This window comes from Dreissena polymorpha, chromosome 5 (genome assembly GCF_020536995.1).
Source record: "Dreissena polymorpha isolate Duluth1 chromosome 5, UMN_Dpol_1.0, whole genome shotgun sequence".
Taxonomy (NCBI): domain Eukaryota; kingdom Metazoa; phylum Mollusca; class Bivalvia; order Myida; family Dreissenidae; genus Dreissena; species Dreissena polymorpha.
In genome coordinates, this window is record NC_068359.1 from 7,946,368 (window position 1) to 8,090,546 (window position 144,179).

At 35.5% G+C, this 144,179-nt stretch overlaps 5 protein-coding genes and 1 long non-coding RNA gene across 10 annotated transcripts; 4 read left to right on the top strand and 2 right to left on the bottom strand.

Annotated features, from left to right (window-relative positions):
- Positions 1-4,437: 4,437 nt before the first annotated feature.
- On the top strand, positions 4,438-9,499 carry LOC127831011 (uncharacterized). The gene is made up of 3 exons (XM_052355985.1): positions 4,438-4,690; positions 5,733-5,920; positions 8,486-9,499. Exons 1-3 carry the CDS (start codon positions 4,686-4,688, stop codon positions 8,836-8,838), a joined length of 546 nt encoding a protein of 181 aa, XP_052211945.1. The 5' UTR covers positions 4,438-4,685; the 3' UTR covers positions 8,839-9,499.
- Positions 9,500-15,694: 6,195 nt separating this feature from the next.
- LOC127881465 (uncharacterized) lies at positions 15,695-31,018 on the bottom strand. 5 transcript variants are annotated; one of them, XM_052429367.1, is made up of 4 exons: positions 27,711-28,358; positions 24,766-27,034; positions 19,924-20,089; positions 15,695-18,892 (listed from the first exon to the last, which is right to left on the bottom strand). In XM_052429367.1, the coding sequence occupies exons 3-4, from the start codon at positions 20,068-20,070 to the stop codon at positions 16,085-16,087; spliced, it is 2,955 nt and encodes a 984-aa protein (XP_052285327.1). In that variant the 5' UTR covers positions 20,071-20,089; positions 24,766-27,034; positions 27,711-28,358; the 3' UTR covers positions 15,695-16,084. The 5 variants fall into 5 exon arrangements, with proteins under 5 accessions (XP_052285327.1, XP_052285329.1, XP_052285325.1 ...); XM_052429369.1 differs by lacking the exons at positions 24,766-27,034; positions 27,711-28,358 and adding an exon at positions 30,855-31,018; XM_052429365.1 differs by having other exon boundaries at positions 24,766-28,358.
- On the top strand, positions 28,723-30,393 carry LOC127881466 (uncharacterized). The gene is made up of 2 exons (XR_008050051.1): positions 28,723-28,818; positions 29,638-30,393. It is a non-coding gene; the product is annotated as an uncharacterized LOC127881466 (long non-coding RNA).
- Positions 31,019-35,834: 4,816 nt separating the features above from the next.
- On the bottom strand, positions 35,835-111,022 carry LOC127880864 (guanine nucleotide-binding protein G(i) subunit alpha). The gene is made up of 9 exons (XM_052428321.1): positions 110,655-111,022; positions 97,004-97,046; positions 90,951-91,092; positions 66,382-66,539; positions 58,877-59,005; positions 57,650-57,779; positions 56,565-56,718; positions 52,287-52,485; positions 35,835-39,539 (listed from the first exon to the last, which is right to left on the bottom strand). Exons 1-8 carry the CDS (start codon positions 110,770-110,772, stop codon positions 52,295-52,297), a joined length of 1,065 nt encoding a protein of 354 aa, XP_052284281.1. The 5' UTR covers positions 110,773-111,022; the 3' UTR covers positions 35,835-39,539; positions 52,287-52,294.
- An 8,527-nt stretch (positions 111,023-119,549) lies between these two features.
- Positions 119,550-126,684, top strand: LOC127881356 (polypeptide N-acetylgalactosaminyltransferase 6-like). The gene is made up of 4 exons (XM_052429126.1): positions 119,550-119,556; positions 122,342-123,195; positions 123,544-123,725; positions 126,540-126,684. The coding sequence occupies exons 1-4, from the start codon at positions 119,550-119,552 to the stop codon at positions 126,682-126,684; spliced, it is 1,188 nt and encodes a 395-aa protein (XP_052285086.1).
- Positions 126,685-132,667: 5,983 nt separating this feature from the next.
- On the top strand, positions 132,668-135,335 carry LOC127881357 (potassium voltage-gated channel protein Shaw-like). Its single transcript, XM_052429128.1, has 2 exons — positions 132,668-132,948; positions 134,402-135,335. The coding sequence occupies exons 1-2, from the start codon at positions 132,668-132,670 to the stop codon at positions 135,333-135,335; spliced, it is 1,215 nt and encodes a 404-aa protein (XP_052285088.1).
- The last annotated feature ends 8,844 nt before the right edge of the window (positions 135,336-144,179 follow it).

Here is a 144,179-nt window from a genome sequence, read left to right on the forward strand (position 1 = left end):
AACATGAATAGATGGCAATATGGACATTATGCATGTCATTTCATTTTGTTCCTACGTCAAAAATTGTGGTTGCTATGGCAACCAAAAAAATTGAATCTGAAAATGGTGGAATTTCTGACAATAGTGGAGCCGGTAGGGGACCATATTGCTTCACAATAGCCTTGTTTAAATCTCAAATTTAAACGTTGGAAACCTGGTTGTGTGGTATTTCCATGTTTCTTGTTAATATAGACCATTTGCATTGCAACATTATTAAAACCAGAGCTTTGCTATTCAGTTTTTATTATCAGGTGGTGGTTCTCTACAAAGTTTATTAACACTGGCAATGCCCCATGGGATTTGTCATACAGGTTTTTACTTTAGAAGCAAAATAGCTTAAAACATCTTTTCTAAAACCACAAGGCACATAGTTTTGATATTTGACATTAGGTAGTGGTTCTCAACAAAGCAACATCAATTCATGCCTCTGAAAATCTTGTCACGCCCTAGGGGTCCCATTATATCTCACCTGAGCACAGAGTGCTCATGGTGAGCTTTTGTGATCTCCTTTTGTAGGTCTTGTGTTGTGCGGCTTCAACGTTTGCCTTGTTAACACTCTAGAGGTCACATTTATTTCCGATCTTCATGAAATTCGGTCAGAAAATTTGTGCCAATGAAAGCTTGAACTAATACGAAATTGGTTCCAGTTGCTTGAAAAACATGGCCGCCATGGGGCAGGGCATTTTTTTTCCTTATTTGGCTATAGTAAAACCATGTTAACACTCAAGAGGCCACATTTATTGTCCGATCTTCATGAAATTCGGTCACACGATTTGTACTTATGATATCTTGGACGAGTTTGAAAATGGTTCAGGTTGATTGAAAAACATGGCCACCAGGGGGTGTGGTATTTTTCCTTAAATGGCTATAGTAAAACCTTGTTAACACTCCAGAGGCCACATTTATTGTCGATCATCATGAAACTTGGTCAGAAGATTTTTCTCAATGATATCTTGGACCAGTTTGCAAATGGTTCTGGTTGCTTGAAAAACCTGGCCGCAAGGGGGCAGGGCATTTTTCCTCATAAATATGGCTATAGAAAAACCTTGTTAACACTCTAGAGACCACATTTATTTCCGGTCTTCATGAAACTTGGTCAGAGGATTCGTCCAAATCATATCTTGGATGAGTTCAAAAATGGTTCCGGTTGGTTGAAAAACATGGCCGCCAGGGGCCGGGGCATTTTCCTTATATGGCTGTAGAAAAACCCTGTTAACACTTTAAAAGTCACAATCCTTGTCCAATCTTCATGAAACTTATTCAGAACACGTGTTTCAATGATATATTGTATGAGATCGAAAATGGTTCCTGTTGCTTGAAAAACCTGGCCATAATGGGGCGGGGCATTTTTCCTTATAGGGCAATATTATACTATAGTAAATCCTTGTTAACACTTTAGAGGCCACATTGATTGTCTGATCTTAATGAAACTTGGTCAGAAGATTTGTCCCAATATTATCTTAGACGAGTCTGGAAATGGTTTTTGTTGGTTGAAAAACATGGGCGCCAAAGGGTGGGGCATTTACCTCACGGTATATGCCTTTAGTAAAAACAATCTTCTAAAAAGTCATATTTATTGTCTTGGTTTGAACATTTGTTTAAATGATATCTTCGACTTGGATCAGTTAAAAAATAGTTCCGGTATGTTGAAAAAAATGGCCGCCAAGGGTGGGGGAATTTATCTTAATATGGCTATAGTTAAACCTTGTCAGTGCTCTTAAAGCGACATTTATAGTTCACTCTTCATGAAACTTGGTTAGAACAGTTGTTCTAATGATATCTTGGCTCTGCGCTGAGCAGGTCAGTTCCTTTGTATCTCAGGTGAGCAACTTTGGGTCTTTCAGGCCCTCTTGTTCAATTTAGATACACAATAACTTTGAAAGTGTAATATTTGGCATTTAACATCATAAAGCAGTCCTCGTAAAGGTATGTTCAAATTGTGTACATTGGAAAAGTTCAGGTAAAATGCTTAATATAAATTTTATTAGCAAAATACTTAACTTGTTTTGTTTCACATGTAAAACATTACTTCGGTTAAAGATCTAGAGCCATCTTGGCCCTCTTGTTCATTGCAAGTTTGCAAGATTTACTGCCTTTTTACTGTCTTTACATTTGGATTTGGTTTATTTGACAATTTGGCTTACTTAAAATCAGGTGAATACAATGAAAGGTGAATGAAAAAAAAAAATGTGTCATGATTGTGATATTTTATCAAAACTATAAACGTGAATTATCATTGTTGGGTCTAAGAAGTAAAAAGGCAATACATTAAAATGTTCTTATTTGGTTTACTCGTATGAACTATATTTCGTTTTGCTGGTAATTCATGAAGAAAATTTTGAAGATCCCAGTTTCTATTACTGTAATATTTTTTAAATAAAGAATATTTGTCGAATTGACTCAGAGAGATGGCCACTTTTTTACATTTGGCAATGAGGCTTTACAATTCTATAAAATGTTTGTATAATCTAAAAAATTACACCGTGAAAATGAAAGGTTAACGTTTTCTTCTCCAGTCAAGATCTCTTTCAGTTTTCGCGTGTGTTGAGTAGCTTCCATCCAGGCCATCAAGAAAAGCCTCCTAATGCTGCCAAGCCTGACAAGGACGCCCGCTCCTGTAGCAGTGAGCTCTGAGTCAAGCTTGACAAGGACGCCAGCTCCAGTAGCAGTGAGCTCTGAGTCAAGCTTGACAAGGACGCCAGCTCCAGTAGCAGTGAGCTCTGAGTCAAGCTTGAAGGTCCCAAGCCCTTGAAAAAGCAGAGGGGGAGAGCAGAGCTACAATACTGTCTGGCATAAGGTAAATTCTTATTGCAATTGTGCCAAACTGACCATCAGTATTTAATATAAGGCAATTATGTGATGTAAGTACATGTATATAATAGGAAAACCTTTAAGAATGAAATATTAGCCATTGCCAACTAAACTTTGCTGGTAATGGTTAGGTAGGTATACTTTTTGTAAGGGATGTGAACGAATACTGATATATTATTCGAATATTCCTTTCTACTTATTTAAATATATTCAAATATTCTATACAAGAATCCCCAGGATGAAATGTTTTTACTTTGAACATATGAAAAATAGTAATGTTTTTTTTAATAAAAAAATCTATGCATCTTTTACGAAGTTGAATGAGTGAGTCATAATCATGTATACCGGTATTATTTTAGTATCTAACTATGTACAAAACAACCTCATCGCTGGATTGGAATTGTCTACCAAGTGACAGAGAGACAGACAGACGCACTGCCAGCCAGAAACAGACATTCGCCAGAAAGGCGTACATTCAGAAAGACGGAGGGACGGATGGGCGGCGGTGGCGATCAGACAGACATACGGACAGACACAAACAGATATACAAGCAGACATGCAGGCAGAAATTCAGACAGATGTCCACACTGACAGACGTACCGCCGGACATACGGAAAGAAACATCAGAACCCAAACATCAAACACAGCGTCAATTTGTTGTCGGGGATAAAACATCTGTTTATAATGTTTATTTAAGGTGAAGTTGGAAATCAGAGCAAAGATTCCTTCTGTCAATACATAAATATTATGTAAAAACAATCAATGAACGTCAAAAACAGTTTAGACTCAGCCAAACGTGACCAATAATTGTCGATGTTGACATGTTTATGGCTTTACTTTCATTGAGCACAGAAGTTATTATTGTTATGCCTATTATGAGTATTGATCTGTGCAGATCTTACGTCTGAGAAAAAACTGCGCATCGTGGAACAGAACAATTGCCTGAACAGTTTGCTTAAAGGAGATCGTACTGTTCTGCCGCTTGTTCCTCTGTAAGCATTTAAATCGGTGATTGTGTCAAAAAATTAAGAGCATTATTCTTTGTAGAATAATAATTTTCACCAAATGCAATCCTGTTTATCACACCCTAATGAATTTTTTTTTATCACGTTAAGAAGTGTGGCGAATATGATGAGATTAAACGGGGCACGCATAAGGATCGCAAAATAATCTCATGACATCAAAACATGTATAGGCTGACAAATTGTACCAAATGAAAGTGAATCATAAGACCTCGACATCGAATGTTAAACGATTGTAATATCTTTTTCGTACATGCGCAGAGCAAGCGGCCCTGTTTTTCACGGATGAGATCGATATGACTTACCTTTAAGCAAACAGCGCAGAGCCTGATGAGACGCCGCATCATGCGGCGTCTCATCTGGGTCTACGCTGTTTGCCTAGCATTATCATGTATGATTGTTATTATTACTTTTATCATTGCAACTAAAACTATTATTATTGCTATTCTTATTATTACTAGTATTATTACTTTTTATATTCATTGATAATAACCATCGTTATTGCTATATTTGGCTTATCTTAAAGAATATTGTTGCTATTACCGAATCATCATCAAATCTTAAAGGACGACCGAGAAAATAACACATACATGCTTTGCACTCGCGGGCCTGAACGAACAACGGCGTCTGGTAATGGAGAAAAAACACGCATAAAAAACTCGAAATTCTCTGATTCTCAGACAGACGTATTGCTCCGGGGTGTATGCACGCATGGTTTCATTTCGCGAACACCGAATTTGATGGAATTGCGTGGCGTTGTTGATCGAAAAATCGCATACGGCCAGATATCTTATGGATTTCTTCACTTAGCTAATGCAGTATGTATGAACTGTTTTTTTTTAAAGGTATTTGTTCACGTGTTTGTATTCGCTTAAAATAAGTCCTTTATATTACTCTGAATCAACTATAAAGTCATAATTTTCGATACAAATAAATGAGATGCAAGGAGACACAAATCAATTAATACCAAGATATGATACATTTACCCATGAAAAGCAACAACAATCGCTAAAAAGTATTTTACCAATATTAAGCGCAATTGCTTATGACGTCATTATTAATAGCTTATTCATTCCCGCTAAAAATGCACATTTTTAGCGATGTAATTTCTGTTTTTTTTTAATGGGGACGTAGAAGTACGATAAACAGAAAAACAGCTTACTACACTCGGCGTTTTTTTTATTCCAAGCATCACCTAATATATTACACAGCGATAGTAACCCGTTATTATGAATTCATCGAAGCACAAAAAACCGGATTGGAAGTCATAAAAGCTCATTTGGAAAATGATGAATCGTACAAACACGGAATTTTTCTGCCCCCGGTACGGTGGCATATAGCAGTCGCACTGTCCGTCCGTCTGTCTGTCTGTCCGTCACACTTTTGCGTTTAGGTTTCGAAAATGCTCATAACTTCTACGTCGCTTCAGATGTAACCTTTATATTGGGTATGCATGTGTATATGGACAATACAAGGCCTTTACAATTTTTGACCCCTGTGACCTTGAACTTAGGGTCGGCGTTTAGGTTTCGAAATCTGCGTTTAGGTTTCGAAAAATGCTCATAATTTATATCAAAGCGTTTTTCCGGGGCATATGTAATCCTATGGAGACAGCTCTTGTTTCATATATGTGTTGTGTTTGTTGTTTTTTCCATCCGAAGAGATTTATAACGTCTAACAAACTAAATAAGAATAAAAACAATTCATTATCATCCCGATTTAAACCAACACTAAAAAACTTTGGTACAAACATGGAACCAGGACAGAATGTTGTTATATACGAACACAACTGCGGATTGTTTTGCATTGTTTTAGCCCTTGTCACATATCACTCACTGTCTTGCTTCTACGCGTTTTCAGTCATCAAACCACTTCCGGAAGACGGCACGGTAGTCTTCTGCACATGACAGCAGTAGGCACCGACAGATTGCGCTCCCGTACACTTTACCGCGAGTCAAACCTGCTTCCCGAAAGTTCATCATTAAGTTGTGCACCGTCCGTCGATACATGCATGAATCTCTACGTACGTGTGGACTCGGAGGTCTTTTGTATGTATCTTTATAAATATAAACGATGAGCATATGTTCAAGAAGTTAAAATGCCCATTATTTCTTTTACCTTCAATGCATGTGTGTATAATTGGTCACAACAATGATACAGCGATGTATGAATTTATTTAATAGACCTAGCGCAAGGTCCTTACAATGACAACATTGGTAAAAAGGAAATATTTTGGGTTAAAGGAAGGGGAATATTTAACAAATACTAACCGCTTAAAAACACAACAAGCTGCAAACAATATTTAAAAGCGTGTTATTCGCACAGATTCGTTAAACACAAAGAGCAACAACCAACACGTCAAGTTGGCGTCTCCTAAATAGGCGACTTCGGCTCACTCGGGATGTTTCTGGGTGTTTTTGCGACGATATGGGATGTTTCTGGGTGTTTTTGCGACGATATGGGATGTTTCTGGGTGTTTTTTGCGACGATATGGGATGTTTCTGGGTGTTTTTGCGACGATATGGGATGTTTCTGGGTGTTTTCGGGAAAATGTTGGACCATTTCGTGGGTGATCGCAACCCTTCTGCAACCGTCTCGTACCTCCGGGACCTGATCGGAATCTTTGATTTCCGCATTCAACGTTTATGCTAAACGATGTAAAATATGGAAACCGAATGTTTAATTACAAAGGGTAACCGAATGTTTAATTACAAAGGGTAACCGAATGTTTAATTACAAAGGGTAACCGAATGTTTAATTACAAAGGGTATCGGATGTTTAATTACAAAGGGTAACCGAATGTTTAATTACAAAGGGTAACCGAATGTTTAATTACAAAGGGTATCGGATGTTTAATTACAAAGGGTATCGGATGTTTAATTACAAAGGGTATCGGATGTTTAATTACAAAGGGTAACCGAATGTTTAATTACAAAGGGTAACCGAATGTTTAATTACAAAGGGTAACCGAATGTTTAATTACAAAGGGTATCGGAATGTTTAATTACAAAGGGTAACCGAATGTTTAATTACAAAGGGTAACCGAATGTTTAATTACAAAGGGTAACCGAATGTTTAATTACAAAGGGTAACCGAATGTTTAATTACAAAGGGTATCGGAATGTTTAATTACAAAGGGTAACCGAATGTTTAATTACAAAGGGTAACCGAATGTTTAATTACAAAGGGTAACCGAATGTTTAATTACAAAGGGTAACCGAATGTTTAATTACAAAGGGTAACCGAATGTTTAATTACAAAGGGTATCGGAATGTTTAATTACAAAGGGTAACCGAATGTTTAATTACAAAGGGTAACCGAATGTTTAATTACAAAGGGTAACCGAATGTTTAATTACAAAGGGTAACCGAATGTTTAATTACAAAGGGTAACCGAATGTTTAATTACAAAGGGTAACGGAATGTTCGATTAATCCTCGGTTATCCGTCGGAAGCAACCTCCGCGCAGATATGTTACTGGTTAATACCCTGCCACCTCCGCGCAGATATGTTACTGGTTAATACCCTGCCGTTATAACCAACCACGTGATGATAGCCGAGCCACGTGGTACAATAATTGTCCCGTTGTTATTTGTATTTTTTATTGTGAACCTAAACTATTACATGTACACTATTTTCAAAATATATAAGAAAATGGTGCTTCTTTTTATAATACAATTCTTATAGGGGCCGTTTAAAAGATTTTGCATGTATTGAAGCATTTCATTAAATGATTTATATTGATAAATTTAAACATTTGACATAAAAATCTCCAGTAAAAAACAAGAATACAATTTTAAAACAATAAAAAAAAAGTAACCCTCAACAGAGCTCGAGTCCTGGAGTAAAAAGTCTCCAGCCTAGACCACTCGAGCATCCATGCCCATGCAGAGCTCCAGATAAGGATTTAGTCAAAAGGGTATATTACCCCCTGATATTATTGTTAAAGCGTATTTTACTCCTTTGTTTCATCCGTAAAGGATACTTGGGAATATTGAGGGGTATTTTCTATTTACACAGATAACTGATATATTACATGGCGTGTTTAATCTTGAAATATTATTATTGGTTATTTATATAAATAGATGCAAAGGAAAGAAGTTAAAATGATGATATGAACAGACTTTCTTTAAAATACTAAATCCATAAAAAATACGTACCAAGACTTTTATTGCGTAATGTTACGTACCTGGCTGATTTTTAATGCGTTTTTTAAATTTGTCAATGCGTAAATACGCAGGTACGCATCTTATCTGGAGCTCTGTGCCCATGCATAGCGCGGATGTATTTTTTACCTATATAAGCAATCCTCGTAGTTTCCCACAATAAAACTACAACAACAGAACTTTCCAAATTATTCAATCGTTTCGCGTCGCACGACGCTTTATAATTTTCAGGTTTTCAAATCGTCAAAAGATGCATATAATGGATATTTAAGAGCATGGTAAATGGTCAGTATTACTATTTCATCAAAAATATCATTACAAAAACGAAACTTTATGAATCTGAAACAGCTTTTTTAAATTTTACCAAAACGTTAAACGGCCCCTTTAACATAAAATGTCTTCAGATCTGGCAGGATTTTCTTATGATGGCTAATATTGTATGTTATAGCATGGAACACAAAACCTTCGTGGAAATTGCTTCGGAAGTTATTGAACCCCTCGCGATTAATTCGGAAAGCATACGGCAAGGAATCTGAATGTTTTATCAACTTCTGGCGGATCAGGCATCCGGAAATGTCACAGGAAGATCCATCTCCGGGCGCATCAGACATGATCCGGAAATGTCACAGGAAGATCCATCTCCGGGCGCATCAGGCATGTTCCGGAAATGTCACAGGAAGATCCATCTCCGGGCGCATCAGGCATGATTCGGAAATGTCACAGGGAGATCCACCTCCGGGTGCATCAGGCATGATCCGGAAATGTTACAGGGAGATCCACCTCCGGGTGCATCAGGCATGATCCGGAAATGTCACAGGGAGATCCACCTCCGGGTGCATCAGGCATGATCCGGAAATGTCACAGGAAAATCCACCTCCAGGAAGTTATGCCGATCGTTTGACGAACATGTGGAATAGTAGCTGCGGTCAACTTTTGTCAACAAAAGGAACGCTGAACTTACGATGAAATCACCGACCTCATAAAGACGCCGTCTGTTTACGGATAGGTTACTTAGTGACACAATCGCAATAAATTGAAAGAGGCAGTGGTATTTATCTCATAACAATATGAAACGTATTTTATACAAAATCTGGACATCCGTGATTGGATGAGGTGAAAACTGCTCACCAAAATAAGCCTTTTTATCGGCGTTCCGTGCGCAAAACATTTGGGGTGTAGCAGACGGAAAAAATAGCATAAATGGCGTTCTACTGACAAATATGCTTACTAACAACTGCAGTAAATTTGCTTCGAAAACGCAAAATGTTTCTTGCACATGTGCAGTTTCACATGAATAAACATATTTTGATATTGTTGGATATTTTTGGTACATTTGTTTTGTAAACGTGCGTGTCAAGAAATTGCATTAATCAACGACCGGACTGTCAATATAAAGTAAGAAAGATTTTCTGGGTCTCGATTGTGTTTGGTTCGACGAAGCAAACGTGTTCATGTATTTAAACTTTATTTGGAACTCTTACTTTTTCTCCGTTATGAATGTTTTAACATAAACGGTGTATGTATTATTACTAGGGGTGGAAGCGAATAACAAAAACGGTTTTCGAATATTCGGTCATTAAAGTATTCGAATATTCGATTGCCCGATATTCAAATTTCAATTTATGTGAACAAAACCTGAAATTTTATAATATTTTAATATTACAAAAGCTGGTTCAAACATATGAAAACATGGCCTCCTTAAATATGTATCGTCTTTTCATGAAACATACGCAGGCTAGGTGTCAAAATGGATCGTTGATGGCCCTACTGCTGTCTTAACGTGTTGACTACTTAGGGCACGGACTCTAGATTACAATCATAACATAACATAACATAACATTTATTAGGCATAAAACAGCATATTGCAAATTTATAGCCTATACAGGTATGTGTTTGTGAGAAAGCAAAGACATGGTACATGTATTTGAGAAGTACAACACAAAACGATGAATACGAATAGTTAGGTAAAACAAAAGAGAAAAAAAAGACATGTCAAAATAATTCAAAGAATAGAATCAATAATAATACAATGATAATTGCTTTATCCAAATATATATACATTAGGCAAATGGAAACAATAATCATAGTTAATACGGTTAACTTATTATTACATCTGTTCTAATAAACATACTAAATTGAAGGCATATATTTTATATTACGTTATATTTGACCTTAGTTTTTGGGCAAAATAAACATATTTTGATAGGTTATTTAATACCTTTGTTGATTTTGATGACATTAGAATTTCGAATTTGTTCAATGTTGGCCAATGACGAAAGTACGGTTTTAGGTATTGTTGTCTAATTCCGTTATATAGGGGGCATACTAATAAAAAGTGGAATTCGCTTTCTATAGCATTCATATTACAGTAAATACACTTCCTATTTTCTTTTGGTATGTTTTCATGACGACCTTTTTCTATCGCTAGATTATGTGCAGAGATTCTGAATTGTGTAAGTGATATTCTAAATTTATTGTTATTAATACATTTTAAATATTTTTCCGTTTCAAAGTCATATTTGAAATATCGGTATGCAGCCAGTCTATTTGAGTTATTTATATTTGTGAACCAAGTCTGTTTATATATATCCAAAATTCGGTTTGTTATTATTTTTAGGTCGTACTCGTTTGGGATATGCGTATTTTGTTGTATCCATATAGAAGCTAATCCTATGTGTTCGAGAAGTTCTTTAATCTGATAAGCCCAGTTCCTACCGGCATATGTATTATTACTTTCAGCATCGCTCTTAAGCAAATTATAAATAGATTTTGTCAGTAGGTTGTTGTTCGGATCAATGATTTTTAACCAGTATTTAACTAATGTCAATTGTCGTTTTACATACATTGGGTGTCTACCTAATTCCCCGTAAAGTCCGTCTAGATTTGTGGATTTTCTGACTTTTAGTATCTTACGTAGGAATTTACAATGTATGCGTTCGATATCTTTTCCTTCATGAAAGCCCCATGTTTCGGCCGCGTAATTTAATTTGGACCCAACTAGACTGTCAAACAGTCTACATTTTTCGTCTATGTTTAATTCAAGTTGATTAAATACTGTAAACAAATTGTGTAATGCGAATTGTGAATGTTGAGCGATATGTTTTTGCGTACGGTTCCAGTCTCCGTTTTTGTAAAGATTTACCCCCAGATATTTAAATGAATCGACAATATCTAATATTGTGTTATTTAATGAAAAATTATATCGTGTATGTCTACCTTTTTCAAAAATCATTATTTTGGTCTTTTTTGTATTAACTGTTAATTTCCACTCGCTGCAGTAATTTTCTAAATCTTTAAGTAGCGATTGTAGTGCGTTAGGCGAGTGAGCGAATATGACCGCGTCATCAGCGAAAAGAAGTATGAATAATTTAGTATTCTCAAGAGTGAAAAGGTCATCCATATTATCATTAAAACTTGAAACTATATCATTTATGAAAAATAAAAATAATAACGTTGAGCTTTGGTCGCCTTGTTTTGCCCCAATATTCGACTCAAATAGAGATGTATATGTTCTTTCATGCCGGACACATGCTTTGACAGAGTTATACATGCTCCGTATGGCGTTTACGAATTTTGTGCTTATGTTTTCATTAATAAGTTTTTGGAATATAAAGGTTCGGTCTAATTTATCGAAACATTTTTCGAAATCTACGAAGGCACAATATAGCTTTTTCCGTTGGCTAAGTGTTTTTTGTATAACAGTTTGCAATACGAATATGCAGTCTACTGTAGACTTTCCTTTCTGAAAGCCGAATTGGTTTTGTATCAAGTTTTTATGTTTAGTTGACCAGTTTGTCAATCGATTTAGAAGTACTGTTGAATAAATTTTTGCCAGAATATTAATAAGGGTGATACCTCTATAGTTTTTTGCATCCTCTGTATCCCCTCCCTTGAATATAGGTATAATAATTCCTTCACCCCAGGATTTTGGATATTCACCATTTTTATACATTCTGTTAAAAAGTGCTAATATAAATGATGATAATTCCGGTATAGTATTTTTATATATTTCTGCGCATATCTTGTCGATACCGCTGCTTTTGTTATTTTTTTGTTCGTGGATAGCAATTGTAACCTCTTCTAGCGAAATGTCCTTATCTAAGTCTGGATCTGATCTTGAGGGATTATTTTCGCGCGTGCTATTTTCGGTATTACTCCTATTGTCAGAGTATAATTGTTTAAAGTGTTCATAGAGTGCCGTTGTGTTTAAATTGGTTGGGCTGTTGTCTTTCTTTAAATACTGTTTTTTAATTGTTTTCCAGAATTCTCGTGGCTTATGTTTACTAAGATTTGTGAGATTATTTTTTTCTGTATGCATGAATTTTTGCTTAAATCGGCGTTTAGTGCGTATATATTTATTTTTCGATTTAATAAATAATTTTCGGTTATGTTCATTGGATCGGTCCTTTAGAAATGTATTCCTATGTTTATTAAATTCCGCTCTGGAAATATAACATTCCTTGTTAAACCATGGTTTTTTATTGTAGTGAATTTTATTATGTTTTTTATTATTTATTTCGTTTTTTCCAAACACCTCTATTGCACTCTGTTTTAAAATATTTATAAAGTCGTTTGCTACCTCGTCAATGTCGCGCTCGTTTAAAATGGACAGTTCGAGTGAACACAATTGCGCTTTGTATTGCGATAAGACATTCTTAAACGGGTCTATTTTTAAGTCGTCCCATTTTATTTTGTAATCATATGAGGCTTCGGATTTGCTGCCTTTCTCGTCGGCAGCGTGTCTTGACGCGAGACTAAAGAGTATGCCCGAGTGGTCAGATAGCTCATTTGGTTGAAGTATTTTAAAGTTGCTTATAAGAAAAATATCTTTTGGTTCTAAAAGTAGATAATCCACCAGGCTGCTACCCCTATGTGAATAATCAATATACACTCCGTGCTCAGGGCTTTTCATCAGGAAATTTGTAAGAGGCCCTAGCCTTTTAAATTGGGAATTTCATGCGCGATAACTGCTTATTTTGGGAAGACCGTGTTTTTAAAAGTTTTTGAAACAGGGTCCGTATTTACCAAACAATTCTTTGACTTAAGTCTAAGAATAAAGAAAATTCTTTAAATTAAAATATTCAATAATTTCTTTAATTGTGAGTCAAACTCTGCAGTAAACATCTCTATCTATATTATTCTTCATATAGAATATTTTGTTAATGACATAATCACCAGTGGCGGCCTGTATATATTCAAACACTGAACACATATTTCTTGGTTCAAAGTCTATTCTTTATTGTAAGCCGATTCTAAGAATCGGTTGGTGAATACGGGCCAGGGGTGAATACGGGCCAGGGGTGAATACGGGCCAGGGGTGAATACGGGCCAGGGTGAATACGGGCCAGGGGTGAATACGGGCCCAGGGTCTTTGTCATTGTGCAGAAGTATTAAAAGACACATATTGGTGCATTCTTAATCATATCAGAGCTAATTGATTTCTTTGGGAGATGCCCAATATGTCTAAGTAAAAAAAAACTGATGCTCAACAGAGTGCGTTTTCCTTATTTTCCTGGCGGACCATCGTGCTATAATGTAATACTTTGGGACATTAACCTTATTTTATTGGCGTAACATTAGCTTCTTTTAATATAATACTTTCGGACATATACCATATTTCACTGGCGTACAATTATGCCATACTTTGGGACATTAAACACATTCTTATTTGATTTCTTTTCGCTATTGCTTGTTATATTAAATATTATGCAAACGTTTACAAATGTGAAAAATAATAATTCATTTATTAAATTCCAGGCGTGTTTTAACAGCTTATAACAGAAATCATTTTTTATGCCCCCGGATCGATAGATCGGGGGTATATTGTTTTTGGCCTGTCTGTCTGTTATTCTGTCCCAAAACTTTGAGGTTACAGTAAAGTTTTGCAATAACTTTTGAAATATTGAACATAGCAACATGATATTTGGCATGCACGTGTATCTCATGGAGATGCACATTTTGAGTGGTGAAAGGTCAAGGTCATCCTTCAAGGTCAAAGGTCAAACATTTAATATATAAAAATTTTGCAATAACTTTTGAAATATTGAACATAGCAACTTGATATTTGGCATGCATGTGTATCTCATGGAGCTGCACATTTTGAGTGGTGAAAGGTCAAGGTCATCCTTCAAGGTCAAAGGTCGAACATTTAAAACTTTAATATAGTAAAGTTTTGCAATAACGTTTGGAATGTTGAACATAGCAACTTGATATTTGGCATGCATGTGTATATCATGGAGCTGCACATTTTGAGTGGTCAAAGGTCAAGTTCATCCTTTAAGGTCAAAGGTAAAAAAATCGTTGCATTAGGGAGCATTGTGTTTCTGACAAACACTTCTCTTGTTTTTTCATTTTATTGAATGAAAAATTGCATTGAAATTTTGATATATTTACGAACATGAATACATTTCAATACGGTAATAGCTATATTGTACAGTTATTTTTTATTACGGTCTACTTTTATTTGTTTGAAAATGACATTCAAGTATACAGGTAAACTGCAAAGTTCTGTCACAACAAATTTGTTTATGCCTTGAACATTTCTAGTTTTGGTGGAAAAGTTATCATATTGCAAAGAACATGTAACAAATGGATAAAAACATTTTAATAACATACGCATAGACAAAGGTTACACTATTTTTATATATGTTGACAACTTGACTCTCCTCAATATATACGCGTTCATCAAATACATTGATTAACTTGGCCCTATTAATTTCATGCAACATTATACAAGCATCGTGTTTGCATAAGTGAATACATGTATTCATCATGTAATAGCTCATTTAAATTAGCTTATGACTTGTAGTGCTTATAAAAGGCATCACAAAAATGTAGGTATTTAAACTAGGCCCATATAATATAAACGATGCGTTCGCTAAATATTTTATAAATCTTTTGATACGTACAGGACTGGTACACTTATCATCTCACGAGATGTAAACTAATTCAAATGAGCACAAATTATTTATTCCATGAACGAACTCACTCATGGAGTTATAATGTATTTATTTAAACGTCGCGGCGGATGAAAATATCTTTTGAAAAGTGAAAACTTTTCAGCGCAATCATTCCTAAATAGACGCATTCAACAACCTAATGCTCAATGAAATCAGTGTTGAAATGTTAATTTTGGTTCAACTTTGAAAACAAGTATTCAAGTTCATGATTATAAAATAGTACGATAAAAATGGAGTCATATATTTCAGTATAATAAACAACAGTTAAAACAATAATAAAGTTAATGATCAAAGTATAAGCACCCCACTTGTTAACCGAACCAGATAGACTGTAGTATAGGCATGACAGCATTTGTGCTAAAACATATTTGCTCAATGAATTCACACAGACACACAATTTCACTAAAGCTAGCCTTATTTAAAAAGGTACACTTTGGGTTATATAAATGTGTGTAATTAAGTACAAGTCTGGAACACTGGTGGTCAGCGTGTGGCTATGATATTAATAAGTGAAAACATCATTTTGAATGATAAATAATCATATTATCACGAAAAATCAACTTTTCTTTAAAAAAAATCACTATCATATATATATATATATATAAAAAAAAAAATATATATATATATATATATATATATATATATATATATATATATATATATATATATATATATATATATATATATATATAACAAGATATATGCATTCCCAGAAAGGAAATTCATTTCTGCGTTGAATAAGACCGGGTTTATGGAAATCGCTGCTCAATTGATAAAGTAATGGCTGTTCAAAGCGATGCACTCTCTGTTCGAGTGATTTCGAGTTGAATACCTTTTTTATACAACATGTATATATTTATTTGATAATAGTGAAAAAAAAAGTTTCAGAAAGGTTGATTTTTCGTTATAATACGATTATTTATCATTCAAAATGATGTTTTCACTAATTAATATCATAGCCACACGTTACCCACCTGTGGTCTGGAATGGTAGAAAATCCCGTAGGACTATATGTATTTAGTTTCTTGTCACGCAACATTTTCTTATTTTTAATCAGTCTTGCCATAATAGTATATCAAATTGCTGGGTTACCGCGTCTGACATGACGTCGTAGGGTACATTTCCACGCGAATATTCCCGTCGTCGTCGACCGACTCGATCTGTATGGAAGGGACATTTTTTAACGGCGTCCGACTGGAAGCCAACGTGGCGTACAAATCATCCCCATCGACCGTTCGCACGGAAATTTCGTACGCATTTTGGCGTTTCCTGCGGTAGTAAACAAATCCAATTATCAACACGCATACGACTGTCACCGTCACTATGAACGCTACGGCCAGGTAGTAGTACCGTGTCGCTTCTTCCGGTGATACCGCCGCTTCGTCTGGGTTAAGTGCAGGTCGCGGGTTCAGTCCCACGTTGTACGTCGCGTCCAGTACGGTGACGTTTTTGCCGTCATACGTAGTCGATGACGCGTTCAATTCGCCGGAAGTCCCATTGCTAGTCATTCTTTCGTCATTTTCGTGTAAAATTTTCACTAGTGTCGGCGTCGGCAGGATCTCGAAAGAAGGCAGCAGCCCATTAGAGGATGACGTCACCGGAAACAGGGGCTCATCGATGACTACGTTTGCCACCTTTGAGCGATCGACAGAATCACCCGATAAAATAGTGTTTAAACTATCTGTATAAGTTTCTCTTTTTAAGTTCTCACTCGCAACTGTACTATATTGTTGTGAAGATACAAGGATTCCGATTGAATGTGTTATTTCCGTGGAAGATAAATAAATACCTGATTTGCTCTTATTGATCTCTTCGTTGGCAGATGGGGTAACAAATATTCCCCCAGTTGATACAATTGAGTAAGAAAAATCCGTTGAAATGAAATTATTTTCCACACTTCGCGATTTTATTCCTACGCTATCCACGGGTGCATCTGATAAACGTGTATTTGTACTACATAGCACAGCATCGCTCTCCGAGCAGGTGCTGAAATACCTAGGAATATCAGCTATGTGCGTTCCAATCGAAGCAGTCGGAATGGCAGTTGGTAATCTCGGCCCTTCAAATCCAATCGTGTTTAATGCATTTTCTCGCACTGTTGAATCATGCGGAAAAATGTTGGGCGAGTAATCAGTTGGTATACTTGCCCCGCTGCTAGAGGCATCTCTGTCGCTTTCGGTTAATCGAAATGCTTGGCCAGTCGGAGTTGATTCGCCGATTTCTGCATTACCCCTTGTGACAACACCGCTTATAGTATTACGTGCGTCCGTTGGCGTAAACAATGTCTCGTTAGACGTTATTGTTACGGATGGAGACCGCGCGGTCGATGAATACGCATATAGATTGTCGGGGTTTTCACTAGAACAATCATTTCCCATTAAGAAAAAACGTGTAATTGTCACTTTTTCGTTTGTTTGACGATAGCGACAATGTCCAATCAAGCTTACATTTATAACTAAGTTCTTAGAATTCCAAATGTCGCAGTCACACCAGATTGGGTTATAATCAACATTCATTTCACGCAGCGAATATGGCGCGTCTTCAGTAAACACATTGTCGATGTTTGTCAGCCGATTATCAGCTAAATTTAAACTGACTAATCTGTGTGTGTTTTTCATTAATCCATCCGGAATTTCATTAAACACGTTTGACGAAAGATCGACCGTCTCTACTTGCGTCAAATCACTAAATAACTGTGAATCGATACTGAATATCTTGTTATTTTGTAACCGCAGTTCTCTTAAATTGTTGAGTTTCGAGAACGCAGCGCGATCAATTGAGTAAATATTGTTATTATTCAAGACCAGCTTTCTTAACATCGGAAGCTCAGAGAAAAGTCCGACTGGTATTACCTTTAGACTGTTAAAACTCACGTCAATTTCTTCCACTGACACGCGCAGTGTGTCGAATAATCCGCTGTCAAGTTCGCGAATGGAATTATGCGAGACGTCTAATCTCTTCAATTTCGCCATTGACACAATGTCGTCTTGATTTAAACTCGTTAATCCGGTGTCCTTTAGAATTAACTCTTCCAAATTGTGCAAAAACGAAAAAGCATTTTTTGGTACAACACCCACGCGGGTGCCAGCAAGGTCTAACGTATTTAGATTGCGCAACCCTTGAAATAAGTCGTGCGGCAAACCGGCAATGTGGTGTATTTCAAGATTTCGCAGCGCGTGAAGATTGTCAAAGAGTCCACTCGGCAGTTTGTTCACTCCTCTGATGACTATCGATTGAAGTGAGGACTGTAGATACGAATGAGAGAACACGTTTTCAGAAATGTCGGTAATTTGAGAAAGAACGAGTTCCAGACGCGCCAAAGTCTCCAAATTTTTAAACAATACGTTAGGCACATGTGTCAATGATGGACTTTCAATCTTGAACGCCTTCAGATTTCTAGCGAGTGGCACGAACACTTCCTCGGGTATCTCCATCGCAAAACGTATTGTCATGCTGAGATTCCTTATTTCCAATCGCTCAAACATGTTTGGTGACATTTGATCTTGTAATATTATTACTTCTAACACTTTCAGTGCCCGTAGATCATTCAATGCCCCGTCCGTAAAATATCGTGCCTCTAGCCCAAATATTTTTTCAGTATTTTCGAGTCCGACCAGCGATTCGCGTGACAAACGTTCAAAGACATTCCCGCTAAAATTCATGCTCTTCCATATAAAGCATCTGGATAATGTCCTTGGCTGAATGGCTGTCATGTGGTTCCTTGACAGATTTACTGTGTGGAGGTGTCTGTACTCGAGTTTACACAGCCTGTCCAACGTGTCAGCGCCGATCAAATTGTCGGACAAGTCTAAAGTTGCGGTTTGCTTCGGTATCGACTCGGGTACGGCTCCGAGTTTTGGAGTCACCTTTGAGCAGTCAATGCGCAGCTTGTTGTCCTTAACGATAGAATGTAACATTTACTGTGAACGTGTATGTATTATATTATGACAGTTATTATATAAATATTACATGTCTGACAGGGTGACAGTCAACTTGAGGAAATACTGTCAACCGAGGCGAAGTATTTTTCCGAAAGTGGACAAATTTACTGTCACACTGTCAGACATGTAATATTTATTTTAATATATCGAAAAAATATTCAAACATAAACAATTTATATGAACCATGAACAATTTTAATATTCAATAATTCTATTTAATTACAGCAATGATTGACATATTTGGTCGTCTGTTAACAACGGAAATTCAAAACTGCGTACTGCGCGAATGGGACAGTATAATTTTTTACCATTACGCACGTGATTGCTACCGGTAATTTAGCGGGTGACAGTATTTTTTGAGCGGGCGACAGTATTTTTGGACAGTAATTTTTTCCCGCTGGGTCTGACAGTATATCTATGTTACGATGGCCTATGGGAGTTTAGCATTGTGAGTAAAAGTGAGGTATAGTAATGGAAAATATTGCTTGAGAGATATGTAACATGCATTATCAGTAGTTAAACACGATGACGTTACTTTATAATACCTGTCAAACGAAGAAATTAAATAGGTGATCGCATTCTATTACATGACAATTTAGTTTGCATATAGTTGTTATAGGGTTAATGAACAACTGTCATCACTAAGCATACTTTCAATGGTCGGCAAGTGCATTGTCTAGAGTTCTAGTTTCGTCTATTTGTCTTAATTCCACGAACGATCTAGTAAAATGGACGTGCAATGGTTCACAAAACTGCGACAATATTTTCCTCTCCTTAGCGTTTTGCGGATAATCTAATGTATCTCTGAGCATATCCATATTTTTTACGTTAACGTCAGGCGGATGAGCATATCCATATTTTTTACGTTAACGTCAGGCGGATGAGCATATCCATATTTTTTACGTTAACGTCAGGCGGATGAGCATATCCATATTTTTTACGTTAACGTCAGGCGGAAAACATAAAAAGCTCATTAAGCTCATTAACCTCATACGGCGAGCATACGCATGGAGACTTGTTCACGTCACACGGGTCCGAAGCGGCAAAGGGGATCATCACCATCATCATCACTAATACCACCAGCACCAGATAGTTGGCGCCTCGCAATGGTATCCACGCAGTCATCTTACTCATTGTACAGTGGGTTCAGGATCTGGAATACAGATGGTCAAGAATTTAATGGATACTATGAGTATCGCTCGGGGAAATCCTGTTTACATGTATCTCTGAACTGCCGACAGTTGTGTGGCTTGTGAAGTTGTTTTTTATTACTGAGTAACCGTCATCACCAATGAAGTGTCCGTTTTGCTACTCAAACTGCAAAGTTGGACATCTGCAACATTGGTACAACAAAGTCCAAAAGTTATGGCGATTGGATAAAGCAAAATGCTTCAGCAATTTACAACACAAAGAAAGAGGCCGTTATGAATATGGTGTCCCCTATCCAACGGGATGTTATGGGTTCGATCCCCACTGTGGGCAGATTATTGATCTCTCCCCCAAAGACAACCAGTATTAGTTCTACCTAGTTAAAACCTTTTTATTTTAGCTCAATTGCCTCTAAAGCCTAAGGCTTATTTGAAACGCTCTCAAGTCCTGGGACTAGAACCAGTACTTAGTGGCTTAGGGTAAAATCTAAAGAGCGCTCCCACAGTGGAGATCGAATCCGTGGCTTCCCGAGGCGGACACCATATCCACAACACCACGGCGACCGTTCTAACTATAAAAAGAACTCTAATGGTTATTTTGGCTTAGGATGCTATGGAGCTTAAATAAATCAGAATACACTTGTTACTTAAATAAAGTATGGCACACACAAGGAAACAGCATATGAACAAGGTGTACAAGAAGAAAGCACATATCAAGAAACATATAGTTCATCAGAGGTATTCTATTTAACATACTTTCTTGAAGATATTTTACTATACCCAATACATATAGTCTTGGCAAGTGTAAAGACAGATTTAAATAAATTCACATATCTGAACCTCAATCTGTGAAAACGGGGTTTAATGCATTTTCGTCCAGTGTTGTCCCTGATTAGCCTGCGTAGACAGACACTTTACGCACATGCATTGAGGGCAGTTTTGTTCCAAGCTCATCTACTATTTGTTTTATTCTCAACTGTCTATCATTATCACAACAAGAAGAAGATTCTTCAACATTGATGCTACAACCACAGGTGGTCAGTGTGTGGGCATGATACTAATTAGTGAAAACATCAGTTTGAATGATACATAATCCTATTATATATATTTGATATTGAACATTTTTTATTAGAAAAGTAGATTTTTCGTTATTATATGATTATTTATCATTCAAGCTGATGTTTTCACTAATTAATATCAAAGCCACACGCTAACCACGTGTGACTACAACAAGGAAATAATGTTTTTTTTCACGGTCAATATCATATTGACAATACCGATTAATTAAAAATAATTTGAAGTCAAGATAAATTCTGAAAATGATATTCTTGTTCTCAAACTAGCATGATTCTAAGAGTTATAAACATATATTTATATTAATCTGCTTACAAAAACTCACATGAATTTACCGATATTCATTTAATATTTTATTCAAATCAGTACCGACGAACATACATTTCTATAAGCAAGTAAAGCATTTATGGTATTAAACATTACTTACTCATGCATTATAACCATATGCCTGATTTTACAGTCAGAGTCACTGATTCTCGTCGTTTCAAACATTTCACGAGATGATTAAACATATACCATGAATAAACACTGAAAATCTCTTTTTAAAGGTGACCAATCTGCAAAAGCTGGAAAGCTAAGGTTTAAAAAAATCGAGATGTTCAACAAAGTTTATGTGTATGTATGGGGAAATGGGAGGGGGGGGAGGGTGGGGGGGGAAGGATGGGGGGGGAAGAGGGAAGGGGGTTAACGGCAGCATATATGACGTTGCCCTATATAGACTATGGAAATAATTTGATACATGGCGTCAAGAAGACCCTCTCGTGTTACTATGCTATAGCACTAGTTGTTTGCAGACAACCAATCCAGACATGATCGACTTCCTTTGAGCGTCTTTAACTGTTGCCTTAATTTAAATCATAGTACTTCACTTAAACAGTTCAATGTTGTGTCTGTGTCTCGACATTTTGTTCTTCTACATGTATTACTTTTCAGCCGTCGGACACGACATAATTTATTGGGCTCAAGGAATTATCTAATAAATTTTCTCGATAATAAAATGAATCTACTAACGAACAAATTCATATGAAACTAGCAAATACAATATATAGAGTTGCAGCTTTAAAAGCATATAGACGAGAATTATTTCTCTTTTAATACTGTCAACACATGGTTCAATTTGACATTTTCTGAAAACATACCAAAGTTCATGTACACAATGGAATACAGAATAGCAACAACTAAGGGGGTTGGTCTTTAAAAAATCGACAAAGTCGAACACTTAAGTTTGAAAAACATCGCAAAGCATGTGTGTGCAAACTGTGATTGCATGGGAAATAGCATCAAATATTTTAAAACTATTGAAATAAACACTTAGAGCAATGTATTGGAACTTCGTGAACTTACATAATTATACGTTGCAACAATCAAGATTTCAAGCGGCTATTTCCGAGAAGTTACAGTGCCTGTGAAAAGCAAGTTTGAACAAGAGATGTGTTTGTCAGAAACACAATACCCTCTATTGCGCCGCTTTGAAGCCATAAATTTTACCTTTGACCTTGAACGATAACCTTGACCTTTAGCCATTCAAAATGTGCAGCTCCGTGAGATACACATGCATGCCAAATATCAAGTTGCTATCCTCAATATTCAAAAAGTTATGACCAAACTTTAACGAAGGTTAAAGTTTTAGGAACGAAAAATACAATGATATTTGACCTTTGACCTTAAAGGATGACCTTGACTTTTCACCACTCAAAATGTGCAGCTCCATGAGATACACATGCGTGCTAAATATGAAGTTGCTATCTTCAATATTGCAAAAGTTATAAAAGTTTAACCAAGGTTAAAGTTTTGTGACACACACATACAATGACTGACTGACACAATGAATGCATTATGCATTGACCAGACAGACAGACAGACAGGCCAAAAACAATATACCCCCGATCTTTCGATCTGGGGGCATAAAAACAACATTTAACAGTATCTTAATTTATTACTATATTATAATATATCTTAATAAAGTGCATTATCTCTATTTTATTGTAGTTCAGTGTATTTGAGCACACTGTAAATGAGTCAGTGGCCGCCAATGCACCCCCCCCCTCAAAAAAAGAGAAAGTTCGCATTGACGTAATGGATAAGGTGTCCGCCTAGCGGTCGGGAGGTCACGGGTTCGATCCCCACTCGGGGAGCGTTCTCTAAATCTTCCCCCAATGACACCAAGTACTTCTCATAGACTCAGGAAACGGACTCGAGAGCGTTTCTATAAGCTTGAGGCTTTCGATGCAATCGAGCTTAAATAAATAGTTTTAAACTAAACTAAACAAAAAACAACAACAAACAACAACATCAAAACACGTATACTGGGTTTATCGTAATAATCAGTCAGTTTGTTCATCTAATGAACATTAAACTAATATATAGTTTGTTGATGAACATTTCGCACTGAAGTAAAACAATAACTAAACAAGAAGGCCAAAGACGTTTACCTGAGGCACACATAAACTTGAATTTTAAAGCTATATAAAGGAAAACTGCCGCCTCAAGTTTCATGAAGATTAGACAAAAAAATGTGACTTCTATATCGTTCAACACACGTTAAAATTTAAGTTGGCCTAGTTTTTTACCCCACATGACCCAGTTTCCAAGTCGGTTCACCGTTGATATATCATTGGGAAAATGTTCTTACAAAGTGAATCGTCAATGAATTTTCAAGTAAGAAACCTTAATATAAAATGTGGTCATTTGCTTACGACAATGAATCAATTGCAAAATAAGGAGGCTAAAAAGTAGTAAACAAGACGCACAGGTATACAACAAAACAACGAACACAGCTGGGGTTTTGTAAAGCATGGGGGAGGGTTCAACCGGTTTTAAGAATCTCCGATTCTCGCACTTGGTCCGTTAATTGTGTGATTTAGCAAAGCACGAGGATTACATCCGATGATCAACTTGAAAAAAAAAAAACCACTCAAGAAGAGCTGAACAGTTATCTTCTCTTTTTAAAATTTTTAATGTATGTGTTAATGACTATCATTCTCATGATTTCTGTTAACATGTTTTACAAATGTGTTTAAAAGTCGCTTAATTGTGAAAAAATGTTTTGATTACATGATTACAATGATTCTTATTCCCATTAAGAAAGTATTTATAGAACAAGAAACCAATAAAAAGGGACGATACGGTGAGAAAGCGACATGATGCCGATGACAACGTATGTTCTTATTATTTCTTACTACTGAATTCAGCATGTACTGAGTATGGTAGTTTGATATTTTTTATTTAAACCAAAAGTAGCTCAATATATCTCTAGATGCCACATATATAATATATGTGGCATCTAGAGAGACATTGAGCTACTTTTGGTTTAAATAATAAATATCAAACTAATATATGGGGCATCTAGAGAGATATTGAGCTACTTTTGGTTTTAATAAAAAATATCAAACTACCATACATGCTGAATTCAGTAATAAGAAATAATAAGACCATACAGTATCACGTGTTCAGTTTTGCATTTTGTTTATCGCAGAATTATTTCATGATTTGACATGTGTCGTTGGGATTACTTTCAGCCTGTCAAACAAAGCTTGTGAAATAATGACAACATATAAGGAACGAATGGTTTCATACGTAAGCAAAGACATTGTACAAGTGTACCCACCGCGAAGTATTAAGACCTAAAATATTTAAAATCAAATTTTAGAAAAGTAACTGTTTAAATTCTCCCGGCAAGAAAACATGCAGCATGTCACAAAACGCTTGCTAAGCAGGAAAGTTTCTACCGCTCGTGTAAAATGCGGATTCTTTTGTGTGAATAAGTTAATTACTCAAAAATGTTGACATATTAAGAGTATGTAGATCTATGAAAAAGTATTACTGGTAGCATATATAAACCTTTCTATGTATAACCTTCTTTGGTGCGAGTAATAGAAAACGTACACGCTCACGTTTCAGCGATAAATTTGTAGTCAGAATCAAGGGAGGAAACGACGACAAGAAGTTATAGTTAATATTCAAGTCATCTCCCTGTTTTACAACGTAATGTTGGGGTGTCGGCTATTTTATTATTTCGCTCTGCTGTTATTATGGTTTAAAACTCGTAATGGAACATATTTTCCTACAAAATGAATTGTATGATTCATTGATGTAATTGTGCTTAATTGTACTATATAATATATTGCTTTGAATATGTGCTGTTAAAATATCGTTTTGATATTGCATACTGTGCAGATACTTTCTGAAAACTGTTAAGGCAAAGATGTACTCCTAAAACATCAATTATATACGGATGATCTCAAACTTAATAAGGTGGCCTCATTTTTTAACAAACAGTAGAGGATCATCATACTATTGTGCACTATTTCCAAAGATACACCCCTGACCTTTTCGTTTCAAACAATACAAATTGTTTTATGCTATTTACATAAGAAGTCTATATAAATCCTGTGACCCTTTAGTTTTGACTCCTGGCTCATGATTTGAAGAGGAAAACTATCAAATGTTACATGCCAAATATCAAAACCCTGGCCCTTGCGGTTCCAACGATTTTTTTAAGTTTATCGATATTACAAGTCTTTGAAGATAATTTTGAAGGTCGCCGTGCGTAGTAGATAGGGTGTCCACCTAGCGACCAGGAGGTCGTGGGTTTTGATCCCCACTGTTGAGGTGTCTTTTTGATCTCCCCGAGAGACACGTACGTTCCTTCGTTGAGAACTAAAATCTCAATATCGGCCTGAACGGTCCAACTAAAATCAGGCTGAATATTGTAAAATATAATAAGCAAAGCCTGCATAAACATAGTTCCTTCGTAGAGAACTAAGATATCAATATCGGCCTGAACAGTCCAACTAAATTCAGGCTGAATATTGGAAAATAATAATAAGCAAGGCATGCATAAACATAGTTCTGCGTAGAGAACTAAAATATCAATATCGGCCTGAACGGTCCAACTAAACTCAGGCTGAATATTGGAAAATAATAATAAGCAAGGCCTGCATAAAAATAGTTCTGCGTAGAGAACTATAACATCCATATCAGCCTGAACGGTATAACTAAAATCAGGCTGAATAATGGAAAATATAAAAGCAAGGCCTGCATAAACATAGTTCTGCGTAGAGAACTATAATATTGTTCTGCGTAGAGAACTATAATAACAATATCAGCCTGAACGGTATAAGCAAAATCAGGCCAAATATTGAAAAATAAATAAGCAAGGCCTGCATAAACATAGTTCTGCGTAGAGAACTATAATAACAATATCAGCCTGAACGGTATAAGCAAAATCAGGCCAAATATTGAAAAATGAATAAGCAAGGCCTTCATAAACATAGTTCCTGCGTAGAGAACTATAACAACAATATCAGCCTGAACGGTATAAGCAAAATCAGGCCGAATATTGAAAAATATAATCAAGGCCTGCATAAAAATAGTTCCTTCGTAGAGAACTATAACATCAATATCAGTCTAAACTGAAAAAATTTTAATCAGGCATATACATACTTACTTCGGAGAGAACTAAACCATTAGTATCAGCCTGAGCTGATAACTATAATCGGACATAACATTAAAAATGTATAAGTATGACATATAAAACTAAAAAACTGAAGATCACTAGATAAAACACAATGTTCTGAAGAGTGAAGTCTTCCTGTTTCTAGCCGTAATTGTTCGTTCTGGTCCTTCGTGGTTTAATGTAGTGTTCGATAGGAAGGGCTGAAAACGTGCCTTATCGTCCCATTGTAGTACTTGTACAGGAAGTGCCAGCCAGCGGACAGGTCCTCTGTATTGGGGTGTTGAGAGGTAGGCAGGTTAATGTAGTGTTCAAAGGAAGGGCTGGGAACGTGCCTTATCGCCCCTTTGTAGTACTTGTACAGGAAGTGCCAGCCAGCGGACAGGTCCTTTGTATTGCGGTGTTGAGAGGTAGGCATGGCCTGAAATGATAACTAACAGCGTGCATATATTATAAAACCAGCAGCATACAGAACAGATGATTAAAATGATTTAAACTTGGTATAATCTTGAAAATATAATGACAGATATTAAAAATTACATTAATATTGCTAAAGAGATTATAAATAATTGTCTCCAAAATCCTATTGTAAAATATACTGTGAGTCGAAAACATAATCAAATGTTAAGAAGAGCCGCTTTTTTATAATTCATACAGTATATAACCCACGAGTTCAAGATTGTGAATATGATTCACATTGTTCATGACTTAAGTACATAAAGACACATACCGGTAAATGATGGTATATTAAATAGCGAGCATGGCTTTTAGTGACAATAACACTAGAGTGTGTTTTAGATAGATACAAATACATATGTCTTGCTTATAATGAGCACAAATGTTATACGTACACAAATACTTGAAACCTGAAACTTGCTTATTTGATGAAACACCTATGTATATAATTATATAAATCAAAATGTGTTTACAAAACATATACCTGTACATAAAATTGATATAAAAAAATAAAATTGATAGATATTACACTTATGAAGCATTAATGAAAGTATAATAATGGAAAATAGTTTGATAAATAAAAATGTAGAAAGAAACTTCAGCAAGTTTTTGGCATCATAAAGACACGCTTTTTCATTAACTGAAGGATACGTGAAAGGATATTTCTGTTCTCTGGCTCGGGCTGGGGGATTCTGCAGCTACCGGTCACCTTTACGGACACTCCTTGGGTATAACCTTATGTGAACTATTGTGACTACAAGTCACAAATAGACTGACCAGATGTGACTACAAGACAAAACTTGAAGGTTAAAATTACATTGTGACTATAAGACACACCACACCACATACAAATAAGATATATATATTATATATATATATATATGAATATGAAGCTTTTAAGAATATTAAAATTACTTATAGTTTTTAGTAGTTACAGACTTAACAAGGATATGTTAATGAAAATATTACAACCAAATAATTGCCATAAAGAAAACATGAACAACAATAGCACAACAAAACACATCACAAGAATTTTAAAATACACACGTTGACCATATAAATGAGGTATGGTAATATAGACTAAAATGAAAGGGTGTTTCATTGTTTATTTCATAAAAACGTGAAGACATCTGTTAATGTGACAGTGGGAAACCCAGCTAAACTGACAATACAAATGTGTCGTAAATATTCATAAAGTATAAGCCCAGGCTGAACTTTAAATTAAATAAGACAATAATAAATATACAAGATATATATAGCTGACCCGAATTGATCATCATTCTTAAAAAGGCAGAAAAAATAATAATTTAAACAGCCAGAACTTAAAGTCAGGCACAAATGTTAACACGATATTTGAATACTTATCTGAACTGAATCAGTATGACTGAGACAGGGCAGCGACAACTGTGTAGCTGATCAGCATAAAAAAGTGACTGGCGATATGCGCTAATTACAGTCGATCGGGTAGTTCCGGATCTAGGGTAATTCCGAATCAACTCTATGATTTAATTAAAATATTAGTCTAAAAGATATTGACATATCAATTTAACTGTGATTTTGGAAAATGTGATCAATTTCAAGCAATAACAAAGTTTTGCTTCTTATTTTAACGGTGTTTTCATTGAAAATCACGCGTTGGTAACTATCACGGTCGTGTCATTTTACCGTCGCACCGTCTATCTATAACACGCGTCAACAATTAAAAGACGATTTAGAAGCACATTTCCTTGGTAAATGCTTGTACGTTTGGTATGAATTTGTTTATTTATTTTTTTTTTATAAATTTCTTTGAGTGATTTTAGTTTATGTTAATGATTTATGGCAATAAAAGCATGGAGATTGCACCTCGTGTACATGTCAATTGCGGATCAGCTGATTGGGGAAAATCTCAAAACAGTTGTTTATTGTTTAAATACTGTGTTTGTAATATTTTAAAGCTCTAGCTACCTCAAACGTTTTTGTATATATATATATATATATATATATATATATATATATATATATATATATATATATATATATATATATATATGAAATGAAAAGTGCCTAGTTTCTCATAAATTTGATATATTGTTTCATTGGAATTATTTAATAATAATACTATTTTGTGACTTCAATGTCGAGAAATACAGAGAATAACATTCAATTGTGTTTATTCTGTCTGTCTGTCTGTCTGTCTGCTCCAAAACTTGAACCTTGCTCATAAAATGAAACTTTATTGACCTGGTTCTCCAAACTTTACATATTCATGCATCTGATTGAGATCTATTATGCAAACCAGTTATGAGGCATTAGGTCTTAGTCACAAGGTCAAACTAACACATACAGTAAGCATTTGTTTCATGCATCTTGGTTTGTTTTTATGTTTATGTGTGTAGTAATAAGTTATAATATTTAAAGGTATAATAGCGGAGTAATAAAAAACCAGCGTGGTGCTAAAAACTGTACTATAGAAAAATATATGGATTAATAAATAATGGTAAGATGTAGTGCTGGAAGGAGATTGGAAATATTTTAAATATTTATCCTATTTTTCATGTGTATTCATGCTGTGATTTTGCATTTCAGATAGTTGTCAAGTTGGACTGATGGGTCCTCAAAAGCACGAGTGCTCTGCACAGTCATTGGCAAAGAGGCTGAAGCGGATACTTTTATATATTTTTACATTATTGTGATCCTTTTATTGTTAAATGTTGTCATAATATGTTATTTACCAAAAAAATTAACTTGATATCTAATATTGTTTTCCATTTCTTTACCATTTTTATCCCAGAGGTACTGGTTTATGTTTGTGGTTTTTTTGGATACTTTTATTACATTATTTTTACATGATTGTGATCCTATTATTGTTACATGTTATCATACTATGTTATTTACCAAGAAAGTAACTTGATATCTAGTATTGTTTATCATTTCTTCAGCAAATTTATTCCAGAGGTACTGGTTTATGTTATAATTTTTATGGATGCTTTTATATATTTTTACATTATTGTGATCCTATTATTAGCAAATGCATTCGAGAGGTACTAGTACTTGTTTATGTTCAGTTGTCATTTTTATGCCCGCGGATCGAATGATCGGGGCATATTGTTTTTGGCCTGTCTGCCTATCTGTCATTCTGTCCCAAAACTTACACCTTAGTTAAAGTTTTGTGATAACTTTTGCAATATTTAAGATAGAAACTTGGAGCTGCACATTTTGAGTGATCGAAAGGTCAAGGTCATCGTTCAAGGTCAAAGGTTAAAAATAACAAATCCACAGGAAGTAATAAGCTTTAAAGGGAGAAAGGTATCTTGAGTTTATCAATAAATTGCTTGTTTTGAGTATTTGTGTTTGTTTTATATAACCAATAATACAGAGGAATCCATTTCAAATCAAACATAAATACTTTCCAACAGCTTTATTCGTCTTGTGTACAGACACACACCCTATAATGTTTTTAAATTGTCAGATAGTTATTAAACTGAAACAAACGAACCTATCAGGTGTTTATTTAATACATGCATCATTTGTTGTGACAGTCAAAATAAATGTTGACAGTAAAAATAAGTTTTGAGATGCTCCCTGACCTACATCTTCCAAATAATCCGAGTGGTCCGAAATTACCGCACTCGATTCAGAACTAGCCGACTTTATGCAAGTGAATACGTTCAAATTGGCATCAGAAATGTATTGGTAAGTATTAATAAATTAATATGGCCTGAAAGATGAAATATTTTGCCTCAACAATCCACGTATTTTGAAAGCAATTGCTTTCTTTTAAAAATATTAACACCATTATTTACGCTAGTGATCCGGAACTACCGGACCGACTGTACGCTGTGGGCGCCGCCATCTTGGAAACCTTTCACGGTAGACTGCGTATACGTCGCAAAGTTTTCTGCACACGGCACTGATAGTAATAAGCATGTGTACTCGTTCAACTGCCCTTTAAATTTAGTATCACACGGGATAAAATATTATATACGTCCAAAGCTAGATTATGGAGCCCAGATCTATGCATGCGCAAAGCCAAATGCCCTAAAAATGGTTGATGCCATTCAACACAAGGCCCTAAGGATAGCTCTGAGAGCCCTAAACTGTACACCGGAAGCACTGCTTGAAGAGGAGGCCGGTATGTTACCTCTTGACTTGCGCAGAAAACAACAGTCCCTTAACTTCTGGGCCAGGGCTAAGTCTAGGCATGGTTCAAACCCCGTTAACAAACTTGTCGGGACTGGCACCTTCATCAAGGGGAAAATACTTAAGCGTAAGCATGTCGCCCTACAATTTGGTGCGAGTATTAGGACCCTTGTTGAAGATGCCGGCCTCGACAAGGTACCTGTAGCAGACCTGAGGCCCTCCAGGGCCCCCCCCTGGACGCTTGGACCCATTGATGTTGACCTATCACTCTCTAATAAAATAATGAAAACTGACTTGCCACATCTCATCAAGTCAGAAGCTCTCTCCCTTATAGATAATATGTATGCTGAGCATCTAAAAATCTACACTGACGGCTCCAAGTGCCCTAACTCTGGTTTGGTAGCCAACTCTTTTGTAATTCCCTCAAAAAATATTACCAAAACGCACAGGCTCAGCTACAATCTCTCTATTTTTACAGCAGAACTTTTGGCAATTAAATACTCTTTGTGCTGGATATTGGTCAATAAACCTACTAAAACTGCTATTTTATCAGACTCAATGTCATCTCTTGAGTCAATAAAAAACAGAACTGGCAGATCTAGGCCTTACATTTTAGCTAGCATTTTGGAACTTCATCAACAGTGTCTAGATAAATCTTTAAAGGTCACATAAGTATGGTGTCCAGCACATGTCAACATCGGCGGGAATGAGCAGGCCGACAGGGGGGCCAAGGAGGGCCTCTTGAGGGGGGCTGTAGATGCTGGGGAACCCCTGGCACCTACTGAGATCTACTCTCTGACAAAGAAATTTGTCGTGGGTGAGTGGAATCTCCGGACCGACAATTTGTCTTCTCGTCGACATACTTTTACCAGACCCGCGAAAACCCTCAGGCCGCCTGACAGATACTCAGCAAGCATTGTGCTTGACAGAGCCATCACGAGGATGGGAACCACCCTATTACCCGGTGGCGCGGGAAAGTATGTCCTTGGTGTAGACCCTGCATGTCCTGGGTGCCAGGAACCCCTCACTGCGCCCCACATGCTGCTGCACTGTCCTAACCATAAGGCACAGAGGGACCACCTCGAAGCTGCATTGCACTCCCATGGACTAGTTTTAAACCTTTCCAACGTGCTAGACCCCAAGGGAGCAGCTAGGGGCCTGGTCTTCTCTGCCCTCGCCAAACACCTTCTGGATTTTCAAATAACTGACAAAATCTAGGTCATTGGGGGAGGGAGGGCAGCCAACACCCACCCAATTATTCAGTCTTGTGACTATCTTCTTTTAAACTGTGTAATCTTTGCACAAACCTGACGTAATCTAGTAATTGTGTTAGATTTGTGTCACTTTTACACAATTTTGTTTTAGTTTTTTAATGGGTTTATTGTTCTACCCCGCCCTTTTTAAAATCAGGCCAATGGTATTGACCTGGTTTTCTTTATTTTAAAACATTTTTTATGAGAGTATGACGTTAGTCCACCATTTACATTTTTCAGTATCTTAATATAATCATATTTGATGGCATTTCTTATTATAAGAAAGGACAAGGCTGTCCAGTAACCTGCGATTGTTGGCTGCATTGCATCCCCTCTCTTCCCCTTTGACACCCCACCCTTTTCCCTTCAAACTCAAAGAGCCATGTCGGACTGGAGTTCACGGTGCAGGGCCTTATACCATGAAAAACCCTTATTTAGCCCTATCCAGGGTAATACCAATTCCTTGGTATTATGTATTGTCGATTTTGTTCATATTGCTAATTTTCGATCATAGCAAATTTTGTACCTTGTAGTACATTAAATCTTGTTAAAACTGCTATTTTGTGTAGCAAATTTCCTTATTTTTGTGTAAAACTGCTATCTTATATAGCAAATTGCTTTAATTTTTTGTCAATACTGCTATTTCTACACCATAGCAAACTTTATATTCTGTATTACACTAATTCTTGATAAAATTGCTATTTTATATAGCAAATTTCCTTAATTTTATGTTAAATTGCTATCTTAAATAGCAAATTGCCTCGGTTTTTCTGTTTAATTGCCATTTTACATACCATACAAGGTACTTTAGTACTATTTCCTCCATTGTTATCACCAATATATAAATAATATTGGTTGGATTAGAGCTTTTTGGGTTTGTTTTACTGCATCTCGGTAATATTTGGTCTTTTTACCATTTTACATCATGCAATTTTCCTTCAATTGTATACAAACTATTTTTCATCTACCGTGCACTCCCTCTGGTCCTGGGGAAACAACCGTTGTAGACTCCATCCCCACAATTACCTCCCTTAGTTCAACTGAGTGACATCACCCCTGCTGGCTTTTTTCCCCCACTCACACCGGCCTACACTTCCAAAATCTCTTCTTCTTTCAACCCTCCAGGGTGGCAACTTGTATTTTAAATATATAAACGCATATAGTACTGTACATATTGTAAATAATGTACTTTTTGTACAAATTTAGTTGTTCTGTCACATTTTTAACTGTAAAGCACATTGTTTTACCCTTAATTTTTATGTGGCCCTATAAAGGTGACCGTTTGGAGACACGTAAGTCCTTACCCTTAATATATAAGTTTTTTTTACTAATCTCACTTTTAAATATTGTTTTAAAGCCACTCTGGGGGGACTTCTCTTCTCCATAGCCCAATCCTCTTTAAGTTCCATACAGACAGGGTCTTACGTTGGAGCATTACGGCTATATTCCCTGTCTGCAAGTGTTTAACATTGAGCCACATACATAAATTTATACACATTACAATTTTTAATAACTCAATACTCAATTGCAACAGTAATATAGATTTGAGAGTTATACTCCCTATGTGTTATTATACATTACCTTTTCTTTTCTTTTTCCCATATAATTGCATGTCTACATGCAAATTCACTTTACATTTGAGAGCTATTAAATCAGGCTCTAGCATTCCTACTAATTAATGTTCGTAGATAAGCATATTTTCCCATCGATTAGATCTTGTTGTATGACATTTCGTTTAAACCTTAAATATACACCTAATTCTGGTACTTTACTATGTATGTAAAGATATAGTGGCAATGTTAAACCACTTTGTGATCTGGAAAATCCTTAAATATTATTATTTTGTTTTTCAACCATATTACACATCTGTGTATTCCTTTACTTTTCTATAGGCATTATACTAAAAATAATCCTATTTGGATTTTAACATTTAAAACACAGATCACAAAGTTTAAAGATTCCAACAACCCATTGCAGTAAATACTGAACAATGGGTCTAGTAATGATGATACCGCATTTAATAGTATGTGTTTTTACCATCAATACTTATAAAAATTGGGCAATTCTCCTCCTCTCTCTTTTGAACACAAACAACATACATATAATAATAATAACAATAGTTACAATAATAATAATAATAATATTAATATAACTTCATCATAATAGTTTAAATAACATATACCAATTATATTAAATTCAAACAGATTCAAGTAGTAATATTCCTTCTTGTTTCATATGCTTTGTTTACATTCCAAGTGCAAAAGAGCAGACGCAATCATTAAGATTGGTTATCTCTGTCACGTCCGTGCAAGAGCAGACGCCGTGTCAAGGTCGTTCTCTGTGCGAAATTTTTATCCCAAAACGGATTGACCTACTTGCTTTTGCACGGATGTGACAGAGATAACCAATCAGAGCCGTGCTTTTAAATACTGTCAACCAATAAAAACACCGCTTTCTTACAGCTTTAGGCAATACATTGCTTATTAATTTTATTGAGTACTGCGTTTTTAACGCTTCTTGAATAAGTATAGATATTTCTAAACCAATAGATTTTTATTAAAGCACCGCACCAACACTGCAAAGTTTTCTATTTATATCAATGGTACAGCCCAGTAAAATCGGGCTGTCCATTTTTATGGCCGTTTTCAACCTTTTTATGCAGAGTTTTATGTTAAGCAGTGTGCTCGGGCAATGGTTTATTAATTGAGGTCCCGAGGGTAAACAACCCCATTAGTCAGCAGATACATATGCATGCCAAATATCAAGTTGCTATCTTCAATATTGCAAAAGTTATGGCCAATGGTAAAGTTGGGGCAAACAAACACACAAACCAACCAACAGACGGGGCAAAAACAATATATATATATATTGTTCAATACTGCTCTTTTGCACTTGGAATGTAAACAAAGCATATGAAACAAGAAGGAATATTACTACTTGAATCTGTTTGAATATATATATATATATAGTGGTGGAGGACATAAAAATACAAGTCACAACATACACCAAATACTACAATTAGTTCCAATAAATTCAAGTGGGCTGAATAATTACCAGCGCCTCAATATACAACAAAACTACAATTTTTTCACGCTTTACTAGAAAATACATCACATACTTGTTCTAGACACTGAATGATGTTCAAGCAATAAGAAACATTAGTACACATGGATAAATAAACTGAAGATAGAAAAGTATTAGAGAATACAGCATACATGTTCATATTAAGCAATCTTTTAAATTGAAAAAATCTGATAAATAATACTAACAAAGCTGTGAGAGATATTGTTTAAATTAAATAATATATTAAATTTGTTCAACGCAGAAATATACCCCACAAATGTTTTATGACACATTGCTTGAACAAACAATAAATGTTAAAACATACACTTACTTTGTAGATTTTTATTTTTGAAAAGCATGTTGTTTTTTTTACAAGAATGTAGTATGTTGTCATTTTAAAACAAAATTACAAAACATTTACAAATTATAACAACAAGAAATCGTCGGAGACGGGTGATGCTCCCCAATGTTTTTTTTGGTCCCAATATTGCACTGTATATTCAGATAAAAGGAAACGTCTTGAGGGCACAGTAGTTGGGGGGACAAGAATTTTTTTTATAGAAAATTTCAAAGGGCCATATCTCTGTGAAAAATCATCAGACCAGAACCCGCTGATAATATGCACATCTCCTCTTGGTAGTGAAGCTTCCCATAAAGTTTCATTGAATCCGGTCGTTAGTTGCTGAGAAATAGCCCGGACAAAAATTGTGCACGACGGACACACGGACGAAGCGGCGACTATATGCTCCCCCCAAAATAAATTTTGGGGGAGCATAACAAGTTTGAAGTGTTATTAAAATGAACTTGATCTTATATTAGTTGAGTAATCCTGAACATTTCAAATTGTCTTATATCATGATTTTCGAATTACTTCATCATTTTTATCATAATATACTCAGTAAAAAGGTGGAATAAAAAGATACAAAAGGAAAATGAACGACAAAACATCAATTAAAGCCATGAAACAGACACAAAACATTATTTAATTTCATACAAATGAAATATGTCACATGCCTGAACAATACACACATAATTATTTTGGCATAAACTATACTTGGCCAATGAACATAGAATTTGTTCAAATATATAAACAATACATGTTTATGACATCATTAAATACTGGGAAATATATATTTATACATTTTTACATAGAGGATTTGTTCTAACTTTTTTTTTCTTAATATTTTCTAACTTTTTTATTCTAAACATTATCCACCAAAAATATGACATGCAAGAATTAAGCCCGAAATGAAATAGAGGAATGTCTGCAATGGAATTAAAACCAGGCATAGAAAACCAAATAATGACAGTAAATTTAAGCAAAACTGGCCAATCACTGTCGAAAAGAGAAACTAATATAAATATTAATCCAAAAGTATGATAGACTTTAAAATACAAAATTGAAGTCAGTTTAAATATATACTCCCAGACATATATATACTATTCAAAATTATAAATCATAAAGTGTAAATTTCATTCATTAAGCCATGAAAGTTGACCGAAAACTCAAATTGTCTAATTGCAATCATAGCACACATTTTTGTGTGTGGAATTTCTTTGTCACTATAATATATACACACTAATTCTGGAACACGTACTAGCCATAATTGTTCCCCGTAAGTGCAGCACTTCCACTTCTTATACTGATCACATGCGAGTTGACATCACACAATTGACTAATTCTGGAACACGTACTAGCCATAATTGTTCCCCGTAAGTGCAGCACTTCCACTTCTTATACTGATCACATGTGAGTTGACGTGCAAACAGATAATTGTAGTTTAAAATTTCATATAAATTTATCTTAATCATAAACATAACAAAATATGGGTTTCATGATCAGTTGTAAAACAGTTTAACTCCAAACAAGAGATGTGTTTGTCAGAAACACAATGCCCCCTACAGTGCCGCTTTGAAGCCATATATTTGACCTTTGACCTTGATGAATGACCTTGACCTTTCACCACTCAAAATGTGCAGCTCCATAAGATACACATGAATGCCAAATATTAAGTTGCTATCTTCAATATTGCAAAAGTTATGGGCAATGTTAAAGTTTTTGGAAGGATGGACAGATTGACTGACAGACAGACTGACGGACAGTTCAACTGATACATGCCACCCTATCTGGGGCATACAAAGTTATATTTTGTCACATAATGTGACACTGTTAAATACCTAATTAGACAGAATATTTCCAACATTATCCAGTGTAACTGACAATATTATAAATATAATCATTTGCAGGACCATTTTTATATTCAAGAGCTTAAAAATGATGAGCGTTTATTATAACACAATAAAGAATGACACAAAACATGTGGTACATATCGGATTTCTGCAAGGTATATTGACTCAAGTACTGCACATTGAAAGTTATTTGTAAACATACGCCAATCAAACAAATACACAGAAACTTTTCTTACATTTATGGTCCTATAGGAAACCTTGTAAAATACAAGTACATGTATATATAAGATAGTAAAATACATTTAAAAGAGAAATTTACAGAATAACATTAGCTCAGAATATAAATAATTTGAACAATACCTACTGACTCTCAAATCACACATTATAGGAAAGATACCAAGGTCTAAGACACAAATAAAACTAAGGAATACCGATCACTTTTAGAAGTTTAACAGAGTTCTGAGCACGATTTCATATTTTCAAGCAACAACATTCATTTAAAAATGATTGATGAGGACATGGAATTTGTAATGTTCAAGGAACATAACAAATGAGCTCTTTTTACAACTGACATTCAATATTTGATTACCAATAATCCCACTTATTCACTATTATCCTGAAAAAAAATAATTGTACAAACACATAATTAAAAATGTTATATATTCCACATATATAACACAATTCAATACATAAATAAAAAAAGTTTCAGTAAAAAGAATTTACACTATATCATTGAAAACAAAACAAATACAATTTTTAATTTCATTGAAGATGATCAACACAGATTTTACATCAAATCAGTTATTTTTTAACAACAACTTTATTTATCTACCTACATTAGAAATTGAATTTTTTCAACATATTACAAAGCCACTATCGGTTTGTTTGTTTTTCATTTGCTGATTTACAACAACAAAATGTTGGATAAATAGATTTCTGTTCAATATACCTAGTTATTTACAACTTAATGAATGTGTTATGATTTCCTTATGAATTAACCCTTTGCATGCTGGGAAATTTGTCGTCTGCTAAAATGTCGTCTGCTGAATTTCTAAAATTAGCATTTTCTTCTATTTTTTTTTCAAAGAATACTATCAGAATAGCAAACAGTTTGGATCCTGATGAGACGCCACGTTCTGTGGCGTCTCATCTGGATCCAAACTGTTTGCAAAGGCCTTAAAAATTCGGTTCCCGCATTGTAAGGGTTAATGTTCCTTTTACAAAACCTACTAAAGACAGTGTTGAAAACCTTTTATTTTTTAGGCTGTACCTATATGTGTTGTTAAAAAAAAGAAGACAATTCACATTCAACCAAACAACTGTTGCCTTGTACTCCCCAACAGCAACTACTGTAATCAAACAAGGTTGACCAAAGTTCTGTTCAGAGCTAAATGTACACTAGAATATCTGAAACAGTTGAATAAAAAAACTGTTCAATACACTTGAGTGAAAAGGCAGGCAAATAAGTGTAATCTACACAATTTATGTTTGTTGTTTGTTTTTACATCATTGTAACAAAAAACTATAAGGCCAAAAAAAGAGAGAAAAAAAATAATATAAAACTAGCTGGTCCCCATGCTAAACGTCACATGACAAACTCAAACATCCAATGTTCACAAATGAAAGCATCAAATGACTCATGCCATTTTGGCTGACCCGTCTGCAGAGGTCAGATGATCTGAGGGGTCAAGGTCGCCATATGAAGTTGGTCACATGTTGATGGTGTGGTCCAATCCACGTGATCAAAGCCAAGGTCACATGACTGGGCACAAAACGATGGCTGAAGACATGGTATAGAGCTATATATACACGTAATGCACAGTCCCAACTGGTAGATCCAATCTGAAATGAAGGAAAAAACAAAATTATTAAGATAATTTGATTGACAGTGGGTGTACCCATTCAGAAAGCTTGGAATTCATTGTTTGTCTGAACTGCAGTGAAAAGCCTCTTGTTTAGACTGAGCAGAAGTTTGGTGGATCTACAGAAGAGAAGCAGTGGTTATAAACCGCAGACTGTATCCACAGTTGTGAATTTAGTATGAAAATTTAATCAGCAATTTTAGTTTAATTGATACATACATGTTGTATGACATGAGTATGGAATGAGTGATGTATTGGACGTCATCATTGATGACGTTCATTCGAACGAATGATAAAGGGGGCTAAGTTTCGTTAAGTTGGTGCATATAGCCGCGATTTGAGTTTCTTGAAAACTGGCCGAACACGTTTGCTAAAATTTGACATGTATATGGTCCAGAATGCGATCTACCTGTTGGCGTAGGCGTTATACCTGGGAAAAATCAAGTTTTCGAGTATTTTGCGTCTAAATATTTTTATGGGAAAGGGCACGCGCGCGTTACGTCATGAAAAGCGCTTAGGCTAGCTTCCATCTTGCTACGAAACAAAGAAACTGGCGTTACGCGTTATTAATTCAGTTAGGCGTTTAATCGATAAACAAAGGCGTAATAATTGTGTTTGAATATCAATCGGTAGTACACATGCATGTCTTTTGTGCACATTGTGGTTTTTTAATGAACATGACATAAATCTATGTGTTATTCAACGTATTGAGTGCGACGAGTTAAAGAAAGGTTTACACGGCTAGGCTTTCCGAGATAAATGTAAGTACACACTGGTATTAGAATGGTATTCTATTTATCCGATAATATCTTGAATATAAATGATATTGAGACAATTACATTATTAGGGTTTAATAATTTATTATTTAATCAAAAAATAAACGCGAGCAGCAAATCAATTTCGTTTGTAGTGGAAACCGAAAGTAAACAAACCAACCGTCAAAATGGCTGACGACATAGCAACGTAGGAAGTAACACTCAGAAATTATGTACAAAATAAGATCATCAGAAATGATGTAAAGTGAATGCTCATTCGCTGTTTTGTAGATAAGTATACGATCTATTGAAAAACCATAACATTTGACATAAAAACACCCGCGGATATGAAAATCTTCAGTGTAACGAAATAGCAGACATCACACGGCGTCTCTGATTCTACGCTGTTTGCCAAGGCCGATAATGAATGGAAATGCACAAACTCAGTAACTGGCAAGCATATATGCATTAGTAGGTTGTTTCGTGATTATTTAGAAACGACTACATAATTCTTTTGGTTCAGCCAGTGCAACTTAACAGAAATAAGTATAAAAAGTTTCTACACCTGACAACAATGTGCCAACTTAATACAAGGTAAGTTGTTTACATTATTTAAAATATTGCAAGCTTACAGTATACAACAATAAACAGCCGGTACAATGTAATGTCATCATTTTAATTTAAATAAGCCCGTGGTTAATTACCCTTTAAAATCTTATGGATCAATGCATCTCTAACACCTTCAATTGACTTGTTCGTGAAAAATATACACCCTCAGTGCATGTTATCCCATACACCATCACTCACTTACTAAGGCTCGATTGATCATTCTCGGCTCGGGTACTACTTACCGGTACATGTACCGGTAAGTACTCTTAATTTTACTTACATGTACCCTGGGTACGGTAAATAAACTTAAACATACCCGCAAATATTAGATTATATCCGAGTTGTATATCCGCCAAAAATCCGATGTCGTTAAACATGCTACCGATTAACGTAAAACAATATTGTTTACCTTAAACAAACTTCTCTTTTAAAAAATCTGCATCAACATGCTTTTTAGTATGAGTGTTGAGAGGACGCCGTAGGAATAAGCAAGTAATCAAGAATACGTCTCTGTTTCTGCTTTTATTTCCTTCATGTATAATGACGATAAGGATTGACGACTAACATCGACGACAATGATCACAAGCATTTAGGACTAACACTGACAACAAGCATTGGCGACTAGATGTAACATTGACGATTCTCTACAATAAATGAAATTAACAGTAATAAATGAATAATAAGATTATAGTACAACAGATATGCTTTTCAAAGTATAATATAATAGCATACACTCATTAGAATAAGAGGTTTCATAAATAACAATTTGAAACATTTTCAATAAATATCGAAATATCTTAAACAATATTTATTACACAGCATTAATTAATTGTTAAAACATAATATAAATACCGAATATGGTGTTCCCCATTTAACGGACCTTGGTAACCAAATAATGTTTCTTTAAAAAAATCTATGACGGTAAAAAGTGAACGTGCGATGTCGCGGAAAATATTATACTTGACGACGTCATACAATGACGCGACTTTAAACAATTTAAGATTTAAAATTAAATCACATTATTGATTTTAACAATGAGTTTTGATAATATAAATGCCATTCAACAGAAAATTTACATAAATGTAAACATAATTAATTTTTACAAAATAGCCGACAACAACCGATTTAGTGTTAAAATTCCCGCGTACGTTTTAGTATATTTACCGTACCCAGGGTACGAGCCTTACTAACTGTATTATTATTATATCTCACCGACTACAAAGTACCTTTACCTTGTTGTGTTTATCAACCTGGAATTTATGTAAAATCCGGCTAATTAGTAACAGATGTGATACACTGAGATAAAGATATTGCCTTAGTCCTTATGTATTTGAGGCTGTTTCCATAAATAATTAAGAAGTAACTTTTTACAGCTTTAAAGATTTTTTAAAAATAAATAACTCAGAAAAAAGTTTATCAATTACAGAATAATTATTGATTTTATATAAAATGGCTCCTTTGTAATGTTTAAATGCTACAATTTTCAATCGACCAGTAATGACCAGTATTGACCGGTTTTAACCAGGTATTGACCGCCGGCCCGGTCAATACTCAATTGACCGGTCAATATGCCAACCCTGCATTGAAGCCTTATATGCATTTAACTATTATTATTTGGGCACAAATAATTTTACTGTGTGAAGACCCTACATAAAAATGCTGATTTTTTTCTTACTTGGTACCTGGCGACACACATTTTCAAGTCTATTTCATTAAATTTGGCATAGATATTTATAAAATTGGCATCGTATGAACCAGTAGTCATAGTATAAGCAACATTGAAGCCTAATATGCATTCATCTATTATTAATTGGGCACAAATAATTTTACTGTGTGAAGACCCTACATAAAAATGCTGATTTTTTTCTCACCTGGTACCTGGCGACACACATTTTCAAGTCTTTTTCATTAAATTTGGCATAGATATTTTAAAAAATGGCATCGTATGAACCAGTAGTCATAGTATAAGCAACATTGAAGCCTAATATGCATTCATCTACATGTATTATTATTTGGGCACAAACAATTTTACCGTGTGAAGATCCTACATAAAAATGCTGATTTTTTTCTTATTTGGTACCTGGCGACACACATTTTCAAGTCTATTTCATTAAATTTGGCATAGATATTTATAAAACTGGCATCGTATGAACCAGTAGTCATAGTATAAGCAACATTGAAGCCTAATATGCATTCATCTTTTATTATTTGGGCACAAATAATTTTACCGTGTGAAGACCCTACATAAAAATGCTGATTTTTTCTTACTTGGTACCTGGCGACACACATTTTCAAGTCTATTTCATTAAATTTGGCATAGATATTTTTAAAAATGGCATTGTATGAACCAGTAGTCATAGTATAAGCAACATTGAAGCCTAATATGCATTCATCTGTTATTATTTTTGGCACAAATAATTTTACCATGTGAAGACCCTACATAAAAATGCTGATTTTTTTCTTACTTGGTACCTGGCGACACACATTTTTAATTCTATTTCATTAAATTTGGCATAGATATTTTTAAAAATGGCATTGTATGAACATATCGTCATAGTATAAGCAACATTGAAGCCTAATATGTATTCATCTATTATTATTTGGGAACAAATAATTTTACCGTGTGAAGACCCTACATAAAAATGCGGATTTTTTTCTTACTTGGTACCTGGCGAATCACATTTTCAAGTCTATTTCATTAAATTTGGCATAGATATTTATAAAAATGGTATCGTATGAACCATTAGTCATAGTATAAGCAACATTGAAGCCTAATATGCATTCATCTATTCTTATTTGGGCACAAATAATTTTACTGTGTGAAGACCCTACATAAAAATGCGGATTTTTTTCTTACTTGGTACCTGGCGAATCACATTTTCAATTCTATTGCATTAAATTTGGCATAGATATTTATAAAATTGGCATCGTATGAACCAGTAGTCATAGTATAAGCAACATTGAAGCCTAATATGCATTCATCTATTATTACTTGGGCACAAATAATTTTACTGTGTGAAGACCCTATATAAAAATGCTGATTTTTTTCTTATTTGGAACCTGGCGACACACATTTTCAAGTCTATTTCATTAAATTTGGCATAGATATTTATAAAAATGGCATCGTATGAACCAGTAGTCATAGTATAAGCAACATTGAAGCCTAATATGCATTCATCTATTATTATTTGTGCACAAATAATTTAACCGTGTGAAGACCCTAGATAAAAATGCTGATTTTTTTCTTACTTGGTACCTGGCGACACACATTTTCATGTCTATTTCATTAAATTTGGCATAGATATTTATAAAAATGGCATCATATGAACCAGTAGTCATAGTATAAGCAACATTGAAGCCTAATATGCATTCATCTATTATTATTTTGGGCACAAATAATTTTACCGTGTGATGACCCTACATAAAAATGCTGATTTTTTTCGTACTTGGTATCTTGCGACACACATTTTCAAGTCTTTTTCATTTAATTTGGCATATACATGTATATTAATAAAAATGACATTGTATGAACATGTCGTCATAGTATAAGCAGAGAAGCATAATACGCATTCATCTATTATAATTTGGGCTCATACAATTTTACCGTGTTAGCACCATATATCAAGTTGCAGATTTTTTAAATATTCGCCACATACCCAAAGGCATTTTCATTAATATCTCAGAAAAATAGACCTATATATTAATACACATGGCATCTAAAGAACATTTTATCATAGTTAAACATGGTTTCCAGCCAACCTGGAAATCAGGGAAAACCTGGAAAAAGACTTTCACTAACGCCCAGTACAAATATATGGACAGAATGATTTTTTCACTTACCGGTATGTGGGTGTATGTTGGCTCCACTTCACAAGATACAGACATTGTAGTTTAATTGAAAAACGCATCTTACAATGTGAGATGAGTTCTGGGTTCAAGCCCCAGCAGTGCCCTATCATGTGTGATATACAGAGCCATTATGATTAAATATACACAGTTATCTTTTTAAACAATACAATTAAATATAAGGAATAATGTTAAAGGGGCATTGCTGCTTAGCCATTTTTGGGATTGTATTGTGATTTTTTGCCAAAATTGACACTGAATAACAGGGTTTATATACATCCCAAGCATAAATGCTTCTAAATTTGTAAAAACAACAAGTCGAAGTGTGCAGAATATTAAAAATTTGCAACTTTCTGATGTCTAAAGGTCATTAAATGCCACTTAAAGTTTACAATGTTTTGTACAAAATGACCCATTTTGTGCTGTCCATTATTAATTAATGTTTTACGCTGTCAGGTCCAAAAACGCTCATTCTGTAGCTTGTTTGGACTATAATCTATAATGTGGCCAAGTTTCAGCAGATTCGACCCAGTGGTTCTGATTTTATACGCCGTGCCTAGCTTTTATTAGTCCACTACCGGTTTCACCGGAGGGGACTTATGGTTTGCGCTCTGTGTGTCCGTCAGTTACCGGTAGTCAGTCAGTCAGTCTGTCACACTTTTCTGAATCCTGCGATAACTTTAAAAGTTGTTAATATTTTTTCATGAAACTTGAAACATGGATAGATGGCAATAAGGACATTATGCACGTGATTTCATTTTGTTCCTACGTCAAAATTGCTGGTTTCTATGGCAATAAATAAAAACATAAAATTATGACAATGGTGGAGCCGGTAGTGGACAAATTTGCTTGACAAACGTCTTGTTGAGTATTACTCACTGACTTATGCATATGCCCTCGGCTGTTTTCGGAGAATACCTGAGGTATTGCCATAGCCAGCTCATCGTGTCGTGTCTTTTCGCCGTCCGGCGTCCGCCATGCTAAAACCTTAACATTGACCCATTGTACCCACAATTTTCGTACCAACATTTTTTTTTTCGTAACCAAAATTTTCTTACCCACATTTGTTTAGTACCCAAAATTTGTGTTCCCACATTTTCTTACCCAAAATTTTCGAACCCACATTTTTTTAGTTCCCACTCATTCCATCCCGCGAAACCCTTAAGGTGTCGCAACTCTAGTAAAATATCATTTTGAAAATATGGAATGAGTGATGTATTGGACGTCATCATTGATGACGTTCAATCGAACGAATGATAAAGGGGGCTAACTTTCGTTAAGCTGGCGAGAATCGTCGCGATTTGGGTTTCTTGAAAACTGGCCTAGCACGTTTGCTGAAATTTGACATGTATATGGACAAGAATGCGATCTACCTGTTGGCGTAGGCGTTATACCTGGGAAAAATATAGTTTTTGATTAAATCACGAAAAAGTTTCGCAAGTTTTACATAACCGGATTTACAAAATGCGGTATATGGATATACCGAAGTCCTACCGAAATCCCCGAAATCAAACTTTGATAAAACAATGTTTCATTAGTGATTTCAGTGTATTTCGCAACGATCTATATTAAAATACGCAGTTTTTCAATACACAATCAATATTAATGGGGATTTCGTGGGATCTCGTGGATTTCTGGGGATTTTGGTAATTACGGGAAATTCGGTATTTCTTCACACCCGTCAAAATGGTCGACTTCGTCAGAATGAACGCTTAGAAAGTATTTACAAAAAACATCATCTCAAACGATGTAAAGTGAACGCTACTTATCTGTTTTGTAGATAAGTATACGATCCATTGGAAAACACTAACATTTGACATAAAAAAACGCCAGTGGATATGGAAATCTTCATCGTTTGAAATAGCAGACGGCGTCGACCAAAGGCGAAAAGACCGCGAGAAAGTATTCACAAAATAACATAATTAAAAATGATGTCAAGTGAACGCTAATTCGCTGTTTTGTAGATAAGTATACGATCTATTGAAAAACCATAACATTTGACATAAAACACCCGTGGATATGCAAATCTTCTGCGTACCAAATAGCAGACATCATGCGGCGTCTAATCTGAGTCTACGCTGTTTGCCAAGGCCGATAGTATAATGAATGGAAATGCACAAACTCAGCAACTGGCAAGCATATATGCATTAGTAGATTGTTTCGTGATTATTTAGAAACGACTACATAATTCTTTTGGTTCAGCCAGTGCAACTTAACAGAAATAAGTATAATAGTTTCTACACCTGACAACAATGTGCCAACTTTATACAAGGTAAGTTGTTTACATTATTTAAAATATTTCAAGCTTACAGTATACAACAATAAACAGCTGGTACAATGTAATGTCATCGTTTTAATTTTAATAAGCCCGTGGTTAATTACCCTTTTTAATCTTATGGTTCAATGCATCTCTAACACCTTCAATTGACATTCTCGGCTCGGGTACTACTTACCGGTACATGTACCCCGGGTACTCTTAACTTTACTTACATGTAGCCCGGGTACGGTAAAGAAACTTAAACATACCCGCAAATATTAGATTGTATCCGAGTTGTATATCTGCCAAAAATCCGATGTCGTTAAACATGCTAGCGATTAAAGTAAAACAATATTGTTTACCTTAAAGAAACTTCTCTTTAAAAAAAATCTGCATCAACATGCTTTTTAGTATGAGTGTTGAGAGGACGCCGTAGGAATAATCAAGTAATCAAGAATACGTCTCTGTTTCTGCTTTTATTTCCTTCATGTATAATGACGATAAGGATTGACGACTAACATTGACGGCAATGATAACAAGCATTGAAAACTAACACTAACGACAAGGATTGGCGACTAGATGTAACATTGACGATTCTCTACAATAAATGAAATTAACAATAAAGAATGAATAATACGATTATAGTACAACAGATCTGCTATTCGAAGTATAATATGATAGCATACACTCATTAGAATAAAAGGTTTCATAAATAACAATTTGAAACATTTTCAATAAATATCGAAATATCTTATACAATATTTATTACACAGCATGAATTATTTGTTAAAACATAATATAAATACCAAATATGGTGTTCCCCATTTAACGGACCTCGCAAACCAAAAAATGTTTCTTTAACAAAATCTATGATGGTAAAAAGTGAACGTGCGACATCGCGGAAAATATACTTGACAACGTCATACAATGATGCGACTTTAAACAATTTAAGATTTTAAATTGAATCACATTAATGATTGTAAAAATGAGTTTTGATAATACATTGTATAAATGCCATTTAACAGAAAATTGACATAAATGTAAACATAATTAATTTTTACAAAATAGCCGACAACAACCGATTTAGTGTTTAAATTCCCGGGTATGTTTTAGTATATTTACCGTTCCCAGGGTACGAGCCTTACTAACTGTATTATTATTATATCTCACCGACTACCTTTACCTTGTTGTGTTTCAACCTGAAATTTATGTAAAATCCGGCTTTCTTCACTTTTATTTTTCATTCATTTGATTACGCAATTGTTGACATATCTCGTGGAAAATTATTTGAATCTTTGGATTTTAGTGACGACAAGCTGGAAGTGTCAATTTATTTTTTACAATGAATCTAAGATGTATTTAATTTTTTTGTGTTTGTCATGCATAGTTCAGTGTTTTCCAGAAAAATTTGAGTAGCCAGTTATATGGCCGGCAACTATGCAGTAAAACCAAAGCATTTGTGACATTTACTTGATATATTTGGGAAAAGTAGCCGGCATCAAGAGTTAATGTAACCGGCAAGATCGCTAGCAGCCGGTATTTAAAGAGAACACTGATAATAGTAAACTAAATCTCTACGACGGGATTACAGCTTTGTAAAATTGTTTTTTGGGTGATAATGGTTAGTAATTCATACTAATGTTATTAAAAAATATCGGCTTTAAGTTTAATTTTGAGAATGCGATGGAAGAACAGAAAATGAAGAGCATACAGGGATGGAAATAATTGGTTTACCGTGAACCCGGGGCAAGTAGATTTTGGCCTGGGCAACTCAATTTCAAAAGTTGGTAAACTTCTTTTTTTTAAAGCTTAAAACAATTCACTGCAATAAAAATTGAAAAACAATTGATCACCATGGATCAATACTAGTTAAATAACATTCATTATTTAGGAATAGGACATGATTCAATTCAGGCTCATAATAAAACATCATGCATTGAACATGTGTTGTCAGCAAATGTTTTTAATTATCTATTATTTTATTAAAAGAATGTATAATATTCACATGTTCATATTTCTGGGCTCGTTATTCTTTATCTGGGCAACCAAAATACTAAAGATGGTTGCCCACAATAGTAAACAGTTAGTTTCAATCCCTGGCATATCATTGTATCTCTATTGTTATAAGCATTGCATTAAAGTTGTGATTGAGGTTAGCCTGTTGTTTATGGTATATTTACATTTTAGCTTGACTGTTATATATGAAATATATATAGTCGAGCTATCCTACTCAACCCGGCGTCGGCTTGCGCATTGGAATGTTTGCGTACCACCTCAAATATATTTCCTATGTCCATTGACATATTGCTTTTATATTTTGCATACTTCATTACCGACATAAACCCAATCTATAAACAAGAGCAGACAACTCATTTACTGTATCAAGCATTTTAACAGAATTAGGCCCTTTTTCACTTAGAATAATATGCATATTATTGATAAATCTATGTTAAAGTTTGCATATGACCTCAAATATTTTTTATGTCCCTTGACATATTGCGTTCATACACCATGTATTTTGCTTATTAACCAACATGACCCCAATGTATAAACAAGAGCAGATAACTGTATCAAGCATTTTGTAACAATTATGGCCTTTTTAACCAGGTTTTCCGAAGGAAAAAACTGGTTATTAGATTGGCGAATGCGGGCGGGCTGGCTGGCGGGCTGGCGGAATAAGCATGTCCGGGCCATAACTATGTCGTTCATTGTCAGATTTTAAAATCATTTGGCACATTTGTTCACCATCATTGGACGGTGTGTCGCGCGAAATAATTACGTCGATATCTCCAAGGTCAAGGTCACACTTTGAGTTCAAAGGTCAAAAATGGCCATAAATGAGCTTGTCCGAGCCATAACTATGTCGTTCATCGTCAGATTTTAAAATCATTTGGCACATTTGTTCACCATCATTGGAGGGTGTGTCGCGCGAAATAATTACGTCGATATCTCCAAGGTCAAGGTCACACTTTGAGTTCAAAGTTCAAAAATGGCCATAAATGAGCTTGTCCTGGCCATAACTATGTCATTCATTGTGAGATTTTAAAATCATTTGGCACATTTGTTCACCATCATGGGACGGTGTGTCCCACGAAAGAATCACGTCAATATCTCCAATGTCAAGGCCGCCACGACTAAAAATAGATTTAAAAAGAAAAAAAACTTTCAAAGGGGGTTAATTTTTTTTGGTCATTTCAAAAGTTCAGTTTGAGTTTTCTCCCTTTATCAGATTTTTTTTTCACAATGAAAACCTGGTTTTGTGACAATTTTGTCCCTTGTTTTCACTTACAATAAGCATATAATTGATAAATCTATTATTAAGTTTGCGTACCACCTTTAAATTGCCATAACTTGTTTATTATGCTCCCCCCCAAATTTTTTAGGGGGAGCATATAGTCGCCGCTTCGTCTGTCCGTCGGTGCACAAATTTGTTTCGTACCCAATTTTTTTTGTACCCAAATTTATATATGTACCCTTTTTTTTCGTACCCAAATAGTTTTTTGTACCCTAATTTTTTCGTTCCCTATAGGTTTTCATAACCAAATTTTTTTTCGTACCCAATTTTTTTTTTACACAAATTTGTTCGAACCCAAATTTCTTTGAACCCATTTGTTCGTACTCAAATTTTTTCGTACCCAAATTCGTTTTGTTCCCAATTTTTTTTGTACCCAAATTTTTATTTGAACCTTTTTTTCGTACCCAAATAGTTTTTCGTACCCTAATTTTTTTTCATAACCAATTTTTTTTTCGTACCCACATTTTTTTGTACCCAATTTTTTCGTACACAAATTTGTTCGTACCCAAATTTCTTCGTACCCATTTGTTCGTACTCATTTTTTTTTCGTACACAAATTTTTTCGTACCTTATTTTTTATTTGTACCCATTTTTTTCGTACCAAAATAGTTTTTTCGTTCCCTTATTTTGTTTGTACCCATTTTATCGTACTCAAATTTGTTTTCGTACCCAAATTTGTTTTTTTTTCCTACCCGCATATTTTTTCGTACCATTTTTTTTTTGAAATAATCGATTTTCAATTTGATTTCATCTCTCCACTCATTCCATCCCGCGAAACCCTTAAGGTGTCGCAAGTCTAGTAATAATAAAGCAATTGTTTGACACTTAACATATAGAAGTCTATGTACCAATATTGTTGTCAAAAAACTTTTTAACAGTATAAATGTACTGTAAATAAACTGAAAACTGTCACCTTGTACATGAGCTGTGTCCTGCAAAAATGGGTCTAATGCCATTTGTGCCAGCAAAGCTCCAGACAAGCCTGCGCAGTCTTGTCTAGAACTACGCTGAACGCATACGGCAATACCCATATTGTATGATGCAGCTCATACAGAGTTGGCATAAATGTAAATTTACTTGTCTTTGCAAAACCTCACTTTTCACAGAAGACTTAAGGCTTGGACTTCCACGTGCCCAGAGGTCAAGTTACTCAGAACATTTAACTTCCCCCACAGTGATGTAAGGTTGACCACTTTTAAGGTTCGTTCATTGATACATAAACAAACACATGCATTACAAGATGTGATTCAGCAAACAATGAAATCTATAAATATAAATGATTTCTTGCATAATAAATTTAAGCTATATAAAGAAACAACCCATATCTTATTTTGTTTTACTGATAATCACTTATAATTCATTTCTCTACATTCACTTTTGTTCCTTATATAATTACCAAGTTCAAAATACGATATACAAGTACATGATGTAAACTATTTACGGCAAACTAAGTCTCCTATCATTACACATGGAATTTAATGGCAAGCTATTGATCATCAAAGTCCAAAGTTAAAAATGTAAGGAATTACTTCTAATAATAGCAACATAGCGCTATAATTAGACGCAAACTTTCGATGGAAAAGAAGATCCTCATAATGAATATTATTGATTTTGATTCAAATCATCTTTAAACTATCAATGTCAAAGATATTAATTACAAAGGTCAATGAACCAATTGTTAAAGTTAACATTTTCTTTTCTTTTTTTAAAAATTAAATCAAAATTGTGTTTTTTTTAACTTTACTATATGGCTATTGTTGTTGCTGCTTTTATTCATGAGCAGTATTTCAATTCATCAGCTTAAATAAATTACTAGTATTAACTTTTAACTACTACACAAACTGATAAATTTGTGTTTCAATAGTGAACCAAAAACAGTTGAGCTCCAAATAAAACATTAAAATAGGCCATCATCTTTAGAAATCAGGTTTATTACCACCCTAAACAGAGCTTATTTCCACCTACCCTCAATATTAAAATAGGCCACAATCTTTCAAGTTATTCTTGATGATGACATCGGTGACGGCATCAAACACGAACTGCACATTGTTGGTGTCCGTGGCACAGGTGAAATGTGTGTAGATCTCCTTTGTGTCCTTCTTCTTGTTCAGATTTTCAAACTGAACTTGAATGTAGGCAGCCGCCTCGTCATATGTATCAGCCCCTGCAGGAAAGAATGCATATGAAAATCATGAATAGTGTATAACAAAATGGGCCTTGGGGAAAGGATATGGAAAACTGCTGTATTGCTCAAGCAAATATCAAATCCTCTGCAATGACTGCATGACAATGGTATTGGCTTGTCTGGTAATAAGTATATGAACTCAATTGTTAACCCTTTTCCACTGAGATACATATTTTGACACATTTGGAGTCCCATAGAAAGTTAAATTTAATTAAATACCTTTCATGCTAACGTCAAGTTTTAAAGGCTTCATTTCCAACCCTTAGTTATTGATGAGTAGCAAACAGCATAAAACCTGAACAAACTGCGAGTTATTTATCAAACCCTGGGGAATGGATGTGAAAAATTATTGGACTGCTAAAATGTCATGGATAAAAAACTTTCATCACATATTTATCAGACAATTATGACACATTTTCTGTTTATTGAACCTCGCCCACTTGAAGGTCAGAAAGATGAACTGTACCTGTGTATTCAGGGAAGAAGACAAGGTCAGAAAGGCAGAGATGTCAATTGTTCCAAATTTAAAATCCGGAAAATTAGGCCGGGGTCTGGGAACGCAGGTCCCCAATGGAGATTAAGGGCAATGCCCCACCTTGAGCCCTCTCTAATAATTGTACTATTTTATAGTATTTCTAGTTGCAATTTCAGGTGAAAACTAAGAAAATATCATGAATCAAGCGGTCCGCATCATCGTATGTGTATTCGTTATTATAGGTTTGTTTAAAATGGATGTAAACAAGAGGCCAATGAGGGCCTGAATTGCTCTACTGCTATAAACACTGTGCAAGTTTGGAAAGAATAAGATGGAAACTGTGTGCTTAATCGCGCAAACAAGGAGAATTTTCTCAAATTCAAGGGGAGATTATTGTGTACTTATTTCTCCAATACTGCTCATATTCAATAGGGTTCAAGTCCTCATTGATATAAAGATACTGTGCAAATTTGAAAATAATTGGATGAAAACTGTGGAATTCATTATGAACAAGCGGGATTTCAAAATTTTCTCATATTCAAGGGGAAGTCATTCTGGACTTATTGCTACGATATTGCTCTTTTTAAAAAAGGGTTTGAGTCCTCTTTGATACAAAGACACTGTGCAAGTTTGCCAAGAATTGGATGAAAATTATGGACTTTATCACATAAAAAAACTGAATTTTAATTTTTTTCTCAAATTCAAGGGGAGATAATTCTGGACTTATAACTCCGATATTGCTCATTTACAATAGGGTTTGACTCATCATTCAGATAAAGACACTGTGCAAGTTGGGAAATGATTGAATGATAACTGTGGACTTAATTGCGTAAACAAGCCTTATTTCACAATTTTCTCAAATTCAAGGGGAGATAATTCTGGACTTTTTACTCTGATGTAACCCATTTTCAATAGGGTTCGAGTCCTCATTAATATAAAGACACTTAACAAGTTTGAAAAGAATCAGATGAAAACTGTGGACTTTATCGCGTTAACAAGAAAAAGTCTAACACATGCATGGACGACAGAAACCACGCCATGACATAAGCTCTTCAGGCCTTCAGCCAGTAGAGCTAAAAATTAATTAAATTGAAAATTACTATATCCGAAAACGAAAAAATCTGAAAAATATACATGTTTTAAACATTAAATAAAATGTGCAAATTGTATGAATGCCAAAAATGAAAAACATTTACCAAGAAAATACGTAATCAATATGTAATTTGGTTAACATATTGCTTTACAATATGCTATTGAACTGCTTAACTTTGCTAATCCATAACTTAGAATATTTCATGAATTGATGGCTGATATGTGCAACGTTTCGTTGACTTGTAAGAATTTCAGAAAGTAGCGACGATTTTCTGTCAGTTATCGAGCATGTCCGAGCCATCGGCTAGCCAATCAGAAATTAATCAATAAAATACTGGAGAAAAATTGGTACCGAGCACAAAGACGATGAAGCTTTGACAAATATATTACTTTTGTTCTACATTGTGCTTTCAAACTATTTTAACCCTCATCCCCCCCCCCCCTCCTAAAAAAATATCAAATCTGGTTTTAATTGATCTCAATGGTCGGCTGAAATCCTGATTTCTGGGATAATGAAGAAAATTGACACCCCTGGAAAGGTGAACTGTACCTATGTATTCACGGAAGCAGACAAGGTCAGAAAGGTAAAGTGTAAATGTGTATTCAGGGAAGCATACAATGGTCAGAAAGGTGAACTGTACTTGTGTATCTAGGGAAGCAGACAAGGTCAGAAAGGTAAAGCGTACATGTGTATTCAGGGAAGCAGACAATGGTCAGAAAGGTGAACTGTACCTGTGTATCTAGGGAAGCAGACAAAGTCAGAAAGGTGAACTGTACCTCTGTGTATTCAGGAAGCAGACAAGGTCAGAAAGGTGAACTGTACCTGTGTATTCAAGGAAGCAGACAAAGTCAGAAAAGTGAACTGTACCTCTGTGTATTCAAGGAAGCAGACAAGGTCAGAAAGGTGAACTGTACCTGTGTATTCAGGGCAGCAGACAAAGTCAGAAAGGTGAACTGTACCTGTGTATTCAAGGAAGCAGACAAAGTCAGAAAGGTGAACTGTACCTGTGTATTCAGGGAAGCAGACAAGGTCAGAAAGGTGAACTGTACCTGTGCATCTGGGGAAGCAGACAGTCAGAAAGGTGAACTGTACCTGTGTATTCAGGGAAGCAGACAAAGTCCGACAGGTGAACTATACCTGTGTATCAAGGGAAGCAGACAAGGTCAGAAAGGTGAACTATACCTGTGTATTCAGGGAAGCAGACAGTCAGATAGGTGAACTGTACCTGTGTATTCAGGGAAGCAGAGAGTCAGAAAGGTGAACTGTACCTGTGTATCAAGGGAATCAGACAGTCAGATAGGTGAACTGTACCTGTGTATTCAGGGAAGCAGACAGTCAGAAAGGTGAACTGTACCTGTGTATTCAGGGAAGCAGACAGTCAGATAGGTGAACTGTGCCTGTGTATTCAGGGAAGCAGACAGTCAGAAAGGTGAACTGTACCCATGTATTCAGGGAAGCAGACAGTCAGAAAGGTGAACTGTACCTGTGTATTCAGGGAAGCAGACAGTCAGAAAGGTGAACTGTACCTGTGTATTCAGGGAAGCAGACAGTCAGAAAGGTGAACTGTACCTGTGTATTCAGGGAAGCAGACAGTCAGAAAGGTGAACTGTACTTGTGTATTCAAGGAATCAGACAGAAAGGTGAACTGTACCTGTGTTTTTAGGGAAGCAGACAAAGTCAGAAAGGTGAACTGTACCTGTGTATCTAGGGAAGCAGACAGTCAGAAAGGTGAACTGTACCTGCGTATCTAGGGAAGCAGACAAAGTCAGAAAGGTGAACTGTACCTGTGTATCTAGGGAAGCAGACAGTCAGAAAGGTGAACTGTACCTGTGTATTCAGGGAAGCAGACAGTCAGAAAGGTGAACTGTACCTGTGTATTCAAGGAAGCAGACAGTCAGAAAGGTGAACTGTACCTGTGTATTCAGGGAAGCAGACAAAGTCAGAAAGGTGAACTTTACCTGTGTATTCAAGGAAGCAGACAGTCAGAAAGGTGAACTGTACCTGTGTATTTAGGGAAGCAGACAAAGTCAGAAAGGTGAACTGTACCTGTGTATCTAGGGAAGCAGACAAGGTCAGAAAGGTGAACTGTACCTGTGTATCTAGGGAAGCAGACAAAGTCAGAAAGGTGAACTGTACCTGTGTATTCAGGAAAGCAGACAGTCAGAAAGGTTAACTATACCTGTGTATCTAGGGAAGCAGACAAGGTCAGAAAGGTGAACTATACTTGTGTATTCAGGGACGCAGACAGTCAGAAAGGTGAACTGTACCTGTGTATCTAGGGAAGCAGACAAAGTCAGAAAGGTGAACTGTACCTGTGTATTCAGGGAAGCAGACAAAGTCAGAAAGGTGAACTGTAAATGTGTATTCAGGGAAGCAGACAGTCAGAAAGGTGAACTGAACCTTTGTATCTATGGAAGCAGACAAAGTCAGAGAGGTGAACTATACCTGTGTATCTAGGGAAGCAGACAAGGTCAGAAAGGTGAACTATACCTGTGTATTCAGGGAAGCAGACACTAAGTGAGGACTTGCGAATCTTCTCCTCAAAGAGGTCCTTCTTGTTGAGGAACAGAATGATGGAGGTCTCGGTGAACCACTTGTTGTTGCATATCGAGTCAAACAGCTTCATGCTCTCCATCATGCGGTTCTGCAAATTATAAACAAGCCATTCAAGAATTGTTTTGATAAATCGTTTTGTTTGATCAACCAATTAATGCTAGATTATCTTTTTCACAGTTTTCAATAGTATTTTAGAAACATCTCGGCAGTAATAAGAGCAAAATGAATACTTCTTTAAATTGCAAATAACTCCCCCAAATTTGAAAACAAGGGCTGTTTGTAAAACATGCATGCCCCCCATATGGGCTGTCAGTTGTAGTGGCAGCCATTGTGTGAATATGTTTTTTTGTTACTGTAACCTTTGACCTAGTGACCTGAAAATTAATAGGGGTCATCTGCCAGTCATGATCAACGTAACTATGAAGTTTCATGATCCTAGGTGTAAGCATTCTTGAGTTATCATCAGGAAACCATTTAACTATTTCGGGTCACTCTGACCTTGACCTTTGACCTAGTGACCTGAAAATCAATAGGGGGTCATCTGCCAGTCATGATCAATGTGCCTATGAAGTTTCATGATCATAGGCATAAGCATTCTTGAGTTATCATTCGGAAACCATTTTACTGTTTCGAGTCACTGTGACCTTGACCTTTGACCTAGTGACCTGAAAATCAATAGGGGTCATCTGCCAGTCATGCTCAATGTACCTATGAAATTTCATGATCCTAGGTCTAAGCATTCTTGAGTTATCATCCGGAAACCACTTTACTATTTCGAGTCAATGTGACATTGACCTTTGACCTAGTGGCCTGAAAATCAATAGGGGTCATCTGACAGTCATGATCAATGTACCTATGAAGTTTCATGACCCTCGGCCTAAGTGTTCTTGAGTTATCATCCGGAAACCATCTGGTGGACGGACGGACCGACAGACCGACATGTGCAAAACAATATGCCCCCTCTTCTTCGAAGGGGGGCATAAAAACAACAAAACAATGTAAATGCAGGTAACTCTTACCATCTCCTGGTCCTCAGCCAGTGTGAGGTCGTACTCGCTCATGGCCACAATAAAGATGATGGCAGTCACACCCTCAAAACAGTGGATCCACTTCTTACGCTCAGACCTCTGACCTCCCACATCAAACATCCTGTGTACAATCAAAACATCCCACATTAAACATCCTATGCACAAACAAAACCTCCCACATCAAAATTCTGTGTACAATAAAACACCCCATGTGGCTGTTTTCAGGCAATTTTCATTTTTGTGTTTTTGAAATTTTTACATAACAATTGACAAAGTTAGTTTACTGGGGGTCTTACAATTTGTGCTATATATAAGAATGTTCTTATACTTTTTTTATTATGATTTACAAATATAATGTACAAAGATCTTAAAATGTGAGCTGCTTTAGGAGACTTTGTAAAAAGGTTTTGAATTCAGGTGAACCAGATTCCAACTGATCTTGTGACAAAGTTTCATCAAGGGTCGTAAAAATGGTTTCATAAGATTTGACCTGTTTTTGGATGCACACAGCCCACATTCAGACTCGGCCTATACATCGTCAAAATAAATATTCAGGCTAAGATTAATTAAAATTGAGTCGTAAATACAGCCACAAGAGAGGTTACTTTTCCTCAGATATGATCTGGTGACCTAGATTTGAGTCCATGTGACCCAGACTCGAAATTGTCCTAGATATTGTCAAGATTTACATTCTAAGCAAGTTTCATCAACATCGAGTCACACATGTGGCCTCTAAGAGAGAGAGGTTATTTTTGTTTTTAATATTTGAGCAAGTCACTTAGTTTTCGGCACCAAACCAAGATTTGAACTCAACCTTCATAAAAATCTAGTCATAAATGTGGCCTGTAGAAAAGGATCAAGGTTTTTCTTAGATTTGACCTGATGACCTAGTATATGATTGCACATGACCCAGATTCCATCTCAGCCAAGATACTTTTAACGTGAACATTCTGACCAAGTCTCATCAAGATTGGATATAACCCGGACCTCTCCAGATGTAACAAGCTCACTCAAAGTTGATGAGGCACAACACCGGCCCTATTATGCTCAAGTGAGCTCAAAATGTATATGGGGTCTTAATTTTTGTGGTACAGTGCAGGGGAGGCAATAAAAATTCCGGACTTAAAGTGAAACTTTTGTATATGCTTATAATACTTTATAAGATCCAGGAATGTCAAACTCAACCGTCCAAATAATAATGATATTATAAACTCTCACTTGAAGTGGAGGTCTTTGAATGTGAAATGTGTCTCCACAATGCCAGTGGTCTTCACTCTCGTCCTCAACACGTCCTGCTCTGTCGGGATGTAGTTCGGCACTGAGATACGGTCCAGCGCATTCAGGTAGCTGAAAATGCACACAGATTACAAGGATTAGTTTTTTTCCCATCACTACAGCTATATTGATAACAACCCATCATACACACCTCCCTTTATCCTGTTGATATTTGAGCACATGTTTATTTGATGTTTTGATCACTTTTTTTTTTACACTATTTTTTCAATACTACGTAATACCAAATAATTATGTTTGTAACTAATAAACAACATAAAACAACACACACAAAAGCCCTCAAGCTGGAAAAATATAGATACTTTTGTGTTTTTAACATATTTAGGCTGTTAACATGGCAAGCCACGTAGAAAGATAAAGTCACAGTCTGGATATGATGTTCAATGGCAAAATGTTGACTTTTTACCTCTTAGTGTGAAGTTGTCTTTAAGAGAGGGGAATTGGTGTTACACTCAAACTGCTGTCTCCTCATGCTGTTTTTTTTTATAAGAGTTATATTCAGAACAATCTTAGTCGCCTGCAAGCACATACGGACAAACATGGTGACTGCTATATCAGCCTCTCGAAAACAGGCTAGACAAAAAGATGCACTATGATACTTTCTTTTGATATTCATTTCATATCAGGAAAGTGCAAACAATACTGACAAATTCTAGATTTCAGTTATTTCCTGAAATGTCATCCGTTTGATCATAACGGTGCATAAATATTCCAGTCGATCAGGATTATGAAGTGTGCAAATCTCCCCGGCATGTTCTATAGGCTTAATGTTCAATTTGTTCTTTTATTTCTGCGGCAGCCTGCACAATTTCCCAATTTACTGTGTTTATCTTTGAGTTCGAGAGAAAAACAAGCCATTACAGTGTATTATCGCATTTTTTGTGTGTGACATTTTACTTGTAAAACAACAAATTACTAAACTGTAGCAACATTTTTCAAACCGTTGCTAACATACCATTTTTTTATTTCCATCACTGGATTTGTTTTTATTTTGCTTCTATTAAAATTGAAAATGTATGACAAGCCCAAATTTATAAACATTTTCAAAGGAAACTCCCTCTTATTGCAAAGAAACAGCGTATCAAAGGCTTAGGTGTGCATTATTTAAACAAAAACAACAACAAATATTCATATACTTTTTAACCATTTTTCCACACAAAAAGTTTTTTTTAAACAAGATAATAAATTGACTTTTCATCATTGAAAATAAAGCTCTGAAAACGTCAAGTGTAACAGTCTGATATTTTCTCAGACTTATTCTTTAGAGCTGCACACAACAGTATGCAGTTGTTTTGATATTTATGAAAACATAACTAGCACTTATATAGCTTTTGAGAAATTTTACACATTATTACTCACAGCTAAGATTGGTTCAAGTGTTAATGCTCCAATTTATGGAAGAAAGTTAAGAAACTATATATATTTATTTTCCAGAATATAAAATGTGAGATGGTTATATCTGATGGCGCAATAAAACTTCTGGGTCAAGCTTTCCCTTAAATATTCTGGTAACATTTGCAGGCAAAAAAAACACACACAAAAACAAAGTTATTTGGATTGTGATTGGAAACCCCACAAGCATACATGTATCTGCTAGAAGCATATTTCTTGTTTGGATAAAAGTGGTTTAGAGGATTTTTAGTCAGACATAAGAGGCAACCAACTGGTCACATGCATGATGGTCAGGAGCACAACCAAGTCACACGTTGATGAGAGATGGTAGTTGTGCTTACATGGCCTGCAACCAAGTCACATGTTGATGAGAGATGGTAGTTGTGCTTACATGGCCTGCAACCAAGTCACATGTTGATGAGAGATGGTAGTTGTGCTTACATGGCCTGGAACATTTCAGACACAATCAGCCCTCTGTTTATCTATTCGAACCCAACAAAGACAACAAGAGTGTGGAAATAACATTGTTTTAAGAATATTTCTGGCTTTACTTATTGGTTCTATTTGGTCAAAAAGGTCATAAGTCTGTCATGCCTAGACACATATAATTTACCTGATTACCAGTTTTGGGGCAATAATTTTTATAAATTACAGCAACTTGGTTTGTTGAGCGGAACTAAGGGCCTTCAACACATTTTTCCAGACAAAAGTTGCCTTGGATGAAAACTTTTCACATAAATGCATCTGCTTGACAATTAGTTTAACGCTTTAGGACGCATAGTAATCACTGGTTTTCAGGGTACATGTGTATTTCATCATATTAATATGCATCAGTATATAAAACCGCATCAATCTCTGTATTTCTCTGTATTATGTGGATCTATGCATCTTTGTTTTTGCTTAAACCAATGAAGGAAGTTTAATACTTGTGACGCTTATATAAATGATGTTAGTAAGGTACAAAGTGTATTGAGAATGTACCAAGTCAGGCGTATTTGAAAATCACAGGTATATACATGTACAAGGGTGTTACATGTTTTTCTGACATGTTCAAGGGGAGGAAAATTATTATATCAACTGATTTTGGATGATGAAATGTGCTTATAAACAGGGTATTGAACCTCTCAAAACAGACAAAGATTTACACTTAATTGAACTTGACAAGATTTCTTTCACAAGGCCTTATTTACCTCTCATTCTCATATTACCGTAAAAACTCAGTCATAGGTCTACCTGCTCATACGTCAGGGGTATAAAAATGGTTCGAAAATGTGACATTTTATGTATGTGCACTTCATAAGTCGGGTAAAAATTACAGAAAAATATATCAGCATCAGTAAATTGCGACCCTATCAAATATATTTCCAAGTCTGTGACGCAACTTCATTGTTTAACATGTTAATTATAAACAAACCCGATATTATAGTAGATAGTAATAGTATTACATTGCAATTTGGTAATTAGTATAATCAATCCAATAAAACACTGTGCCATTATTTACATGTACGATATATGTGTTTAGGAATTTTGTAAACACAAGCGTCTGCCATAGTTAGGAACTGTACAGAAAGTTTGTAAATTGGAAAATCATTGATAAATGTATTTGTCGTTTAAATGCTTAGGCCAAGTAATTTTGGCAAATTGGAACTCGACATGCGTAAAACACTCAATTAACCGTTAAACTCCACCTCCGTTCTCTGCAAAAGATTGGAAGGCTGAGCTTTGCACGAGCTATTATTTAATTGGACGATTGCCATTGAAGAACAAACACATGATTGGTTCGGCATGTTGATTGCTAGACAAAGGAAGCCAATTTTGTCGGCGAGAAAATTTGTCACTTTATGGCTTCAGACAAGAAGCGGCTTTCCTTTGATGACGTCAAACTGTCAATTCACACAGAGTGCACAATTTTCGGAAGACTTTAACTGACTCTTTGTTTACAATTCCATAAAAAAAATCACTTGCGAAAATTTACTTTGGATTCAATTATCAAAATGAAGCAAATGCGAAGTTGAAAAATATTATTAAATTAATTCGAGTCAGTTCAAATAAGACGTTTTGCTTTGGATCGATCGACTTCGATTTTTTTCATGAACGATTTCATAAGTTGAGACTATAATTTTAATCAGTTTTTGGAGGAAAAAAATCTCGACTTACGACTGCATTTTTACGGTACCTCTCATTCACATGCTATGAATGCAAATCAAACAATTTTTATTGTAATGAATAGGTAATGTTTGCCATTTCGTCTCTTAACCCTAATGAATTATGCTGGAAAACGATTTACTTCAGGGCCCTTGTTTGGCCCTTTACTTCAGCCCCATTCTCCCCTTAAAATAGTATACTTTTTTCCCCTATTTCAGCTAAAAATTCCCCCCTCCAAAAAAAAATAGAGCTTTGTCAAAGACGTGACTAATACCCCCACATTCCGCATTGACACAGAATATTTTGCATGTTGTCTTCACAAAATCAGCGGACACCATGCTCAATGTTTAAAACGCACATAGTGACCCCATGACCTAGTTTTTGACCCGGCATGGCCCATGTTGGAACTTGACCTACACATCATCTAGATACAACTTCTGACCAACTGTGGTGAAGATCGGATGAAAACTACTTGAAGTAGAGAGCGGACACCATGCTCAATGTTTAAAACGCACTAAGTGACCACATGACCTAGTTTTTGACCTACAATGACCCATGTTTGAACTTGGCCTAGGCATCGTCTAGATGCAACATCTGACCAAGTTTGGTGAAGCACGGATGAAAACTACTTGAATTAGAGAGCAGACACCATGCTCAATGTTTAAAACGCACTAAGTGACCCCGTGACCTAGTTTTTGACCCGGCATGACCCATATTCGAAAACAACTTGAAATAGAGAGCGGACACTAAATACGGACCGACAGACCAACAAGCTCACTCCTATATACCCCCTTAAACTTTATTTGTGGGGGTATAATTATTTTTTTACTTTTATACTTATTTTGCCATCTGCTATCATGCTATTAACCTTTGATAAAATGTATATTTATGTAAATTACATTTTTATGTAAATTACATTAAGATATAGCAATTTTAAGGTTTTGAATGGTTGGTGAATAGATCTTCTCAAATTCCCCTTTTCGCCCAAAACGATGCGAAATTCCCCCCTCTAAGGGCCCTGGCCCCAATCCCCCAAAGTGTAGCAAGGGCCCTGTACTTTCACAATGTGGTAAGCACACTTTTCATTACAAAGTTCTACAGAGTTTATTTATCAACAAATTACCACGGGATACGAACTACACGATTTTTTCACATGAAGGACCACACTTCCAACTTGGGCTTACCAGAATAATTACATTAACCATTTGCAAACTGGTATTGTTTTCTTATAGAAACATTGAAACCATGGTTTGTTCTATTTTATCCCTGGTTTGGTAAATTTTATCCCATTTAAATTTGTTATTCATTGATATGTAAATAAACACAATTTGTTGAAAGTTGTCAGTTCTTTGATAAACTCGAATGTCTTAATTTGCAAACAGATCAGCAAAGTAATAAATAATTTTTTTATCAAAGACCAATTTTGATTTGAGGATTGGGAAACCAAAGCCAATGACATTGTTGGTTACAAATTTACCACTAGCGCAATATGCAATTTGTTTTAAAGAAAAGATTTTTCCAGTCGCTAATGAAATAGGCCACAGAAATGGTCGTACTCTCTAACCCCCCATTTTTTTCTGACGAATTTACATGAATTAAGAAATGACACTTGGGTCAATCAGATCGGCAGAAAACTCACACCACTGTTTATCAGTGCCATTCTCAACAAGACTAATGCCAAGCAATATATGTCCACCGTTGTCAGAATTTTTTATATATTTTTTTTATATTTGTTGCCATAGCAACCAGAATTTTCGACATAGGAAGAAAATGAAACGATGTGCATAATGTCCATATTGCCATCTGTCCATGTTTTAAGTTTCATGAAAAAAATATGAAGAACTTTTAAAGTTATCGCAGGATCCAGACAATTGCGACCGACTCACGGACTGAAGGACTGACAGACACACAGAGCACAAACCATAAGTCCCCTCCCGTGAAACCGGTAGGGGACAATTAGTATTTATTTACACAAAGGATATATCAGGAAATGTATAAACTTGGCAATTAACACGTGTAAAAGATTTAGATTTGTCAATTTGAAATGAAGTATCACAAAGTATGCAAAGATTGCCAAGAGACAAGATATTCGTTAAATAATTCACTGGTTTTGATTGAGTTATTAACTGCAAGAGTTTCATCAACATTCATATGAAGTCATCACACACATGATTACTATAGTATTTACAATAATCATGCCCAACATTCTTGGACACTCAACAAGTTTTGGTTACATTGAAATTACATGTATGCAAAGTTGGCTCAAAAATACTGTTGGTATTCAACAGAGAAAAAAATTGATATTCAAGTCATGATGTTCCACTGGTCAGGAAGACAAACCAATACATCCATCATATTAGCTTCTGTTTATAAGTACATGTTGACATAGTAACCAAACAGTATGTGTTCAGCCTTTGCCTGTCCACCTTAATAAATACTGATTGAAATGTTATTCAGATAGAGCATGATTTAGTTGGCTGTATTAAGCTTTTTAAAATCTACTAAGCAGTTCAGGAGAAGTTGTTTAAAGAAAAAAGTAACAGACAGACAGATACATGCACATACCTACAGACGGTATCCTAAATGCTTCCCTTTAGCACAATCTGCTCAGATAAGCTCAGGAGACAAAAATTCTACTCGTCCGTTCGTATCGACGAATTAAATCTTAAAAGGACGAGTTAATTTCCCAAAAGCTGTTGTCCTACATGACAAGTGAAAAAAAGTGATGTTAAAACATGTATTTTCAAACCAGTTTGACTTTTTCATTGAATTAAATTCCTTTTCTATAAGCTTATCTATTTTGACAGTAAAACTTGAGCGTATTGTTCGCACACTTTAATTTTATCTATAATCCAAAAATCAAAACTAAATCCAGTTTGGTCATTTTAGTGCTTTCATTGTACATCACATTCAGGCTTGTGTAGTGTGACAAAGTATATCCCCACTTGCCCAACATCAAATTTTGCGTAACCATATCAGCGCTGAGGCAGCCAAACAAACCCCGTCCCAACGTGAAGTGTATAAAGTAACGGTACATGTCACAGATTAATACTGACCTTTTAAAACTACCGTAGCACTGTTGAGAACAAATTTCCACATAAAAACAAGATGTGTTTGTGAAACACTATGTCCCCCCCCCATAAATTTAACCTTTGACCTTGAAGGATGACCTTGACCTTTCACCACTCAAAATGTGCAGCTCCACGAGATACGTGCATGCCAAATATGAAGTTGCTATCTTCAATATTTTAAAAGTTATGGCAAATGTTCAAGTTTGATGAATTTGACCCATATATTTGACCTTTGACCTTGAAGGATGACCATGACCTTTCATCACTCAAAATGAGCAGCTCCATGAGATACACATGCATGCCAAATATGAAGTTGCTATCCTCATTATTGCAAATGTTATTGCAAATGTTAAATTTGACACAAACAAACCAACAAACAAACAGACAGGGCAAAAACAATATGTTCCCCAGTATAGACTGAGGGACATAAAAAGACTGGGAGACATAAAAAATGCATCACCATTTTTTTAACCAAAGAAAAAATTAAGTATATTTTTTGCATACTTTTCGCAATATGACAGAACTGTAGTGTATTGACTTTTCAGAACTTTAAAGGCAATATTAGCCCCTTACAATCTTTATTTCACACATATTTGAAGGACAAGTGTATGTGTCTGAAGGACAAGTGAAAATTATGGCGCTCGTCTAGCAGAATCAATGCATTATTGAAATATTTTTGACCCCAGAAGTAACATAACTTCTGGACAGAAGTATGCATAAATCAATCAATATATTAAGATCATAAAATTCAACACAATTCAGGGTTAAACCCTTAGATTAAGCTTTCCATTAAACAGACAAGTAACTGTGGAAACCACTTACTATTCGGCTGAGTCATTCAGCTGGTATTCTCGTGATCTGCCGACGCAGTGGGCCACCCCGGAGTCCTTCCACAGACGCTTCATGAAGGCCGCCAACTCCCCAGATAGGTCGCCTTCGTCTGCGTTACCCGCCAGCGCGAAGAACTGACGAGCATCATCCTGGGTAAGAGAACAAGGGAACTAAGTGGCTAACTAATTACCATCAACAGTTACCTGGGTAAGAGAACAAGGGAACTAAGTGGCTGACCAATTACCATCAACAGTTACCTGGGTAAGAGAACAAGGGAACTAAGTGGCTGACCAATTACCATCAACAGTTACTGATCCTGGGTAAGAGAACAAGGGAACTAAGTGGCTGACCAATTACCATCAACAGTTAGAACAAGGGAACTAAGTGGCTGACCAATTACCATCAACAGTTACTGATACTTTCATCAAATGTCATACCTAGATACCTTGTACAAAGACATTCACCCCTTGGGAGGATTGGTGGGGTCAAGGTAAACTTCACTGAATTTATGAAACAACTTGAGTGACTTACTTAAGTTTTCTACAAAATAACACAGTATCAACAAGGCATTTTTTTATTGCATCATTTTCATAATAAAAGCTGCGCCATGAGCGCATGATACGCCCGTCGTTCGCCAATGAAGTAGTAAGGTAATAAATAACCCTTTGAATCATTTTTTTACTTCAGTTTATTTGTATTTGAATACATGGTTTATTTTATAAGTACATGAGCATGGAAATAACGAAATTTTGACGAACAAAGTCCCATAACTCTGGAACGACAATTCAGAATTCCGTCAAAAACGAAAGGGGATCAGGGTTTATCAATATTAAGATTGTGTTGAAATTTGAAAAAAATCCATCGAAGGATATTTGAGCTACAGTAGGACATTCAATGAAATCACGAAATTTTGACGAACAAAGTCCCATAACTCTGGAACGACAATTCAGAATTCCGTCAAAAACGAAAGGGGATCAGGGTTTATCAATATTAAGATTGTGTTAAAATTTGAAGAAAATCTGTCAAAGGATATTTGACGTAGCGTACGACATTAACAGACGGACGGACGGACGGACGGACGGACAGACAGACGGACGGACAGACGGACGGACAGACGGACGGACAGACGGACGCGGGGTATACCATAATACGTCCCGTCATAGACGGGCGTATAAAAATTGCATAATAATTGATAAAGTAGCGATTTATTTATTTGTGAGACAAAAGAATTTTATTCCAATATCTCCAAGTGTGCAGAGTATGAATCAAACTTCTGATTTATATCTGATTGGTTTCATGATGGCACTACCATCTAAACCAGTTCAAAACATCATGTTTTCTAGGTTTGTCTCTATACTGTATTTAAGAGTACTTGGTTTGTTTTCGCAGATGGCGTGAACTGTGCATTGAAACATTATGATTGCGAATTAACAGTAGTCTGGGATGTCCCCTCTCAAAAGAACAAAACTCCATTAAGTAATGATCAGGGCTCTCGCTAGGATTTTAAAACAGGAGTCCATGGACTCCTTCCTTGGAAAAAGTAGCAGTCCAAAAGGAAAAAGTAGGAGTCCAGTTGTATTTTGCACACATCTTTAAATTTTCAGGGAAAAATACAGTACAGGCACCGTGTACTTAAACAAAAACACCTGTCCGCGGTGTTCACTTTTCCCCAATAGGTGACATTTCGCGGGGGATGGACATGCTACTGACCGCGGTGTTCAGTGAACACCAGAAATCGTCGCGATTGCACGCTATTGTAAACGGGAACACCCGTGATCACCGCGATGATTTTTTTCCAAAGTGTCTAGAACCCGTGTTTCTTATCCCTAAATGTTATATAAGCATGTGAACTATTAATTATTATGTTGGTCAGTACAAAAGGCCTATAGAAAACCGCCAACTGCGTCTTTGTTTTATTTCCCAAACAAACACCGAAAATCCAATATCCTATGTACATGTATTTCGAAACACAAACATTAGATAAGCACGTGTGGTCTGTCAAAACAATGATTGTACATGTCAGCAAATATATCGAAGAAATTCTCGTAAATGATATCTGAAACGGGACTTGCTTTAAACATTTACAATTACGATATTTATTTTCCTAAGATTTGCTGAAAACAAATTAAAACCAAACAAATGTACACAGACAACACAAAATATAAATAATTATGACAAATTAAATTAAAAAACGGTTTTCGAAAAATCGCTTTAACTTTCTCCCGATTTCCAGAAAATGACTTATACATGTTGAATGAAATCTAAATATAGATGACGCTGTTCATTGGTCGTTATAAAAGAATATTCATGAACTGTACACGGCACTTTATGTGCAATCAGATACAGTAAGTTTGCCCCCGTCAAGTTAATGTGCAAACTATAAATGCTGCACGTGCTTTCTAACACCCGATATATTGCGTCTAACTCGGATTATGAACCGTTAGCTCCACCCATTCTAACATTTCATTCAACAAAGTTATCTCAGGTGTAAATGAGCTTGATATTGATTGGCTTAGCTAGCATGCGCACTTCCAAAACAAAAAGGTCACACCTGGTCGCTTACTATGGTGCAGACCGGGTTTCGCTTTTTGTTTAAATGCTTATGCTGACAATGAAACCACATTGAAAAACAGTCCGGATTTGAATGGCGGACAATTTTGGTACATTTCAGCTGCTGGATATGGCGCAATTTTCATATTTGTATACATTTTTATTGCAAAAAAAACGTGCATATCAGGGACTCTGGATTGGTTTGGGACATGCATCCTTTTTCAAATTTATGCGTACAAATACACATAATTAAGCGTTTCCGAGAGCCCTGATGGTGGGCTAAAAATTGTTGAAAAACATTTCAGTTAATTATTTTGTTTCACCTCTCCCCCCCTCCAAAACAAAACATTTACAAACTTTCAGTCATTTGTCCCACCTTTTACCCTATGTTGCCAAACACAAAAAAGTCACACAGTATTTCTTACACATTTTCCTGTCAATCAGTCAACATTTCAACCAGGAAAATAAAATCTATATTTAATGTTCTTTATTATCACCTTTGGAGCTTGTTGGCAGGTAGAGTTCACATGGTATGACAACAATCTAACGCCTACCACAAATAATTGACATGACGCCTTATCAGTGATCGCTCCGCCCGCTTAATCACGTGGCTCAGCGGGAAGAAAACCTAGACAAGCTAACACCAAAATGGCTTCTTTGTCTATAGACTGCATATAGATTTACGCGATATTCACGGATGATTTTATGGTCCAGGACTTATTTAACACCATATTACACTTGTAAAGGGGTTGATGCCATTTAGTTATTCTGCAAATGCAACAAATATACAATTAAAGAGAAGATCAGCTATTTATAACGGGTAAATCGGTACATTAAACACGCTCTCAAACGCTTGCGCGCTTACCAAAATCGAACCCGTTATTACCTGTAATGGTGGTATTTGCAATAAATTAACACTTCACCGGTATTTACCCGTGTTATTAACAAAATTATTACCGAAACATTCCCCCCTACCCGTGTATTTGACACGAAATAGCGCTTTATAACTGGGAATTTGGTGAAGTTTTACGCGCTTTCTGACGCCGGCTGGGTACCTCAATCCCACATGTTATTGCGTTTAAAAGTGATATTAATCATATTAAACATTGCTTATGGGACATTTATCAATCAATATAATTTAAAGCGCAAAAACAAAACAGTAAGTTTGGACATTGTCTGATATAAATTAGCGTTGTACGAAATGGAATACGGTCAGGCTTTTTTTTAATAAATTAAAAAGGCTACCAATATCAGACGCAGGTACCGACTTCCCCGAAGTTACCGCATTTATTGGTTAACTAATATCAGTACTAATAACTCTTTTACAATAGCCTTTATCGATACGTCTTTATTAAAATAATAACAAAATGGTTTTCACTTGTTTCTGACACACACAGAAACACGATTTTTAACGGGGATTTCGTAAAGTTACACGAATTGGGCACCAAAATTCTCAATTATTTTACATGCACACGTGACATAATACATACTTAATAATGCATAGTTATTGCTTATATGACATTTCAAGTTTGTGAAATAAATTAATGTTCTATAAAGGGGATCTAGGTAATTCTTGAAGCTTCCACTCATCACTCTTGTCAAGACCGCATTGCCGCGTTGGAAATGGTATAAATTTAATTCATCTAACTTATCTTTCTAAATACCAAATGTCAGAGTTGCATTAACCCTTTCTACACCGTTTTTGCCATATTTCATTTCCGTTTTTTAATCCGAACAAAGCGATCATAGATAAGGCGTCATGTCAATTCTGTGTCCTGTATCATGTCGAAAAACACATGTACACATTATGTGGATACTTGTTCATTTTATTGCAGTTACCAGAATAAACACAGTCAGATGTACTTTTAACTTAAGTAAAACTTATTGTTTGCTTTCATTAATGATTTCCTTAGTATTTGATACAATACAAAAATAAAATTACGGTTTGAAAGATATATTAATAAATTAATAATCTACATCTAAACAAATGATGTCAAATTAAAGGAAATATGTGAAAATAAGGCCTGAATAAGATGTGTATAATTATTTGTTTTGGCGTAGCTGTTCAACCCAGCTTTTCACCATAAATGACCTTTCCATAAGGCCAGCAGACCCGAATATATACACTCCATTCATTCCATTGGTTGATTTGAGCACAATCCCACGGAACATCAGCAACATCACCGTGTCTTTGCAGTATAGGATATAGCATTGAACAGTGTAGGGACTAATCTCTGCATGTTCATATAAAATGTAGACACTCATTTTTGCCTGATTAAAATTACGCATGGATGGTAAATTACATCCCAAAGACTTTCAGGATCAGAGTGTGTTCAGTTAAATTTATCATCAGGGGAAGACGGAAATGCACTATTAACCCATTTATGCCTAGTGGACTCTCACATCCTTCTAAATTGGATCAATTCCAATATTAGGGATGCCTAGTATATTTATTTCTATATTTAGAATACTTCTTACAGAAATTCCTTTAAGCAAACAGCGCAGACCCTTATGAGACGCCGCATCATGCCGTGTCTCATCTGGGTCTACGCTGTTTGCCAAGGCCTTTTTTCTAGACGCTAGGCATAAATGGGTTAATAAACACCTTATGTTGATATTAAACAGCAGGCTTTTTCCGCTCCATTTTGGGAATACGCCACACTGGAATTTTGGGAATTTCGCGTCGTGAAAATCCCCATTTTGGGAAAAAAAATATTCGCAAAATTGGCTCAATTGGGAAAAATTATCGCATGTAAATAGTGTTTCTTATATTTCAAAGAAGCCGTTAACTGGTAAATAACGACTATTTTGATAATTTATTATTAAAATTTTACAAAGTATTATGAACATGTGAGATAACTGCAGGTTTTTTAATCTGAATTTGGGGAAAAGGCCTGGCCTTTTTTGAGGTGAAAAAAAACGTGCGAAGCGCCGGATTTTGAGGAAAATAAGGAAAGTCTTAAATAATAATAACATATTTTACAGTCTTTAAAACAAATTCAAGGCAACAGATTCTTAAATTATGCAACACTTTCTATTTTCTACACCGGATCAGGTTAACTTGTATATTTTAAGGTAAAAAAAAAAAAAAAAATTTTTTTTTTTTTTTTTTTTTTTTTTTGGAATTGGGATTTTTTTTTTCAATTGGGAAAAAAACTACCAGATTTGCATTGGGAATGGGGCCGAATTTCGGACCCGTGGCATGGGGCGGAAAAAGCCTGAAACAGTAACACAGTATTGCTTTCAATATATCAAATAACACGAATAATTGGGAAATAAATCAATGAAAACTTATTGGCAAAGGCCATGTGTCTCGTATTGTGTGACAAAGCTACTGAAATAGTAAAGTGTCCATGATAAAAAGGAAATCGTTTTATTATAAGCCACTTATGTGAGATGTAGGCGGTCGGTCTGTCTGAAAATCTTTCCTTCAAGCCAGAATAGGCTATCTTACTTTGCCAGTTTGCTATAAATAACGAAGTGTGGCTTCAATTTTCTATTGGAAAATATCGTGGTTTGATGTTCCATTTACAAAACACAATAAGATTTTTAACGACCCGCATCATGTGAAAATGGATCTAATGCAATATGCTGCCAGTGAACTCCAGCCCATGCAGCCAGCGCATCCCCCAGTGCCCCAGATAAGCTGTGTATCTGCGTATTTCACCCAATCAAATTTTGTAAAACCCCAAAGAAATTCATTAATATGCGTATTGAAAATGCAACCAATTTGACTTTTACGCAAATTATTTAAATTCGATGCGTACAATATATGCATCGATCGAAAATGCTTTGCACAATTTCGGTATTTTCACTTTGGAATAATTATTGTACCGTGGCGACATTTATTCATTTGAAAGTTAGCAAGCGCCGGAAAGACAGAGGAGGAAAAAGTTATTGAAACACTATGCAGACTAAATTTCATAGCAAATAAAGCCCCTGACCAAAATATTTATGACATGCATGTATTTGTAGAGCATCTGTAGTTTCTGTTTCTATCACAATGTGAAATAATAACATTTCTAAGCGATGTAGAGAGACATCTGGGAATGTTGCGCCTAAACATCAGTTGATCGAAAACTATTTCCAACCTTGTAGGCAATAGTGCTGCAACAATACGCCAAAAAGCGTATTGCAATATATTGTCAGTTCAAAAACACGTATTGCAATATATCGCAATATATTGCAAACTTGTAACAGAAGTATAACTCGCTAATAACCCAATAATCCCGTATATTCCAGTTTTAAAGCAAATTCTGGTAAATATTTACTATAAAAGTGCTCATGAATAACAAGAAACACAAACATTCACCAATTTTCTTAAGTATCAAATACATTTTTGCATTTGTTACTATTTAAAGATGTGATGAAATAACGTCCAATGGGGGCGTTTTTTCCCACTGAACACATGTAAATCGCCTGACGTGATGTTCCCGTTTTTATAAAACACAAAATACACCCACACTTTCCATGCAACGTTCTGCGATGTCTGCATAATTTTCGATCATCGCGCCCTTTTTATTGAGACAAAGGATAAAGCACTTTTTATTTGACGCTATAATTTTTATTGTCGCATTAGCATTAAAATTCGGAAGTGTGTTTCTGAAATTCAGATTACAAATTTAATAATGCTCATTTCAGAATCGAACGAAACAGTTACAGTTTTGCGTAATTAATTCAACGATAATTTGTTCAAAAGCATCAAACGAATGCTCCCATGTAACAACGCTACTCCGTATAATAGACTTTTTAGAATGCTATTTTTATGTAACAATTTATTTTTACTAAACACCACTTTGTTTTGTTTACCTTGATATCATTATTTCGGATGGCTTTTCTGGACGAAATGTAGATAAATTTTTGTAAAATGTTTGTACCGGTATGATGAAATCGTATCGCAATACAATATGTGGATTGCGTATTGCAATATATACCCATATCCCGGTAAATTGTTGCAGTACTAGTAGGCAAGAGCCAATGTGTGCCGAATCATTTGTGTGCTCGATTTTGTTGGAAACTGTGTACACATTACACACTTCATTAAAAAAAATAATGCATTTTGGGATCTGCTCCGTTTGCTTTGGGATCGGGATTGGGACTTTTTTACATACAGGGGTGTGATTGAGGCGAAGTCAGAGGGGAGGAAAATTCTGTCGACTGATTTTGACTATGCGAATCGCGCGAATAACGCAATGGCAAACCTTAAAACAGACATTAAAATAAAACATACATTAAAATAAACAATTTCTTGAACTTCATAACACTATTTCTTTATGAAAACCTGTTTAACTTCACATTTCACATACTGAGGATGCAAAGAAAACAATATTTACTGTGATCAAAAACAGCAGTTGTTCAATGTATTCACAGTAAATGGACTTATCTAATTAAATATCAAATGGGGAAAACATTAATAAATATAAACAAACACACTTGAGTGTTCTTGTTTAGTTAATGATGTATTAAACTGAGTAAAATTAAAATATTTTTATGTGTTTACCTTTTAAAATCTTGCATTTCACATCTACAGTTCAATGCTATTTCAGTTAACTGAACAGTGTGACAAACATAATAAAGCAGAATATGCATATGAATCTGATTACACACAGATCCACTAACATAAAAATCAAATCATGTATGTCTATTTCCATTTTCAAACGATACTCTTCTAAATTGTTTTACTTCGCAAGTAGAGTGAACTCCAATTTGCAAACACTGGTTTCCGAGACACAAATTCACTGCGCACATTTGTAAAAAAAATTATGTGTTGCTTGTTTCTATAACGCAGTCTTCATCGATGACAGACACATTTCATTTATCCTATCTAACTCTATGATGACAGTCGCTAATTCGATTGATATTTGTCATTTGGATAAACTTAATTTTCGCTTTGCAACTGCGCCATTTGCAGACAAATCAGAAAAGAAACTCCGAACGCATTTAAAAAGAACGATTTTAATTGGTAGATTTGAAAACAACAGCCAATGACATCGCTCGTTTCAAATTGCTTAGGCAGAATCTACCAGTGTACTATGCGGAGTGATTTCGCGAACCGCGGATATTTCGGGCCGCACATAAAAGACGTCTGCGGAATTGGATGTACCCCCTCTCCCCCCCCATTTTTTTTACAAATTTACGCGAATCTCAGAAATGACCTCCAAGACGACCCGATCCGCGGAAATCCGCGGAAAAATCACACCCCTGACATAGCAGAAACCCCCTGTTATGATTTGAACACATACATGTACACGTCAGAAGAATCATAGCTAACAAATTACAGTTAAATTATAATAAATAAATTTCAGGTAATAAAAATGTTTCACTAATTACAATTAAGTGATGTGAAATTGAGTTGAGTGTATCAATTATACTTCTGTGACAAGATTCTTCCAAGTGTGAACAATGAATGAATCACACAGTTCCATCAGCCAACACCCAACAGCTTCCACAGTGGAAAGCGGATGACAGATTGAACACTCCACCACTGTAGACCTAATTAATCACCTTAATGTGATGGCATTATGTGAAGAATCACATGCCTTCATACATACTTAGGCCATGCCAATTTACCTTCTCAGGCTGAGAGATTGAATAATTCCTTAACACTAATAATAACAACATAATTAAGTGGTGGTTTATAGAGAAATATCAGTGAATTAAAACTGATAATTTCATTGTTTCAAACAGTGGAAATTATCAGTGAAAATTATCGACAATTTTTATTGTTTACTGTGAAATGACATCATTTTTTGACGAAATGACGTCATTATCCCAGCGAAATTGTTTAGTTAAGCTCTTTAACAATATATATAAACTGTGAAAAAACTGGTCAAGGTTATACTTCAAGGTCAAAGGTAAAAAAATATAATCAAATCAAAGCAGAGCAATAGGGGGCATTGTGTATCTGACAAACACATCTCTTGTTTTTTTCATATTTTACAATAATTATTTTATTGTACTAGTATAGCAGATAGACGTCTCTATCTTAAAGATCTCTGAGTTATTGACGTCCACACAAATAGGAACAAGAAGGCCATAACAGCATAACAAATGTTTGACGGACAATAAATGCTCAAAAGTATAGTTCTGCAAGGTACATTGCATTCACAGATCCATACTAGTCTAGTTCTGCAAGGTACATTGTATTTACAGATCAATACTAGTCTAGTTCTGCAAGGTACATTGTATTCACAGATCCATACTGTGTGTGGGAACAAATCCTACAATAAGAGGCTTGAGAGCTCTTGAATTTCTGGGCCGGCTTCTAGTAATCACACACACTGAAGAATTGTAATCAAAGAATTTATAATTATTCTGTAAGTACTACATGTAGTTGAAAGTTGCTGTATGACTACAAAACATGATACAAATAAAGCATATTGATTGACAGGAGCATAAGTCCTCAGACTCTGCATTGGTAAGTTTTGAACCAGACTTGCTAAAGGTTAGATTCGCAGTTTCATATACATTGTACCTATATCAGGGCTTTCCTTTGACCCGAGCTCTCAGGTTTTGACGCTTGAAAAATACAGAAGACCCTATTTGACTCGTGAGAAAATTACGTTATGCGTAATATTTGACCCGGGGGAATATACCGTCTTGCGTCAACGAGATCAAAAGTTGTTAAGACAAAGCGATAATTGGCTTTGGGCAGAGTATCTCTTTTGGTAGACGCTAAATGTTATCGCCCGTTTCCAATCATTGAAGCACACGTCCACCCAGTAGGAGGAGTTTGGCCCATTGCAAAATCTAGTAATGACCAATTAAAACACTGCTGGTTTGATGACGCGTGTACCAACGTTCCATTATTTATCTGAGCATTTGTTATCAGCTGTTTGCAGAAAAGACATGTATTAAACCCATCAAAACAGAATAGACTCACCGCGTCAGTTTTAAAAATATCCAATATATAACAAGACTATTGCCAAGCAATATATGTCCCCTACCGGCTCCACCATTGTCAGAAATTCCACCTTTGTCAGAGTTTTTTTGTTTGTTGCCATAGCAACCAGAATTTTTGACATGGGAACAAAATGAATGACATGCATAATGTCCCTATTGCCATCTATCCATGTTTCAAGCTTCATGAAAAAATATGAAGAACTTTTAAAGTTATTGCAGTATCCAGAAAACCACTATTTTCAGCAGTATTTCTAGTCTATTTGTTGCCATAGCAACCAGAATTTTTGACTTAGGAACAAAATAAAATGATGTGCATAATGTCCATATTGCCATCCATCCATGTTTCAAGTTTGATGAAAAAATATTAAGAACTTTTAAAGTTATTGAAGGATCCAGAAAAGTGTGACAGACAGACAGACAGACAGATGCACAGAGCGAAAACCATAAGTCCCCTCCATATCCACAATAGACTGTAAAGCATATTTTAAGAAATACTTCCACAATATGTCAGAATGAATTTCCAAAGCTGAATACACAACACCCAACCCTGTTTTACTTCATGTTTGCTCCGTTCAAAGACGCGCAAAAGTTATGCATGCTGTTATGTACTGCCTACAACGTCATATTACACGCTTTGCATCAGAGCTGCTAAAAATAACCATAGAACCATTATAATTGACCTTGTGGCAAAGTCACAAATTTGGATGCCGCATGTGCTTATTGATTACAACATAGGCATAATAATTGATCATTTGAGACGGCATAGAAAAACGGCTTGTTTGTCGCATGTCTTCGGTGAAGATGGCAAATGAAATAATTCGGATTTGAGCCCCCCAGGGTCGATTTTGAGATGAATGTAAATTCGATGAGTTAGTTTAAGGCGGGGGTATTTATTTCTGATTTTTTTATGGTAAGCCTCTGGCACTGACATGAGCAGTAATTGACGAAACATCTTCGCTACTTTTCGAAAACCGTACCATTCTACGAACGTTGCTAATGTCCTCCATCTATAAAATCTCTATTAGCAAAGTAAAGCACAGCAATATCATATTTTTAAATAATACATGTCAACCGAATTATATATTGATTGCATGTTTGCTAGGTTACTTATGACTGGCTTTCATTTTCTGCAGTCAAACAAAATGCATATTTTAATTCATGTGCAAAAGACGTATCTCGACATGTTTTCGGACAGTTGTTTTCGGATACGGTATGGTTCGTCGATTTTAATTTATTTTCAACAATCTTTATAACATTTGTATAAAATGACGAATACACATGTGGTGTTATGGATGGTCTGATTGATAACATTTCGCATTGTACTCACGAGAAATTGCACATAGAAAGAAAATAAAAATTAACAATAAGCTAGGGCTTGAGGGGCTCTGCCCTCTATTTCCTTTATCCTACGGTCTCAGACTCTCTGCTTAATTTTCCGGATTTCGAATTTGGGACAATTGACACCCCTGATACATATTATGTCAGTACTAGTGCGTGTGTTTTTTTCCGTATTGATTTCACTATGCTCACAATGTTTGTTTACATTGTCTTTTATTGACTGGAATATAAGAAATAAATGTTTAGATATTTGTTAATTTGTTGCTTTTTATATATTATATCTAAGTAATTTGCTTAAAGTACAAAAGATGATTGACTCTCCTTTGTTATTATTATGACTCATACAAATTTGATTTTGACTCTTGAAAATATGGTCCCAAGAGTCATAGACTCTTGAGATTTCAGGTCTAAGGAAAGCCCTGCATACATGAAGGGACCTGGGCATGAAAGTGAACAATAACATGGTCTTAGTTGCAAATAACAATATACAAGAGGGCCAAGATGGCCCTAGTTTGCTTACCTGAGAGGAGTCGGTTCATTCAATCTTTACCAAACGTCAAACTTGACCTAGATATTGTCCAGACAAATAACCTGGTCAAATTTCATTATTATTGTACCAAAACTCTGGCATATGGAGTGATTTTGTTTTTGTAAGATTTGACCTGGTGATCTATATTTTGAGTTGATCCCCCTTACCAAACATCAAACTTTGCTTACAAAAATAAATATTATGACCAAGATTCATAAAATCTGAAACAAAATTGTGACCTCTTGAGTGTTTACAAGGATTGTGTATAATATAATGCAAATTTGGACGATCTAAAGGCAATAATTTTGGCATTAATTATGTGATATATATAAAATCAATCTTTTCACCAAGTTTCATGATGAATGGGCAAAAAATGTGACTTCTAAAGTGTTCACAAGCTTTTTTTACCATATCAATATGAGAAAACTGCCCCCCCCCGGCAGCCATGTTATTCAACTGATCGGAACCATTTTCGAACTCAACTCTCATATCAAGTAAACAAATGTTCTGACCAAATTTCATGAAAATTTGGCCAAAAATGTGACTTCTAGAGTGTTCACATGTTTTCACTATATACATATAGAAAAAAATGCCCCACCCACTGGCGGCCATGTTTTTTCACCGATCAGGACCATTTTCGAACTCGTCCGAGATATCAATAAAACCAATGTTTTGACCAACTTTTATGATGATTGGGCAAAATTTGTAACTTCTAGAGTGTTTACAAGGTTTCTCTTTACCCAAATAAAGAAAACTGCCCCGCCCACTGGCGGCCATTTTTTCAACTGACCGCAAACACTTTTGAACTCAACCAACATATCATTAAGACAAACATTTTGACAAAGTTACATGAAGATTGGGCATGAAATGTGACTTCTACAGTTTTAACAAGTTTTGTTTTTTTTACCTAGTGACCTAGTTTTTGACCCGGCACGAACCAGTTTCAAACTTGACAGAGATTTCATTGGGACAAAGCTTCTGACCAAGTTTCATGAAGATCAGACAATAAATGTGGCCTCTAGAGTGTTTAGAAACAAATGTGGACAGACGACGGACAAAGACCGGTCACAAAAGCTCACCTGAGCAATCAGGTGAGCTAAAAAAGTCCACTTTGATAGTTTAAATGATAGTATTTATTAAAATAAACATGTTAAATAAAATATTTAGCTACTTTATAGTACTTATAATTATGATATCTTAATTCCAGACTTATTCATTTTCTGCACACGATTAGTAATGTTTGAACTATTTTAACCTTCATTAGACCATGTTTAATTCGCTTCACTTGCAAAACAACCCAGGACATTGTGCACAAAAGAAACACCTAAAGCCTTTGTTAAGCCATTGAGCTATGTAGATTGTTAAGCTGGTCTTTATAAGAGAGAGTTTGAACACCGTACCATATTCTGTATTGCCTGCATCCTGTTTTGGAGTGATGCTCTTAAAAATTGGATACATTTGTCATAAACGTGTACCAATGTACAAAATGAACACATAGTGATATACTTTACAATGGATATTGACAGTCATTTACTAAACAAACAAAATGGACACTTCATGTAAATTATGCCTTTCAAATCTGCTAGTGCTAGAATTATTATCCCAACGCTTTTTGAAAAGCAATATTGTGGTTATCTCCGCCGTCTGTCCAGTTGTCCGTCCCTCCATCTGTCCGTCCTGGCCACTATCTCCTCCTACACTAGAACCTTGAAAGTTATGGGGGTTGGGATGGGGCCGGGTAAGAGATTTTCACTTATTGTTATGCCCCCGGATCGATAGATCAGGGGTATATTGTTTTTGGCCTGTCTGTCTTTCTTTCTTTCTGTCTGTCATTCTGTCCCAAAACTTTAATCTAACAGTAAAGTTTTGCAATAACTTTTGCAATATTGAAGATAGCAACTTGATATTTGGCATGCATGTGTATCTCATGGAGCTGCACATTTTGAGTGGTGAAAGGTCAAGGTCATCCTTCAAGGTCAAAGGTCAAAAAAAAAGTGGCGCATTAGGGGGCATTGTGTTTCTAACAAACACATCTCTTGTTTTAGGTTATTTTACATTAACCTCTTCATTTCTACACCCATTTACTTCAAATTGATACTGAACCTCTCTTCTGACAATACGGTCAATCTCAACTATGCATGGCCCCATTACCAACCCTGGGGCGCCCCGCCTACATAGACCACACCCACCCAAAATTGCCTTTTACTATAATTTCTTCCTTTCTACACCGATTCACTTCTAATTGATACTGAACTTCTATAATGACAATATGACAATACAGTCAATCTCAATTATGCATGGCCCCATTACCAACCCTGGGGCGCTCCTGGGTCAAACACGCGGCGTGGGGATACACGTTGGCCTCTGCCGCGCCATTTCTAGTTGTTGATATTCTGAAAATCTGCATTGTTTTCAGTGACAATATTACCAAGATTTAAACTGGCTTGTATTCTGTATAAAAACAGAATTAGGTGCAAATGACTGTTACAACTCATTTTGATTATGCCACATCTTGTTTGTTGTTGCAAGAAGTCTAGTTTCTTCTCAGATAGAAGACCATCAAAGGCATTCCAGTCCTATTTTTCTACATTGCAAAATAACTAAAGAATCTATTACAATAATGTTGCAGCAACTGCATTAAAAAGGTCATACAAATTGATGAGATAGACACATTAACACAGGCTCTACTCAAAGTCAAACAAGAAATATCCAGGTTGTTAAGGAAGCAAATCAAGTGGGGGACCCACATCTGTGGTTCTAAACCACTTCTGATAGGGACAGGTTTTGTTTTAATTAAATACAAACTGGATTTGCACTAAGCAAATCATTAAAAAACTGCCACCAATCTTTAAACCCTGCTAATTTTTAGCTGCAACTTGTACCAAAAGTGATCTTTCATTGTTCACTATGTCATAATGTATTATTAACTCCTAGTGGAAAACAGTGCCTTGACAGCATTGTAACTCAATTAATTGAAGTTACAGGAAGTATGATGCTTTGACATTACCCATATCAATGTCCAATACACACCCACTCAAACAGTGAATACTGCATGTACCGCACAATTTTACAACCTTAGACTTAGTTGTATTTATCATTGTCCTGGCCAGAAAAATTAATATGTCCAGCAAAATGACAGCAGTGTGACTGTGCATTTATTACTATCGAGAGGTCATGTGTATGAATATGGTAGCTACTGAGTTGACAGGATGTATGATAGTTATATGTATACGTCATGTACATGATTTTATGCATAGCTGTAGTATATGTAAATGAATCATAGAACTTATTGTCCTTATCTATTTCATGAATTGTACAGTTTTGACTTTTTGCTAACAAATGGCATTGGAATGGAGAAACATTTTTAATTGTCTTTTCTTTGCTAAAATACAAAAAATGGAAATCTATGTATTTTAAACTTCCAACAAGGCCCATTCCCAATGGAGATCTATGTATTTTAAACTTCCAACAAGGCCCATTCCCAATCATTTGTTGGAGATCTATGTATTTTAAACTTCCAACAAGGCCCATTCCCAATCATTTGTTGGAGATCTATGTATTTTAAACTTCCAACAAGGCCCATTCCCAATCATTTGTTGGAGATCTATGTATTATAAACTTCCAACAAGGCCCATTCCCAATCATTTGTTGAAGATCTACGTATTTTAAACTTCCAACAAGGCCCATTCCCAATCATTTGTTGGAGATCTATGTATAATAAACTTCCAACAAGGCCCATTCCCAATCATTTGTTGGAGATCTATGTATTTTAAACTTACAACAAGGCCCATTCCCAATCATTTGTTGGAGATCTATGTATTATAAACTTCCAACAAGGCCCATTCCCAATCATTTGTTGGAGATCTATGTATTTTAAACTTCCAACAAGGCCCATTCCCAATCATTTGTTGGAGATCTATGTATTATAAACTTCCAACAAGGCCCATTCCCAATCATTTGTTGGAGATCTATGTATTTTAAACTTCCAACAAGGCCCATTCCCAATCATTTGTTGGAGATCTATGTATTTTAAACTTCCAACAAGGCCCATTCCCAATCATTTGTTGGAGATCTATGTATTTTAAACTTCCAACAAGGCCCATTCCCAATGGAGATCTATGTATTTTACACTTCCAACAAGGCCCATTCCCAATCATTTGTTGGAGATCTATGTATTTTACACTTCCAACACGGCCCATTCCCAATCATTTGTTGGAGATCTATGTATTTTACACTTCCAACACGGCCCATTCCCAATCATTTGTTGGAGATCTATGTATTTTACACTTCCAACACGGCCCATTCCCAATCATTTGTTGGAGATCTATGTATTTTAAACTTCCAACATGGCCCATTCCCAATCATTTGTTGGAGATCTATGTATTATAAACTTCCAACAAGGCCCATTCCCAATCATTTGTTGGAGATCTATGTATTTTAAACTTCCAACACGGCCCATTCCCAATCATTTGTTGGAGATCTATGTATTATAAACTTCCAACAAGGCCCATTCCCAATCATTTGTTGGAGATCTATGTATTTTAAACTTCCAACAAGGCCCATTCCCAATCATTTGTTGGAGATCTATGTATTATAAACTTCCAACAAGGCCCATTCCCAATCATTAGTTGGAGATCTATGTATTTTAAACTTCCAACACGGCCCATTCCCAATCATTTGTTGGAGATCTATGTATTATAAACTTCCAACAAGGCCCATTCCAAATCATTTGTTGGAGATCTATGTATTTTAAACTTCCAACAAGGCCCATTCCCAATCATTTGTTGGAGATCTATGTATTTTAAACTTCCAACAAGGCCCATTCCCAATCATTTGTTGGAGATCTATGTATTTTAAACTTCCAACACGGCCCATTCCCAATCATTTGTTGGATATCTATGTATTATAAACTTCCAACAAGGCCCATTCCCAATCATTTGTTGGAGATCTATGTATTTTAAACTTCCAACAAGGCCCATTCCCAATCATTTGTTGGAGATCTATGTATTATAAACTTCCAACAAGGCCCATTCCCAATCATTTGTTGGAGATCTATGTATTTTAAACTTCCAACACGGCCCATTCCCAATCATTTTTTGAGATCTATGTATTATAACAGGCTTTTTCCGCCCTATGCCACGGGTCCGAAATTCGGCCCCATTCCCAATGCAAATCTGGTTGTATTTTTCCCAATTGAAAAAAAAATTCCCATTAAAAAAAAAAAAAAAAAATTTTTTTTTTTTTTTAATTTTTTTTTTTTTTTACCCTTTTAATATATAAGTTGACCTGATCTGGTGTAGAAATTGAAAGTATTGCATAATTAAATTATCTGTTGCCTTGAATTTGTTTTAAGAACAGTAAAATATGTTAATGATTATTTAAGACTTTCCTTTTTTTCCTCAAAATCCGGCGCTTCCCGCGATTTTTTTCACCTCAAAAAGGCCAAGCCTTTTTCCCAAATTCAGATTAAAAAACCTGCACTAATCACACATGTTCATAATATTTTGTAAAATTTTAATAATAAGTTATCAAAATAGTCGTTATTTACCAGTTAACGGCTCTTTGAAATATAAGAAACACTGTTTTAAATAATTGACATGCGATAATTTTTCCCAATTGAACCAATTTTGCGATTAATTTTTTTCCCAAAATGGGGGTTTTCACGACGCGAAATTCCCAAAATTCCAGTGTGGCGTTTTCCCAAAATGGAGCGGAAAAAGCCTGTATAAACTTCCAACAAGGCCCATTCCCAATCATTTGTTGGAGATCTATGTATTTTAAACTTCCAACAAGGCCCATTCCCAATCATTTGTTGGAGATCTATGTATTATAAACTTCCAACAAGGCCCATTCCCATTCATTTGTTGGAGATCTATGTATTTTAAACTTCCAACACGGCCCATTCCCAATCATTTGTTGGAGATCTATGTATTATAAACTTCCAACAAGGCCCATTCCCAATCATTTGTTGGAGATCTATGTATTTTAAACTTCCAACAAGGCCCATTCCCAATCATTTGTTGGAGATCTATGTATTATAAACTTCCAACAAGGCCCATTCCCAATCATTTGTTGAAGATCTACGTATTTTAAACTTCCAACAAGGCCCATTCCCAATCATTTGTTGGAGATCTATGTATAATAAACTTCCAACAAGGCCCATTCCCAATCATTTGTTGGAGATCTATGTATTTTAAACTTCCAACACGGCCCATTCCCAATCATTTGTTGGAGATCTATGTATTATAAACTTCCAACAAGGCCCATTCCCAATCATTTGTTGGAGATCTATGTATTTTAAACTTCCAACAAGGCCCATTCCCAATCATTTGTTGGAGATCTATGTATTATAAACTTCCAACAAGGCCCATTCCCAATCATTTGTTTTTATTTTTCCCAAATGACTGCCCAATTTTTTGTTTGTAATAGATTTTTAAAATCGTGAATTTTTCTATCCAGCATAACTTTAAGTTGAGCCTTACTAAATATATATTGAAACTCTTTTACAGTACAGGCACAGTGTACTTTAACAAAAACGACTGTCTGGGGTGTTCACTTTTCCCGATGGGTGACATTTCACGGGGGCGGACAGGCTACTGACAGCGGTGTTCAGCAAACACTCGAAATCACAGCAATTGCACGCTATCGTTATCTGTATCTGTAGGGTATTGGAAACTGACTCAATCACTGAGCAGAAATAAGAAACGGGAACATCAGTGATCACGGCGATGACTTTCTTCCAAAGTGTCTAGAACCCGTGTTTCTTATCAGGGCTTTTTTTTCCTTCTTTGGGACCCGCCAAAAATCGGCCCTTTTCCCTCAGATTTTTTTCCCCTCAGCAGTTAAATTTTCCCCCAGACTTCATTTTCTTCCCATAAAAAAAAAAAAAGATTTTTTTTTTTTTTTTTTTAAACTTTAAATACATAAGTTAACCTGATCCAGTGTAGAAAATATTGCATAATTAAATTATCTGTTGCCTTGATTTTGTTTTAAAAACAGCAAAATATTTTGAATTGATTATTTAAGACTTTCCTTATTTTCCCCAAAATCCAGCGTTTCGCATGATTTTTTCCCCCAAAATCCGGCATTTTGCGCAATTTTTTTCCCCTCAAAAAAGGCCAGGCCCTTTCCCCAAAATCAGATAAAAACCCCTGCTTATCCCTTAATGTTAAATAAGCACTTGCACTATTAATTATTATCTTGGTCAGTACAAAAGGCCTATAGAAAACCACCGACTGCGTCTTTGTTTTATTTCCCATACAAGCACCGAAAATCCAATATCCTATGTATTACGAAACACAAACTTTAGATAATAGATAAGAACTTTAGATAAGCATGTGTCGTCTGTCAAAACAATAAGTAATTCTCGTATATGATCTCGGAAACGGGACTTGTTTTTACATTTACAATAACAATATTTTTCTTTTCATAAGATTTGCTGAAAACAAATGAGAACCAACCAAACATACACAGACAACACAAAATATAAATAATTATAACAAATAAAAAAAATAAACAAGAGCACCGCCTTGCGGGTGCAGACCGCTCATCTATTTTCTTTTTAAAGGTGAAGGGACTCTCATTTTCAATCACAAAGGAGGGAGGAGTGGAGTGAAGAGGGGTGTATAGTGTGGGGTTGTGGACATTTATTACATTATCTTCCAAAAAAGCGAAAAAAAAAAAAAAAAAAAAAAAAAATCCGGGGGGGGGGGGGGGGGGGTTGGGGGGGGGCGATGGGGGGGGGGGTTTGGGTGCGATGGTTGGACGGTATTTCAAACATAACCATTTTTAAAAAAAAAATGGGGGGGGGGGTATAGTGTGAGGGTGTGGTGGTAATTTGTGAGATGATCTTAAAAAAAAAAAAAAAAAAAAAAAAAAAAAAAAAATTAGGGGGGGGGGGGGTGGGGTGGGGGGGGGGTATAGTGTGAGGGTGTGGTGGTCATTTGTGAGATGATCTTAAAAAAAAAAAAAAAAAAAAAAAAAAAAATAGGGGGGGGGAGGGGGGGAGGGGGGAGGGGGGGGAGGGGACGGCACGGGGGATGGTTTGGGTGGAGTCTATTGTGGTATGTCAGGTAAGAGTAGTTTCATCAAAGTATCAATCAAATCTAATCATAAATAAAGAAGTTATGGCAATTTTAGCAAAATTTAATAATTTGACCTTGAGAGTCAAGGTCATTCAAAGGTCAAAGTAAAATTAAAGTTGCCAGGTACAGTAACCTCATGATAGCATGTAAGTATTTGAAGTTTGAAAGCAATAGCCTTGATACTTAAGAAGTAAAGTGGATCGAAACACAAAATTTAACCATATATTAAAAGTTACTAAGTCAAAAAAGGGCCATAATTCCGTAACAATGACAACCAGAGTTATGCAACTTGTCCTTTTACTGTACCCTTATGATAGTTTGTGAGTGTTCCAAGTATGAAAGCAATATCTATGATACTTTAGGGGTAAAGTGGACCAAAACATAAATCTTAACCAAATTTTCAATTTTCTAAGTATAAAGGGCCCATAATTCCGTTCAAATGCCAGTCAGAGTTACATAACTTTGCCTGCACGGTCCCCTTATGATAGTTCATAAATCTTGCAAGTATGAAAGCAATAGCTTTGATACTGTAGGAATAAAGTGGACCTAAACACAAAACTTAATCAAATTTTCAATTTTCTAAGTATAAAAAGGGCACATAATTCTGTCAAAATGCCAGTCAGAGTTACATTACTTTGCCTGCACAGTCCCCTTATGATAGTTAGTAAGTGTTGCAAGTATGAAAGCAATAGCTTTAATGCTTAAGGAATAAAATGGACCTAAACACAAAACTTAACCAAAATTGTCAATTTTCTAAGTATAAAAAGGGCACATAATTCTGTCAAAATGCATGCCAGAGTTATCTAAATTTGCCTGCCCAGTCCCCTCATGATAGTAAGTAAGTGTACCAAGTTTGAATGCAATAGCATTGATACTTACTGAGAAAAGTGGAACTAAACGCAAAACTTAACCAAAATTTTCAATTTTTTAAGTATAAAAAGGGCACATAATTCTGTCAAAATGCACGCCAGAGTTATCTAACTTTGCCTGCCCAGTCCCCTCATGATAGTAAGTAAGTGTACCAAGTTTGAATGCAATAGCATTGATACTTTCTGAGAAAAGTGGACCTAAACGCAAAACTTAACCGGACGCCGACGCCAACGCCAACGCCAACGCCAACGCCAACGCCAACGCCGACGCCGAGGTGATGACAATAGCTCATAATTTTTTTTCAAAAAATAGATGAGCTAAAAAATGACTTATACATGTTGAATGAAATCTAAATATAGATGACCCTGTTCATTGGTCGTTGTAAAAGAATATTCATGAACTGTACACGGCACTTTATGTACAATCAGATACAGTACAATAATTGTTTCAATATTGAATGAACTAAAAGATGATAATGACACAGCATTTTTGCCTTTTATTTATTCAGAGGAAATGCCAATTCCAAACCATTTGCGAGATACATGTGTACCCCGATACTTGAATGGTAATTCACTACGAAGCTTTTACAATGTTGTCTGCTTTTCGCAGTTTTTTGTGTTTAAATTAATACACCCACACCTATTTTCGTGCGCTTTTTGTCAAGACAAAACACCTAAAATTGCCTTTTAATATAACTTCTTCATTTCTACACCGATTTACTTCAAATTGATACTGAACATCTCTTATGACAATACGGTCAATCTAAATTATGCATGGCCCCATTATCAACCCTGGGGCGCCCTCGCCCACCCAAAATTGCCTTTTACTATAAATTCTTCATTTCTACACCGACTTACTTCAAATTGATACTGAACATATCTAATGACAATACGGTCAATCTCAACTATGCATGGCCCCATTATCAACCCTGGGGCGCCCCCTGGGTCAAACATGTGGCGTGGGGATACGCGTCGGCCTCTGCCGCGCCATTTCTAGTTTAAGATTGAAACTGAATAGTCAATAAGCACTTCTTTAAAACTTTCAACACTTTCTAATTATTGCAGATTTTGGCATGATCATAGCAAAAGGCAGAATGTTTCTGTTGAAATAAAAATTTCTCCCAAAGCTGAATGTAGGGCTACTTTTTTATGAAATAAGCTATTGACTTCCAAGATTAATTAAACAAAGTTCATGTTCCACCCCATCACTTAACATCTTGTTATCTACCAGGAAGTAAATATGCTTGTGTTTACAAACACTCCATTATCCTGACCAGCCATTATCAGTTATTTGATATCAGTTTGTAAGGTTTACATAACTGGTGGTGATATCTAGCATGGACTATTCCAGAGGGCTATTGCCACACTATCAGTTACCCCAAACATCCAACCCTGCCATGTTAATATCAATACCACAGCAATTTCTTGGCATCATTAAGAACTAGGACATGACAACATAGTCCAAGGAATCTTCTCGGAGGACGTAATAATTCGTGAACCAATTGTACCATAATTATCATAGCACTCAAAGAAATCTTTCATTCAAAGTTGTCGTTTTGCAATACATAGATTTTCTTCTTAATGAAGGAAAGATTCTTCAAACTTTAAACAGGGTTTGTCCATGGACCTATTTCTACCTGTCCCCCATTTCCACTTCACATGCCTGATGATGACATACTATAACTTATGATTTTTTCTACTTCTACTTTCATTGTTACTTAATGCATTCACAACAATTTTCTGTATTTCCCTCAATTGACTGACAAAGATCTATACAAGCCGGTACTGACAATATATCTTGATATAACAATCACTCACTAAGTGTCCACTGAGTCTGACATTCAATTTAAGTTTTGATCAGGCGTTTTGGTTACAGGTAATCACTTACTGCTTCCTGGCCTCTCAAAATCATCTAGATAACAGAAACTTTATAAAATGCTTTATCAATCATGAAGCAAGTATTGTCTCTTTTTTACTGGACTTCTTTGATATCCTTTGTCTGAAAATAGTTGCGTAAAACAACACAGCATGTACATGTTAGAATCCTATATACAATTTCAAACGCTTAGGCCAAAAAAAAGAGGCCCGTTTCTGGTCTCCTTAGAAAACAAGAAACCGTCAGAGACGGGTGATGCTCCCCAAAGTTGTTTTTTTGTCACAATATTGCACTATATATTCAGATAAAAGGAAACGTCTTGAGGGCACAGTAGTTGGGTGGACAATAATTTTTTTATAGAAAATTTCAAAGGGCCATAACTCTGTGAAAAATCATCCGACCAGAATCCGCTGATAATATGCATATCTCCTCTTGGTAGTGAAGCTTCCCATAAAGTTTCATTGAATTCCGGTCATTAGTTGCTGAGAAATAGCACAGACAAAAATTGTGCACAGCCGGACAGACAGACAGACGCACACACAGAAAGATGAAGCGGCGACAAAATGCCCCCCCCCCCCAAAATAAATTTTGGGGGAGCATAAACAAGAGGGCCTGAAAGGGCCCAAAGTTGCTCACCTGAGATAACAAGATATTATTGGGACAAAACTTCTGACCAAGTTACACGAAGATCGGAAAATAAAAGTGGCCTCTAGAGTGTTCACAAGGTTTTACTATAGGTTTTCAAGCAAAGGTTACCATTTTCATCAAAGATATCAGTAGGACAAATCTTCTGGCCAAGTTTCATGACGATCGGAAAATAAATGTGGCCTCTAAGAGTGTTAACAAGGTTTTACTATAGCCATATAAGGAAAAATGTCACGCCCCCTTGGCAGCCATGTTTTTTAACCAACCGGCATCATTTTCGAACTCGTCCAAGATATTATTGGGATGAATCTTCTGACCAAATTTCATGAAGATTGGACAATAAATGTGGCCTCTAGAGAGTGAACAAGGCAAATGTTGACGTCGCACAACGGACAACGCACGACGGACAAAAGGCGATCACAATGTGATAGCTCACCATGAGCTAAAAACAGGGTTGGTAGGAAGGGATTTTTTTTTTGGGGGGGGGGGGGGGGGAGGGGGGTTACTAGAATGGTAGGCTACTAAAGCTTATAATAAGAAATACATGTTTATATATATATATGCTTTGTCTGCTTATATTATTACATCTTATATGAACGAAAATGAACAAATTTTTTTATAAATATATATTTATTTTCTTTGCTTTTTTGGCAACCCCAATAAAAAGTTGAGGGTTGGCGCCAATTCTGGAGACACGGTTGGGCGACCGGAAACGGACCTATTTTTTATTTTGGCCTTGGCGCTAGCTAGGGAATAAACAGACATACCGCCCGATCTGGATGACCGAAGTCTATTTTCAGCTGCCCCATGGCCCGTATGATGGCTATCATGGACTGTATCGTGTTGCTGTAGACGACCGGTCTGTACTGCAAGCATTCTTCTTGTGTGTATCCCTTCTCATGAATAATCCTGGAAAATTGCGGGAAAACCATTAACAAATATGCAGGCAATTCAGGGCTTTTTTCTTCCCTTGTAACCCGCCTCAGAGAATCCATACTGAAACAAACTGTTATTCCCTAAAAAAAAGTATCCCCACGTTTTATCCTATTCCTGCTATGAAAGTTTTCACCAAAATACCAAAACTAATGCAATGAGAATCCCCAAAAGTAGAAAACAACAACAAACTGAATGTAATACAAAAAAAATACAAGAGGGTAAGCCTGGAAAGCAACTAAAAACACAATCTTACTGTACAGCCCTTTTCTTGTATTTTGAACAGAAAACTATTATGAATTGTGAAATAATGGCATGTAACAGTGTGAAAATAAGCTTTATTGTCTCTTATTTTATGTAATTTTAGAAGCCACTTAGAAGAACAATGCGATTTGAGTAATTTATTCATCTATTTTATGCCTGGTAGTTCTTAAGAGCATTTCAATTTTATGAAAAACATGCATTAGTTTATGAAAACACAATTTGAACAAACAAAAAACAAGACCACAATGTAACACAACTGAGATTTCATCTGAGAATTTTTCATCATTGTATTCATGGGAAGCATTTAAGGCAAGTGTGATTGCATTGACGCTACCAGCAGAGCTGTTAGCACAGATACTGTAGTTAATTATCTACAGAATCTACGATCAATACTCCAATACATATCACGTTATATGTCCTCAAATTTCTGAAACTTTGGTGCATTCTGCAGTACATCCAAGACATAAGACACAGTCAAACTAGAATGGTGATAATGAAAACAACATACATATTGAAATGGTGGTAATGAAAACAACATACATATTGAAATGTTGATGATGAAAACAACATACATATTGAAATATTGTCAACAGTCCTACACTGCACAGCTCATCTTTGAATTAAATTATCTGTCCATATACAAGATTCTCAGCTCATCTCTGAAATCAACTGTCCATTATCACAAGGACCGATTTTTACTCTCTTAATTTTGTTAAGATTTGTGATTCATTTAAATCCTAAGAAACAAACATCAAGATTATACAATTCCAGTTTTAACACTTGCATTCAGCAATTTATTATCACAAGGACCAATTTTTACTCTCTTAATTTTGTTAAGATTTGTGATTCATTTAAATCCTAAGAAACAAACATCAAGATTATACATTTCCAGTTTTAACACTTGCATTCAGCAATTTACTTTAAATATATGCTTGTTCACAGTTTGTAGGATTTATATTTGTTATGCTTGTTCACAGTTAATAAGATTTTTAGTAATAATCATTCTGCTGTTTTAATCCTTGCCATATTTGTTTGATCATGCCTTTCTAAGTCTAATACGATTGTTATTCACAGATTAAAATTAGTTAGTACATGACTGTCAAGATTGGAAATTGTATATAAGAATTGAAATGTAAACATTTGGGGATAGAAACTGGCGGAACTCCGCAAAAGAACCTTGTAAAGTTATTTGTACATGTTGTTATTAAATATATTGTTACAACTTTATTCTGTGTTTGAGCTAATTCCCTTAAAGAAGATTTATTCACAAGGACCAGGAATTTCCTTTGTGAAACCATATACAAGATTCCTACACTGCGCAGCTCAACTCTGAAATCAACTGTCCATATACAACAGTCCTTATATACACTGCGCAGCTCATCTCTGAAATCAACTGTCCATATACAAGATTCTCACAGTCCTACACTGCGCAGCTCATCTCTGAAATCAACTGTCCATATACAAGACAACAGTCCTACACTGCGCAGCTCATCTCTGAAATCAACTGTCCATATACAAGACAACAGTCTTACACTGCGCAGCTCATCTCTGAAATCAACTGTCCATATACAAGACAACAGTCCTACACTGCACAGCTTATCTCTGAAATAAACTGTCCATATACAACAGTCCTATACTGCGCAGCTCATCTCTGAAATCAACTGTCTATCTAAACTGTCCATATACAAGATTCTCAATGTGAACAATTCAACATCCAGAAAAATGAATAATGTGTAATTTTAAAAATTTACTATACTCTTGATCACTTTATTCATTAATACACTTAGAATGTCTGACCAAGAAATCGCCAATACAAAACAGTTAAATATGAATTCAATACAATTTATATTTTACTCAAATTCTGAAAAATCCTTATTTTCATTATCACAATTGTGTTCAATTGTCAGCAATTTTTTCTCTATTAAATAAAGTACTCGTAAAAGGCACTTTCCCAATTTAGTAAAAACTACAAAATACCCCTTGCTGTTTGAAAAATTCCCCAAAATTCATCAATTTGGTCCCAAAAGTGCAAGGTGAGCAAATAAAATAAGCACCAAATCTGAACATTTCAAGCAAAATCACATGGAAATTAATATTTGTATTGGTTTGTGCACTGTATACCAACAAATTAAGTAGAGTGCCAAACTGTCACAAGATACGCCCATTTGAAGGTTTTGGACAACTTGATAACTTTACAATGACCCATATTTGAACTTGACCTAGACACAACTTCTGACCAAATTTGGTGAAGATCAGATGAAAACTACTTCGATTAGAGAGCGGACACCATGCTAAATGCTTGAAATGCACTAAGTGACCCTGTGACCTAGTTTTTGACCCTGCATGACCCATATTCGAACTTGACCTAGATATTGTCTAGATACAACTTCTGACCAAGTATGGTGATTATCGGATGAAAACTACTTCAATTAGAGAGCGGACACCATGCTAAATGCTTGAAATGCACTAGGTGACCCTGTGACCTAGTTTTTGACCCTGCATGACCCATAGTCGAACTTGACCTAGATATTGTCTAGATACAACTTCTGACCAAGTATGGTGATTATCGGATGAAAACTACTTCTAGTACAGAGCGGACACCATGCTAAATGCTTGAAATGCACTTAGTGACCATGTGACCTAGTTTTTGACCCAGCATGACCCATATTCAAACTTGAGCTAGATCTTGTCCAGATACAACTTCTGACCAAGTTTGGTGAAGATTGGATAAAAACTACTTCAATTAGAGAGCGGAAACCATGCTCAATGCTTGAAATGCACTAAGTGACCCTGTGACCTAGTGTTTGACCTGACATAACCCATATTCGAAATTGACCTTGATATTGTCTAGATAAAACTTCTGACCAAGTTTGGTGAAGATGGGATGAAAACTATTTGAATTAGAGAGCGGAGACTGTGGACGCCGCCTACCCGCCCACCCGCAGCCAAGGTGAAACTATAATACTTCCCTTTCTTTAAAACGGGCGTATAAAAAGACCCAAAATTCCCAATCGGAAGATTTAACGACGAGAATTTTCCAAATTATTGTGTTTTCTTTTTTCCAAATCGGTACATTATGGGTACTCGTGAAAAAACAACCAGAGTTTTTTCTGCCTATTTTGGGAAAAGGAGTCTGACCAAATTGGGAATTGGGTCTGACAAATTTGTCCATTTTGGGAATTTTTGCTTCGATGAAACGGCTCATTTAGGGAAAACATTTCGAATCTATCATGCTTAAATAAGTCAGATGTTTAACAAAAAAAAAAGTTTTTATTTGTTATTTTGTCTTCTTCATATAAACACATGCATTATTTAGCATGTTCAACATTTATTTAAGTACTACAGTTTTGTTTCTCAGTTACAGTTACACTCTGAGATAAAAACTGTACAGTCAAAAACTTATAGCAGATATTTTTTACCAAAACAAACACTGGTTAGTCACACAAGTTACAGCATAATTTTTCTCTGCTTTCTGTTTTTGAAAGCATCACACAGCTCCTCCAATGTTTTATCATTCAGGACTAGACCTTCAATGCAGGTAAGCATCAGATGAAATAAAATCCCTACCTACCGATCCACCCAAATTTACCTGGGTCGGGTTATGCCAAACAAACAATTTTTTAAGGATGGCCCAAACATGTTTGTCATTTAATACCATGGCATTAAAATCAATGTTCAAAATTTGACCAACTTATTTTGCGTAGATTTTGAGACATGATGTCACTACAATTAAATCACAAAAACCGTGACTGTTGGGACAAAAATCAGAAGTTACGTATGAAGTATCAGTTATTAGTGTAATGAAAGAGAATTCTTGCTCTTTTATACATTGACAAAATATACTGTTCTACTTGGCAGGAAACAGTGATTTTTTTTGCTTTAATTTGTTACAGCCTGTGCCTTTTGAATTGGGAAAATTAGCGCGATAAACCGTGAAATTGGGAAAAATAGCGCGATAAACCATGACATTGGGAAAAATTAAGCATTATTAATAGGATTATAAGTAACAGAAGTGATATTGTTTTTAGGTGCATGTTCAGGGAGTTTTCTAGAAAAGGAGTCTGGTAAAATTGGGATTTTTTTTAATCAATAAAAGTGGCAAGTTTGGGAATGATTTATGGACAAAAATGAATAAATTCAAGTTATATATTTTGTAAGTTGTTTAAAAAATAAAGTTGAGACCTAGATTTATGAAATCATGATTAAGTTATATGAGACTTCGTTCTAAAAAAAAAAAATTTTTTTTTTTTTTTGAAGTTGGGCTTTTTTTGGGAAATTTTGGTCAGATTTTTGGGAAAAAACGTGTATTTTTGCAATTGGGAAGCAGCCGAATATCGGCTGTAAATTTGAGCAAAAAAAATCACTGGGAAAGGACAGTAATCTTGTTTTTTAGTTTTTGAAATATAAGTATAAAAACGCAATATTATGTTGCACTTCCTACTTAATTTATTGCCATTTTATAATTCAGTATTTAATCAAATGTACCTATTAAATCCATATTTTTAATTATTTTATGCAAGATGAAAACCAAAGCAGTAAGAAAAATAATTTCTGAAATTTTCAACACAGAAAGATTAAAACCTATTGAAACGAAAATATAATCAGTAATATGATTGTAAAAAGAAACTTTTCTTAAACATGCCTTCAAAGCCTGGCTTCACTGAAAAAAAGCTTATTTTGCTTTAGGCCTTAGCGTCTAGGGGAAAATGGATTTTTTTCTTTCTTTAAATATTGTGAGTGCCAAAAGTCCAATGGGTGTACATCTTACAATGGTTTTTTCCCACTTTTTGGGAAGATAGCCCATGGCTTTGAAATTGGGTATTTCATCGGCTTTTTCATGAAATTGGGGAAAATAAATTCATTAGCCTTTTTTCCACATGAAAAGTCCACTGATTAGGGAAATACTAAATTTGACATAACTCTTTATAATCATTCAAATTAAAAGAACAAAATCATAAAATACTTTGTTAGATGTAATTGAATTTAAAATTGATATAAAATACGCATTAGACACTTCTTTCTAAAAAAGAATTTATTTTTTTTGGAAATTGGGAATTTTTTTCCACATTTTGGGAAAAAAGTATACTTTTTGGGATTGGGAACATAGCCGAATTTCGGCTATAAAATCGGGCCAAAAAAAAGCTGTCTTACTATGATCTGTGTTTCCAATGAGCACATTTCACTATGATCAGTGTTTTCAATGAGAAAATCTCATTTGTTTTTTTCCACCATTTTGAGAATAGGGCCTGGGTCTTTTGGATTGGGAAAAAAAAGTATTTACTAAAATTGGGAAAAGGTGTTGTTTTTTACTAACTTATTCTTTCAAATAGAAACTACAAGTGTTTTCAATATTATATTAACTAATGTTCAACTAATAGAGCTGGATGAACTTAATTGTAAAATATTAAAAAAATATTTTTAAAAACCTAAACCTCTATAATGGCAGCTGTACAATCAGGCTAAACTGATCTTAGCCCAGAAGTTTTCTACTGATTGAACTATTTACAAACTTTACATATGCTTCCCTTATTACAAAAGCGCTGATATTTCCCCAATAATAAAGTCAAAGTGACACATCCCAAAGCCTCTGAAAATGCAATACTAAAAAAGTAGATCAACTTACTTCATCTGCTTGACAATTGTACTCTTGCCTGATTCACCAGCCCCTGAAATCAGATAATGAGAAAATGAAATACATGTAACCATCCAATGGTCAGACGTGTTTCTACACGTATACTGCTAGTCTGACCGGAAATGTAATAATGTAAACTGAAGTGAAAAACTATCAAAAATTTCCACTTCGTACCGTCTTGGATCTTTAAAAAAAACACATCTGGAAACAAAAGGGCCTAAAATGTCCAACGTCGCTCACCTGAGATACAAAGGCACTGACCTGCTCATTGCAGCCCCAAGATATTTGAACAAATGTTCTGACCAAGTTTCATGCAGAGTGAACTGTAAATGTAACTTTTAGAATGCTAACAAGGTTTTACTCAGTTTCACCATGTCTGTTATTACACATTTTTGGGACCCTACATGTAAAAGCTTTCAGCAATCTTACAACATTATTCAATATGTTAAAATTTAAGTGTTATAAAATGTTAAGTTCCTGCAACAGTGTTTTTTCACCTTTTTGAAAATGGGGCCAAGACCCTTAGTATTGGGAAAAATGGTGTAGTTTTGACTGAAATTGTGATATTGGGCTGTGTGGATTTCCAAGCTTAGAAATTCTATAAAATTGAAAATTTTAAGTGTTTCTTACATTATAATTGATGTATGGAGATGAACTGAATATTGGTATTTAAGTTTTTTCCAAATATGAAATCGGGAAGTTCAGGCAATATTTAGAGAAAAACATAATACGTTTTGACAATGTCGGCCCCTTATTTGACCAAAAAAAAATCTTTGAACAATCAATAACTGTTATGCTCAGTCTAAATCAAATGAATAAGTTAATGCAACCTGTGAGAATAATGTAAACATAGACTCTTGAGCAACAACTTGTTAAGCCAGCAGGCACTCCGATTTTTTTAAAAAGAACAATTAACTTCACCAGTGATTTTTTTCATTCTTTGGACGGGTCCGGTAAACGGACCTGTTCCCAATGATCTACGGACACGTTCCCAAACTGAACTGGACCCGTCCCAATTGGACAAACAAGAGATGTGTTCGTCAGTAACACAATGCCCCCTACTGCACCGCTTTGAAATAAAATTTCTATTTATCATTTGGCAATTTGGCAGGTATAGAAATCATCTCCCTTTAAAGCTTACTACTTCCCTTGGATTTTGTCCAATCCAACCGGGGGGGGGGGGGGGGGGGTCTGTAGACAGTCAAAAATGACCAAGCCAGACATCACTGACAACCAAGGCTTGTGGTTTATCAAAGAGATCATATCATAGCCAGAGTTCATCATGTATCTATGGACATAAGTCCACAGGTATGTAATAAACCCTACCACTCACATTAGTACAGGAAAGAAATGATAATTATATCATTAAAAAAACCTTTGACAAATCAACAATTTAAGTTGTAAATAATCAAAATAAAAAAATCTGTACAGTAACTGTAAAAAGAACTTAAATTCTTGGTAAGGAAATATATTATCTGAGATTTTTATCATTTATAATTATATAAATTACTTCCCTTGAAAATAATTGTCTCTAACATACTCTATTTTTAGTAGCAAATAATTAAAAGCCACTACCGTGACTGTAGATTCACCACTCAAAATGTGCAGCTCCATGAGATACACATGCATGCCAAATATCAAGTTGCTATGTTCAATATTGAATAATTATCTCCCTTTAAAGCTTATTACTTCCCTTGGATTTTGTATTTTTGACCTTAGACCTTGATGGATGACCTTGACCTTTTACCACAATGTGTTTGTCAGAAAAACAATGCCGCCTACTGCGCCGCTTTGATTTATTTAACAAAAATATATAATTTGGCAGGTCAGATAATTTTGTAGAGCTGCAACGATTCGATCCGATTCATCGAAAATCGATTCGAAATGCTTCGATTCGATTACGATACCAAACCTACCAAATTCGATTTGATTCTTTAACATATATACATATATATGCATAGATACTTAAAGCACGCTGTATTCTGACTATTGATACGGGAAGGTGAAGGTTTTATCTTTACCTGTAATTACGACGCACGCGACTGGTTGCTTATTACTTTAGTCATCCAATCAATAAGCGCGTTACGGTCTACAGCGATTTTCCTCCTTCTTTATAAAGTACCGGTAAACGGTACTTTCCCAATCGAACGAAAATTCCCAAATTCCCAAAACGGTACTTTCCCAATCAAGCGAAAATTCCCAAATTCCCAATCGGCATCTGGAAAAATCCCAATCAGCGTCCGAATTTTTTCTCAAAACGATAGAAAGTTTCGTAAAAAACCAACTTTCGGCGAGCGAACAAAGAAAATCGTATAGTTGTGTGTAACCACGCGCTCGATTAATTTCGGGTTTTATTATTCAGCGCATTCAATCAATAGAGTTGTTACTGTTTCCGGTTCTTTTGCCAGGCAGCCAGCGTACTGTTTTACGTCGGTTTGTAACCTTATCGCAGTTTGAAATGAGTCATAATAGCAAATATTATGCCAAAAAACCAATCGGAACCATCTATCACAGGACACATTGACAGCAATAATGATGCTGTGCAGGGAGGGATGCAAGCAACTGAGTGATGATCAAACATCAAAGATTGTTGAAATTTTCACAAAAATGAAAGAGAGAGACATTGCTTTAAAAGAGATTAAAACAACTAGTAATTGATTTGGTGTGTTCTTTATAATATTTTGTTATTTATATAAACTTTATAACTTAATGGTCATTAAGGCATGCCTGCAAATGATTATTTAAATGGGTATGTTCAATTAAGTATGAACTGTATGATGTATTCAATAAGACCCAAACTTCACGACGCGATTTTCCCAATTTCAGGATTTCACGACTCGATTTTTCCCAATTTTGAGGTTTTCACGACTCAATTTTTCCCAATCGGACCGGTACGGGTACTTTTCCCAATTGGACAAGGAAAATCGCTGGTCTACTTTCGGAAAAAAACTCAAAATGGCTGAACAAGTTGTTGCCGACAAATTGAAATTATCGGATGCGCCTAGGAAGCTAAAATCTAAAGTGTGGCAGTATTTTGGGTTTCGGGATGGTAGCCTTACGGATTAAGCAAAGTGCAAACTGCTTCACGGATGTGGCGTACGCTCAGTCTGGATCAACCACTAATCTAATGCAATATGTCAAACGCAAACATAAAGTTGATTTAGCAAGACTAATAGGTCGCACAAGTGAAATCAACACAATCTTCTAGTGAGAAGTTTTTATTTTAAAATTCCTAATTTGCAATTCTTTTTTATGTGTTTTATTGAAATCACATTTGAACAGAAATGTTAATTATGAGGAATAAGAGTGAATATATGATAAAACTAGGTTTGAAGATGAATCGAATCGAAAAAATCGGTATCAGAGTGTCTGAAATCAAAATCGAATCGAGCTGTTGGTAAATCGTTGCAGCTTTTAATTATGTCCATTTTAAGCTTATTACTTCCCGTGGATTTGTTTTTTCGACCCCGTGACCTAGTTTTTGACCCGGCATGACCCATATTCGAACTTGACCTAGATACTGTCTAGATACAACTTCTGACCAAGTTTCGTAAAGAGCGGATGAAAACTAGTTGAATTGATATCCCCTGCTAATATGCTTCTGGACACAAAAGTGTTATATTTGACACTCAAAAAAGCATTTTTTCAAGATAATATTATTGTTAACATCCAAATTGGGAGCCTGATATTATTATTAGCGTCCCAATTACTAGCCGTTGACCTACCGTTATTAAAGTTTAGAGTTGTTTCATTAATTTTGGCATGGGACTCATTGGTCTAAAATCTGTGAGTTCAGGGACCCATAGATAGTAAATTCTAGATTATTCCCTGTAATATTATATCATATGCATTTTTTATGGTTTAAATGTATGTTAAATCGGTTTAAACTGCAGATAGGAATACTTCAGGAAGCCATTTAACGATTTGAAAGTTGATACAAATGCACATTTCAGGTTCTATGTTATTTTGATGTCACTTATAATTTAACCCGAGTCATCAGAAACCAGGGCCTTCCATCAAAGGTTCTCGAAAAATTTGTTAACAATCATAATTTTCAAAGAACAAAAATGTATACCTGAATTGGGTCAAACTTGGAAGCATTTGTTGAGCTTTTACTGGAGGAAAACCCACATAATAAGTTCTTATTTCTCTGTAAAATTAGGACTAGGATGATGATTACTGTGAATTCACTTTAAATGAACTGACCACACACTTGATGAATTTTATGGTTGTGCGAAATCAAACATTGAGATTTATGGGTGTTGGTTCTAAGAACTAAAAGCCAGTCATTGACACACTTAAGTGAAGTGGCTGCTTAATACGCTTCCTGTTAATAATCAACTTACCACTGTCCGCATATACTTTGAACTGAAGACTTTCAGAATGTAAATCATGTATTGTTTTCCCATTGAACATTGTTTTCCTTTTTTTACTTAACAGGGTAAAATATAGTAAATAAACAAGAGCACTGCATAGCGGGTGCCAACCCTTGGCTGTGGGTGCAGTTTAGAATAAACGAAAGCTTTGACCTTTGACCTAGTGACCAAAAAATGGGTGTGGCGTTTATAACTCATCAAGGTGCATCTACCTATGAAGTTTCAAAGTTGTAGGTGGAAGCACTTTGATTTAAGAGCCTATGTTAAGGTTTTCAATGCGGACGGCTGACGACGAGCTGGCTATTACAATACCTTGGGTTTTCTCCAAGCTAAAAAGATTTTAGGGGAGGTCGGGGGGGGGGGGGGGGTTACATGTATCACAAGAATAAAAATTGTTATTCATGAAAAACATTCAAATTCAAAAAGAAACAAATCGATGCCACAGGTCACACAACTTCCTGTGAATAATAAAAGTTCCAACAAAACACTGACAACTCTAACATCTTCACTGTACAATATCATGCTTTCAATAGTAACACTGACAACCCTAACATCTTCACTGTACAATATCATGCTTACAATAGTAACATACTTCAATACTTTGTCGCTGTGTTTGTTAACCTTTCTTAAAATTGCAAGTACATTCAGAGCTCCAGATAAGCAGCGTTTAATCGTTATTACGATTTGTTTGTAAAGAGAAACGAAAAGAAAATCAAAATCCATCGTATCAAAATGAAATGATATAGACAAATCCGAATTATGATCGGCCGTTTGATCGTATGGAATTTCCGAGTTCTGCGCAGCGAAAGTTAAATGATAACGAGATTTCCGATACCGCATCCGTGAATTAGTTGATTGTAACCAATAATATTCGCATTTCCGCTTTTACTTATCTATTTACAATATTTAACATAGCGGCTGCAAAGCGTGGACGAGTTCAAAAGAAACTTCATTCTGCGACAGCGCCAAGTATACTTAGTTTCATTTCGCGGCGAGAACAAAGTTCGAAGTCTATTGTTGGCAGTCTATTATCTTATATAGTGTCAAAAGCGGTTGATGAGGTGGAATCGAAGATCTCCAAACCCAAACATGCGGTATCACACAAAAACAGATCTCGTCATGGAAAAATGACTTTCCCTGGTTACAGATTGACGGCTCGGATGCCGATATTCATTTGAAATGTTCTTCTTGTATTAAACACAATGTGGCATTTGTCTTGCGAGAGAGGGCTCGTACAACATTCAAGTTTGTTATTATATATTTTTCATTGTTAGAAAAAAAACTAATTGAAAATAATGAATTTTGGGAAAAAACTAATTGCGAAAAATATCTTGTAGTGAAAACTAATTGACCCAAAACTTGATCTGAAGCTCTGTACATATATGCCACATGTTATAAATGAGATAATGTATGCAATAACAAACACCCATAATTGGGAACTTGACGGTAACATCGTAACATGCATTTCATGTCACTCAGTGTCGGTGACAGACAAAAACAAAATGTCATATGTTGATCATATCAGCTTTCTGTAAAGGCCCTTAAACACTTAACAACTGCGGAAGTACTTATAATACAGTCAAAGACTAATGCAACTTTCATTACACACTACCCCCAGCTCTCATCAGTGACAAACACAAAATGTGAAGTTTAAAAAAAAAAGATATCTGTAACAAAGTCGAACCAAATATAATAGGGAATATCATGTATCCCTATGCATTGAATTGCTTAGGATCAAGGTCAGTCATTAAAAACTTACTTGGCATAAGTTTCGGATGAGGAGTTGGGTGTTTCTCAGGGTCTCAAATGAGAGAACTCAACATGATTGGATGGTTATCAGTGGGTTTTTTCATTTAAAATTTTATCACGAAATTTCCCAAGCCAAAGGGACCTAGCCCCATTTCCAAAATGGTGTAAATGAGATAAATGTAAAATCTAAAAGAAAATGTTGATTGGGAGGAGGGTTAGGCGGTTAATCCAAAAACGAATTTGATCATTACCCAACATAAAATGGGCACAATTTGTACTTACATAACCAGTGTTTTGCCTTTGGATTGGGAAAATTGGGAAAATTCGCGGCGTTTTGACTAAAATTGGGAAATTAGTGTTGTTGTTGTTTTGCTCACAAATGTTTTCAAAACTGAGGATACAAGTGTGTCCAGTATTATATTTACTAAGGTTGATCTTATATGGATGGGAGATGAACAAAATATTGATATAAAAAAATAAAAAAATAGAATTTTTATTTTGGTTCCATTGGGAATTTTTAGCTTGGAAAAAATATATACTGTTTTCCATTGGGAATGGGTCCGGTTACCGGACCCTATCAGGTTTTTTTTTTACTAAGAAAGTGACGCCGTTATTCGGCATCTTCCCCTACCAGAATTTTTCCCCTAAAAATACCATTTCCCCTCCAAAATATAATTTTTCAGCAAAATATAATATTTTACCCTCAAAGAAATGTTTTTTCTTTCTTTTGGGAAGTCGACACTTATCCAATTTGTATCATGTACAACGATCTCGCTCTCTCTCTCTCCCGATGAACACTCAAATCTGGGAATCCAAGTGATTCTAAATATAGCTCTTAAATTACGTCATGGAAACCGGGCAACTAATCGTATTAATCATGTGACTATTTTACTGGATTCTGGTCTTGAGCGAGAAGGGTGTTTCGGCAATTATTTACCGGAAACCAGTCGAATTTTCATCCGGGTTATGTGAAAGCCAAGATATAAACGTTAAAACAGAAAAAAAGTCTCACAATTGGCGTTCATACGCGAACAAAATAAAACGTTCGGACTCGGAAAATATTAATTGCGTTGACGCATTTTTTAAGAATGAATCATCAAAAACCGTTGAAACAAAGCAGGATTGGAAGGTACATGTAATCAACATCGATTAATACCGTCGGATTAATGTGAAAGTGAAAGTAGACAATCGGCAGCTGCCGCACCTTTTCCTTCCAATACTGTAGCAGATCTAGATCGTCTAACCATTCATCATGAAAATGAAATAACAATATTGACATCAATCCCCGGCCCCAGTTGAAAACATTTCCCATTATTAGACCTACCCCTGCAGCTTTATTTAGGACTTTGACTTTAATATCATACTTGTTCATGTGTTTAAGAACAAAAAGGTCAGAGACATGCCTGAAGTCTGTAGGTGAGTTATAGACATTGAAATGAACAGTTTTTTTCCCCAAATATGTCTCTTTCGCGCTCTATTTTCCCCTTTTACCCAGCGTCTTCCCCTTTTTCTAAAAATAACCCCTGCCTATTTTGAATGGAAAAAAAAACACTGATAACCATCCAATCATGTTGAGTTCTCTCATTTGAGACCCTGAGAAACACCCAACTCCTCATCCAAAACTTATGCCAAGTAAGTTTTTAATGACTGACCTTTATCCTAAGCCAGGGCTTTCCTTAGACCTCAAATCTCAAGAGTCAAGGACTCTTGGGACCATATTTTCAAGAGTCAAAATCAAACTTTTTAAGAGTCCTAATAATAACGCAGGAGAGTCAATGATTTTTTGCAATTTAAGCAAATTACTGAGATATAATATATAAAAAGCAACAAATTAAAAGATATGTTAACATTTATTTCTTACATTGTACTGTCACTAAAACACTATGCATTTAAACACAATATCTCAATGATTACTAAATACAAAACATGTATTCTAATACAACATTTACTTCATGTACATTTTGTATACAGCAGAGTAATATGTATATGTTCTAAACAACATCTCAAAGAGTAATATGTCATATCATGTCTTACACAACATCTCAGAGAGCAATATGTCATATGTCCTACAAAACATCTCAAAGATTACATACAAAATATGTATTCTAATACAACATTTACTTCATGTATACAGCAAAACAATATGTCATATGCCCTACAAACTAACAATCATTTGAGCAAATAAATAAATCATTCATGCATTTAAAGAGTGATCTCAAATGGGTGCCCTAGTAAAAAAAGGTAATAAAACAACACTATGACTACACACACACACAAAACTAGCATAAAACCAGCAAACTATCACTTTCTTCTCTTGCACACAGTGATTTTGTTTGCTTTAATTTGTTACAGCCTGTGCCTTTTGAATTGGGAAAATTAGCGCGATTAACCGTGAAATTGGGAAAAATAGCGCAATAAACCATGAAATTGGGAAAAATTAAGCATTATGAATAGGATTATAAGTAACAGAAGTGATATTGTTTTTAAGTGCATGTTCAGGGAGTTTTCTAGAAAAGGAGTCTGGTCAAATTGGGATTTATTTTAATCAATAAAAGTGGCAAGTTTGGGAATGATTTATGGACAAAAATGACTATATGATGTTTAAAAAATAAAGTTGAGACCTAGATTTATGAAATCATAATTAAGTTATATGAGACTTCTTTCTAAAATAAAAAAAAATAAAAAAATAATTTTTTTTTTTATTTTTTTTGGAAGTTGGGCTTTTTTTGGGAAATTTTGGTCAGATTTTTGGGAAAAAACGTGTTTTTTTGCGATTGGGAAGCAGCCGAAAATCGGCTGTAAATTTGAGCAAAAAAAATCACTGGCACATGTCCTGAAACCTGCGCAGCACATTCTGGGATGGAATAACAGACTCTGGGATCCAATAACTTTGTTTGACCGTTTCGCTTGGATATTAAATTAAGAATGAAATACAAAATATTTTTAAAAAAAAACATTTCCGCTGGCTATCAAAAAAAAACATACGGGTGGCACCTTAACGCAATAGCCTATATAAATAGGTAAACTATAAAAGGAAATTATTTCTACTCACCGATAAAGGTGCCTCTGTATTTAAACCCATTAAAAATTCCGACACCCTTTAATTATTTCATGTGCCATCTTCACTGAATACGTGCGACAAACACACCGTTTTCTATGCCTTCTCAAACGGTCAATTATTATGCCTACATGTATTTTGTAATCAATTAGCACATGCGAAAATTGTCACTTTGCCACAAGGTCAGTCATATCGGTTCTATAGTTATTTTTAGCAACTTTGATGCAAAGTGTGTAATTTGACGTTGTAGACAGTACATATGACACAGACAGCATAACTTTCGCGCGCCTTTGAATTGAGCAAACATGAAGTAAAACAGTGATGGGTGCATTCAGCTTTGGAAATACATTCTGACATACCCTGGGCCTGGAAATATCTCATAATATGCTTTACAGTGTACTGTGGATATGGATGTTATTATTTTATATTGAATATTATTAAAACTGACGCGGATGAGTCCATTCTGTTTTTGGGCGTTTATAGTTCTTCTTAAATACTCTGAGCTTTTATGAGTACATACGTACAGCTCAGAGGGTCAATACCTGGAAGTTGGATTACAACTAGATGGGTTTAATACACGTCTTTTCCTCAAACAGCTGATAACAAACGCTATGATAAATAATGGAAAGTTAATACACGCGTCATCGAACCAGCAGTGTTATAATTGGTCAATACTAGATTTCTCAATTAACCAAACTCCGCCTACTGGGTGGACTTGTGCTTCAATGATTGGAAGCGGGCGTTAACGATTAGTGTCTACTAAATGAGATACTCCGCCCTGAGCCAATTATCGCTTAGTTTGATCTCGTTGACGCAAGTCGGTATATTCCCCCGGGTCAAATGTGACGCATGACATAATTTTCTCAAGAGTCAAAAAGGGGTCTTCTGTAATTTTCAAGCGTCAAAACCCGGGAGCTCGGGTCAAAGGAAAGCCCTGCTAAGCCATTCAATACATAGGGATACATGATATTCCCTATTATATTTGGTTCGACTTTGTTATAGAAATCTATTTTTTTTAAACTTCACATTTTGTGTTAGTCACTGATGAGAGCTGTGTGTAGTGTACAAATGTATAATGAAAGTTGCATTAGTCTTTGACTGTATACTCGGACCCCACTGTATCGCGGCATTCATTGTATCGCGCTATTCTTATAACTCTGAATATTTCGCTTCCACTGCCACCTAGCGGTTGTTTACATTAGTAACTCCTTACTTTCGTTTTCTTTTTGACATATTTCCGGCGAAAAGATGTTCCGAGTCGCGGTAAGTTGTTTTATTTATGTATCGGAAATGATTTTCTAATAGATTTCATCATTTTCTTGCAAAGTTTGTCTTTAAAAGTGTTAACTTTCCTAAAAATACTTTTGACAGTTTGCGGTCGTCTGTAAAGTTTGACAGTCACGTCACTTCCGCTGTTGAATAAAAAATCTACGGAAGCGCATAGTTGTCATATATTTAAAAATTATGTGCAAATTTAATTAAGCAATAATTTGCAAATGCAAATTTTAGAATTGATTTTGCTTGCATGACAATATAAGAGAATTTGAACTTATAATTTTGTTCTCTTTTTCAGGAACCTCAACCAAAAAAACAGCGTCTCTTGTATGACAGAGAAAATCTCCAGAGGGCGTATGAGGCCACTTTGGGTGGTGTTTCTGTGTACATCTACAGTAACCATCATAGCAGCTGGTAATGCTGCTGGTCAAAGCGTTCCACCATACTATGTCTTCCCAGGACAACGCTGGAATGATGAATTTTTGAATGGAGCATGTCCAGGGTCAGCAGGGGAGATGTCGAAGTCTGGATGGTCCAATACATAAGTGTTTTGAACTATCTGACGAAACATTTCATTGCCTATGTTCCTACAGACAGCGAACATCCCACACTCATATTGTACGATGGTCACCGCTCACACATTTCATTAACATTGGCTGAATGGGCAAAAGCGAACAATGTCATCCTTTTTGTTCTGCCTCCACACTCAAGGCGTGTAACCCAGCCCCTGGATGTAGGCATTTTCGGGCCCTTCAAAAACATATACTATCAAGAGTGTCAGCACTTCATGAAGTTATATCCTGGCTTGAACATCACCAAATACAATATTGCCCAACTTACAGCAAAGCCCTATCTGAAAGCACTTTCTCCAGAAAATTTAATATCCGCATTCAAGAAGACTGGAATATCACCATACAACAAATTAGCAATTTGTGACTCCCAGATAGCACCATCTACAATCTTTGATAAACCGGATATAACCATGAAATCAACAACACCAAGTGAAGGAACACCAAACCTGATGCAGAATGCTGGTGATGCAAAACAAGCTTCTAATATCCAGCTGTTGATTTCTTTTCCAAAAAGACAATCACTCAGGCAGTCAAGCCCAAGCCTAAAAGATTTGTGCCTCCATTTAAAGTAACAGGCAACATGATGGACGAAAAGAATGTTCAGCAGCTAACAGCTGCAGCCAACAAATCAGCAGTCGCTCGTGATCCTGAAGTAAAAGAAAAGGACACACAAAAGGCACCTATACCAAGTACATCTGGACTCAGCAAACAACAAGTGCCCATTTTGAGTCCTGAGGATGCGAACAGCGATGAGGACATTGAGACTGACTCTGAATCATGTTGCGTTTGCAATAGTTTTGAGCCTGCAGGCATTGACAATTTTCCATACATAACATTGGTTACATGGGGAAAATGTGACTAATTCCCACATTGGACTCATTTGAAATTATGTACAAATGTGAGAGCAGGGTTTTTTTTTAGAAAAAGGGGAAGACGCTGGACGCTGGGTAAAAGGGGAAAATCGAGCGCAAAAGAGACATATTTGGGGAAAAAATAAAAACTGTTCATTTCAATGTCTATAACTCACCTTCAGACTTCAGGTTTTTTTTTAGAAAAAGAGGCATGTCTCTGACCTTTTTGTTCTTAAACACATGAACAAGTATGATATTAAAGTCAAAGTCCTAAATAAAGTTGCAGGGGTAGATCTAATAATGGGAAATGTTTTCAACTGGGGCCGGGGAACGATGTCAATATTGTGATTTCGATTTCATAATGAATGGGTTGACGATCTAGATCTGCTACAGTATTGGAAGGGAAAGGTGCGGCAGCTGCCGTTTGTCTACTTTCACTTTTACAATAATCTGACAGTATTAATCGATGTTGATTACATGTACCTCCGAATCCTGATGATTTCAACAGTTTTTGATGATTCATTCTTAAAAAATGCGTCAACGCAATTAATATTTTCCGAGTCCGAACGTTTTATTTTGTTCTTGTATGAACGCCAATTGTGAGACTTTTTTCTGTTTTAACGTTTATATCTTGGCTTTCACATAACCTGGATGAAAATTCGACTGGTTTCCAGTAATTAATTGACGAAACACCCCTTCGCGCAAGACCGGAATCCAGTAAAATAGTCACATGATTCATACGATTAGTTGCCCGGTTTCCATGACCTAATTTAAGAGCTATATATAGAATCACTGGGATTCCCAGATTTGAGTGTTCGTCGAGAGAGAGAGAGAGCGAGATCGTTGTACATGGTTCAAATTGGATAAGTGTCGACTTCCCAAAAGAAAAAAAACATTTCTTTGAGGGTAAAATATTATATTTTGGTGAAAAATTATATTTTTGGAGGGGAAATGGTATTTTTAGGGGAAAAATTCTGGTAGGGGAAGACGCCGAATATCGGCGTCACTTTCTTAGTAAAAAAAAACCCTGGAGAGTAAAACGAAGGGACACTGAATTTCTGTGTCCACATTGTGAATAAACATGTTTACAGTCTTATGATTGAAAACACAGATTAATTCTCTGTGTAAAAGTTAAAACTGATTAAAAATCTTATTTTTGATAAAATTGTGATTTACACCGTTTATAATGATAACAAAATATGTTATGTACCCTATTAAATTTTTTATGGCAATTGTTGCCCACCATACTTGAAAAATTTTCCTTTTGTAAAATTAGCGCAATATAATGGAGTGACCTAGATTTCACGGACGATTTGACAGGTTATGACCTTTCTGCCTTTACGTCTCTAATTCTCACACCAAAGTAAAATAAATGCGCTTGTTTTGTGAAATAATGATTTTTTTAGGGATTGGATATAAACTTTAGGTAATATATCGGCCTTTTTGCAAGCAAGTTATTGATTTTCGACAAGTACCGCAATACAGTGGGGTCCCATGATATTATAAGTTCTTCCGGCAGTTGTTAAGTGTTTAAGGGCCTTTACAGAAAGCCGATATGAACAACATATAACATTTTTTTTTGTCTGTCACCAACACTGAGTGACATGAAATGCATGTTACAATGTAACCTTCAAGTTCCCAATTACATGTATGGGCGTTTGTTATTGCATACATGTAGCCGTTGATAATTGAAACACCAAATCAAATGCAATTGCTGAAATTCCTAAAAGATGACAATTGTTATGATACCTAAATACACACCTAAAAGAAGTAATTTCACTTCTCTTGATGCTTTTTCGCCATCGATGCGGAGCGTTTTGTCAATCTGTTTCGATCTTTCTTGTGCCAACTTATCATCGGAACTAAGCGAGCAGCCCATCGTTTCTCAAGCGTCCAGTAACAATGCTGGTCTAAATTCGTGTGACAATTCAAAATATTAAACAAAACAAACCACACACAGTTTTCTTTTCACCACCAAACCTTCAAATGGCCTTAAATGAATTATATATCCAAATTTTAGCACATGTTAATCCGTAAATTAAAATAACCAGTTAAAATTAATAAAAACAACTTCACACTGCCGTTCCTGATTGATGTTTTGAATATTCCGAGAACCCGGATGAAAGCACTTGCGTTGGGCGTCACACAATGCACTCTATGGTAAAATGTACTGCGTAATTTTACACAAACCGTTCAACGTCGAACAGGGCTTTTGTCGATGTATTAATCTTTATTAAACTTTTAACGAGAAATATATTTAAATAGTATATGTAGAATTGTACAGGTGAAATATATTCTGCTTAATCATTCTGATAAAGGATTGCGGATGTTATGTTTTTGTTTGCGTGTTAGTTAGCTGTATCACACTGGTTTTGCGGAAGTTTTGGTGGCTAATTTCTCATTATAAGATACTTTTGAGAATGTAACAAAAAGAAATATTATTTGCAGATTACATAAAAGCATAATGTTACCGATAAAACGATAATCATCCATACAAATGTTTTATATTTATAAGCGCGTTCGTCGAATCAAAGATCTATGAACTGATATTTCTTTGTTTGAACAGACCATGTTCTTATTACATCAAACAATACGTCCATCGATCATGTTATTTGTTAAACCAATTAAAGCATCTATTATTAACCTGCCATATGTGCATTGTTGCAACGTCGGTAATTTCTAAAATATATTTCTCGTATAAAGATTATCATAGCTTTAACGAAGTCAGAGGAGGTAATCACGTGATATTCAAGTTGGCGACGTCCATGTCGAGACAGGTATTTTTGCCCCTCTATACCCGTTATTGCTTTTGTTGTATTTTTAATTGTCGCTGACTTTCCCGACATATCGGTAAGAAAATGATTAGCGTTTATTCCGTATTAAAATTCGTTTTATATCGTGACTTTAAGCGCTGCGAATTTTCTTAGTGGAGCTGTGAAAGGTTATCCCGCTAGAAAATTTCGTAGCGAGTAAAGTCGAGATAAAAAGCGAATATTAATACGAAATAAACGTGAGTCATTTTCATGCTGATATGTTTATGGAAAGTGAACGGCATTTACAAATTTAATACAAGTAATAAAAGGTATAAAACGTCGAAAAAACATGTATTGGCATGGACGTCGCCATCTAGACTATCACGTGATTACACCATCTGGTAGTTAACGCAAAAGATTTGAAATGATCGCGCGCTGACCTTGATACCGTGCGAGATGAAATGTAATTTATTTAAAAAGAGGTCACGAGTCCAATGCTGGAACGGCAGATTATTTAGCACTTACGTTTATGTTTAATTAAGTGTTGTTTATGAAACAATGCAATAATGTTTTCAATTATATCCGGATAGGGGACAACATTACTTATAACATGTTATGGTAATAGTGTACAGGATGAACTATTGTAGTAAATGTTAGATTTGAGAACACGTATAAACGGTCTGGTGGTGACAATGTGCCAAATAAAAAGGGTCATAACATACTTTTTGAAAAAATATCTGTATAACTATTTTATCCGCTAATCTTTTTTTATTGCAGATGAAATAGTTTCACCCTTAACACTCAGTTCACATCGTTGCAGATTGAAATGCTATATATCCCTGTTATTTTTAGTACATGCAGACTTAACAATCTTTTTACGTTGTACAGCACAATAAAGATAGTAAATTTAATAGTATGATTAGATAAATTAGTCAAAATTGTGTGAGGGCATGTTTTATATTTAGCACTGTTTTTGGTATTTTCCACAAATATGGAAAACCCATTTATTCGTTTAGGCCTACGGGTGGGATATTTTCTCAAGGTTTTATTGGACAATAAAACAGGTCGAGGAAGGTCAAAGCCTGGGTTGCATAGCTTCTTCGAAAAATTCGTACTTTGATAAACGTTAACATTAATTCTGTCAAATTTATAATGTGATTCTAGTTCAAGTGTTTGCTAACGTCCATGATAACTGCACGGGACAAAAAGGTCAACAACAGGTTCAAACCAGTCACGCAAACTAAAGTTTACACAAATAAACACTAGGTGAAATGTTAACTGCTTGCGTCCACGGGATAGAAACCTTCTATTCATAGCTCGGGACCATACACTAATAAGTGTATCAACGTTCAGTTGGATACTTACGGTGGCATAGAGGTGACATTCACTTCTCCTTTTTTAAATTGCTCTCCTCTTTTTTCTATCTCGTGGCCACAAGTTAGCTTTGTCGTGGTCACGAGATAGAAAAAAGAGGAGTGCAAAACTAAATAAAAACCGGATTGCGATTAAAAAAAGAGCGGTGCAGTAAATAAAGGCAGAGTGCATTGAACAAAAGAGGAAAGAATTTTCGCTATCTCGAGATCCCGAGTTAGTCAGCCAATCAAATTTTGCGTAACATGTGTAAATATTATTGTACGCATATATATATATATATATATATATATATATATATATATATATATATATATATATATATATATATATATATATATTTATATATATAGCTGGTCAAAGCAGGCAAGGCGGATCCGTGGTCTAGTGGTAACACACTGGCTTCACAATCCAGAGATCGCTGGTTAGATCCCCCGCTGCACCTAACCTACTAACTCGTCTTTCGCATGAGACGTTAAACCGAGGTGCAGTGTAATAGGTGCTATAAACCGGGCACTAAAAAGACCCAGGGTCACCTCTGGAACGGGGTGTCTCCTGTAGCTTGTACTATCCTCCGTAACCAACTAACACGTCTTTCTGGAGGCGATGGCCATAAGGGAGACAATCCCGGTGCACTCGATAAAAAATAATGAAGAAGCAAGGCTCTGATATAACATAACATACTACTATTAGTACTACTACTACTACTACTGCTGTTGTTGCTCTTGCTGCTGCTGCTACTACTACTTCTACTACTACTATCACTACTACTACTACTATTACTATTATTGCTCCTGCTGTTACTGCTCCTCCTCCTCTTACTACTACTAGTACTACTACTGCTACTGCTACTGCTGCTGTTGCTAGAAGTAGTAGTATAAGTAGTAGAAGGAGTAGTAGTAGTAGTAGTAGAAGTAGTAGTTGTCGTGGTCGTTGTCGTAGTAGTAATCGTAGTCGTCGTCTATCGGTCGTCGTCCGGTCGTCCATCCGTCGGTCGTCCGTCGGTCGTCTGTCGGTCGTCCGTCGGTCGTCCGACCTCCGGTCGTCATTCGTCCGTCCTCCGGTCGTCCATCTGGCGTCGCCCGTCGGTCTTCCCTTGTCAAAACATCGGTCGTCCGTTGGTCGTCCATCAGTCGTCCCTCGGTCGTCCGTCGGTTGTCGTCCATCGGCCGGTCGTCGCTCGTCTGTTGGTCGTCCGTCGTTGTCGACGTCGTCGAAGTGGTAGTCGTAGTAGTTGTAGTAGTAGTAGTAAAAGTAGTAGTAGTAGTAGTAGTAGTAGTAGTAGTAGTAGTAGTAGTAGTAGTAGTAGTAGTAGTAGTAGTAGTAGTAGTAGTACTAAGTAGTAGTAGTAGTAGTAGTAGTAGAAGTAGTAGTAGTAGTAGTAGTAGTAGTAGTAGTAGTAGTAGAGTAGTAGTAGTAGTAGTAATAGTAGAAGTAGTAGTAGTAGTAGTAGTAGTAGTATTAGTAGTAGTTGAAGTAGCATAAGCAACAACAACAACAACCGCAGTAGTAGTAGTAGTAATAGTAGTACTAATAGTAGTATGTTGTGTTATATCGGTCGGAGCCTTGCCTGCTTTTACAAGCTATATATACGCGTACAGAATATTTACACATGTTACTCAAAATTTGATTGGCTGACTAACTCTGGATCTCGAGATAGCGAAAATTCTCTCCTCTTTTGTTTAATGCACTCTGCCTTTATTTCTGCACCGCTCTTTTTTAATTGCAATTCGCTTTTATTAAGTTTTGCACTCCTCTTTTTTCTATCTCGTAACCACGACATAGCTATCTCGAGATCCCGACTTAGCTAACTCGTGGCCACGAGATAGAAAAAAGAAGAGTGCAATTAAAAAAAAAAAGAGGAGTGAATGTCAGCTCTGCTATCTCGAGTTACCGACTTAGCTATCTCGTGACCACGAGATAGAAAAAAGAGGAGTGCAATTTAAAAAAAGAGGAGTGAATGTCACCTCTATGCCACCGTAGATACTATATCGGTAGTGGTCTAGTGGATATAGAAAGTTTATCAGGAGTTGATCTTGTATTTAGCTGGCACTTGTTCAGGGGCGTAGGTAATTGGACGGCAGGGGAGGCGACCCAATATTTCGGCTAGTTGCTGTTATATAAATAAAATGTAATGTAGCATAGTATTTTACTCTAGTTTGTGTGTGTGTGTGTGTGTGTGTGTGAAAAGTTAAGCTATTTTACAAAATAAATTATAAGATTCGGTTGGATGGAAAATACGCTCAATTGTTTCTAAGAAAGCTTATTAAATTTAAGCAATATCTATTCTCTTAACAAAAAAACAATGTACCTCTTTCGATAATTTACACAATACACTTTGCACTAGCGTACACAAATCAATTGACGACTTTATTTATCGCTATTGGCGATCAACACATTGAATGCGTTAAACACGTTAAATAGAGAGTGTAAGAAACAAGACACGAATTTAAGAACGTCCGAGTTGCAATAAACAAGATGAATGAAACTATTAACACACTGTGGTCCGACTAGGCGTGTAAAAATGTGACATTTGTTTACTTGTATTTGTACAACAACAACACCACGTGCAATTTTGATCAAAATAATGATCCGAAAATGTAAAGAGAAAATTTGATTAAAGATTGCAATAAAGCTGAACACACGTACACGCAGATGTTACGACATTTAATCAAACATTTTTTAAATTATTATAGCGCCAATATTGTTAACACATAACAATTCATTGGCAACCTTGTTTCAAACTTTTGATAGAGGTGGCTCCGAATTATGAAAAAGGGCAGAAACATAACTGATTTAATTGAGGTTTTCTTCAGAACATAGAATTGTGCAAAATGAGAATTATTAAAAAGTAAATGCATTTTTCCCATCAATTATTTGTACATTTTAGTTCATTACAAGAAACATCAGATGATATTATTTTTTTCTCATATTTTCGAAAGATTCTTCACTAACTGTTATTACAAACACGATGTACTCAACGTGTCAGTTTGCAACTTGTATTTACTGATAATTGAGTCATAAGGTTATTTACCCGTCCGCCCGTTCATTTGCTCGTTCGTTCGCTCTTTCGTTCGCTCGTTCGTTCGCGGTAAACCGAAAATTACACGTTTCCTACAAAACTATGAAACTTGGATCCTTACCATCAACACGCCGGTCCCATATTTTACCTTGATATACTTTGGACTTTTAATAATTAAGGAGGTCATATTCTTGGGTAAAACTTAAGGATGCGTTTCGTCAAACAGCAACTCTCTCTCATTACCGGTCCAATATTTTTCCTTGATATTGGCTTGTGTATGGACTTCAGCGCTCATTAAACGAAGCATCAGGCGTTTTTTTCACTTTTTTTTCTACTTCTATTGTGTTCTAACTGCTTGATTGAAAGTACCGGTAAGCATATATACATGATTTCTTTATGTATTATTGAGCTTCACTTTTAAGAATTCTGCTTCAAAATAAAGGGCCTTTACAATCCTCACATCGCCTTTTACATGTACTCAAAGTTTGACTCTAATATTTTGCACACCTATAGCCTCTTCATAGATAGGAGATTACTAGTAGAACTACTTGAGATATGATGATGACCGAGGCCTTAACAAGGTTAATGCCTCATTTGATGTACTGTTTTGTCAATACATTAACCCAGACTTAATACAGTTGATATGTAAGTGATGGCAAATATTACCAAAATATCATTTCAATTGAAACCTTCCATTCTAGCCTAATTTACAAAATATTAAGCATATTCCCTCTGCTATCAGAAATTACAAACTACTCATGGGTCAAACTGTCCACTAACTATTCTGATTCATTTTGCTAAAGGAAGATACATTTACGTTTTGAAAGGATGCCTTTCAATTATATCTGCTAGATTTTTGTTTTGTTTCGGAGAAAAAAATGAATGATAAATTGGAGAGGACTTGCTTGGCATGCAGCGTCATATAAAAGCCGAACTCAACTGTCGCACACACGTTTGGGCCTTAGAAGCATGACCATTGTGTCGTACTTTTATAAGAGCCTCGACCTCACACTTTACTTTAAAAGGCTGTGAAATATTCGAGAGAAATAGCAAAACGTGTGTCAGGCCAAGCTACACGGTGGTTGCGAAATCCATGGTCCTTTTCGTCCAGCGTATAATCAGACATGTGCAAACTTGAAAGGATAGGCTTAATCAGACAAGACACAATTTGACAGAATTTGCTATATATCAGACTAGTGAAAACTTAATCGGATTGGCTATATCGAACACGTTTTAGTATTATTTTTAATCTGGAGGAAAAATATATACTGTTGGCTGCAATGCAACGGGCAAATTTTTGAGCCATAAAATGGATTTAAATAATCCACGGAATTCACAAGAGATTTCTTAATCTGGCTAGTAAAGCGGGATGAAATCTGATATGTCTGGGAAATGTTCATAGGTTCTCAACAGGTAGCGTCTTTTCTCTCCTGCATTCTCGTCAGGATGTGCTTGTATTATGTAAGAATTCTGTTGATAACATTTTTTTTTCCAGAGTATTTTCAAATATTCAGATTTCATTTTAAATTGAGTTCATAATGTATTAATACCATTTAATATGTTTGCTGGTATAGTAAACCCAAAAGTCAGGACATTTTGGTTGGCGCTTGTATGTTTGTATAGCAAGACTTGCACATTCATAAATTGACAGATTAAATTTAACTTTGTGAATACTGCTGTACTTCTCTATAAAGTTGATACCGAATTACTATTGTACTTAAAATGTAATATGTGTATGCTTATTTTAATGTAATTTATTTTAAATGTAGTGTTTATTTAGATATAAAAGAAACCTATAATGATAATGGAAACTAAAGAAACCTTAATAGACTACAAACACAAATCATTGTGTTTCCATTGTTTTTGTTATGAAACTACTGCTGATTTAACATGCTTAATCAGATTTCATACGCATCAAATCAATATCAGTAATACAAAAGCATAACTATGCAGTGATTTTAATACATACACTTTGTTTTCATTAAGCAAAAATAAATGTAAAATGGGTTGTTAATATAGTTTGTTGTGAGAAACAGATTTCCGCACACACCAATGAATGATTCCCTGCCTGTCACTGCGTTTGTAATAATTAACTTGCTGCATAACAACACCGTCTTTGATGGTGTTCAAGTGCTTCTTACACAGCTACGCACCTTAAATCGATACAACACTTTTAACATATCATTTTCAAGTATTAATCAAAGCGCTGAAGGCACTGTATGTGTTCGCGGTTGTATAAGTTAAGACGCAACTCAGTTTTAAACATAATGTTATGGCTTTTTATATCGCAAGTTTTGAATGAACGCAACCCATTCAAATTTGTAAAGATTGTGTCTTAAAGCACAGGTCCAGATGTGTGTTTTTTAAATATTTAATAAAAAAATATAATTTAAGCTTCATTTTTGGAAAACAGGGCTAAATGCATATGCATTAATTGTCATCCCAGTACCAGAGACTCTCTTTAAACGAAAAACATTATACAATCAGAAATGTCGTCCTTGATTAGCTTGTGCGCATTACACAGGCTAATCAATATGCACAGGCTAATCTTATTTGACATGCATTAAGCCCCGTTTTCCCTGAAAGCAGCCAATATGTACAGATTTCAATGATAAACACTAGACTGGCCAATGTCGTCTTACAAGCTGTTAAACACTATTAGTCATATAAGCCCACTGCAGTATACCAGTGGTGAACAATAAACAGGCAGATGCGGTGGTTATCTTTCCTAGCAGACGCTCCTAGCATTTGTCGTCTGCATAATTTTACTGCAACAGGCAGTGGTTGTCTTTTCATAGCGTAGTTAAGCAGTTAAGCGAATATTGATTAGCAAAACTTGCTGTGTAACATTAGTGTGAGCTAACGCTCACACTACAAACAACTGAAGAAAAACACATTTTAACTTACGTGCTTTTACTTTCTTTGTTTTTTATGTATACAAAATGTTGTGTACAAGTAACAATACAAAATATCAATTTTTTTTTTAAAGACCATAAGTAAATAGGAAGATAATTTTATATTAAAGCATTAAACATGTTTCTTTATAAAAGACAATACATGTATATAAAACTGCAAAATGGTGGTGTATTTAATACTTCTGTTCATTTGAAAATAAATTAGTCTGACCAATTCACAATTTAGTATGTATTCTATCATTGGTCTAACTGATATATTATCAATACAAATAGGTTCTAGAATCATATTATAATGTGTTCAGATTAATTGCTGGATGTTATTTTAGTACACACGTGCCTTGGATATTTATCATTTTCATGTACACATACGAGCCTTCGGAGTCCGAACATTCAGAGACGACACTTTCCGTTTGTCTTGTATTTTGTATTGTATTGTATTGTATTGTTTTGTATTTTTCGTATAATGGAAGCCTCTTCTTAGCGAAAATTCATTTTAGGCGGACAGTGTCTTCCCTGATTAGCTTGTGCGAGCTGCAGACGCTAATTTAGGATGAAACTTTACGCTCATGCATTTAGTTCAGTTTTCCCACAAGTAATGGCAGGTATGGCAATCACTATGCATACACGAAGAAAGTCCATTGAAACTGCATCTGTCACCCCAGCGGCTCTGAGTATTCATCTTTCTTGACTCTTTGTATTAGCTATGTATGACTGCAATAGATATACGCGTAACACATTGCTTGCCTACGATCTTCTGCAACAGTGTAACGACATGTTAAAGGGATAATGAGCGTCATACCGGTATTTAAAATTATGAACATGGAGTGTTTTATTTGCATTTGGTTATATGAACTATTTCATGGGTTTGTTTCAATTGCCCATGTACCTCAGTATGTGCATATTTTTATGGTCATATACTGTATAATCATTTATCATTCGTGGGACATTAATTGTCGTTGATTTTATGGTTTGAACGATCCACGAAATTAACACAAACACATTGGAACACATAGAAACACATCGGAACACAAAGAAACACATCGGAACACATAATAAACATCGGAACACATAGAAACACATCGGAACACATTGGAGCACATAGAAACACATATAAACACATCGGAACACATCGGAACACATCGGAACACATCGGTACACATCGGAACACATAGAAACACATCGGAAAATGACCGACGTAAATTGCTCATTTTTTCCCGAAATTCCGTAATCCTCAAATGTGCATGTCCACGAAAATCTACGAAATGTCATGCCGACGAATATAGATGCTTGTACAGTTCTGTTATGAAACTTCACACTGTAAACTTACTAATAACATGTTCAACATCTACACATTGTAAACTTACTAATAACATGTTCAACATTTACACATTGTAAACTTACTAATAACATGTTCAACATCTTTAGACACATTGTAAACTTGCTAATAACCTGTTCAACATCTTCACATTGTAAACTTACTAATAGCCAGTTCAACATCTACACATTGTAAACTTACTAATAACCAGTTCAACATCTACACATTGTAAACTTACTAATAACATGTTCAACATCTACACATTGTAAACTTAATAATAACATTTTCAACATCTGCTCATTGTAAACTTACTAATTACCTGTTCAACATGTTCCATATGAAGCTATTTATCCATAAGCAAACGTATTTTTCATATTGTATTAAAATCAGTTGCATGTTGAATGCCCCATGATACTGTACCTGTAATTATTTTAGCACTCTTAAATTGTGAGCCGGATTACTTCTCTGGATTAAACTCAAGGAAACATCAGTTACAATATTAACAGGATCTAAACAATTTATTTAAGAGTTTCTTTAAATCAAAATGGTGAGGATTATTTTGTTTATCCTGTCGTGCGTTTACTTTTTTGTGATCGTTTATATGCTTCTGCACATCTATTGTATCGTCGACCCAGAGGTACCAGAACGAAACGCCGGAGCTACCAAAGGAAAAGCTTTACGTGATAAGACAGAGACAAGCAATGACGATTTTAAGTATGTTCAACACGGCCCAGGTAACTTTTTAATGCAATAAAATGCAAATATTATGTGCATTTAGTTTTTGTAAGTCCAAGTTTTATTTTGTGATTTGAGACTTATTTCCATTCTCAACATTTTTATGCTATTCTGTTGTAAAACATGGGCATTCATTTGTTAAAATAAGTTATGTACACACACATATAAAATATATTGACATTTATTTTTACTTCTGGTGCAGTGCCTTAATCCGCCATATTTGGACGGTGTTATAGAAGTTAACCAAGCGGCCAAATCACCACATAGATAAAGTCAATTTCAATATGAATTTTCTCGCATATTTTGGCATTACTTCGGCTATTACCGTATGCCAAGAAAAACAACTCAGAAATAGTATAAGTATAAATTTGGTACACTTGAATGTGTCTTAACCTGCCATCCGTCTTACAGATTCCAAACTGCTAAGAAAAAGAACCATTCATGTTAGATGCTTTGCAACGGCAATTCTGTTAAGTTTAAAAAAATACATTTGTTTTTACGAAGTTAATTTTTTAGATTTTTTGTGGGGCGTGGTTTAGTAAAATCTTAAATCAGGACCGTAATAAGCTTTTCTTCTACTTGAAGTTGTCTTTTGCGGTCATTAAAACCTAAAAGATAAGCAGCAGTAAATGTTTATTTTCAATATCGAAATGTCTTTGAATACCTTTATGTTTCTTAAATAGGTCATTCGAAGAGGTCTGAAACCGATGCACCGCCTGTGGGAACAGATGAAATACGCTTTTTGAACGTCCTGATTTATTTGTAAAATTAAACGTGATCTCTTGAGACCATTAAAGCTATGAACAGTAGTTAATGACAATAAATGTGTATTGACATAACGCGATGATTTGATTAAGGATAGTCACTTTGCGAGACCTCGAAATGACGGATGCGAAATAGAATACATGTACATAGATCCCCCTTCTCTCCACTTCCCCGTTACATGAGTCGGGTCGTATAAAACACGGCTAAAAGAGTGAATAATCACCGGATCAAAACGAAAAAATGTCGGTGTCGTAAATAAAAACAATCTTTTCTGATCAAGTCCGACAGAAACTTCATCGCTGTTTTTAACAATTCAGAATTGGTGGATAATTTAACCCAGTTATGCCTAGCGTTTAGAAAAAAAATGCGTCTCATCAGGGTCTGCGCTGTTTGCTTAAAGGAATTTCTGTAAGAAATATTCTAAATATAAAAATAAATATACTAGACATCCCTAATTTTGGAAATAAATTGATCCAAAATAGAACGATGGGAGAGTCCACTAGGCATAAATGGGTTAATACCGTGGCGGAAATAGGCTCTGCACCATATTTGATACTCTGCTACATTTTCAGGTGCAAACGGTTCGCCGCTTAAGTTCAAGAAGTTTTCCGACGAGGCAACCAGCCTCAAAGTGTCCGAGGCAAAAGACAAGCACGACTACAACGCTGTCGTCAGTGACTTTATTCCTCTGCAGCGCATCCTTCCAGATTCCAGACCGGAAGTCTGCCTGGTCCTGCGTTACCCAGACGACCTCCCGCCCGTGAGTGTCGTGATACCGTTCCGGAACGAGCGCCCGAGCGTTCTGCTGCGTACCGTGTACAGTGTTCTGCTACACTCCCCGGCGCGCCTTCTCAGGGAGATCATCTTGGTCGATGATGGCTCCAATGAACCGGATCTTGGAAGTCAGCTAGACGTGCACGTGGCCAGCCTGCCTAAAGTGAGGCTCATCAGGAAGGCGGTAAATGTCGGCTTGATGATGGCGCGACAGGCGGGGATAGACGCATCCAGCGCAGATTATTTTATCACTATGGACAGTCATATGGAGTGCTCCCCCGGCTGGTTGGAGCCAGTAGTTTACCGGCTGGTTCAGAAACCCAAGGCCCTCGTGTGCTCGAATATCGGCTCCATCAATAACGATGACTTTGGAGTGAGCCCAAACACAGAGAAGTTTGGCGTGGCCTTCGATTTCCCGTTCTTCACTTGGAACCTTGGTCAGCAGATTGCAAGATTCACAAAAGAGTACTCGGAGTCACGCAAGAACAATACGGAGCCGATGTGGATAGGGACAGTGATGGGGATGATAATTGCCATGCGTAAAGACTGGTTCCAGCAGTTGGGCGGGTTCGATCCCGGCATGCACATCTGGGGTAGCGAGCAGATCGAGCTCTCCGTGAAGGTGTGGATGTGCGGCGGGGAGGTAGAGATGGTACCCTGCTCAATATTGGCGCACATATACAGGCGGGTACGCAGCATTAGTGACTATTTGAATTCATCTCTCGTATTAACACCCTATTACTACTAATACATGTGGATTTATTGAACTTTCGGGAAGGCATTTATAGCCCTGCTGCGGTTTCTGATTATGTTCCATCTTGAATTTTATTATTAAGGGTTTACTTTATCTTCTAGAATTATTGACAGTATAAAACGATGGCAAATACCGGTATATCCTCCATAGTCATTACTTTTGAAACTTATATCTTACGAATCGACAGTCAGCCAGTACATCGGTGGTACGTCCATGTACTAACATATGCCAACATTGAATTTTCAGGTCATGTGGTCTGTTGGAAAGGTTGGCATGGTGAACCTGTTCCGCGTGGCGTACACGTGGCTGGACCAACCGTACCGTCAGGTAGTCATAGACTACAGCGGAGAGAAGCCAAGTGAAGTCGACGTCGGTGACGTCAGTGAGAGGCGCGCTCTCAGGGAAGCGAACGCGTGTCACTCCTTCCAGTACTTCGTTGACAAGGTCAAAAGCTTTGCAAGTATCCATGATCCCGCACAGTCACGATGGATCGGCTCTCTGAAGAATAATGGGAATTCCATGTGTCTGGAAGCAAGCTACCCTTTGGAGGAAAAAGTTGGCCATTCTAACTGTCATGGACGCGGTTATAACCAGCTATTCGAATGGACCGGAAAATCTGAATTGCGTCACTTGGGTCATTGTCTCTATGTCTTACCAGGCGGCAGAGTGATTATGAAACATTGCGACCATTTCGAGGATCCGAGCCACAAAACCTGGGTATTCGATGAAGCACCCGGCAGTGTTTTACATGTGCAGTCGAATACATGTCTTACGATGGATAAAAAGTCCGTAGTGGCTACCAAATGTAACCAGACGCCGGAACAGCGCTGGCGTGTGGTGCCAGTGTCGGTGACAAGTTGAGAAATATGAGAAAACGATCGCTTCCGTGTTTATGCTAAACAGAGTCTATTTAATCCATTTATGCCGCGTGGCGTCTACCATTCTTCTAAATTGGATTAATTTACTTCCAAAATTAGGGATGTCTAGTATATTTATTTCTATATTTAGAATATTTCTTACAGAAATTCATTTAAGCAAACAGCGCAGACCCTGATGAGACGCCGCATCATGCGGTGCCTCATCTGGGTCTACGCTGTTTGCCAAGGCTTTTTTTTAGACGCTAGGCATAAATGGGTTAAAGGGACTGTCAACCACGAATGACGAAAAAAGAAAAATTGTAAAATACCGTATTTTTACAATTATTAGTTTATATTGATTACAAAATCACGACTGGTATATTACATTACCTTAAAAAAGTTCATATTTTTAGTATACATGTGTATTTGGTAATAAAATTTCGCGATCTGAAATCGAAAGTACATCACGAAAATAGGTGACATAACGATATACACACTATAAACAACGCTTGTAGATTGATCATTTTCTAAATTAGATATATACAATTCACTACGCATACACAATTTGCATTCCTGGGTTTACCACGTGACGATGATGATCAATTTACGGGGGTTATTTATAGTTAACTGGTAGTTACCTGGTAGACATACCCAGTAAAATTTATTACCAAATATACTGAAAATATGAAAACTTTACAACTTTTTTCAAGTAATGTAATATACCAGTCGTATTATTTTAATCAATACAAACTAATAATTGTAAATGAATACGGTATTTTACAACTTTTCTTTTCTACGTCGTCGTGGTTGACAGTCCCTTTAATAGAAAATATTCAATTTTAAGATATATGCATTGATGCTCCGTTAAAATACGAACCGTGAAAAATTATAGTTCTAAAGTACTATAACAAAATAACACATAGAACATACCGGTAAATGTATAATGCATACTGAAATGTATTTTTAATAAATGGACAATATTACGACATTGTCACATTTGAACCATCTGAATAACATGTACCGTTATTACTCTATGTTTTTGGACACTCTAAGTTTTCGGACACCCCATTTTTTAGCAAAAATAATTAGTTTTCGTGACTCTTAATTTTCGGACTTACGAGTTTTAGTTCATAAGTATTGTCTCTAAGTTTTCGGACAGTATATTTTACGGCTCTATGATAGGTGCCCCCCCCCCCCCCGGAAAACTGCCCCTCAAAGATTTTTCGCTGGGTGGAGAACTGCCCCCTCACTGTTTTTTAATAGGCGGAGAACTGCCCCCTCGCTGTTTTTTAATAGGCGGAGAACTGCCCCCTCACTGTTTTTTAATAGGCGGAGAACTGCCCCCTCGCTGTTTTTTAGTGGGCCGAAAACTGCCCTCCTGCTGAAAAATAGGGGCGGAGAAGTGCCCTCCTGTCAGAATTGAAGACCCAGAGAAGTGCTCCCTAAATAAAGAAATTGCGCGGCGTGTAAAGTCGATATATATAGATCGAGTATTACAATTACAAAAAAACGCCAATAACTTTCTTGCTGATATGGTTAGAAAGAAAGCGAAATTTATGCAATTAATAAAAGGTATAAAACAGCAGATGATACCTGCATCGGCATCGACGTCGCCATATTGATAATAACGTGGTTTCCCCCTTTTTGCTATTAAAAAGTAATCGCGGCTGAATTATTTGATATTTTCTCCGTCAGTAAAATAAACAATAAGTATGCAATTTATTACATCCTTAAGCAAGCTGAAAACAATAATTTATTTGTTTATTTTCACCAATAACGGATCTCGACGGTTCAATATTATAAACCCGTATGCGGCTTTCTTCCAAGGTAACAAGTGCTCAACAATTAAAGTCCGCCCGGTCTACCAATTAAAAGATTAAAAGATCGCGGTGTTTATCGTTAACTGTAACACGTTCGCAGCCTGCCTAATTAGCTGCAAATTAAACCAAACTGAAACCGATTTTGTTTTTGAAAATGCACGACACGCTTTGCTCAAAATGCAAACTGTTTTCCGTCAAATGTATAAAATGCAACACACACTGACAAATCACTATAGTAGCGGATCAGTGGTCTAGTGGTAACACACTGGCTTCACAATCCAGAGATCGCTGGTTCGATCCCCCGCTGCACATAACTTACTAACTCGTCTTTCGCATGAGACGTTAAACCGAGGTGCAGTGTACTAGGTGCTATACACCGGGCACTAAAAGACCCAGAGTCACCTCTGGAACGGGGTGTCTCCTGTATCTTGCACTATCCCCCCGTAACCAACTAACACGTCTTTCTGGGGGCGATGGCCATATGGGAGACAATCCCGGTGCACTCGATACAAAAATTCAAAAAAAACACTATAACCATTTCATCAATTACGGTGTTCATTTGAAGTCAGAGAGGCGCTGCTAAGTTATGCCATGAAGGTTTCTCGTACACAAAGAGGAAGGAGACCAAGTCGACGATTCGATGGGAATGTTCTCAGCGACGAAGTGAGAACTGCAAGGGAACTGTCACTTCCGACAATCCAGTAAGTTAATTATTAATAATAAAAAATAAACTGTATTAGTATACGAACAGTTCATAACTTAATGAATCCAAAACGACCCCTTTAGCTATTATAAAATTAAAGAATAGTGCATTTAGTGCAGTACGTCATTAATTGAAATTTAATCCATTCAAGTCTAGTGACGCATTGAGTTGCAAAAGTATATAAGCATGCACATTTATTTCTATTTGATGTTTTCTTTTTAGCCATCACGTGTCATTCCATCAACCGCGCACAGTCACGTCAACGACAAATCTACGGTATATGTACTCAGTTGCACGCCTATATTTAGTCACGTATTCTGTATTGACACGCACGCGTTTCCTGCGTGGACCCGACTATGTTTCGCGCTCTTATTAAAACACGAATTTTAAATGACATTCATGTACAGTGATGCGGACGATAAATGGAAATATACTTGTGCTGAAATAACATTGTTACCGGATAAAATGTGTACGGGTATTGTTTTCATTACGTACTCGCCATAAGTAAATTATTGCTCACCATTTGCATTTTACTCTCATCGGACCATTTATGTTTGAGTAACTGTTTGCGGTAAAAAGGTGTGATGATGATGCCCGACATTTCATGTTAATAGAAGTTGACACGGGAGGGCACTTCTCTGCCCAATGAATTATTATGAGGGGGCAGATCTCCGCCTGCTTAATTCTGACAGGGGGGGGGCAGTTCTCCGCCCCTAAAGATTTAATGGGAGGGCAGTTCTCCGCCCATAAAGATTTGATGGGAGGGCACCTCTCCGCCCCCTTTAAAATAAGGGGGCAGTTCTCCGGGGGGGGGGGGGTCGCCTCTCTGGATAACATATTTTACAGCGCTATTTTACCAAATTTCGGTCCTGTTTTCGATATCTAATGACACTTCGATCACTGGAGTTTTACAACCAGATTAACATCATAAAACATGACAGGTGCATGCCTGAGGGTAATGGACCATCACATTTGCGTTATTGGGTAAATAACCTTGTAAACATGTATTAAACAATGCTTTCGCCCGATAGCATAAGAGTTATGACAATTACCACGGGTAGTGCCAATTAACAGTTCAATTATCTACCGCAATGGTACTACCTCTTCTCAGTAAAATAACTGTGACAAATACTTAACGCTCCAAAGCGTGATGCACCCTATTGCAATTTTTACGAACAATGGAAGGTGTTAGACAACAACTATCGGAAATGAACAAACAACGATTGTTTGCTTTTTTATTGCGTAAATTACAGGTTCAAACTAGAGAGTATTTGTACATCACATGCTAATATTTGAACTCGTTGGTCAAAGTACAAACTTGTAGTAACTTTCTGTCAAATAAATTAAGCATTTACAATCATTTAAACTGAAGTGCAAACATATATAACTGTAATTTATACTGTACGGCATGGTATTTTACAAGCGCGTGCTATTAATGGTAGTCGATGATATAATTGACGCTATTTTTGGACACTTCAATTTTCGACTCTAAGTTTTCGGACAACTGTATTTTGTGAATATTTTTCGAATCTAAGTTTTCGGACACGATTTTTTAAAATTATTTTTAAGTGTCCGAAAACATAGAGTTATTACGGTATATGTCAAATTGATGGTCGACCGGTGGGCGTTGCCCGTGCTTATTGCCTAATGTTAATTGTTAAATGCAAGCTGTTAATCACTAATTACTATATGTCAATTCTTTTTTTTTTGTTACGTGAACGTTTTTTGTTACACGAGATATGATGATTGCATATTGCTGCATAATATTTGCGTATTGCTAAAAGAAATCGAAAACATCGAGAAACTGGCATGTGACAAATAGCAACTGGAGTTAATCAACTAGCAATTGAAAGTCAGCAAATATCAATTTGCAATCAGCAAATGGTATTTCCTATAATCAACTGGCGTGTGGCAAAGAGCAAATGGACAGTTAGCAAAAGGAATGGTACACGGTCAATCCATAATATTAATTCATTTCGCTATGATGTTAATTGTTTTGTTCCGCGAGTTGCATAGGTGTATTGGATTAATGTTAGGACAAAGAGAACGATTAGACAATACGTATTTTTGTTTTGGGGATAAATATAATGTCCATTATATTTTGTCTAGTTCAGCACGTGTATAATTATATTAATTTTTACCTAGATTTCTTTCGATAATTATACGCAGCAGGAACTGTGTAACTCGTTACATCAAAAATGTTAATTACATTTTAAGTTGTTGTAACTTTTATCCCACTATGTTATCTTAATATTTTATTATTGCCCTTCTGCTTTCTTTAAGAATGTATCTTCGTCTTTATCAGACCGTGGTAGGTATTCTGTATATCAGACACTATCATTCAGATGGCATCTGGTACTGTAAAATATACCACGCTGATCAATAGAAATTATTGTCATTTGTTTAGTCATAGACAATGTCATATATTGCTTGATTATTTTATTAAACAAGTGTCTTTTGGCACCTGTAACAATAAGTTCTACTACTTAGTGACAATACTGAATACATTTAATATTCCGTATACGTCCAGTGTTGTTTATCTTTCACAATAACCCAGGTTGCAAATAATAAAAAAATTCAAAAAAATCGAAAATTCTTTATTTATCAAACCATTTCATTGAAAAAACAGATTACATGAAATAATAATATTTCAAACCAGTATGCATTTGTTAAAGGGTAGCTGAAGTAGGCCATGTAACAGTAATTTTGCACACAATTTTAGTCTTGAATATCGTTTTATCTTTTTATAATTGGTTTAGCTGAAAATAAATCGAATAACTCGGTCATGGATTCCGTACGAACATTTTTAAAGACCAATGTCTTATTTTTTTAGGTTTTATACCAAATCCGAACCTTCTTCTTCTTCTTCTTCTTCTTCTTCTTCTTTTTATTTCTTCTTCTTTTCCATTAAGTCCAGGGGAACATCAATGCACTTGCAATGAGTCTTGAGACCTGGGTATAGCCAGTACTTTGTCTTCGTGTCTTTGTGGTAGAATTAAAAAACGCCCACACAGTTGGGATTGAACCCGTGGCCACCAAATCTGTAAGGATTTTTTATAGTATTATATTACATAAAGTGGTTACTTTTATTTTTTGAAAATAATGTTTAAGTTAAGATTCATAGTAAAAAATAACCTAATAAAAAAAGAAACAAATAACAGCGTCGCAATTATTTTACGACGTGGCTCGGCTATCATCACGTGGTTGGTTATAATGGCATGGATTTGATCGAGTTATGCTGGTTCCAGTTGAATCTCTGCGCGGAGGTTGAACGTCATGGTATCCAACAATCGGACAGTGGGCTACACCACTCCGTCTCTCTGATGTACGAAGGCGACCGTCATATTGGATTTGGAACTACTTTTGAAAACAAGATGGCGGCCCCCTCGGTTCAAATGCCTCGTAGAGGAAAATAAAAAATGTGTGTTTAGCTCGTCTGTTTCAAGATTACATTCTTTAAGTAATAATTTAATGTAGATCCGTGAATTCCCACAACATACTTACAAACTTGTTAAAAATTAAAGTTGCCAGTATTGACATTGAGTTAATTTAAAAATTAAATCGACTGTTTTCGTTATATTTTGTGACACTACGAGGATTGCTTAAAATAAGTATGAAATACATCACTCATTGTATGAGCATGGATGGCCGAAAGGTCTAAACGGTAGACGTTTACTGGTCAATGGTTCGAGCCCATTTAAGAGTTACTTTTATATTTTTATTTTTTTTTCTTGTTTTTTTATTGCAGCTTTTTAGATTCAATGTTTGCATTTATCAATAAAGCATTTAATGAAAAAAATAATTTGGAGAGTTCTTATGTTTGCTTACAAGGATTGCTTAAATAAAATAAACCACTGACTATATGAGAGCACTGATGGCCCATTGGTTTAAGCACTTGACTTTTACTCCAAGGGTCAGTGGATCGATCCCAGTTAAGGAAGACTTCCTTTCTTTTTTTAAATTTTATTATTGTTTTTGTTATTGAGGTGTTTTGTTCCAACGTTTACTTATCAATTTAAAGTATTTATTAACAAACTTCAATACATGTCTAAATCTGTGAAAAGGTTCCTTTGAAATTGCTAGTTTTCCTCTTACATGCCATTGTATTTGAAGACAGAATACTTTCCTCACCAGAGGAGAGAGGTATGAGTTTGATTAACTTGTGTAATACTTATTAAAGGATAATATCAATTTAAAACAAACACACGCACACAAACAACTTCATTTCTAAACGAACAATGCATGCACATTGCACTGGTTACGTTAAATGATATAGGGTGACTGTTTAAGAAGTTTGTGTCAACTGACAGAGTGCAAAACATCAATGTCGAATCTATAGGATAACTCTCGATGCAAACTTGGAGCTGATGTAATAAAGCTTATTGACACAAGTGCACGAGGCTTTTGTGGCATACAGTAGTATGAATTTATTATTAATCATTAGTTATTTTTTTCTGTTATTCAATACAGGAGCTCGTTTGTGATAGCATTTGGTTTAGATTTGCCGGTTTGGCATTATTTCAAACATATCTGTGAACACTGTCATATAAAAACAAGAAATGTGTTTCTCAGAAACACTATGTCGCCTTCTGCGCCGCTTTGATTTATTGTTTTCTACCTTTGACCTTGAAGAATGACCTTGACCTTTTACCACTAAAAATGTGCAGATCCATTAGATACACATGCATGCCAAATATGAAGTTGCTATCTTCAATATAGCAAAAGTTATTGCAAAATGTTAAAGTTGGCGCCAACAAACCAACAGACCAACAGACAGGGCAAAAACAATATGTCCTCACTATAGTGGTGGGGGACATAAAACATATACAAAATTCAATACTTACGCATGGCATAGTTGATCAAAGAAAAAAAAAAAGAAAAATTAATGAGAGTAAATTTGATCTTATTCCCCTCTGATATGCACATTCAATGAACATTTCCCTTATTATTATATTAATACTGCTCTTTGCAAGGTTTTATTGCACAATTTGTTTAATTCGGCTTGAAGACAAACATTGAATTTTATCTCCCGTATTAGTTTACAAATTCCAATATAGTATGTTTGTATGTTTTATAACTCATAAATTTATAGCGAAACTAAAATCGTGTGCTAGTTCTTTGCTTCTTTCAGTCAAGCCGATATACCTGACACAGAAATGCCTCATTGACGCTATCAAGGTAGGGCCCCTAAGTTCTTTTGGAAGACCGCTGGACTATAAATACGAGGATCGCATGGTTAGAGACCTGAACCATTCGCATAACGTTTGTGGTGATGTGTCTTGAAATAATTTTACAGTCATTTAGCAATATCTTTGATAACAAAAATGCAGTTCTAAGTAAATTGTTTAAGCATTGTTTTAAATACTGGTAAACGAGCTGAACTAGAAACATATTTGATAACTTTACTACGCAGGCTTTTGGATTGTATGGTAGTTGAAACGCTATGTCGGTAATACAGTGTTTTTTTTTATATATTTATTTAGTGTTTACACGTTTTCTTATTTTTTCGATTACGAATGAAGATAATTAATGAACGAATATATATTTTCTCATATGCCTTAAAGGCAGGAGTGTGAATTTCCTTTGAAAATTATCAGTAATGCCAAATTATAAACAAGTTCTACAAGGCCATTTGCAACAAAATTATGCATTGTAGAAATATTTGAACCAAATAAATAAACTCAGAAAGTTAAGCTTTGTTAATCAATATTCTGCCCAAAAGGACATGTATTTGCGAATTCGTTTAAATTATACTTGTATAAACTAACGTAATGCCGCGAAACATAATAAAACCGGTGTTACAGTAACGATTTGGTTTATGCCAGACCTTTACTACTGTATTTTAATGTAAAGATCGGGAACCAGAAAAGCCAATCGCAGTGTATCGTCACGCAAAGCTGTTTAGAGAAGCATTTAAAAGGTTGAGAAATATCGGGAAATTGAAAGTGTAAACCCATATTTTGCATGCAGGAGACTACCAGTAACAAACAATGGAGGACATGGTCAGACTTGACATCAGTGGAACGATGTTCAGGACAAAGAAAAGTACATTGCAGAAAATCCCAACCAGTCGTTTGGCGAACATAAAAGACTCATGCGAGGAATACGACAGGAAATCGGGTATTTATATTTTTGACAGGGATGCTGTCTCCTTCAGATACATACTGAATGCCTATATTAACGGGGAGTTGCATGCGCCGAAAGACGTCTGCCCCAACCAGTTCAGAAGAGAGCTCGATTTCTGGGATATTCCAATCAAGCTGTTGTCACTGTGTTGTTTAAAACACTTTTATGACGGACAGGAAGACATAGATACGTTACAAATATTGATCGAACGGAGTCACGAAACATCTCTTGCTAAGATTTCTACGGTTACGGAACCATCTGCCAACAATAGTTTCAAAGCATGGGACACTGCCACAAATAATTACGTAAATTCAAATGATGTTTATACTAAAATGGCAAAAGAAAATAAGAAGAATGTCAATGGAAATGTTGGCACGACTAGGAAAGCTTCATCGGCACCATCATCGCTATGGTTACTGCTAGAAGAATCAAATTCATCCACTGCTGCAAAGGTGAGCAAAAACTTCAGTAGTTTACATTGACTTATTCAACCTACGACATAATTATCACAAAATAACAACAAAGTAGTAGGGGAAGGGGGTATAAGGAAGCCTTTATAAAATGCCTTGCAGGTTTTTTTTCCACTTATTGGGAAGATAGCCCATGGCTTTGGAATTGGGAATTTTATCGGCATTTTCATGAAATTGGGAAAATAAATTCATTAGCCTTTTTTTCCACACGAAAAGTCAACTGATTAGGGAAATACTAAATTTGATTTAACTCTTTATAATCATTCAAATTAAAAGAAAAAAAATCATATAATACTTTGTTAGATGTAATTGAATTAAAATTGAGATAAAATACACTTCTTTCTACAAAAAAAATAATTTTTTTTTGGGGGGGGGGAATTTTTTGCCACATTTTGGGAAAAAAGTATACTTTTTGGGATTGGGAACATAGCCGAATTTCGGCTATAAAATCGGGCCAAAAAAAAACCCTGCCTTGCAAGTATCCTCTATACATCGCACTACAGGAATTGTTACGTTGTCTTAAAAGACTTCCGAAAAATACTTTTAAACATTTTACATATACTTGTTGTGCAGAGCGAAATATTTCTGCGATGATAAATTTATATATAGTGTTATAGATTGGAGAAATTTAAAATAGCCAGCGAATTCGAAGACATTACTCGTGAATCTATATTTTCATTTGTTGTGTTGATAATGGGACGAAAAGCCTTGATAATTGTGTGGTATAATTGTTTTAGGGATTTGTTTATCACACATTCAGTCAATATTTAATGGAGTATTGCATCTTACAGTTTGTTGTATTGTGTTCATACCAAATATTTACCATAAAAATTAAACGGGATGATATGATTTAATTACGTAAACATCGGGTAATAGCGTTTATTGTGTTTGAAAACATTCGTTTCTTCTGTTCTTTGCAGTGCGAGTTTTTGTTTGTTTAAATTTGATAGATATATTTTGTTCAAAGTGTACAATAAATTTCGTTTAACATATTACGTTTTAATGATTTACTGGCAATATTGACAAAATTAAGCTCTGTCTAAAATATAAATAAGAAATTAGCAAACAAAATGTTGTTTTATTATTTTAGGTTTGGTGTTTTATCTATTTGGCTGTTGTGGTGGTCAGTGTCATAGTGCTCACCATTTGGACGCAGGTTGGTGTTAGAGTTGACCTCTACATTGAGCCAAATACCAACGCTGTTCCGAATTACACATACTTCAACATGCCTATTGAAATAAAAACATATTTGGAGCATGAATATTCCCCGATACTTCTCTTACTGGGTCTAACCGACCCCCACCCAGCCCTTCTCGCAGTCGACGTATTCTGCATGGCTGTTTTCATTGTGGAGCTGATTGTGCATTTTTGTGCCTGTCCCAGTAAAAGTCAGCACTTGAGAAGCAAGTTCAACGTTGCAAAAATACTTCTCTGCATCTGTATGATTACTGCTTCGGGACTAGAAATGAATAAATCACTGATATTTGAAAATAACCAACTGTTGAACTTTTGCCTCATCGTGAAAAGTATCAGTGTTTTCAGACTTATATTCATATTTCGTTTGCGAAAATTGTACAAAGACTTCGATCTCCTACTGTTGTCGATCAGCCACAGTTTCTCGGAGCTTGTACTGCTGCTGTTCAGTTTCTCCATCCTCGTGATCGTCTATGGAACAATCATGCTCTCCACTGAATTAGTGACCGACAAGTTCAAAAACCCACTGTACGCCATGTGGTGGGCCCTCGTCACCATGACGACAGTGGGTTACGGTGACTTCTATCCGACGACAACGCTGAGCTACTTCGTTGGTGGTGTCTGCGCGGTGAATGGACTGATAGTGATTGCACTTCCCACAGCTGCCATCGCTTCAAACTTCTCCTTGTTCTATTCGAGAAATGGCTTTTTAAAAAAACATATGAATGCTGTAAGGCAAGGTTGTGAGAATTCAAACACGAGAAATGGCGATATGACGGAGCATTTGAATGTTCTGAAGATAGAACACGAGAAATCAAACATGAGTGATCTAACTAAACATTTGAATGGCGTGAAGCAAGAAAGTTAGAAATCAAACACGAGAAATGACGATCAAACAAAACATTTGAAATCTGTGAAGCAAAGGCGTGAGAAATCAAACACTAAACTAACAAAAAACGTGAATGCTGTGAAACCGGGACACGAAAAATCAAACACGAAAAATGGTGATGTAATAAAACATTTGAATGCTTTTAAGCTTTGACAGAAAAATCAAACACGAGCAACGGCGATTAAAAAAAACAGTAAATGCTGTGAAACAATAACGGGAGGATTCAAATACGAGAATTGGCGATTTAACAAAACATTTGACTGATGCGAAGCAATGATTGGATAAATCAAACCCGAGAAATCAAGCACGAGAAATGGCGATGTAACAAAACATTTGAGTGGAATGAAGCAAGCACAATGATGCTATGAAATAAAATTGTGAGATATTAAACACAAACACAAGCTATCTAATAACATTTGAATGTTGTGAAGCAATGACTGAAGAAATCTAACACACTACCGAGCAAAGACTGTTTAAATAGCATGAAGGTGGAAGACCTTTTAACTTGGAACACACACTTGTTGTGAAATTGTAAAGCTGATATTTGTGTATTAAATACTGCCTTTGGAGTACAATAGGTTTTCTTATCCTCATTTGTTTGCTAAATTGTTAATTTACAGCATATATGACATTTTAAAACTAACATAAATATTTGTCGATGTAATTGTTTACTGTATGTGTATGTAAAATCGTTGCTCTCAATCGAATGCATTTTTTAATATATATTGCTATTTTTTTTCTTTGATATTTCAAGAATTAAATATAATTAAAGTTGTACAAAAATATAAATTATTCATTACCTAACAATTCACTACTGAAGCACAATTTTTGACATTATATAATTATTTTCTATACTATATCATCCAGCAAATTGTTGTTTGCATTAACCATAATATTTACAATACAAAGGGATGCTGTTGCACCCAATAATATGCCGTTCATCTAAATATGTTATACTGTGATTTTGTTGTTACTATTGTTTCTTATGGTTTCTTATGGTTTGTTAAGCAAGTATGAGATTTTTTCCACTGTCTGAAACACGTTTACTTATTCAAGTATGTATATTTGCGTTAACAATTGACGGCTTGCTGTTGTTCAAGTAGTGTGCATATAACAATATCAATTTTGGTCGCTAAATGGACAATTTTATCTACTATATTGTAGACAGTTTTAATATTGAGGCACCTGTGTCATATGAATGAATGTCTTGATATATATGATAAGCCGAATCTTTTGACATGTGGACAGAAGAAAACACTTAAAAACGTTTGTGGAAGAAGGCCATACTGTGAAGATAATTACCATATATTCCATCTCTTAACCGTGCGGTTGCATAATTACCATATATTCCATCTCTTAACCGTGCGATTGCATAGAAGACTATTGATTTTGCTTATAAAATCAAATCTCATTAAATCATATGACCTAATGTGTGTGGTCAGTTTTGCCTAAGTTTCAAAACTTAAGTGTCAGTTCTTGATCAAACTTTATAGATGGCAACTATAAGATGTTTACGAAACATGTATACGTCTGCCGGTTCAGAGAAAATACATTTATAAGTACATTATTTTGGTGTGATAATATTCTATAAAAATGTGTTACATACATTTTGCACATTTATTTTTCATTCTTTGAAAGTATTATGTTATGCAGCTACTTTAAATTCATGTTGTTGTGGTATATAGATGTTCATGACGATGAGCCGTATATGCTTCAAACACAATAAACTATTCTGTTCTATGAATTATAATATGGAAAAGGCAAATTACCTTATGTAATATTTAGAGCGCGTTAGTGATTGCAATTTGTTTAGATTTCTCTGTTTGGAATTATTTCAAACATAATTGCTAACAGTGTCATTTTACACATAAAATATTAAACACTTACGCATGCCGTAGTTGTTCAAAGAGAAAAATGAAGAATCAATGAATGCCAATTCGATCCTATCCCCATATGATATGCAGATTCGAGGAACAATTTCCCTTTTTAAATATTTATAATGATCTTGGCAAGTTATTATCTCACAATTAGTTTTGAATTCGGCTTGAAGGCAAAAATTGAATTTCCGCCTTAACTCAAACTAGCTGTTTTACTGGTGCTTATTGATCTCACAACATTATATGTTTAAACAGCACACTACTAAATCAAACATTAAGTATGATAAATGTTTACTCCAGTAATGTGAAATCTTACCATCGTGAATAGTATTGTAATGTGTGTTTACTTCATATCGACTTTTTTATTGGTCTTAGGACAGCGGTTTTAGCTTGTGGGAGAAGGCAAAATGCTAATACGACGGCTTGAAGCCCAATAACATAACCAATATGAATTTTATCAATAGTTTGCAGAATATTTCAGAGTAAAAAACATTCAAACTTTATTTTAATGTAACTTAACATAATTTAATTGGTTTGCAGCTGTAGAACATTCGACCGCCATTGTTTCAACACTATCAATATATTACAGGAATCTGATGGTCATATGAAGGATCGAGGAAGTAAGGTCCGGGGGAGAGTTTATGATGCCGCTGAATGTGTTAAAAAATCTATTCGAGCCCTTTTTGAGAATCCAGTGCTTTGTTAGAAGTGCATTTCAGTACAGTGCTTTATTTTATATAGTTAATACACTTTGTGATATGATTCTTATTTTTCTTGTGCTTGCAGGACCTTGTTTGTGTTTTGTGTTTTTTTCACTTTGTGTTTATCGTAAAAGCCTTCTAATGTACAAACATCTATAACATCATCAATACTAAATTTAGGTCTAAAGTATATGCGGAAAGGTATCAATTAAAATTGCTATAATGTGCAAGATAGTGATGCATTTGAATATTTTAGAGATGGATATTGTTTATCAATACAGAAGTCGAAGACATTCTATTAAAGCTTTTCATGTGTTTATTCATTTAAGATGTATATGCATGTATCTCCAAATATACATCTCCAGATGCGTGAAGTTTCGTCCCCAATTTGCATTTGCAGTCGGTACAGGATTGTCTATACAGACAACTTCCGCCTAGAATTGCTCTTCGTTACGAAGAGACTTCCTATAAATGCAGGAAAAGCAGGGAAATAATCATTTTAGATGAATAGTCATGAATTTCGTGCACTGCATATTACCTACATGATATTTACCTATTAATTAAGTTCAGGGTGGTACCTTTTTTAGACTTACGATGTATGTTATGAATACAATTTAAGTACCAACATAAGCAAAGGTCAGTTACTCTTAAAAGAAGAGCAAGACTTAATATTGTACAATGCCCATTCTCTTAATAAAATCTACCTACCAACTAAGTTTCATGTTGATACCTCTTTTACTTTTCCTCGGGAAAAAGTACACACATTAACGAAGGAAAATAACTTTAAAATTAGGGGAACACGAGTAATTTTTCTTGTTCAATGCCCATCCCATTTGAAAATGTATTCGCTGCATGCATACGCCTCAAGTTGATACCTTTTTGAGTTGTTCTAGATATTCTCCAAACAAAATATAAGTACAATGGTTAGCAAAGAAAAATAAATCTAAAAATATGTATGCACAATGCATGGTTCTAGTGCACTGCACAACCTCTCCCAATTCATGTACAAAATCAAAGGCGATAATTTAAGGACAATACATCAAAGTGCCTGATGAGATTTCGTTTTTGTTTCATTTTGCGTCCATTTTTTGCTCATAGACATTTTCAGAATAAAATTGACAATCCGGCGAAAACAGGTTGAATTATAAAGCAGAAAGCATTATAAAGATGCACTAATGGAATGACGGGTAGGCCCACCGTTTGGAAACTATTTGCCACCGGATGCATTATTATTTATTTAAAAGTTGTACAAACGAACTTAAATAGATTTTTGAAATATTAACATGCTATGAACGATATATTGTAACACATGTAAACCTTAGTGGGTGGGGTAATGTTTATTTACTGTTTGATATTTAACCTATGTTTCGAATGCTGTCTGCAGTTAAGCTATAGTAATGTATGAGACACTAATGATAACAGACTTGAAAATTTACCTGGATTACCAGCTACGCGATTGTTGGAGTTTAATTCCAGATTCTTGTAAAGTTATTGTACACATGTTCACTTAGTGTTATTTAACCCTAGGTGGCGTTGTAGCTGAGAATGACGTCACTATTACGTAAACGGTCTGCTGTAAACTGTTTTTATACTGCATCAATTTTTATTGTTTTAAAACATTTGCATTTAAAATAGCAAATATGCAGGTAATTTATGTAGTAGTATATATTATATTGTTAGTACATATCGAAATGTTATATTTTCCATTGAACAATCCAAAGTTATTGGCGATTCTGTCAGTCTTCTGCTGTTCACGTTATGACATTCTAATACTTAGCAGAATTCTGCGGTAACATAATTTCTGAGAGTATAAAAGGCCGTGAGTTCTGAGTTTGAATCACTCTAACCAGAACGGTTGGGTCGGTAGGTGATAACGCAAGAATATGAGAATAAAAGAAAGACAAAGGCTTTGAAAGTTGATGGTTTGTAATTGACAACCTCATAAGAAAAAGAAATAACATACAAATATAACAGAAAAACTTGCAGGATTTTAACAGAAAACTTGCAGAATTTAACAGAAAACTTGCAGAATTTAACAGAAAACTCACAGAATTTTAACAGAAAACTTGCAGAATTTTAACATCATTATTAACTTATAACTCTTACTTTTCTCATGTAATGTTATCATTGACATAAATGTATTATGTTCATAAATGTGTGATATGATGAAAATAATAAATGATACGTTTGAATTATAAAAAGTGTTTATTTTTCACTTCTTAACTAAAAGAAATTTATCTTGACACGATTCGCTACCGCTTCCGAAGATATTTACTTTCACAAAAGTCAGAGTCATGACAATATTTGTGCTAAACAGCCAGTTTAGTACTATTAAATGTATTAACAATATATCATTTATTTATCTTCTACTGGCAAACGATATACCGGGTACAAAGAAAATCGAATAAGAACGCGCAAGCATCGTACAAAAAGTAAAATCAATCCATTTGAGACAATGGGGCGAACAAAGAGGTTATTTACAATTGTTCTAAATGTTCAAATGAAACGTTGTTATGTTAAGTACGCCAACCGCAAAGACTCAAATCAGCCAATCCATTGCTGAATCCCTACGGGCAGTTTACAACACGGTTTATTTACATATTTTTTGTGTGTTAATTTCACGCGATTCTTAGTACATTAGACAACCATTACTATATTGGCAAAAAATAATAATGACATATTCTGATAAAACTTAAGTTAGTTATGCTTATTTAAAAAAAAGTCTATAACATACATGTTGTATTTTCTATTTAGCTTAAAAACATGCGAATGTTTTTATTTTTAGGGAAAATTTAAATTTAGGTAAAAATTAAGTAAAATCAGCTATACATGCTGTGTAAATACCAATAATTCTGAAAATACTCATGTTTAAACAGTGTTTTTGTGTTTATTAGTCTATTAGAATATTTATTTATTGATTTATATCCAAATTACTTAAAACGTTTTATGTTTTCCTATAAAAATAATGACTGAACAAATTGATAGGAAAGATACCAACATACATGTATCAGGGTTGCTAGGGTGCCCACCTTGAATTGGCCTATTACTAAAAAATACCTTCGTTTAAAATTATTTTGCCATACTTTTTTGGGAAGATATCAAATGTTTAATTAAATGTCTCACTTGTGCTGAAAATCTTTTCATTCGGTAGAAAAAGTCAATTTCACTCTTTAAGTGGCCGAATATACAGGAAAAGAGGCTACATTGTGATCCATGGACATGAACATTCAATTATGCAATAAACATGTATAATTTGAGGGAAGAATATGACAGCAAACTTAGAATGGACATTCATTTTAGATTGTTAAGTAACTAATACTATAAATGACTAAATACTGTTGTAAAGCTTGTGTTTGACGTCCTTGCTTCTCACAGCAGAACAGTTAAGGCATAAATGATTACTTTTTTTCTTTAGAATCAACATTGATGCATTATTACAGCAAAGTTGAACTCTTAAAAAACACGATGACTGGGGAACTGAATGTTTCATGCTGCTTGCAATTTACTGAACATAATGTTACTGGTGAACAAATGCCTTCTCTCTTTACAGGGAGACGGTGTTTTTCATAAACATCCAGGTTCATTTGTATAAATAAGACCTCATAACATATGTATATACATGTAGTATAAAATGAATTATAAACTATACAACTATGATGATGACATTATGTGTTTCGCTGTAAATTAACAGAGAAAATATACTACAGCCGCATGTCACCAGAGTTATTAAAGGGCATTTTGACAGTATTGCCCCTGACTTTTGCCCATTTTGAAATATTCTTATAAAAATCTGATTCTTTGTTTAGCGTGCAAAGGGGATGGGGGAGCATTTGTTGGTGCCTTTTTTAAAAAGTTGTTTCATAGTGTGGAAAATTGAGTTTTAAAATGTATACACAGTGCCTAATATGAGGCAAATTCCAATAATGTCTGTGGTTTTTCATTTAAAAACAAGAGATGTGTTTGTCAGAAACATAATGCACCCTATTGAGCTGATTTGAAGCCGTATATTTGACCTTTGACCTTTAAGGATGATCTTGACCTTTCAGCACTTAAAATGTGCAGCTCCATGAGATAAACATGCATGACAAATATCAAGTTGCTATCTTCAATATTGCAAAAGTTATGGGAAATGTTAAAGTTTTCAGACAGACAGACTGACGGACAGTTAAAAAGCCGGGGGCATAAAAAAACTGTATTCTTATTTGGTGGATGAGTGTTACCGGTATTGGTGTCTCCCCAGTATTGGAATAACCAATTTACACTTAAGGTTAAAACAGGGCTGATCCATTACCTTTCCATCATCAGGTTCATTATGGTTTTACAAATTCACTGAGTGTAAACGTTGGGCACTTATATAGCTCAAAGTGATTGGGAAACAACTTTTGTGTTCTGATTTACATACATGTATTTACACTTGCAAAATTCAAAGTTAAGAATGGTAATTGTTTCCTTATTGTCAACAACTGCATAGATCTTAACATTGTTAACTGGTTGTTTTGTCTTTATTACTACTTTTGTACATTATTTTGTATTGCCCTATTTATATTTACTGTCAACATATTTATTATATCCAGTAATTGTAGATCTCAGATGTTCTGTGATGTAAATGTGTAGGGTTATTGTTTCTTGTCACACCCATATCCATTTCATAATGTCTTAACACAGATATAGGATATTAGTGATTTTTGATTATTTTTTTATGTAAAATTATTCTTTATGCTGATGACAGTGCAATCCTTTATTCTCACAAAGATCCTAGTATCATCAGTAGTGTTTTGGGTAAAGAACTTGAAAATTGTAGTAAATGGTTAGTGGATAACAAACTTACCCTGGAAAAACTGAATGCATAGTGTTTGGTTCCAAAAGGAAATTATCTAAACTTCATAACTTTAATGTAAAATGTAATGATCACACTATTGTTTCTCAATCATCTGTTAAATACCTTGGTTCAATATTGGACACTGATCTTTCTGCTACATCTATTGTTAATAATATTATTATTAAGGTGAACTCAAGAATAAGATTCTTGTATAGACATGACCACTGTTTGAATATGGAATTAAGAAAATTGTTATGTAACTAATTGGTTCAATGCCATTTGACTATGCTAGCGTTTCATGGTACAATGGTATTAGTAAACAGTTAAAAAATAGATTACAAGTTGTACAGTATAAAGTTGTTAAATTTATTTATGGATATGACTCTAGAACATCTTTGAAAGTTAAAATTTTTAGTAGTATTGGTTGGTTAAATGTTCAAAATAGAGTTAAGCAATTAACACTCAACCCTTCTTATAAAATTGTTAACAAGAAAAAAAATAATTTTAGTTTAGTGTCTGATATACATAGTCATAACAGTAGACATAGTAAAGGTAAATTTTATTTACCTCAAGTGAATGGTTTTACCAGCAATACTTTTTATTATAATAAAGCGATCAAAGACTGGACCAGACTACCTGCTGATGTTACAATCTTTAAGAATAAATATGAATTTAAAAAGAAATTGAAAACTGCTCTCACAGATAATATAAAATTGAAAGAAAATGCTGATTGTATATTTTACTAGCAGTTTTATTGTTTAAATTAATGTTTTCTGTGATTGGTTTGTTATATATATATATATATACATATATATGACTATTGTTTAAATTAGTCATCATATCAGTATTTGTACGTACATTTAAATGTGATAACAAGATAGTGGTATACCCAGTGCTTTCTAATAATATATGCTAATTACTATTTGATCTCAAGACTATAATCTAAAGTTTAAACGAATTATATTTTCATGCGTATTAAAGTGATATTATGGTCAAATAATAGTTTATAGGTGTCTATTGCAATCGTTGTTTACTTAGGGCCTGATGGCCCTCTTGTTATGCCTTAATATATGAATTTTACCAAACTGAATATTGTTACACTGTCCCTAATTTTAATGGCACTGGTTTCTTTAAGGCTTTAAAAAGCTAGTTGCCTGGCGGGGATAAAAACATCTGGAATTAAAATGCCTAGGCTAAAATATAAAGAATATCTGCTAGAAGTACTGTATGGTTGCCATCATCAAATGTACAGAAAGAATCGTTTTTCAAATTTAATCTAGCTCCCCACTCATTCCATTCCATGAAACCTTTCAGGTGTCTCAATACTGGTAATAGTAAACCCCACTGAGGGCAATATGGCTATGGTCCATATACAGTTTGTGACTGCCTGGCTGGTCATTATAATGTCATTTGGACCAACGTGGAG

Bases quoted from the DNA above. Each gene is read 5' to 3' on its own strand.
- LOC127831011 (XM_052355985.1), top strand. The intron at 5,921-8,485 runs GTATGTATCTTT...TGTATGTTATAG, and splicing joins TGTGGACTCGGAGGTCTTTT to CATGGAACACAAAACCTTCG.
- LOC127881465 (XM_052429369.1), bottom strand. From the start codon at position 20,070: ATGAGTAAGATGACTGCGTGGATACCATTGCGAGGCGCCAACTATCTG. The intron at 18,893-19,923 runs GTTAATGAGCTT...TCTATCGTTAAG, and splicing joins GCGTATGCTCGCCGTATGAG to GACAACAAGCTGCGCATTGA.
- LOC127880864 (XM_052428321.1), bottom strand. From the start codon at position 110,772: ATGGGCTGCTCGCTTAGTTCCGATGATAAGTTGGCACAAGAAAGATCG. The intron at 97,047-110,654 runs GTGTGTATTTAG...ATCTGATTTCAG, and splicing joins AGTGAAATTACTTCTTTTAG to GGGCTGGTGAATCAGGCAAG. The intron at 91,093-97,003 runs GTAAGTTGATCT...GCAATTTTCCAG, and splicing joins ACAATTGTCAAGCAGATGAA to GATTATTCATGAGAAGGGAT.
- LOC127881356 (XM_052429126.1), top strand. The intron at 123,196-123,543 runs GTACCCTGCTCA...TTGAATTTTCAG, and splicing joins GCGGCGGGGAGGTAGAGATG to GTCATGTGGTCTGTTGGAAA. The intron at 123,726-126,539 runs GTACTTCGTTGA...GTTCATTTGAAG, and splicing joins AACGCGTGTCACTCCTTCCA to TCAGAGAGGCGCTGCTAAGT.
- LOC127881357 (XM_052429128.1), top strand. From the start codon at position 132,668: ATGGAGGACATGGTCAGACTTGACATCAGTGGAACGATGTTCAGGACA. The intron at 132,949-134,401 runs GTGTTGTTTAAA...TGTGGTGGTCAG, and splicing joins CCAATCAAGCTGTTGTCACT to TGTCATAGTGCTCACCATTT.